The sequence below is a fragment of the Hibiscus syriacus genome, unplaced genomic scaffold, assembly GCF_006381635.1.
Source record: "Hibiscus syriacus cultivar Baekdansim isolate YM2019G1 unplaced genomic scaffold, ASM638163v2 tig00112123_pilon, whole genome shotgun sequence".
Taxonomy (NCBI): domain Eukaryota; kingdom Viridiplantae; phylum Streptophyta; class Magnoliopsida; order Malvales; family Malvaceae; genus Hibiscus; species Hibiscus syriacus.
Window position 1 is genome coordinate 51988 of NW_024063257.1, and position 134722 is coordinate 186709.

The 134722-nt window shown below is 34.5% G+C and overlaps 5 protein-coding genes, 1 long non-coding RNA gene and 5 pseudogenes across 6 annotated transcripts; 9 read left to right on the plus strand and 2 right to left on the minus strand.

Annotated features, from left to right (window-relative positions):
• The first annotated feature begins 4575 nt into the window (after positions 1 to 4575).
• On the plus strand, positions 4576 to 6008 carry LOC120174762 (probable NAD(P)H dehydrogenase (quinone) FQR1-like 1). Its single transcript, XM_039181521.1, has 4 exons — positions 4576 to 4731; positions 4972 to 5065; positions 5214 to 5476; positions 5580 to 6008. Exons 1-4 carry the CDS (start codon positions 4709 to 4711, stop codon positions 5809 to 5811), a joined length of 612 nt encoding a protein of 203 aa, XP_039037452.1. The 5' UTR covers positions 4576 to 4708; the 3' UTR covers positions 5812 to 6008.
• Positions 6009 to 21171: 15163 nt separating this feature from the next.
• On the minus strand, positions 21172 to 21965 carry LOC120174780 (transcription factor DYT1-like). The gene is made up of 3 exons (XM_039181529.1): positions 21777 to 21965; positions 21336 to 21683; positions 21172 to 21258 (listed from the first exon to the last, which is right to left on the minus strand). Exons 1-3 carry the CDS (start codon positions 21963 to 21965, stop codon positions 21172 to 21174), a joined length of 624 nt encoding a protein of 207 aa, XP_039037460.1.
• A 1103-nt stretch (positions 21966 to 23068) lies between these two features.
• LOC120174767 lies at positions 23069 to 24420 on the plus strand (annotated as a pseudogene).
• A 5592-nt stretch (positions 24421 to 30012) lies between these two features.
• Positions 30013 to 33739, plus strand: LOC120174784 (alpha-farnesene synthase-like). Its single transcript, XM_039181532.1, has 7 exons — positions 30013 to 30168; positions 31818 to 32082; positions 32157 to 32511; positions 32598 to 32816; positions 32897 to 33041; positions 33112 to 33353; positions 33415 to 33739. Exons 1-7 carry the CDS (start codon positions 30028 to 30030, stop codon positions 33722 to 33724), a joined length of 1677 nt encoding a protein of 558 aa, XP_039037463.1. The 5' UTR covers positions 30013 to 30027; the 3' UTR covers positions 33725 to 33739.
• Positions 33740 to 36295: 2556 nt separating this feature from the next.
• Positions 36296 to 38826, plus strand: LOC120174785 (annotated as a pseudogene).
• Positions 38827 to 39936: 1110 nt separating this feature from the next.
• Positions 39937 to 42385, plus strand: LOC120174776 (annotated as a pseudogene).
• Positions 42386 to 58979: 16594 nt separating this feature from the next.
• LOC120174781 lies at positions 58980 to 68150 on the plus strand (annotated as a pseudogene).
• A 173-nt stretch (positions 68151 to 68323) lies between these two features.
• Positions 68324 to 68862, plus strand: LOC120174763. Its single transcript, XR_005521200.1, has 3 exons — positions 68324 to 68396; positions 68495 to 68639; positions 68737 to 68862. It is a non-coding gene; the product is annotated as an uncharacterized LOC120174763 (long non-coding RNA).
• A 500-nt stretch (positions 68863 to 69362) lies between these two features.
• On the plus strand, positions 69363 to 70195 carry LOC120174774 (ubiquitin domain-containing protein 7SL RNA1-like). Its single transcript, XM_039181526.1, has one exon. It carries the CDS (start codon positions 69380 to 69382, stop codon positions 70193 to 70195), a length of 816 nt encoding a protein of 271 aa, XP_039037457.1. The 5' UTR covers positions 69363 to 69379.
• Positions 70196 to 88077: 17882 nt separating this feature from the next.
• Positions 88078 to 89415, minus strand: LOC120174775 (annotated as a pseudogene).
• Positions 89416 to 105577: 16162 nt separating this feature from the next.
• LOC120174770 (homeobox-leucine zipper protein PROTODERMAL FACTOR 2-like) lies at positions 105578 to 108780 on the plus strand. The gene is made up of 10 exons (XM_039181524.1): positions 105578 to 105599; positions 105872 to 106102; positions 106202 to 106508; positions 106584 to 106997; positions 107104 to 107205; positions 107304 to 107504; positions 107589 to 107763; positions 107853 to 108124; positions 108231 to 108326; positions 108410 to 108780. The coding sequence occupies exons 2-10, from the start codon at positions 105900 to 105902 to the stop codon at positions 108776 to 108778; spliced, it is 2139 nt and encodes a 712-aa protein (XP_039037455.1). The 5' UTR covers positions 105578 to 105599; positions 105872 to 105899; the 3' UTR covers positions 108779 to 108780.
• The last annotated feature ends 25942 nt before the right edge of the window (positions 108781 to 134722 follow it).

Genomic DNA, 134722 nt, shown 5'->3' on the forward strand with positions numbered 1-134722 from the left:
TTGCTCGATTCGGATTTCTCCACCTATTTTTTGTTAGTTCGAATGTTCCTCCTCCTTTTGGTTGTTGCATGTTTTATTTTTATAGATTTGAGTTGGTGGCTGAGAGTGATGATTACTTTGTGTTTTTTTGGCTTTTCTCAGGTCAAGGGCGGCTCTGATAGTGACGACGATGGTGTTAGACAACGATGGCGGCATCAGGCAGCGATGGCAGAAGCTAGGGCTAAGTTTCATTTTAGGTTAGGTTCTGGGCTACGGTTTGGTTTGATTTTGTTTGGGCCTGCCAAAAGTGTAAATAATTTTAATACTACTACTACTAATAATATTAATAAGTCGGACGAAAATTGGTTGCTATTATCAAAATGCCTACATTATTGGATTCTTCAATTGAACAAACAACATTATCAAATTTGAAAGTCATTGATCTCAAGCTTTTTTTAACAATCTTTACCTGACCCATACTTTCTCCATGAACTTTCATTTTGTTTGCTGTAGTAAGAGTTATGCCGAAGTACTCATACTCTCTTCGAAGTGCTTGGAGTTACGCTCTTTTGACCCTTGTTGAACCTTGGCACTTCTACTTCATGGAATCCCAAATACTCTTAGCAGTATTTTTTTTATCTAAAATGGTCTCCAAAATGGAAAGGTCAATGGCCTGAAACAGATAGCTGTTTACCTTCAAGTCTTTTAGTTGTTGCTCGGCATACGTCCTTTTGTGAGTTTCAGTACGCTCCATTTTCTCTGCTGCAGCAGGGACTCCACTTTCCACAAGACTCCAATACTCTTTTGAACGCATCCATAAGCATGGCCCAATGATCACAGTGGCCATCGAACTTAGGAATAGCAGGTTGAATAAAAGTACTCTTAGAAGCCATTCTTCAAACACTTGAAGACTACTGTTTTTTTCCTCTCTCAAAATAAGTCCCAAAAAAAATTTGATTCCAAAATTGTTAGATTCTTGGCATAAAATGTTCATGTTCAAAATAGGTGAATTTTCACTACTTCTTGAGAATAAACAAACCTTCGGCTTATATAAGCCTTACAATAACATAAAGGAGAAAAACAAGCTTCATTGATTCTGCTATCTTGAATTCACCCCAAGTAGTTTTAGTATCCCAAATAAATAGGAACTTATTAACAATAGAAAATCATAAAAATCCTAACATTCTTGTCCAGACCATCAGCAATGGAAGCAACGGTTGGCTTCCTCAAAACATTAAGGCCAACAATGGCGTCAACGTCCTTGGTAGCTTGCCTTCGTGAGTTATTGAAATACCTAGGGACTGTGATAATAGCATTTTCAGGATTTGGCCCGAGTAAGCCTCTGCAACCTCTTTCATCTTGGATATTCCATCTTCATCTTCCTTCTCACTGCATTTCTTAACCCTCTCCATCAGTCCTTCAAACTCTCGTTTTCACTCAATCCAGCATTTCTTATAATTCCTAGATTTTTTTTTTTGAAAAAAGAAACCTCAAATCTCTTTTTAATCCATTTCTTTCTGCTGCTGCGTGATTTTTTTTAATGATGGGTTGTTTTTCATTTTCATTTTTCTTTTCAAATTTGAACACTCATTTTCTGGTTGTTTGAATTTTAGGGATCTCTTTGTAGTATATATATATTTGAGGTGGAATTTGGACTGTGTTAACTCAATGATGTGATTGGATCAATTCAATCTTTGATTTTTATCAATATTGGATAGGGCTGTAAATGAGACGAGACAGATTGCGAGCTACTCGAGATCGACTCGGTTAAGGCTCGGTAAATACGCGGATCAAATGGACTCGACTCGAACTCGAGCTTCACTCGAATTCTTAACGAGCTACTTGATACTCGACTCGAAAATCTCGTGAGCAGTTTGAAAATATAATATATTAAGATTTTATTTTAAAAAAATAAATTATTAATAATATTAACATTTATGTGTTGATTTTTGTTTAAAAATACAATAAGGCTTTCATGTATTTAAGGTTTAAGTTCGAGTTTGAGTTTTATGATTCAATATTGTTAAGTTTCAGAATTTTTTTCATTTCGAGCCTTTTCGAGCTGCTCACGAGCTTCAGTTCAGGATTTCGAGTTCGAGTCGAGCTTAAAAATTTTAAACTCGAGAGTTTTCGAGTCGAGTCAAGCTCCATTTCAGAGTTTTCAAGTCGAGTCGAGCTCAGCAATACTCGAGATCGACTCAGCTTGTTTACGCACCTAATCATAGACACTAGTAGTGTCGTAGATGTGTTTGAAGAAGAAGAAAGATGAAAGAAATTGAAGAAAGAAAAAATATACCGCGGTTGAAAAGTCAAACAAGTAAAAAAATAATTTAAAATGCCACATCATCTAGCTATTAGAGAGAAAAGGGTTGAGTGACTAAAGAATTCAATATATAAAATTTGATGAGTAAATTAAAAAAAAATTAAATGCACAATGAGTAACATTAGAAAAACTGTAAAGTTTAGTTAGTACATTTGTAATTTACCCTTAATTTATTCATCTGATCAACTTAAAATGCAAAAGTCAATTCCATCCCTTATTGAATCTCTTGTCATTTGGATGGGCCTATTTTAACTAAATCTAGAAATAGCTAATATATGGATATCATAGTAATTCTCTTTAAAATATAGAAAGAAATTATAGTAATAATCTCATATTGAATCATGTTGAAGACATTTTATCCTAAACTCGATTTTATCTTTGCCTCAACTTTATCCTTCACAAAACAGATCCCAATTCGATCTCGAATCTCAGAAAAATAACTCTATGTAATTAGATCGAGACAAACATTAAAACAATTCAATCAACGTAGACGCAAGGGGAGCTGGTATTAGTAAGAAAAGTTAAAATATACTCCAAGTGGATGTACTCTTTATATAATTAAATTTCAATAATATTTGAAATGTTGAAATCCAATTGTTGATATTCCTTTTATTATATTGGTTGATGTGGTATTTTGAATTAAAACTTTAACTTGACAGCTATGTATCAAAAGAATGACGTTGTAATGAGCCTACTTTTCTTTAAAGATAAACCCTTTAATGTTGCGTACAAAATCAACTTGGGTTTTTGAATTCGAAAAACGAAAAAAAAAATAAAAGATTTTGAAAATAAAAAAAATGTGGAAAGAGTCGAGGGACTTAAAATCATATTTTAAGCAACAATAAATTAGCAGCCCTCGAGCCAAAGTCCATTGATACCGATTCTAGATTCATCTAGAGTCTAGACTGCAGGCAAAGAGACAACATTAAGAATTTCAAAACCATGTGAACTTGACTAAAAGAAGAGACAAAGAAAGTGTATGTACGAAGAACATGAGCCATCATGACGACAGCATCACGTTTTAGGGCAAAGAATTCTGACCCTGTCCTAGTTTGACTTTGACAATTTCAAATTGGAAAATAAGTAAATTTTTCCATGAAGATGACTTTTAAATGGTCTCCCTCCGGAACTAACTATTGATATTTCATGTCTAGATTTTTTTTTTTTAATTCGGTGTGAACATCATAGGGATGATTCATACGGTTTAAATAACTGGATACGACTGGATCTAGATAGATTATAGGTTCAAAAGTAAAAAAGTTAGTCATTTTAACTATTTTTTATTCTTGATTAAAGTCAACAGAGTTTATGATAATAATTTATTCGTTAACGATGCTAATTTCGTCTGTCAAATGATATGTGTCATAATCTAATAATTTTAAAAAATAAATATTTTTTAAAATAAAGCATTAAAATATTATTATATTTATAAAAACTCTGAATTTCTTTTAAATTTAAAAAAAAAACTCTCAAAATCCCTAAAATCCTCAAATTCTAACCCTAATTCAACGTCGTCGTCTTTTTCGGCCATGACCATCGCCGCCGACATAGTCTCTATCATCCTCCTAGTCATACGCCACCGTAATTGTCGTCGATTGACCGTTGAAATCGTGTGGGAGCACGATTTTCATCCTATGGTTCTCAGTTTATAAAATGTCGATTCGCCGTTGATCAACCATTAATAGATCACAATTTCATAGGGGTTTCGATTGTCAGGGGGAGGTGAAGTCGGGTGGAGCTTCATTGGCTACAAAGGGCGACAATTGATGTGGGTTTAGGAGTTGAAATGAAAATTTTCAAAGATTTGGGATCATTTCAAAATTTGTGTTTTTAAAAATATAATTTTAAATTTCAAATAAAATTTTTAAAATTACCAAATTGTGACACATGTCACTTAACGAAGAAAAATAACGTCGTTGAGGACCCTAGCACCTAAAGTAATAATATTTGTAATGTTATGAACTAATATCATTAAAAAAATAGTTTAGATACATATTCATGAAAAAATATTATAGTTTGAACACTTAATTTTTTTTTGTTAATCCTTAATGATTTACCAATCTCGTTTCTTTACTTGTTAGAACTCATAAATTAGATCGGAATTTGGTGCATTAGCGCCAGTAATTATTATGTCCATATACAATGGATCTGATTAGTCAATCTATTTGATATTTAATTGCATTACGAATTAGAATTAAAAAAATCAATCTATATTATATTATTTAAACCAATTTCCTCTGAATTTTCATACAGAGCGTGCTTGACAAAAGAAAATTCCAAAAACGTCAGTATAAATAAAAGGGTTCCCTTCCTTGTTCTCCACTCATCTGCTTAAAACATAACATTTCCATTAACCCCAAAAAAAGCTTTCAAGAGCAAAGAAAACAGAGCTATCCAAGAGACAAGATGGTTGCCAAAGTCTACATTGTGTAAGAATCCTAATTCTGTTTCTTTGGGTTTACTCTGGTTTGAATCCAATCTGGAGAATGTTTCTGGTCATGCTCTGTTTTTTCTTCTTGCACTTTTTCTCTTCTACATTTAGCCTTTAAATCATCAAGTTCCATTTTTTTTGTTCCCTGGTGCATCATCTGATTCGATTTGTTTAAATTTGTTTGCATTAATGATTTATTTCATACTTTATCTTCTCTGTTAAATGGCTATTTTTGCAGTTATTATTCCTTGTATGGACATGTTGAGAAGCTTGCCCAAGAGATCAAGAAAGGAGCTGACTCTGTTGAGGGAGTAGAAGCCAAAATTTGGCAGGTTTGATTATCTTCACTATAAAACTTTATTTCAAATTTAGATCATTCGAAATTCAAGTCATTTTTGTAATTAAATCAATTTTTTATTTGGTCTATCTGGCATAATTGTTGAACTTGAACCTAATATTGGCATTTGGGCACCATGACAGGTACGGGAGACACTGCCAGAGGACGTTCTCGGAAAAATGCATGCACCACCAAAGACCGATGCCCCCATCATTACGCCAGACGAGCTTGCAGAAGCCGATGGTTTTCTTTTTGGCTTTCCGACTAGATTCGGTATGATGCCTGCCCAATTCAAAGCCTTCTTGGACTCAACCGGTGGTTTATGGAGAACACAAGCTCTAGCCGGCAAACCTGCCGGGCTTTTCTACAGCACCAGCGCCCAGGGAAGCGGACAAGAAACTACCGCGTGAGTAAATTTGCACCATTTTTTACTATTTGAAATTTGAAAAGTATTACAATCAGTAATTTTTGAAACATTTCTAATTGAGAACATGTATTTTCTTTGGCAGCCTAACTGCAATCACTCAACTTGCTCATCATGGTATGGTTTTTGTGCCCATTGGATATACCTTTGGTGCCGGTATGTTCGAGATGGAACAAGTGAAGGGTGGAAGCCCTTATGGTGCCGGAACTTTGGCTGGGGATGGCTCGAGACAGCCAACTGAGCTCGAGCTTGCACAGGCTTTCCACCAAGGGAAGTATTTTGCCGGCTTTGCAAAGAAACTTAAGGGATCAGCTTGATGATAATTTACTCATGAAATTGCTATATTTTCAGCTTTATGAACATGTGTTTGTTTTTATCATTTTCATTTTACTTGTTCGAGATCTCGATCTCCATAGAATAAATTATATGCTTAATTGGGGATGGATTTGTTCTCATACACTTACATTGTTTCTTTAAGAGTAAATCAGTAGATTTGTTATCTCGATTGTTAAACTTTTCCAAGCTGAGAGTTTTTTAGTATCAACATTGATATATCAATGGAAATTACAAGGCCTGCACGGTCCTAACATCCTACATTCCTTATTAACAATTGAGGAACAAGTCACCTAACACAAAATGAAACTTTTCAGTAATCAACAAACTAATTGGAAGTACACTGACCTTCATTGACGAATCTAAAATTAATTTTATAGAGATCGACACAAATAAAATTTTAGGGTGGTATATAACTAACTAATGAAGAAAATTCAGATCGACACAAATAAAATTTTAGGGTTATATAAAACTATTTAATTGAAAAAAATTCAGATTTTAAAATACACATTAAGCTTTGATGTAGGTTCGCCATCGCTGACATAGCCCTAACCATAGGGCGAACAAAATGACTATCTGAAGTTATTGTTAAACCTAGACAAATGATTTAACGACTCATCATGCATCACCATGCAACAGGCAGTCCGAAGAGACTACCCTTATTTTTCTCCATTACAAAACACTTCTTACTTAAACATCAAAGAGAGTCTCGAAACTAGAGTTTGATGACCCCTAGCTCATGTTTGCCCTGGAAGAGCCCTGCTAACTGGTCCAAACATCATAGTGTCTCAATTATAGATTAGTAAGAACTAGGGGTGTAAATAGACCAGACTTAAACGAATAAAGTTGTATTTTGTTCACTGTTAGTAATGTTCACGAGGGTTTGGGCATAGTATCCCATCTTGGAAGGAAATATACTTGTGAAATGTATTCAAAGAGTTTCCTTTTCTTTCCTTGTGATGTGTAATTGACAGCTAAATAAAAGAAAATTTGTGTAACTGTCGATAAGGATGTACTTCAATAGTTTTACTGCCTTGTACGGTTGTATAATTGTAACAGCTTCAAATGCTTAATCACAGTCGTAATTTCTACTGTTTGAACTGTTATTTTGACTCTGTACCTGGACAGCTTTGTGGGTTGATTCACCCAATCACAACAGAGATATTACACCTATTAAATTAGCCATTTTGAGAAAGTATTAAAATCTGATTTTACTACAGATTCACTTGCGTTTTTACCCCATTTGTCACTTCAGCATTTTATATCATCCAAAACAAAACTGTTTTATGCTCTCTAGCTCTCCGCCATCTTTACAATTTTCTTAAACCGTTCTGTGTTATCTTCGATGCTAAGAGTTGAGCAATACAACCACAATCCACTCTGATCTTTGGGAGTATGTTACAGTCGGAGGAGATGAACGGGGAAGATAAGAAGAAATTCGGGAAACAATTGGGGGAAACAGTGATCTAGGGTTAGGGATTGAGGCTCGAGAGGGAATTGAAAAGGGGAATTTAGGGATTGGAAGAGGAGAAAAGGATCTGAAGCGTTTACCAGATGAAGTGAAGTTACCTGATAATGGTTCTAGCAGAAGTGGATCGGCCCAAGTCTACATACGGGAATAGTGAAGCAGTCCAGCTTGGTGGCCCAACAACCTGCAAGGAGAGAAGATAAATTAGTCTATTATAGGTCGTTATTTGTACAGACAACTGGCTCATTATTAAATGACAATTGGAGCCCTGTAACTAAATAAGATGCTGTAGAATCACCCTGATTTCTCATGTTATGAATGAACAAGCAATTCTTCTCTGAATTCTCTCTAAATTTCTCTCTATTTCTCTTATCTATTCCTCGATTTCTCTTCTAATCGACTTAAACCATAACAAATTGGTATCGAGAGCCTCGGTTTCTGGCAAGTTTGGTGGTATGCCCAAGAAAAATCAGAATATGGCAGAAGACTTAGCTGGGTTGCAGAAGCAGATGGAAGAACTGACAGCACTGGTGAAACAAGGACGAAATGAGTCTAATCCACCTAAATGGTGGGAAACTCAGGAAGAAAGGATTTCTACACTGGAGTCTAGATTGGCTACGAATCATGGATATGTGGAGGAAATCTTAAAGATTTTGACTGGCAGAAAAGAGGACCAAAATCAGTTTGAGGATCAGGTGCATACCCTTGATTCATCTAATATGAGTAATAAACAACCTGTTAAGGTGACAGTAATCAGTGATAAGACTCGATTTACTTATAAACCGGATGAGCCTGGTATTCTTAAGTTTAAACCAAATGTCTTGCCTGCTCATATAGCTAGCTTCAAAAATGATAACCAAATGGGGGAGAACAGTGCTGCTAGAACTCAGTTAGTGGCTTTAGAAGTGGATAAAAGAGGTACAGGAGGGTCTTCTAGTATGTCAGGGATTATGTTGCATAGACCAAAAATTGAGCTACCATTTTTTGATAGAAGTAATCCCAGAGGTTGGTTACAGAAATGTCAAAAATATTTTTCATTATGTAGTATCGCTGATGAACAGAAGGTGGAAGTAGCTACAATGTACCTGACAGGTAAAGTAGAGATTTGGTTTGATGGGTATATTATGCAAAAACATCATGTGACTTGGCATGAGTTTGAGGCAGATTTATGTCATAGGTTTTGTGATAAAGCCTTTGTTGATATAGTGGAGGAATTTACAAAACTGGTCAAGAAAGGGTCTGTAGAAGAATATCAGGACAGCTTTGAAGAACTACAGCCTCACATGCTTCTGCAGAATCCTACTTTAGGTGAAGAATTTTTTGTCTCTTTGTTCATTAGTGGACTAAGGGATGACATTAAACATAGAGTTAAAGCTCTAGACCCTAAAACATTATCTGAGGCAAGCATGCAAGCTAAATTATATGAGCTCTCTGTGGAATTTGAGAGTAAGAGGTTCAGACCTTTTGTTAAAAATCTAGCTCATTCAATTCCTCTACCTTGTTCTAAGCCTAACCAGCTAACATTACCACTGAAGAATACATCCACTACAATACAAAAATAGAACCTGATAGACTACAGGAGACAGAACAATTTATGCTTTAAGTGTGGTGAAAAGTTTGTTCCAGGCCATCAGTGTAAAGCAAAATAGTTGAATATGATGATTGAAGATGAAAATGTCTTACCTTCAGAAATTTTATCTAATGATCCAGAACAGCAGAATTTACAGGAGGAAGAGAATCTAGAAATATCTATGAATGCCATTACTGGATGTATTGGTCATAATACACTGAGGATTCAGGGAACAATTCAGGGAAGACCATTGAATATACTAATTGACAGAGGGAGTACACACAGTTTTTTAACACCTCAATGGGCTGAGACTGGTATACAAATAAATACTCTTCATCCTCTGGCTATTATAGTAGCTAATGGGCAGCAACTCTACAGTTCAGCAAGGTGTAATGAAGTGGAATGGAAGATGCAAGGGTACTCTTTTATACATGATTTTAGACTACTTCAGTTGGGGGGCAGTGATATGGTTTTAGGGGTGGATTGGATGAGATTGTTTAGTCAAATCTTGATGGACTTTAATAACATGACAATGAGCTTTGTGCATAAGGGGAAGCAAATCACTATACAAGGTCAACAACATTCAAATTTTTTACAGCAGATTTCAGGAGCTACCCTATTGAAGATGACAGTTTCTGATTCTCCTCTTTTGGGACATGTAGTGTTATTCAATATGTGTGAAGATTCCAAGACTACTCCTACAGCTATCCAGCCTCTTCTGGACCAGTATCAATCTATTTTTGTTGAACCTACAGGACTACCTCCTACAAGAAACCATGACCATGCAATTCCTCTTAAACCTGAAGCTACCCCAATCAATTTAAGACCCTACAGATTTCCCTATATTCAAAAAGCTGAGATAGAGAAGCAGATTGCTAATATGCTTTCCTCCTCTATTATTTAACCAAGCAAAAGTCATTTTTCTTCTCCATGTCTTTTAATTAAGAAGAATGATGGTAACTGGAGGCTTTGTGTTGATTACAGGAAGCTAAACGGTATGACAGTGAAGGACAAATTTCCTATTCCTGTTGTGGAAGATCTACTGGATGAATTATGTGGAGCAGTCTATTTTTCTAAAATTGACTTAAGGTCTGGTTATTGGCAGATCAGAATTAAGCCTGAGGATATCTATAAGACAGCTTTCAGAACTCATCAGGGCCATTATGAGTTCAAGGTAATGCCCTTTGGGCTTACTAATTCCCCTGCTACATTTCAAACATTAATGAATGAATTATTTAGTTCATTCTTAAGAAAATTTGTCTTGGTATTTTTTGACGATATCCTAGTCTATAGTACTTCTATGGCTGATCATATCATTCATTTACAATTGGTTCTGGAAGTTTTGAAAAATAATCAATTGTTTGCCAAGATGTCTAAATGCTTCTTTGGACAGACTCAAGTTGAGTACTTGGGACATATTATTTCAGCTTCTGGGGTTTCTACTGATCCTACTAAAGTAGCAGCTATGAAGAATTGGCCTATGCCAAAATCTTTAAAATCTTTGAGAGGTTTTTTGGGATTGACTGGTTATTACAGAAGGTTTATTAAGAATTATGGTACCATCAGTAAACCTTTGACTCAAATGCTTAAGAAAGACAGTTTTCACTGGAGTACTGAGGCTCTAACTGCTTTTGAAAATCTGAAGTATGCTATGTGTGTTGCCCCTGTGCTAGCATTACCAGATTTTGGGAAGAGTTTTTATTTAGAAACAGATGCCAGTTCAGGAGGAATTGGGGCTGTCTTATCTCAGGATGGTAGACCTATTGCCTACCTTAGTAAGGCTCTTAGCCCTAGACATGCTGCCCTATCTATATATGAGAGAGAATATCTTGCTATTCTAATGGCAGTATCTAAATGGAGGCATTATTTAGAAAGCAATCCTTTTATCATCAAAACTGACCATGAACCTCTAAAATATTTGTTAGAGCAAAAATTAACAACTGACATCCAGAAGAAAGGGCTGACTAAATTATTGGGGTTGGACTATTCTATTCAGTATAGGAAGGGTAAGTCCAATGTGGTTGCTGATGCCCTTTCTAGACAGTGAGAAGATCAAGGTCAGTATATGGCTATGGGTACTACCCTAATAATTCCTAGTTGGGTGCAAGAAGTGGAAGACAGCTATAAAGGGGAATAAATGGCAACTGACTGGTTATCTATATTACCAGTAAGTCCTACTAATGACCCTTGGTGGACATACTCTAAGGGTATTCTTAGATTCAAAGGCAAAGTATATATTGGAGGTACTGGAACATTAAGATTACAAATTCTTCAACTCTTACATGATTCACCTCATGGGGGACATTCTGGAACACAGGCTACTTATCAAAGGATTAAGGCTAATTTTTATTGGCCTAAGTTAAAGGCTATGGTGGCAAATTATATTAGAGGATGTACAGTTTGTCAACAGACTAAAGTAGAACATGTTCCTAAGCCAGGACTCCTACAACCATTGCCTATTCCTCAACAGGCTTGGGAGATTATTACTATGGACTTCATAGAAGGCTTGCCTACATTTCAGAAGAAAAATTGCATTTTGGTGATAGTTGATAAATTTACTAAGTACAACCACTTCCTATCCTTATCACATCCTTATACAGCTACTGATGTAGCCAGATTGTATTTGGATATTGTTTATAAACTTCATGGCCAGCCTAAAATGACCATTTCTGACAGAGACAAGACATTTACCAGTCTCTTTTGGAGAGAAATGATGAGGCAACTGGGCACTAAAACTCTATTTAGTACTACATACCATCCAGAGACTGATGATCAGACAAAAAGGGTGAATCAGTGTGTGGAATAGTATTTGAGGGGTTTATGTTTCTTTCAACCAAAGCAGTGGGCTAAATGGCTGCCACATGCAGAATGGTGGTATAATACTACCTACCACACTGCCCTTAAGCTTACACCATTTGAGGCATTGTATGGCTACAAGCCTCCTACTATGGTTTGGCAAGCAAAAACTAATGTGCAGTCTGTTAGTGACTTAATGAGATGTAGAGAAGATATCAAACAGTTAGTGAAGCTATAACTTGAGCATGCAAGTAACAGAATGAAACAACAAACAGACAAGAAAAGAACAGAAAGAGTATTTGCAATTGGAGATTCGGTTGACCTGAAATTGCAACCCTACCGTCAGACTTCGTTGGCTCTGCGCAAGAATTTAAAGTTAGCAGCTAAGTTCTACGGCCCTTATAAAGTTATTGAGAAGATTGGTGAAGTTGCGTATAAGTTAGACTTACCAGATTCTTTTAGATTACATCCTGTCTTTCACGTGAGCCTCCTGAAGAAGCACGTCGGGGAATCAATTGTCTCTTCAAGGAACCCTCCTGCCATGGACAATGATGGACAGATTAAAATCGAGCCATATAAGATTATGGGTAGACGAATCATAAATAGACAAAACAAACCTGTAACGCAGTGGCTAGTGCGCTGGAAGAACCTTGATGAAACCAGTGATACGTGGGAAGATTATACGGTTCTTCGAGGCCAATTCCCTGAATTTGATCCTTGGGGACAAGGATCCTTTCCAACGGCGGGTATTGTTACAGTTGGAGGAGATGAACGAGGAGATGAACGGGGAAGAGAAGAAGAAATTCGGGAAATAATTGGGGGAAACAGTGATCTAGGGTTAGGGATTGAGGCCCGAGAGGGAATTGAAAAGGGGAATTTAGGGATTAGAAGAGGAGAAAAGGATCTGAAGCGTTTACCTGATGAAGTGAAGTTACCTGATAATGGTTCTGGCAGAAGTGGATCGGCCCAAGTCTACATACGAGAATAGTGAAGCAGTCCAGCTTGGTGGCCCAACAACCTGCAAGGAGAGAATATAAATTAGTCTGTTATAGGTTGTTATTTGTACAGACAGCTGGCTCATTATTAAATGACAATTGGAGCCCTGTAACTAAATAAGATGTTGTAGAATCACTCTGATTTCTCATGTTATGAATGAACAAGCAATTCTTCTCTGAATTCTCTCTAAATTTCTCTCTATTTCTCTTATCTATTCCTCGATTTCTCTTCTAATCGACTTAAACCATAACAGAGTATGATTATCATAGATATCGTATTAACTTCGGGGGACAACCGTCTACTACATCGATTACACAAATCGAAGCGAAATTGTTTCTAAGACAGTGGTTTCGTACCACAACACAGTTTATTCCTTGCTATATATTTTACTCTTATTATTTTTCAGTCAGTGCTAACGATTTGATTTTGTAGTACATTTTACCAACATTCATTTGTTTATTTTTGAATGTGTTTATGTCTGATTTATGTTCCTTTAAAGTTTTAATATCGTGTTCATATTCGTTTATTTTTAAGGTGATCATGTTCGTTTTGTTTAGTGTTCGTGAATATATTAGTTTATATGTTCGTCGCTATGTTCATTTATTGTTTTGAACATGTTGTTTTATGTGGGTTTGAGTCCCGTCAACAGCCAACACTATCTTTTTATCATTTTATTTGTAAGCCAAAAAAATGATAAAATTATAACAGTAGTCCTTAAGCTGACAATCTGAACACTAAAGTTCATCATGTGTTTAATTTAGTTTCCACCTTCACCCATACATAAAATGTAAAAAATAAAATAAAAGGAGAATAAGAACCGGTAAACGAGCTTGTAAACAAGCCAATAAACAAGCTTATTCTTGAGCACAAACGAACCAAATACATCTCTTATTTATATCCTATCGTTTATTAAATGAATAAAAAAAATCGTTCATACTTATTTATTTGACTTAATAAAAAACATAAATAAACATTATACAAATGATTCACAAACGTTTTATTGTTTGTTAATTTTTAGGATTCTAAAATTTCTGCTCTGGGGTACACTCCAACACTTAAAAAATAAGATATTAAAGGTAATAAAAGGAGACCGAAAATGAAAATAGATAGAATAAGATATGTATTTGAATATTTATACTAAATATTTAGAAGTATCTAATTATATCAGTGTGTCGATTTTCTCAATATATTTTGTGATAAATTTCTTAATAAAGATCTTTCTCATAAGATTATTGGTTCTTAAAACTCATATGTTACATTAGAATCTTACATTAGGTATCTTTGTAAGCGGCCTTCAACCTTCCCACATGATTGATGAGGGGCTGAATGCGATATTAACACATTTGTTCCCTCTCACAGAACCCCTACTGAAACTGATAAATTTTCTGACGATTCTGCTCCAACGTACAAAGATTCTCTGATAAACGAAATCTATGATGCTCCTAATGATTCTGAAGAACTTCTTGATGAAGATGATATAAAGATCCAGGAGGGTGACGTTTCTCGCACCATTATTGACGGCATCATCTCGGTCGATTTTTCTAAGAGGATACAAAACTTAGCAAAAAAAGTCTTAATCAAACAATTGTTCTTTAAGTCGTTAGGGCGACGTATAGGTTACACAACCTTGCTATCTAAGATCAACAAGACATGGAAGTTGAAACATGCCATAAAACTAATGGTATTGAAAACAACTACTTCTTAGCCTCTTTTTACTCTTATGTTGATTAGCTTCATGCTCATAGATGAACCGTGGATGATATTTGGTCACTATCTTACGGTCGATTCATGGACACCTGATTTTACTACGACAACCCCTTTCCTAAGTAAGGTAATGGTATGTATTCGATTGCCCAACTTGCCAGTAACTTTTTATAAGCGGAGCTTAATAAACAAAATTGGAGAATCGATTGGCCTGGTTATCAAACTAGACTATCAAACAAAATGGGGAAGATAGGAACAATTTGCTCGCATAGTTGTCCGAATCAATCTCTATAAGCCTCTGGTTTCTAAACTGTTATTGAATGGGAAAATCCAAATTGTGGAGTATGGATCTCTCCTTATAATATGCTTTAACTGTGGTAAATATGGTCACCCTTAAAACATATGTCCGGATATTCACAAAGATAACAATACTAATATGAATATAACCCTACCTACTACAAATCAACCTGAATCCGAGAGTTCTTACGGCCCATGGATGATTGCTGCTCGTTGTCCCAGACGCCTAGCTAAGAAACAGGATGATAATAAAGCTCAACCAAAGAAAACAAGGTTCAACGTCTCTAGATTTAATCCAATTTCTGAATCTAAGAATGAAAATAGCAATGACCAAGAGAATGTTCATGAACAAGTTACCCAACAGCAAATGAAAGACCCTTTGCCATGATCTACTGTCAAGCCTAAGAATAAGGGAAAAGCTTATCCCTGCCAAGAAACCGAGGGCTATCCCAATCCGTAAGTCATTGACTGTCACCCTTGCAGATTTTCCCATCTTCTCCCGTACTATTGATAAGGCAAGCAACTCTCATTCGGTTCCCTAGCCTAATACTAGAACTGTTTGATTAGTGTTTTAAATAGTTATAATTAATTTTTCTTTGTTCATTAGATTTTGTTATTTATTTGGGATTTTCTACTTGTTTTCTATGCAGGACCTGAATTATGGAAATTGCACTTAAAAGATGAATTTCTGCCCTTTTTTTGTTCATTAGATTTTGTTATTTATTTGGGATTTTCTACTTGTTAATTAGTTTTTTTCCTATTTAGGATCCTGAATTATTAGAAACTTCAACGTCACTTTTTTCCCTTTTGATAGGAAAAATTGTGTCATTTCTGCTAGCCCTTGGAAAGATTTTCACAAGCTTATTTTTTAGTATGGTCTTCGGGACATGAATTATCAAGGGTCCTGATTACACTTGGTCGAGCATGTTTTGTTCGACATATTTATTTGTAATAGTTATTGGGATAAGTCATTTGCGAACTCTATTGTTCATCATTTACTCCACATTCTCTCCGACCACCGTCGAATCCTCATGTGGGTCTCATTCCAAAATCTTCTTTTTCGAGCCCTTTTCCGTATCTTACTGGTTGGCTCTCGAACGATGACTTCCATAGAATAGTTGGTGATAACTGGGTTCTCAATCTTAGTATGACCGAAACCATTATCCAGTTTACTAAGGATGCGGACAATTGGAATAAGACGGTCTTTGGTTTTCTTGGTAGAAAGAAGAACATTCATCATGACTAGAATCCGTGGCATCCAAAAAGCTTTATGCTCTATACACTCGCGGTTCTTACATAAGTTGGAAACGAACTTTCTATTGATCTTGAGCACATTCTTGAAAAAGAAGAATCTCTTTGACAACAAAAATCTCAGTCTGACTGGGTTTCTAAGGGTGATCATAATACCCGGTACTACTATCGCAGAGCCATTTATCGTAAATAAAAAATAAAATTATAACGCTAAAAATCCTTGACGAATGGTGTGATGATGAAGACCTGCTTAAAGGTGAGGCTTCTTATTACTTTAACTCTTTATTTTCGATTGATGATCACACAAAAGAACCTTTTCCTATCAGGGGAGCGTTTCCAACAATTTCTTATGATGCTTGGCAGCATCTTGATAGCACACCTTCGCCCGATGAAATCTATTGTGCCCTGATGGATATGGCTCCTTGAAATCCCCAGGATGGGATGGTCTTCATGCAGAGGTTTTTTCAGAAGCAATGGTTGGTTGTCGGTGACTCAATTTGCAAGTTGATTCAAGGTATTTTTTGAAGGGGACATCATTGAACCAAAGCTAAATAGAATGATTCTTATTCTCTTACCCAAAGGTGACACCCTAAATATTTACTGATTTTAGGCTCATTAGCCTTTGCACGGTCTTATACAAGCTCCTCACCAAAACTATTGTGAGTCGGTCAAAGCTTATTTTCCCTTCGATTATTGATCAGAATCAAACCAATTTCGTTTTTTACAATTATATTACAGATAATATCATCATTAATCAAGAGGTGATCCACTCAATGAAGATTCAAAATGAAAGGAAGGATCGATGGTCATCAAGGTTGGTCTGGAGTAAGCTTTTGAAGACTTTATTTTGGATTCTTTGATAGATTCTAGTTTTCCGCCTAACATTACTTAGATCATAATGGATTGCATTTTCACATCCTCAATGCAAATCTAATGGAATGACAAGCTCTCACAAATTGTTTATCCTAAAAGAGGCATTCGTCAAGATGATCCTTTATCTCCTTATCTTTGCATCCTCGCTATAGAAAGATTTGACCATTTTATAAATAATGCAGTCTCTCACAAATGATGGGAATTAACCATATTGTTTTGGGAGAAATGACATTCCAGTGTCAGATCTCTTTTTCACTAGTGACCTTATCCTATATGCTAGAACAACAATGTCTCAAGCATTGTGTATCTAGCAGATTCTTCAAGTCTGCGACACTTTCTCTGGACATCAGGTTAGTAATCGAAAAACTCAAAGTTATTTTTCTCTGAATATTAGTGTCAATATCAAGCGTGAGATTGCTATTTTCCTCGGCTACCAATTGGTAGATAATTGGGATAAATATCTTGGAACCCCAGTTCTTCATGTGAGGCCTAAATGGTCTGATTATGATTTTATCCTTGATAAAATGCGTAACTATCTTTGTTAATGGGATGCTAGATCCCTTTCTATGAAAGGTAGAATCATTTTAGTCGACTTATCTAATAGTTTTTCATTAAGGGATTATGATCATTTAAAGTCATCTTATTTGTATCACCAAATATTCTCCTTAAATTAAGTATGATTTCTTTCCTTGTTTATCACTTTGTTTATAATGTTCCAACCAATTAATTATTATAATTTCAAACAATTACATGTATTCGAGTCAATGATTTACTAAAAAAATAGTAGTAGTAACTGAGATGATTTGGGATAATAAAAAGTTGTTAAACTCAATCTAACCTTATAGGTAGGATTCTATGCAAGTCTGTCAATAATCATGAATGACATTCGGTGTCAAGTAAGCTTAATCCTATATCAGTGAGTTTCACAGTTCCTAATTATGCTTCGACAAAATTTCCCCTTAGAGTCTTGATGTCATAAAGTCAATGAAAGCATCCCATGTTTACTGAAGCTTTCTTCCACTAGAAATGGTCTCAGACTGCCCGCTTTGATACTAATTGTTGGAAACTTCGACGAGCCCAACTCACATATTATAGAGAATCTATGATATATCACTAACACTATACCAACTCTTTTGACGTTGGTTAGCCTTTTATCTTATAAATTTTTAGTGCACAATAATACTTAGACGGCAGGATCAACCATATATCATTCAGGTGATATAGTAGACTATATATCAATAGGCGATATAACCGACCATGAATCAGGTGACAGAGTCAACCATTTAATAAAATTAACACAAATGCACTAAGAACTTAAAGCAAATTAAGGCTTTTTCCGAAAAAATTTAGAGAAGCGACACTCTTATTAATACAAAAAGACAAGTACAATATTGCATCCTTATCCTACTACCTTTCTCTTCTCCACCTCTAAGCTATCTTTCTCTAACACACACTTTGGCACTCTTTTTCTACTTTCTCACTCTTACTACAATGGTAAAACTCACCTCTATTTATAAATTATAATAGCCATTGGATTGTTGACACATGTCAACATCTTAGTCATTTAACATTATAAATATCTATTAATAAAAAAATTATAAATATCTAGATTCTTCTAATGGATAATTCTATAAATAATATTAAATATTATAAATATCTAGATTGTTTTATGGACATTTCTATATATCTTATTTTTCTATATTAATCTAGAATATTCTTAATATATATTTCCTAAATGATAATTATATATTTATCTAGAAGTTGCATTGGATCTAAGAGAGATAAAATTTTAATACTAGTATTTGTCAATGCAAATTGCAATTTAAATATTCATAGTCTAGACTTAAATTACCTTATAAAGATTCGTCGACCTTTTCTTAAAAAAATATTATGAGTTAATTGTGTCATATTATTGATATATGGTTTTAATTCTAAATTAGTCTTTAAATTTTGAATGTTTTAATTTCATCTTCAAATTATGATTAATTTTAAACGAGTCCTTAAACTTTTGAACATTCTAATTTCATCTCTAAACAATAACTTTCATTTTAAATTATCCCCAAACTTTTAAATTTTATAATTTCATCCCCAGTTCATCCAAATGTGTAATTAATGTTTAACTATAGTTTAACCTAACTTTTATTTTTTATTCAAGTATATAATAATAATAGCTTGATCTAATGGTTTTATTAACAAGAGGTGTAATTAGCATATATCAATAGTTTGGAATGAAATTGAAATTTTCAAAAGTTTGGGAACCAATTTAGAATGAGGATCATAGTTTGATGATAAAATTAGAACATTCAAATGTTTGAGGATTAATTTAGAATGAGATTTATACTTTAGTAATTAAATTTAAAAAAATCAAAATTTTAAGATAAATTTAAAATAAAGGTCATAGCTTTAAATATATGTGATGTAATTAACTCAATTAGTATTTATACATTCACTCGATCATTCTCGGATAAGAAAATTGGGGGAATATGGTTGTAATATTTTCATAGATTTTCACACTTGCACATTGAATTTAATACGTTTTAATCTTAGTTGATATTAGATTTTGAATTTATCCTAGACAAGTCCTTCTCCTTCCCCTTAATGAAAAAAACTCAAACCTATATCCCTTTTAGGTTAAAATATCCTCCAAGCCCTTGCACTATTGTATGTTTGGAATTAATCCTCTACTTTTATTTGTCGGATTTACTCTATACTTTTTAAATTTGAAAATTAAAGTTCAATTGCTAACACTATTAAAAATTTTCTACTAAATTCACTGATTTAATAATTTAAAATAAAAAATACTAGCTTGACAACCATGTAACTAGAAAAATAGTGTTGTAATGAACATAACTTTTAAAAATAACTTTAACATTGTTAATGGTTGGGCTTGAATTTTTAAATCTGAAAAGTAAAGAGGTTAAATTTCTAAAAATGAAAGTATGAGGGATATATTCCAAATGTGTGAATAGTATAAGGAATTAACAGAAATTTTAACCTTTCCTTTTATGATTATGGGCATTATAAGAAATAAGAATTTAGAAAATATAAACGAGGCCCAAACATCCAAGGGTTTGATTGAGGTTTCAATAATTAAAAATTACATTATTCAATTAATTGAAATATTTAATGAAGTGTAAATACATTCTAATTTGATATCATATTTTTAGTGATCGTTATTATTTATTAATATAATATACATAATCCTATACAATAATTTTTCGTTAAGTGATTATAATTATTCAAAATCAATTTACTTGTATCACCAAATATTTTTTCTTTAATTAAATATGATTTTCCCCTTATTTATCACTTTATTCATTAATGTGTCAACCAATTAATTACTATAATTTCAAACAATTACATGTATTTGAGTCAATGATTTACTAAAAATTAGTACTAGTAATTGAGATAATTATGGGATAATAAAAATTGTTAAGCATAACCTCATAATTTTCAGGTTGCAGCACACCAATAAATGATGTACTTCAATACACCTCTTCATATCCTACTCCCAAAACAATGTCTATGAAAACCCTAACACCTGTTTTTGAATTCGCTACTCTCGTCCTTTTTCTCCGAACAACCACAACCACTACCATACAAGACCTCCTTAGGAGCCGAGGCTTGTCAGTCTGTATCTTTCCGGACAATGTTAAGTCCTATCGACTCGACCGTGATGGTCGTCTAGAAGTACGGTTGGAAAGTTCGGCATGGCGGAGTTCGACGGAAGAGTGTACTTCGATCGTGTGGTAACGGCCAACCTTAGTTATGGTGGACTCGTGGGGCTCGAAGGACTGTCAAAGGAAGAGTTGTTTTTTTGGTTGCCTGTTAGATGTATCATTGTCAATGATCCTTCTCCTGGGATTATCTTGTTTGATATTGGTGTTGCTCATAAGCAACTCTCTCTTTCTCTCTTTGAAGTCCCTCCTTGCATGCCTCAAGGTATTCTTAATTTTTATACGTAATTACTTACGACTAAACTCGGAATCGAATGGTATTAGATCCTTAAATAAAATCCCAACACTAATTTGACTTAATAGATGTTGGTTCTCTATAATCTTCATTGATTCTCATTAATATAGTTGGATTTGCTTATAATGATTTATTCTTGATTATAATTAAGTGTTCTCTATTGCTGTTAAATGCAGAAGTTATGCTAGAGAAGTTTGATAGGAAGGAGGGATTTGATTTCCAGAAGTGAAGATTTCATTGCTTAGAAAAGGAGATTTTGTTTCTAGATCATATTTGTAAATATGATGTAAAAATAACAGATTTAATAAACTTTTTTAATGGAAATAAATTAGTATTATACTAATCATCTTGGACTAATTAAAAACACTTCATATCTAATATAGAATCACTAATGATAATATTATAAATCAATCAACTTCAACAAGTGTTTCCATTCATGGTTCTGATCATCTCTAACAACAACAACTCAGTCTGTTCAACCATTAGAGCATCCACAAATTTCCCCTGAAAATCAATGACATAAAGCAACATGTTTTCAATAATCAATTTTTCGGGGATCGGATTCGGAACTCGGAACTTACATGTACGCAGGATGAAAAAAGCATTGCTCCTTTGAAAGTGGTGACACTGGTCTCACTGTGCTCAAAGCCAAGATAATCCATGGTTTCTATCAATCTAGTGAAGCAACCCCTTTTTTTCTGTAGGATAATCTTGATCAAAAGAGTGTTCCCATCAATGTAGGTTACCTTAACTTCTTCCTTTATCCCACATTTCTCCATTTCAGCAGCAGCATCAGCTTCCATTTCCATTTGCTTTCCACCTTCAGATGATGCTTCCATTTCAAGTAGCTCTTCACTGAGATCATCTGAAGTCTTCTTCAACTCTTGGATATAAGTGATTGCATCTTCGATTATGGTTGCTTTGTTCATCTACAAACACCAATTGAGAAACCAAGTTAAAACAATATGATCGATATTAGTAGATTGAAAAAAAAATGACATATTAAGTTTTTGGGTAGTTGCATTTGTGATAATTGGGACGAGTGAACGCAGAGCTAGGAGTCTATCACTGAGTTTCTTCCTCCTCTTTCGCTCGGCGTGAAGGTTCTTCGATACGAAGTTGTCGTCGTTATTTCCGTGCCTTCTCCTCCCCGGTCTTCCTCTGCTAGGCCTCATGCATAGTTCATTTAACTCGGACCCTAAGAACTCCATATCCATGGAGTCTGATATGTTAAAAAAATTGCAGAGGGGGAGAGAGAACCAGCAAAACTATAGCTGGGATCTGTTATATTTATATGTATACATGATTATCACAAGGTCACAAGGACATCGTTTTAAGAGAGAGAATCTTGGCAGTTATGTTGGCAACAATGAGAAGAAAAAGAAAGATCGACTCAATTAAAGTTCAATAAAGATTTTATTCGAATGGATTCGATTCAAGTTCTTAACAATTCGAAAAGAATTACTTGATACTTGACTTGAAAAACTAGTAAACAACTCAAAATATAATATATTAGGATTTTATTTTTTTTAAATAAATTATTAATAATATTCACATTTATGTTTTGATTTTATTTTTCAAAGAAATGCAAAATAAGAATTTCATGTACTTAAGGTTCATGTTTGAGTTTGAGGCTTCAATCGAGTTAAGTTTATGATTTTTTTTTCAATTCGAGCTTTTACGAGCTTCAGTTCATGATTTCGAGTTCGAGTCAAGCTTAAAAATTTTAGGCTCGCGAAATAATCAGTTACAAACCAACAATACTCGAATTCGACCCAACTCGTTTACAGCCCTAATCGAAATTCTAATTATGAACTCTCATACTCAATGAATTAATCGGTTAATGAATTAGATACGAAGGAGTGTTACTTTCATGTCTTTTGGCAGTTAATAGTTACTATTGTTGACTGGAAAGTACAAAATGTGTGAGGCATTTGGTTGGGTTCAACTTTGAAGTTTGAAAGTACAAATTATCATGCTCTAACTCAAAGCCCTAAGGACAAAGATGCGCAATGCCATGGCATGCCAATGTTTTGTACTTTGTGTCAAGTGGCTTTAATGTGCCATGCATGAGCATATCTTATGTCTTGTAATGAAAGAAAGTGGCAAAAAGAAACAATTTGTTAACCCTTGCTGCATCACGGGACACAATTTTAGAATGGCACATAACCATAAGGACTATAAATGAAAAAATGTTAAACTTGTGGGTTAACGTGGAAAACTTTTAGGAACCAAATTGAGAAACAATACCAAGGTTAGGGAGTAAATGTTGCTTTGTCCTAAAAAAAGTGTGTTTAATGCACCTTGAAATCCCTAGTCCTAACCGCTGAACCAAAATTTGTGTATCATTCTGAGAAAGAAATGAGCCAAGCAAGGGGAGCCACTTCCATGCGCCGTCTGGTCGGCCTCTTTAACACTTCTCTCTCTTCAGCTACCGATCCCACCGCCGCCGCCGTAAACTCCTCCAAACTCATAGCCGATCCACGCAAGTTCAAAAACCTCGCCGACAGATTCAAGAAATCATCTGAATCCAGCAAATTCCGCAACTACTCCAAAAAAGCTTACTCCATCACTGTTCAACGCCTCGCGTTAGCAAAACAGTTCTCTTTGATCGATGACATCCTCCAACACCAAAAAAAGTACCAGGAAATCTCCCAGGAAGGCTTCGTAATCCGCCTCATGATGCTCTATGGGAAAGCTGGCATGTTCGAACATGCGCATAAACTGTTAGATGAAATGCCTGAACTGAACTGTCAACGTACGGTGGACTCTCTTAACGCCCTTTTGTCAGCGTATCTCCATTCTGACAAGTTCGATATCGTCGGGAAGTTGCTAGAAGAGTTACCGGAAAAAATAAGAATCGACCCGGATTTGATTTCTTATAACACAGTTATTAAGGCCTATTGTGAGATGGGTTCTATGGATTCAGCAGTCTCAGTGCTTGATACATTGGAGAAGAAAGGATTAGAGCCTGATATTGTAACGTTTAACACACTGCTTGATGGGTTCTTCTCCAGGGGTCGAATTGCCGATGGAGAGGGAATTTGGGAATTTAGAGCAAGTGATGAAGTGGTATGGTGAACTGAAGAAAAGTTTTTCACCCGATCGGGATACTTACATTACAGTTCTTTCGTTCCTTAGGAAGAAGAATGAGTTTGAAATGGCAACCGAGATTTGTAAGGAGGCTATGGATCCACGCATCATACCTGGGGCAGCATTGGTAGAAAAATTAGTTAAAGAGTCGAGGATCGTAGAAGCTATACAATTCGTGGAATCGGGCTTATCGCGATCTGTTTTGAGGCTGAAATTCCCTTGACCTTGAATGGGACTGTAAGAGATATAGTTCAGCATCACTTTTTTGTTTTTCCTTCTTTCTTGTTCATGTTCCATGCTTCTTCGGTTATTGCACCAGACACCCTCAAATTATGATCTAGATCTCTAAATTGGTCAAAACCTTCAAAACTTTATAACTGAGTCCTTGACGTTTAGTATCGTATCAATTAGTTTCTTCCACTAATTTAGCCATTAGCTTGGGCGTTAGCTGTCAGCTTAAATTTGATGTGGAACATTTGTAACCATGTATATCTATTACATGAATAGTTTGGATCTGAAGGGTTAAAAAATAGTCCTCTTGAATCTTATTGGCACTGCATGATTCAAGCTGTCCATGTTGCTACTTTTATGTTCAGAACTTGATCCATGTGTTTCAAATATGTTTCAGGTTAGATTCAAACTGAATTTATTGTCCAAATATGATTTAATTAGAACATTTTGAAGCCTGGTATTCAATTTAGAATCTTGATGACGTTTCGGGGATCATTCAGTTCGATTAACCTATGCTTATTCCATCTTATGCTTATTCCATCTAGTTTATCTTAGTTTCGATCTGTTTTAGGCCTCATATTGGACAAGTTTAGCAAAGAACCCTGTCAATAGGTCGGATATCAGTTTGAATTTCATCCATAACCATATGATTCTGTTTTGACAGTTGAAGTTCGGTTGATGCAATTTGGCCATACGCCTTTGACACAAACATGGTTGCCTGCTAACTGTTATGCCTGTACGTCGATTGTGGATTTCGACTCTGCATTGTTGAAACCCCTGGTTTTGGCATCATTACAATGCAGCTCAGAACCTTAGGTACACCATTACAATAACTTTATGTTATTTTCCTTTTTCCAGTTTCATACTGCACTTTTGGATATTGAAACTCGTTTTTTATTTTTTTCAAGAATATCGTTATTAAGTTTTGGTATGAAAATCTGTTTTATAATTGATATTGTTGTGATATAAATTCAAATATTAACTAAATAATTATTGACATAAAAATTTGTGCTTTATAAAATTTTCAAAATAATGACTAAATTGATAGAATATGTGCATATTCATGACTAAATTTGTTGAAGTTTTAAGATTAACAAATATAAACTCACATCATAATAGTCATTAAGACCTCAAATACGGATCATCTTTCTTAGGAGTTTAAGGAAAAAAGATTACACAAGGTGAGCCGACTAACATATAGTATATTGTAACACCTTAATCTAATCTGACTCGAAGAACACTGAATCACGATGTCACACATGATCACCTAAGTGGCTAACCCAAATTTTTTTTTTAAGTTAAATGACTATAAAACATCTGATAAAACTCAATCCATGGAAAATAAATAAAACGTAATAATATCATTTACAAATACGAGGGAGATCCAACATAATAGTCATAATAGTCATTAAGACCTCAAATACGGATCATCTTTCTTAAGAGTTTAAGGATAAAAATGACCACAAGGTGAGCCGACTAACATATAGTACATTGTAACACCTTAATCTAATTCGACTCGAAGATCACTAAATCACGATGTCACATAGGACTACCTAAGTGGCTAACCTAAAAATTTTCTTTTAAGTTAAAAGACTATAAAGCATCTGACAAAACTCAATCAATGGAAAATAAATAAAATGTAATAATATCGTTTACATACGAGGGAGATCCCAAAATAATTCAAATAATACAATACTGAGTTTGAATAAAAAAAGAGTTACGATTGAATATAAAGGTCCATAAATAGTACATGCCCTCTAAGAATAACTCAAGACGTACTCTGAATACTTTGGCTGATATAGAACTGTTGCACTATAATATCTGATGACGATAACTCCTCAAGAACGACCTCTTACGATGCGCACAGAAACATATTCCGAACGCTGAGCTTACGAGCTTAGTGCCTCACTGATAATTGTACTTTACTACATGCATTCACTAAATGTGCTAGCTAATGGCATATGTATAAAGACATAAGAAGTATTTATCTACTATGTTGTGGCTGACATGATGGTGCGGTTGAGGGTTCTGCATCTCGGAGCTCAGACACCCCTTTAGTATGCCTGAATACCATCGGGTATTTTGGGGTGAGATTTGGAACTACATCGGAAATGTACCCCCGACCAACCTACTCCATCGAGTCTTAGGGCATCTACGCCCAGCTGGCAATTAAGTGCCTTGGCACTGATTGGGATATCCAACTGACTATCGTATTCTGTTAAAGAGACTTAGGTGTCCTTACTGTGTCCCGAGCATCAAACAAGGCAAATTTTATTTCACCCTAGTTGTTACTGTATCTAACTATTTTGAGTTTATTATTGTTCTCATTGTAATTTTATTTGTCGGTATTCTGATGTTGTTGGGCCCCTCAAGTATAATCCATGAACCATTAGATTATTTATCCAAAACTATGCTAGTATTGATACTGACCCTTCAGTATCGATATTGAACCCTAGGTATCGATACCGACGTTTTGGTATCGATATTGAACCCTGGGTATCGATATTGACTAACTATTTTAGGTTGATTTGAGAAGGGTAGTATCGATACTCTTGGTTGAGTATCGATACTTTAGTGTTGGGGTATCGATACTGACCTGCGTATCGATACCAAATTTATATTCAATGTCTTGAAAAATGCCTCGGTATCGATACCCCTATGGAGAGTATCGATACTCTACCTTGGGTATCGATACTCTACCCTGGGTATCGATACTCCCTCGAGTACTAATATCGAAAATTGCTTTGATGTTTTGATTTAAGCCCCCGATATCGATACCACCCAATGAGTATCGAGATTGACCCTGTAGTATTGATAATCCTTGAATTAGTATCGATACTCCCTATTGATTTCACACTTTGACTGAAGAACAGTATAGGTACTATTCTTCCAATATCGATACTCGCGTCCAGACATGCCATGTTTTGGGTACGAAAAATGCTAACTTTTCATGCTAAAAGCCCTACTGAGGGTCCCAACTGTTATTAAAGTCTTATGTATGATAAAAAGTACATAAACATGCTAAAAATGTCGATTTCTAAATTCTACCATGAATATGCTTCTATACTCATGTAACCTACCAAAACACATTTTAATGTCCTATATGTGGTAGAGTTGAGTTAGAAGTGAGTTACATGATGTCCTAAGCGGTTGAGAACTCCCCGAAAGCTCAATCAAAACTAGTTTCTCCTTCCCCTTGGCTTGAGAGGTTGTTCCAACTTCTTTCACTAAACACAAATTAAGCATAGATGTTACTAATGTTGTTAGGAAGCTTAGGAAGGAATTTAGAGCATCTCATAAGCTTAAATTCTTCAAAAACGAGCTAGTTTCTAGTTTTTCTAAAACCTCAACTAAACCCACATTTGGGCTTGCTTTATCACATAACTTACAAATGGGGAGCTTGAATTAAAGCTTAAGAGGAGAAAATTAAGGTTCTTACATTGGTGTTGGTGGACCAGGCTTGAAATGGAATACAACTCATACCCTTCTTAAGATGCTATGTGAGAGAGTTTTTAAATGGATGAAGAAGAAGACAAAAGAAATGGTGAAAATGAGATATGAATGGGAGTTTTCAGACGTGAAGTCGTCAAGTTTTAATGGATTTGAGCCTTTGAAATCTTGAATGGTACAATCACACATTTGGTCACTCTAGTTTTATTCTTACTTTAAAACTCTCCTTTTTGACACATGTTGGGCCAAACCAAGCCCAAACCCAAAGCTAACTTGGTCCAAGATTCTCCATGAGATTAAAGGATTTATTTAATCCCACTCAGGTTAACCCAAAACTACAAAAAAGCTAATCTGCAGTGAGATTAAATTGTACAAAGAAGCTAATCTGCCTTGTATTGTAAATCCTTTAATCTCATGGAAGCTTGGACCAATTAAATATTGGACCAAGTTAGCTTCTTTGTACAAAGCCCAAATATGAGTGTTGTATCAATTAAATCTTCCTGTCAGCCCAACCACTAAATTAGACATTAAATTAAATCTAATTTGATCTAAAACATATTTAAAACACATAATTAAATTTTAAATACTTATATAACTACTGCATGGACAACTTGAATAATATAATGTCAATAAGATTTAGGACTATTTTATGAACCTATCATATTCGTGCCTACAATGTACAATACAAGATAGATAATAAATTTCAACCTATCATATGAAGGGGGACTATTTTATGAACCTATCATATTCGTACCGACAATGAGATTAATCGAATATGTGGTCCATCTAGATTTAAAGCATTTCAAGTGAAATGCACAACATTTTATAATAAAGGATTGGAAGAGTGGTATCCAAAATTTATAGACAATATTTTAACAATAAAATTATAAAATTTAAATGTAAACCATAAATATAATAATAATTATAAACTCTGAACATATATATTAAATTAAATATAGAATATAAAAGAAATATGCAGAATCTTTTTTAGTGTGATCTCATTTCTGAATATTTATAGTAGATTAAATATAAAATATAAATAGCAAATTTGGTTTAAAACTTAATTAGCTTTCAGCATGCAACGAGGAAAATTTGGTTTAAAACGTATTCTTATGATATTCATAGTTAAAATGTTTTTAAAAAAATTAAAATCAAGATTTGAATATTATGACATCAACAATTCTATTTAGCGTAGGTCACTCCTTGAGAAAAATATACGAAAACACGTGTTTCTCATATGTGGTAATTTAAGAGTTGATCACGTATCCGACACGTTCCGACCATATTCCGTGTACACCGACCGCCTTTTGACTAATTTCATTGGTGTAGTACTATTGATTGGGAAGTTGTGGTTAGGGATGGGCATGGGAGCCAAATTTGAAAGGTTCCAATCCAACTTAATCGGGTAGATTTTTTTTAAAAAAAATAACATTTAGGTTAGGTTTGAATTTAAGGTGAAAAATATATGATCCACACAACTTGAAAAATTGTAATTTTTTTATATATATTTAGGGATAATTGCAATAACATCATCTATATATTATTTTCTTTCAATTAAATCTCTATTTTTTATTGAATAAAAATAATATTTTTAATAAATATATTATTTCGAATCAGGTCGGGCCAGTTCTGATTTTAACTCAAAAAAAAATTTCGGGTTCAGATCTAGTGGAAGGGATGTATTTTTCAGGTCGGATTTGGGTCAGTTGGAGGATTTAAAATTTTCAGGTCGGATAGGGTAGACTGAAAATCTGACCCAACCCATGCTCATTCCTACTTGTGGCGCCACATTATTTTTGGAAGTATATCTAGTTAGATGCACAGTATAGTTTTAAAACGAATGTTTGATGAGTCGAAAGAATTGAGTTAATTGAGTTATAAATCTTATTTTGTAATTTAAATTTTTTTGTCTAACCAAATTTATAAAATTTGAATTGAGTGAGTAGAATCAAGTTATTTGAATTTTTATTTAAATTTAATGATAAATATTTATAATATTATAGTACTAATTGATTCCGATCTAAACGATTTTCTATAATCATATTGTTTTACATATATCATGTAGAGTTGAATGACTCAACTCAAATTTAAAAAACAAATCACTAATTATTAAAAATTTTAGTTATTCGAGTTTTTTTATAACTTAAATTGAATTAATTTCCTTTCAAATAAAATAAAAATGAAGTAAAATAAAAACTAAATTATTTGAATAGAATCAAATTTAAGTCAGCTTCATCGTACACCGCTAGAAAGTTGTGGGGAAATTGGAAGAGTGGAGTGGAGTGGAGTGGAGTGGAGTGGCATACGTCGCGCTGTGAGGCTGTAGTTGTGACGTAGACATAGAACTAACCTTTTATTTTGAGTTACTGTGGAATCATTGTTTTGTACTTAGAAATCGAGTTTCACGAGTGTTTGTAGTCTATATATATGCACATGAACATGCAGTTTAGAAATCACTGGTCTTCTTCTTCCTATATTCTTACTTACAAGCCACAAGCCATGGGTTTCAGTAGCCAAATGCAGACGGAGCAGCAGCTTCAAGTACTACGTTCTGATGCAATCCAAGAAAGACGATCTGCAAATTATAAGCCCACCATTTGGAAATATGATTTCTTACAATCCCTTCGAAGCCAATATGATGTGAGATTCATTCCCTTCCATTCCGATCTTGCTTTTTCTCTTTCTTATTTCACTCATCTTTATGATATAATAATATTCAATCTAGTAAAAATGATTTTAAATTGAGTTGATGAAATATTGTTTTATCCTTTTAATTTTGTTTAAATTTTATAAATAAAAAAACTTAGATCGAGTAGATTCATATATATTTATAAATTAAATTATAAAAATTAAATAGATCAAATTAATTTTTTGGCAATCTAAATAAATTTCATGTCAAAATACATCAATTATAGAGCACTTAAAAACTAATTTCAAAGAAAATTTAAAAAAAACCAAAATTTTATATGATAAACTAGTTTTGATAATTTATTTGTTTAATTTCGACGAGCGTTGGTACAAGTGATTGAGATTCAAGAATTTTAGTTTGTAAGATCAAGTTTGAATCCTACAACCATCACTCTTGGTGGACAATCTGTAAATTCTTATGTAAATCTCAATTGAGTCTTAAGAATGCTCTCGCCCTGGACTGGGGAACCACCCATGACCTAAACTTTTAAATAAAAAAATTACTTGTTTAATGTTTAAATTTAATAAAATTCAATTGTTTTAAGACTTAATCATCATATAATTAATTTATTTTGAAAACAGTTTAGGATTTTTAATGAATCTTATGGCACTTATATATATATATATATATATATATATATATATATATATATATATATATATATATATATATATATATCATTTTATATATTTTATAAAGTTATGACCTTTTATTCTATAATATATATTTATGTATTTATATTTTTTCCTAAATTTTTGGAGATTATTTTGATTTTTTTATTGAGAGAGATCATTTTTTTTAAATTGACAATGATACAATAAGTATACACATCAATTTATAGATTTTTCAACAATTTAACAATGAACGCTTATATCCTTACATAGCGATGTTTGAATACAAGACCTCAAGAAATATCAACAAATCTCTTAATCACTGAAGTTGTGTGATTTGTGTTAAATACTTTTTAAATTGGTCCCTAAACATCTAATTGTTTCAATTTCATATTTAAACTACGATTATCATTCTAAATTAGTCCTCAAACTTTTAACATTTTAGTTTCATCCCTAAACTATATCCTCCATTCTAAATTGGTCCCCAAACATTTTCAACATTTCTATTTCATCCGAAGTTATATGCATATACTAATCGCATTCCATGTTAATAAAATCGTTAGGTCAAGTTATATTATTATATGTTTGAAAAAAATAATTTTTTGGTTAAATTATTGTTAAAATTAATTACATATCTGGATGAATTTAAGGATGAAATTGGAAGGTTAAAAAGTTTAGGGACTAATTTAGAACACGAGTCATAGTTTAAGGATGAAATTGGAATGTTCAAATTAAGGACTAATTTAGAATGAGTATCATAGTTTGAGGATGAAATTAGAATATTAAAAAATATAGGAACCAATATAAAATGAGGATCATAGTTTGAGGTCATATGATGCAATTAACTCATATATTAATAAAAACTTGAAACAATTAATATATATATATATATATATATTTAAAAAAAAAGGCTTAATAAACTTTTTCAAATTTTTTAAGAAGTCAAATTAATTAACCTTTAATTCCAACCGTTGTAAATATTTTCGCAGGGGGAGGAGTACAAGTTAAGGGCTGAGAAGTTAACAGAGCATGTGAAGGCCATGTTTGTGGAAGCACAAGAAGAGTTAGCCAAGTTGGAGCTGATTGACATTATCACAAAACTAGGTCTCGGGGACCTCTTTGCACATGAAACGCAGAGAGCTTTACAAGCCGTACTATCTTCCAACAAGAAGATAAAAAATGGTGAAGAAGATCTCTATATAACTGCGTTACGCTTCAAGCTCCTCAGGATGCATGGCTACGACGTTTCACAGGGCATGAATCTAATCTAATTTTTTAATGCTTTGAAATGTTGTTTTCTATGATCTAACTGTCATGAATGTGCTCAGATGTGTTCAAGGGTGCATTTTCAATAACTAAATGCACTGAGATCAAGGGATTGCTTGAGCTTTATGAAGCCTCATATCTAGCTTTCGAAGGTGAAAACATGTTGGATGAAGCTAAAACTTTCTCAAGGGAAGCTCTTATGAACATTTATTCAACACTGGATACAAACACGGCCGAGGAAGTTGCCCATGCTTTGGAGCTTTCGACCCACTGGAGAGTTCAGTGGTTTGACATCAAATGGCGTATTGCTGTGTACGAGAACAACAACAACTTGGACAAAAGTTTACTTGAATTGGCTAAGCTTAACTTCAACAGTGTCCAAGCTACGCTTCAGAAGGACCTGAGGGAAATTTCCAGGTGATAATCTATGACAAAACACTGATGTTTTCAATCTGATGAAACATGCATTCAAATGGAACTCATATATTAAACATATATTTCAGGTGGTGGAGGAACCTAGGGATAATGGAGCATTTGAACTTCACAAGGGATCGGCTGGCAGAAAGTTTCTTCTGTGCAGTGGGACTTGTTTATGAGCCTCGATATAGTTGTTTCAGAAAATGTCTCACTAAGATCACCACCATGATATTGATAATAGATGATGTTTATGATGTTTATGGTTCCTTACAAGAGCTAGAGCAATTCACACAAGCTGTTGATAGGTGAAATGCATACATACATACATTTCATGTTTGTAAAAAAGGTAAAAAAATGTCTCTTAAGCAAATCAGGTTGAATTCAGGTGGGATTCAAGCAAAATTCAGCAGCTACCGGAGTGTATGAAGATATGCTTCCAAGCTCTGCACGATATCACCAATGAAATTGCTTACGACATTCAAGAGGTCAACGGTTGGAATGTTCAAGCAGTAGTGCATCTGAGGAAAGCGGTAGTGTATCCAAAATCAATGCCATTTTTGTGTGATTTGGATCTTACATTCGATAACATTTTCTTTTCAGTGGACAGGATTTTGTAAAGCATTATTTGTAGAAGCAAAGTGGTATAACGAAGGATACACCCCTTCCCTTGAAGAGTACCTGAGCAATGCATTGGTTTCATCAGGGGGCATTGTGATTTCTGTCCACTCAATGCTTTCCTTGGGGACTGATGAAATGATTGATTTGTTGGGGAAAAATGAAGATCTTGTCTACAACATTTCCATCATAACACGACTTTGCAACGACTTGGGAACTTCAACGGTAATTTTAAAAGGTTTTAATTATGGCTCGATTGATACGATATTGATGATATTTTTGACAGACGGAGAAAGAGAGAGGGGATGCTCCATCGTCTATCCTTTGCTACATGAGGGAGATGAATGTTTCAGAGAAGGAAGCTGAGGAGCATATTAAGAAGATGATAAGCAAGACATGGATGAAAATAAACCGGCAATGCTTGAGGACTCAACCACCTGATTTGCTGCTGCCGAGTTCGTTTGTGAAGGTGACGGTTAACGTTGGGCGCATGGTGCATCTCTATCAGTTTGGCGATGGATTCGGCGTTCAAGACCGTCAGACCCGAAACCATATCCTCTGTGTTCTGATCGACCCTTTTCATCTTGGTTGCCTCTAATCAAGCACTGTATCATATGGAATAGAAGAAGAAGAAGAAAAATGAGACAGAAGTCAACTTTCCGATGTACGTGCTTCACAACTTTCACGAGGAAATTCTAGTTTTGTTGTCTGTTTCTAAATTTTATTTCTATCTCAATAAGCGTAGCAACAACAACTGTGGTGGTTGTTCTTAAAAGATGTGATTGTGACATAAATAATTTTGTTGTGTTAAGTGTTTTTTCCAACCTCACAAATGACTATTAATCAAATAAAACTTTTTCATTTTCGTTAACCTCAGTTTCAAGTCTTCCGTCCAGACTATTTTAGATTGTTCTAGGTCGTACACTTGATTTTTGATAGGTGAGTCTCCAACATACATAAAGACTCAAATTTGAGGTTTTACTTAAGTGATATCAAGCTATTTACCACTTGAATCAATCTGTTAGTATTAACCAAATAAATTTTTAATGTCAGATATTTTCTCAAATTCTAAAAATAATTGTTAATTAGATAAATCACGAGTGTACAAATTATTTTCTCAATAAAAACCAAATTATTAATTTTATTATTCATCATCACAATATCATTAATACATACAATATAATAAAACAATAATCATTAGTTAATATCAAAATTATTATAAAATCTTATATCTGATTCAGAACTTACTAAGTTTATGCTGGAGACTAATTAATTAATAAAATAAGTTAAAAAATTATATGATTTTTAATATTAGTGCAATGAAATTTTTTTCATTAATTTAAAATATAAAATAATAAATATTTTAAAAAAATTAATCATTTAATAATAATTATTTAAATATTTTAATAAATATTATACTAAAACTCAAAAATTCTAAATATAATAACATATTTTAATGATTAATCGATTGATCGTGCAATCATGAACCTATCGAATTAAACCCAATCATTACAACTATTTCACATTCGTTATAAGATTTGGCCCAAAACAATACAGGCTTTTGACTTTAAAGTTCTATTCTTTAAACTCGTAGGAGGAGGAGAATGATAAAAATTAAGGGTAGACTACATAAATGGTTAATGTTTAGGTAAGTGTTGGATTTCATAATTAATGTTTGAAAAATCTTAAATCGATTATTAATGTTATCATTTATTATAAAATGATTATTTGACATTAATAATCATTATTGTTAATAACGGAAAATTGATGTGACACGTTAATATGATTTTTTGACATTATTAGACCATTATTTTGACCTATCATTCTCTTCCATATGGGTATTATTTTTTCTTTCTCTTTACTTCCACTTTAGCTAACAAAAAATATCATTTCTTCATCTTCAACTTTCGTTTTTTTAACTCACATTAGGTTCTGTTTTGATTTTAGGCGCATAATAAGCTCCACTTCAAAATTCCAAATGCAATGTGTTCCTTCCTTAACACTGTACCAGGTTCCGGGACTAGACCCCATTGAAATGGACAACATTACGGAGAAGACCTTCGAAAGGTACTCATCAAACACAATGAAGAGAAATGGAAAAGGGATTTCCCTTGTTTGGTTTAGGAATGATCTGAGGGTGCTAGACAACGAGCCTTTGTTCAAGGATTGGGTTTCTTCAGAGGCTATTTTGCTCGTTTACTGTATCGATCCTCGTCTATTTCAGATCACCTATCACTTCAGTTTCCTTAAGAATGGAGATATTGCTTTTCTTGTTGTTGTTTTGCTTTACCTTTCTCAGTTTTTGGTGAGCATTAACGTTTTGAGATATTGTCGTTTTGAAAGATAAAATCATTTGTTTGTTTTTCGTTTCGTTCTTGGTATCTTTGAGAGCACAATTTATCATGGAATGCTTGGCTGATTAGAAGAAAAAATTAATAAAGAAAGGTATCAATCTTCTTATTCAACATGGGAAATCAGAGGACATTTTTCCTAAGCTTGCAAAGGCTTTTGGAGCTCACACAGTAGTGTCATACACTATAATCTCTAGTCCTAGAGGTGAATTTATACTTTTGGAATTACTATATTATTGGGTCTCCATAGTGCTAGTTTGAAAACTACTCTTTTCTTTCTTCCTTAAAGTAGGGAAAAATATGAAAAATCAACTAAAGATGGTTTGATTGAAGAAGAAGAAGGGGTTGAGTTAAAGAAGAAAAGGAAGGGCCAGTCAAAATGATGCCAAATAATTGTTGTTAACATCAACTTTTTGTAACCCATAATAATCAAGTGATTATTTTACAACAAATGATAATATTAGAGATCGATTTATGATTTTTTAAACATCAGTAGTGAAAACAAACTTTTATTCAAATATTAATGATCATTTGTGTAATTTTCTTTAAGAAAAACCAAAAAGAAACGCGTACAACCAAAGAACATACCCAAGAGGGAGAGAGATTTGCTCGTGTTGTTTGTATAGAAAATATCAGATTTTCAAAACACGATCGCGGTCGAATTTTCGATTATTTCGAATTTATCGTAACAGTTGCTATTACGACCGTCATAAACGCTATTACGACTGTTGCAGTTAACTCGGACCGGACGAAACCGCTATATCGCGGCAAAACCCCCCTCTTCTCCATTCTTCTATATTTCTTTCTCTTTTTACCCATCATTTCCAGCTTCAATAAATCGAGGTTCCACTTATATTTTCAATATTCTTTCTTTTGCAAGTACAGATTTTATAATTTGTAAAGATTTCTAGAAAGAAAGAGAGGAAGTGGGGAATTCTTTTTATTCTTGGGGAGGCAACGGAATAAAGGGGGGAAAATGTCGAAGAAGAAAGCTTTCAATGGAAGCACAATGACTTTAAAAGATTTTCATGGCGGTTCTAACCCATCTGATCTTCCTCTCCCTTCTGCCCCTGGCGTGTAAGTTCCCAAATTTCAAATTCCATTTGAATCTGATTCTCGTTCCTCTTATGTCTTTTTGTTTATGATGTATTCTTTTTTGGTTGTAATCCAAAATTTTGAACCTTCGGATCTGCTAGTGGAACCCTATTTTTTATTATCGAATTTTATGAGTACAGGACTGTTAGGCCTGCCGATCGTTCAGGTTCTGATAGAGCTACATCGTGGGGAAACCCAGTAGGGCGGCCTGATAATCGTGCCCGTCCTAATTCTTCTCCTGCAACGAGGCATTTTTATGATAAAACTCCATTTTTTTCTAGCTCAGTTCATATTGGTCGTTATTTTGAGGAGGAAGAAAGGAAGTCCTTAGATGGGGTTTCTGCCCCTCGTAGAACTATTACCGATGAGAGTTTTGGGGGTTCAAGCTAGTCATCTGGAAAAGGAACCGGAGTCTGTTTATGCAGGGAGGGTTTTGGGTCAATATTTGTCAGCTCCGGTAGTTCCAATGTTGAGTGGTTCGGGGAATCTCTACTCTAGTAGAGTGTCTGGGGGTAACCATAGGCAGGCTGCTTCTGGGTTGTATCCTAATGCATGGGCAGCTAGGAAGGTGGGGACTGTGAGTGTTGCTCGTGCTGAACAAACCGCTGTCTCCAAGTTGGTTCATGTTAGTGCTATTGACAAGGTTTCCTCGGGTCAATGGCAGTCAAAGCAATCTGTTCTGTATCAGAAAGATGTTGATGTTAGTAAACACTCGGAAACAGAAAATGGCTTGCATCCCCAGGGTTATGATGATAAGACACACAGCAGAATGAATGCTGTGGCTGGGAGGGAGTATTCTGATGCCATGTTAGCAAGCCAAGTTGAAAGGGGACTGAAAATTGAAGATGGAATACAGGGTGGTAGAAAGGCATTACCAGATTACGAGACAACCGTTTTCCTAACTATTTGGAAGTTACAGAAAAAAAAGCCAGTAACTTACTGTGAAGGAACTCAATCAATTCGTGAAGATGGCAGAGTTAGCAGTTCTAAGTCGCAGCCATCACTGTCAGTGCCATCTGAAGCATCTGACCGGCCCAAGTTGAAGTTACTTCCTCGCACCAAGCCATTGGATAATCTTGAAGCACCTGTTGTTGATTCTAAACAGGTATTTGATGTGATGCTACTGTATTGAAGCTTGCACTCGTTTTGTTCTCTCCTAATTTTGATAATATCCTTGTAATAGGAGCAGCAATGGTCAAATGACTCTGCTGTTGGTCATGCTGGAATTGGTAATGATTCATATGGATATGTGAATACTTGAAAACCTGGTTCAGCTGGCAGTGAGAAGGGAACCAGATAGTGGAGCGTCCTAAACTGAATTTGAAGCCTCGTTCACAGCCCACTGAACAATTGGAGGGTAACATCGAGAAGGAAAGGTCAGTATGTGTCTAGATTTCAAATTATTGTTACTCTATATGAGTGTGTTATAGATGTGTATTTCTGTTATCATAGTAATTGATAATTTACTGAGGGCGAGGGATAGAGCTATTAAGATATGTAAGTGAAAAAAGTAATGCATTAGAAGATTGACATCAGGTAATTTCTTTAGGGAATATCCCCGAGCATTAAACTAGATCATTTGCAAATTTGGAATCGAATAGTCTCATAGTACTAAATAGGGATTTGACCTTAGCTATTAGATCATTGTTCGAGGGAATAATTGAACTGTGAATCATTGGTTCACATTTAAATTTATTATGAAGCAACTATATAACAATGGAAAAGTGAATGGTTTTCTAAAATTTTGTTTGTCACTTTTTTGTTAGGTTGCCATGCACAAGTAATCTGTCATTACATGAATGATAGTTGCTTATATTGCATCACACAAGTCTTGGCTACAATGGGAGGGTAGTGGGTACATATAATGGTTTCATTTTTTCTTTGCATGTCCTATCAACTTTTGCAGTTATGTTTAATGGATGAGGGTGTTTTTTAGTTTATTTTCTGGAAAAGTTGCCACTTTATGTTAGTACTTATTAGCTAAGTGTTACTGATGCAGAAATGTGTTGTTTGGTGGTGCCCGTCCACGAGAACTGGTGAGTCTCTCTCCTGTCTGCTATTGCCTTGTTTTAATGATTTTTTTCATCACCATCTTTTTTATGCAACATAGTTTGATTTCTTGTTATAGCTTCACACTTTATTATTATTATTCTGGTTTTCTAATAACACCTGAAGTATTGTGGTCTGTTGCTCAGGTTCTGAAGGAGAGAGGGTTTGATGACAGCATCCATGAGCTGGGCCAACAACCTGATAGGTAGTCATTTATTATATTTTGTACTGTTATATGACATTTTGGCCCTTATCTTTTTTTATTGGGTTTGTCATCTAATTGGCTTGAAACTTAATGTACCGTGCCTTCATAAATCGTTATTGTCATGTGAAGGGTCAAACATAATGTTCCGAGGAGTGAAAAGGTTGCTGAGCAAGCAGCTCCTCGCCAAGGGGAAAGAGTTGAGAATCTTCCTGTTGATCAGAGAGCTGGAAGAAAATCTGAGAGGAGCTACGGCATTCACAATGAAAGAGTTGATATGCAGAGGAACTGGCCTAATGAAAACCGGCAGAATGACAGGGAAACTGAAAGACAGCAGCAACAGCAGCAGGAGAGGCAGTCTTCCTTTGAAACCTGGCGTAAGCCTGCTGAGAAGCCTCAACTAGTCTCTCCTGAAGCTGCTGGTGTGCACTATGGAAAAGCGGCATCAGCATTGGAGCTTGCTCAAGCCTTTTCCAAACCATTCTCAGATCAGGAAACAGATGATCAGCATGTTGGGCAAAAGGTTCTTCCCGGCCATGCCCCATTGCCTTTTTCTCGGCTTATGGGTCCAACTCCAAGGCGTCAGATAAATGGCTACTAAAGTATGAGAGGGTTGTTTCCTTAACAGGAGTCCATTGTGTTAACGTAACTGCCTAAATGGTTTTAGGATGTCAGTGATTGGCTGGTTGGAGTTGTGTTGTTGTATGATCTCTTGATTTCATGCATTTGATCTGTTTTTTTTTTCATTTAAAAAGAAAATTTTAGAACAATTGGCACTCAAAAATCAATTGCAACGCCATTCATTTTTCTTAAAGTGATTCCCAATCTTTTGCTACTTTTATTTCAATACTAGGCTAACCAGGCTGAAATGGCTGTATGCTTAATACAACTGAAGGATAATGTTAGTAGTAACGTGAAAACATGCCAACCTTGTCAGATTTTTGGTACTGTTTCCCAAGGGTATAAATTTACAAAATCAAGCTTGTCTTTGTTAATTAAGAGGTACCAAGTTTTGTAAAGTTTTCACAAAAGGCCCCTCCTTTCTCACTAGCCAATCCTTTGGTATCTGCTTACAAGTTTTGTCTCTTATGCTCAATTGTCTATCGACCGACCAAAAGCATGGCAGTTTCAGCTGAAGCTTATTCATACAAGCAACTTTTCTACAATTCTTACTTTCCCTTCTCTCTGCATCATTCTTCTTGTCCTTTATTCTCCTCGTTTGTCTCAAACCCCAAAAGTTCCCCCTTTTTTAACACAGCACCTTTCTTTTGTCTATGCTCCAGAAACCTCCTTTTACTGTTGTGGGGTTCTCAGTTTTCACTTTTGTTTTATCTCGACAATGCCACTCTGCTCTCTGCTGTGATCTTGAATTTGAATGTCAATGGTGAAACTGACAAAAATTTCATGGTAGACAAGGTAAATAGTGTTACCGGTGTTTCCCATTCAATCCTTTATTTTTCTTGTTTCTTGAGGAGGATAAGGATATTGACTACTCTAGTTTGTACTCTCTTTTTATGCCCTCTTTTCTGATTCTTCTGGTTTCTGTAATCTATTTCCTTTCACCAAGGATCTTGGTCCCCCCACTAGATTACATAAGAAACAGGACCACTCTTAAATTTATTGTTGACAGCAACTTCTCAACACAATTGCCTAAGAATGCAAGATTCTTTCATTTTCTCCATAGGTTTGTTTGATACTATTTGGTGCACTTATACTTTCATATCTTTTTGTTGAGTTGGTAACCGCTTGGCCTTTTGGTTTAAAGCGAACTGAAATATCATACAATGTTTCTTCTTTTCATTAATAATGCAGAGGACTCTTGCATCTTTCTCTGGTAGATTCAGCAAATTTGTTAGGTGATCTGATGGATGACACCAAGAACCTGAAAGGGTTTTGAGCTAGTGGCAAGGTTTTGCTTTAGCAAGGGAAGAACCGAGATAATTCCCACCGATGTAGTCCTACTAAATTTCGCTGCACAATTTATGGAGATGGAGAGTGATGATGGCCCCAGGCCTTGTTTATTAAACCAAACAAGAAAGTCTCTGGATGGTATCAGTCTCTGGACCTGGTCTGAGCTCCTTGTAGCTTTGAAAGAGTGCCAAGATTTACTTTCTGCTTCGAATTCTTCGTCATACTTGATAAGGTCCTTGATTGTGTTATAGGCAGGCTTGTCTCTCTGGTTGTTGCCAGCTCTTATGCGTCGTCTTCAGAGAATTCCAGTTTGAGGATCAGAAACAGTTTCCCTCAAATATCTTGGTGGTTTGAGGATCTTCTGTTTTTGAATATTGATTTGATTGACAAGGTAGTAAGAACGATGATAAGCCAGAATATCAATCATGATACGGTTAGTAAGTTCCTCTTATGTTATCGAAGATCGAGATTTCTTAGTGCCAGTCTAACTGAAAAGTGCAAAATCATAGAGGTTAATCAACCTGCTCTCTTTGCTCAATAGGAGATGCCTTCCTTGCAGGCTCTTATTGGTATATTTCGAGTTGCTTCAAGCTTGAAAATTAGTAGACATTGCAAGTCCATGTTGGAAAATCTTATTGGTTTGCAACTGGATCAAGCAACAATAGATTTTCTGCTAGTCCCATCCCCACACAGAAGAGGTTATGTGTATGATGTGAATCTGGTTCTGAGGTTGGTGAAAGCATTTTGCAAAGAAGGAAGTTGTTTTGTGTCCGCCACGCGATTAAAAAAAGTTGCTAGCTTGGTCGACTCGTTCCTCATGGAAGTGGCTGCAGATTCCCACCTGAACCCTTCCAAGTTTGCAGCATTAGTCATGGTGCTCACAGATGGTGCAAGAGAATCCCATGACAGGCTTTTTCAAGCCATAGACATTTACCTAGAGGTATTGCAATCCCTGAATCACTTTAGATTTCTAAAATTTTAGGCATATGCTATTCTATTTTGATTGCTTATGTTGGAATGACATTAGTTCTTGGTTATTAGCATTGTTAATAATCCGAAAACCGGAATTACTTGACTTATGGAATTTTTGAACAGGTTCATGGTGGACTATGTGAGGCAAAGAAAATGAGAATATGCTCTGCACTTAATTATGCAAAGCTCTCAACAGATGCACTGAGACACTTAGCTCGGAACTCGAAGTTCCCTTCAAGAATAGCATACAAGTTTTCATTAATCAGCAGTCCAAGCTTGAAAGCTTGTTCGAGGGCCAAAACCACCTTGACGATGACACCTTTACCGGTCCCATTGTTGGCGATGAAAGTGTCGACGAGAAGGCGAGTTCTGATCAAATCCTTGTGTATGCAAAAAGAATCAAGCTTTCCAGTAAGCCGAGCAACTGGATGTAGAGCTGCAAGGAATGCAATGCAGGGTAACAGAACTGGAGAAATACTGTGGGATAATGCAGAGTCAGATAGGAAATGTTCCAAGAACAAGATTATCCAGTCTTGGTAATAATGCTAGATTCTTACCAAAACTGTGTTCTTGAAAGATGGTTAATGCTTGTATAGGATGAATCAGCTAATGTAAATGCAATTTTCTTTTGTCTGAAATTTTGTAATGAACGATCATGGTTCTGTCTTTTCCATGGAGAATGAGGATATTAAATCAAGAACTGATGATTAACTATGAATAAGGGACAGCAAAATGAGGTATTAATTATTTATTGAATCTTGGTGAATGTGTGAGTGAAAGTGAGAGTGAGAGAGAGAGAGAGAGAGAGCCATAAATGCAATGGTATGGACCAATTTTGATAATGGAGTAAAGCTGTGACAGTATAATTACATGATATAAATTCAGCTGAAATATTAAAAACACTATGTATAAATATATTTAAATTATACCACATGACACGAAAAAAATGAACTCATGATTAATGGATAATTGTTATCCTTAGAGATTCTAGGTTCGAGCACTAGTGATTACAGAATATTTGAATGTTCATTGTCAAATGGTTTGAGGAAAAATAGAAATATTCAAAAGTTTGGGGACTAATTTAGAAAGTGACTCATAATTTAGAGATGAAATTAGAATTTTTAAAAGTTTCAGGACTAATTTAGAATGAGACTCATAGTTTGGGAATAAAATTAAAATATTTAAAAGTTTAAGGACAAATTTATAATGAGAGTAATAGTTTGGAGACATATGATGCAATTAACTCTATAAATATTTTTAAAAAATAAGCTTAAATTACACGTTTAATACTAAACTATCAATTTTGATCCATTTTTAGTTCTTGAACTTTCAATTTTTTTTAAAATCATAACTAATATTTTATTTTTGTTTCATTTTAGTACCTCATCGTTAAAAACTTAACGAGTGATTTGCACATGACACCTTTTTGGATAATTACATCATTCATCACTCAACTATCTTCTCACTCATATTTTGGTCACTTAAATTTTAAATTTTTTAATTTAATTACTTCACTTTTAAATTACTCTGAATTTAATCACTCTAATTTTTTTTATTTAATTATACATTAATAAAATAACAATAAAATGTCATGTCACAAAATTACTAATAAAATAATTTAAAATGATTAAAATATGATCAATTTGAAAGTTGAGTACTTAAATTAATTTTTTTTAAAATTTTAGTACCATAATATGAGTGAGAAGATAGTTGTGTGATGAATGATGTAGTTTACACATAAAAAATACAATGTAGTTCAATTTTTAATGGCAATATACTAAACTTAGGTATGGTTTTAAAAAAATTTGAAAGTTTATGTACTAAAACGGACCAAAACTGATAGTTCAGGTACTAAACGCGTAATTTATTTATAAAAAATTAAGAAGAAATATTTTAGTAGTATATTTAAGGGTTAACTACATGGATGATCACTTATGTTTGTATTTTGTCCACTTTTGGTCACTGATTAAAATAAAAACATAAGATATGATCACTTTCGTTTTTATTTAATTAAGATATGATCACCTTCGTTTTTATTTAATTAAATATACTATCACAGGTTAATTGTTGTTAACAATTAACAAAATATGGGACATGATAGTTGGTATAATCACACATTTGGTCCCTATTATTTATATATTACCTCAATTTAGTCATATTTTTAAATAATTTTAACATAAATATATATTTTTAAATGAAAATAAAAATAAAATTTTAATTAAGTTAAAAAATATATTTAATAAGTTAATATATTTTTTAAGTTAATATATTAAAATATTGAATTTAAGTGTTTATACAATAATACAAAATATATACACCAGTTGTTTACTTTAGACCAAGCAATGGTCTTGGCTTAATGGTTGGATACATGTTTACTTTTTAAGTGACCAAAGTTTGAATCTTTTTGCCACAATTTGCTTTCGTTTATTTTCTTTTAATCAGAGGGTGACACATGTCACTCTTTGATTGATGGAAATAAATATATTTAATTAAAATAAAGTTAATCCTTTATCCGAATGGTGACACATGACAGGACATGTTGCATCAATTGGAAGATTAAATTTATTTTAATTTATTTTAATTTATTAAAGTATAACTAAATTGAGAGAATATATAAATAATGGACCATGTAATGCTCCAAATTTTGGGCTAGTATTTTGGGTTACCCGAGAGGCATGTGAACCCCGTGATTCATAATTAAAGTCGTTGGGTCAAGTTGGGCTTAATTCGGTTAGAGTTGAGCCCAAAGGTTATAAAAAGAGACTTTTAAATATAAGAAATATGTGAAGGAACAAAAGTACAATAAGACCATTTTTAAAATTGAAAGTTCATTTTAGGGTTTTATACAAGTTTGGGGTGTGGGTTTTGTGGCCAAGAAACCCTTCTCTCTTTATCTTATTCATTTCTCTCATTCTTTCCTTCTCCAACTCTTTATAGCTCCAAGTGTTTGGTAAAACATCTTTCCCTACTCCTTTAGGCTTTTATCTATCTCAAGCACTTTATACTATCCTATGTATGCTAAGAAATCCTTACATCTTTGTGGGCTAGAGAAAAAAAGTAGAAAATCAACCAAATCTTAAAAGAAGTGAGTGTGACTAAGCAATGAGCTTCATTTCGGGATTGTTGAGTTAATCGAATGACGAAATTGGCCAAGAGGGGGGTGAATTGGCAATAAAAATTTTGTGGAAGCTTTTGCAGAAAATTGAAAGCAATTGCACAGCGATTTACAGTGGTTCGACTTTCTCAAACAAAGTCTACGTCCACTACCTTAGCTATCCACACTAAGGATTTTCCAACAAATTCACTAATTTGTTCTTTCTTTTGAGGTCAAAGAGATAACCTTACAATTCCCTCAGAGTATACCCCAACTCTTGAGAACACTCTTTTCTCAAAGAGAAGATTACAAATTGCAAACTTACAAGAAAACCTCACAAGGTAAGATGTTTGCACAATTCTAGAACAAAGAAAAGAACACTCAAAGATGAATACAATTGAGCACAAAAAGTGTTCTTGAAAGCAAATGATATGAATGAAATGGGCTTGAAATGCTCAAACTTGAGGTTTGATGCTTTCTCTTTGATTCTCTCTTGATTCTAGTTGCTTGATGTTTCTTGTTATTGATCAATGGCTTCTATGCTTGCTTAATACACCTTGGATCACTCTGAACGTTGGGGATAATTAGAGAAGATATTATAGCCGTTTAGTGTGAAAACATTTAATAAAACAGCTTGGAGCGTGGGGGGAATCGGTTCCCTCTCATAGGAATCGGTTCCCTAAGTGTAAAATTCAAATATTTCGACCGTGAACAGGGGGGAATCGGTACCCCTTGGGGGGAATCGGTTCCCTCCGAGTATTCTGGAAATCTCGGAGCCAAACCATTCAGGGGGAATCGGTTCCTCCTATGGGGGGGAATCGTTCCCTCTGAGCAATCTGGAATTTTTGGCTTTGAATTGGTTTGAAATACTTTGTAAAATATTTTGAAATTGTTTTATGATTAAAACTTAATTTTACTTAAGTAAGGATCAAAAATGATTTTTGAAATATTTGGAGTAATGTTTTGATATTCGAATAGTTATATCGAATATACTTAGAAAATCATTTGGAAAATCTTAAAATCCTTTAACTTAATTTGTTATATCGAAATATTAAAATGTTTCACAATCTCCCCCTTTTTGATATAACAAAAATTTTAGTAATTTTAAGATTTTTGAAATCAAGTTTTTAAAATTACTCCCCTTACTTTAACACTTCTTCATTTATCATGTAAAACATTTAACACTTATTCTTCTCCCCTTTTTGTTAAATCAAAAAAGACATTGTAAAACAGGTTTTGAAAATCATTTAGCCAATTGATTTATTATTATAAGCTAAGCTGCTAAGATCACAATCAAAAGAGAGGTTAGCCATTAGTTTCATAATCAATATTCATAAATAATGTGATATGGCAAAATTGATCATATTGCTATGATAATGTAAATGATGCAAAAATGAATAAAACACACCAAACATATAAGTTCACACCATTCATATATCCAAAGCCAACAATCCACAAAATCAAACAATCAAAATGTTGAAACAATATTTTTGTTCAAAGTCTTAAAGCTAAACATAAAATCAAGCATCCGGATCGGTAGGAGGAAACGGGCTCGCATAGCGACCATCTCGTGTGTGAGTTCATTGATACGAGCGTTGGTTGATTCATTGTTTGCAACGCATCTCCTGAAGAATCTCTATTGTTGAGCTCCATTGTGGATAAATGGGACTCTATAGAGGAAAAGCGCGAGTCATGGTAGCGTATCGAATCGAATGTCTCCATAAAGGATTGAAAATATGGAGGCATTTGATGCGTTGTTGTGCTTGTTCCTCGGACTGCTCTTCGGGTTGTTCAGGTTCTTCTTCAGCTTCATCAATATCCCTCATTAATTGTTCAACTCGGGATCTTCGTCAGCTTCGGGTGGAGCTTGTGAAGAACTAGCTCCGGGAGTAGAAGAACGAACCCATTCACCGGTTTCTTTGTCCTTACCCATCCCCTCTCGTTAGGAAAGAAGATTTATTTGTTTCTTAAGAGGAAAAACGGCATCTAGACCGACTCTAAGCCCAGCTTTGGAAAACAGATTACTCAAAAAGCAACCGTAAACTAGAGATGAACATTGTTTTCTTGTTAGGAACAAGATTTACGGTTTCAACAATTTCAGCAAAAATAATCTGAGGTAGGTTAATTTAATACGGTTTAATATACGAACAAGTTGATGGTAAACGATGGGTTCAAGATCAAATAGTTTATCAAATTTCCATTCTTGTAAATGGGAAGATATTTAAAATTGATAGCTAACATAGCTTGACGAGAAGGAATACGTTCTTCCCGGATTTTGTAAGAATCGAAATACTGATAATACCAATATCGGTGATTTCTAGACTCAGGATGATTGAAACACGAATTTTGGATAGTCAAGTTAGGATCAGTGGGATTGGGATTAGAAATTGGAATAGAATGAGGATTTGGAGTGGATTTGGTTGACGACTAGAACGACTAGATGAAGACCTAGGTCGTTTAGGATTGACATGGTGAAGGAAATCGGAATAGATAGAATAACCTGCAATTTTAAAACAAATGTATGCAATTCAATTAATCCCAAAACTCAAATGAGTCCTCAATATTTCAAGATTCTCTAAATCAATCCTAATGGCAAAGTTTTTGAAAACTTTTGAAAAATAGGTTTTGAGAAACATATATGTATAGTTTTTCATAACAACAATATAATTTGATCAAAACACAATAATTGAAAAATAACATTTTTTTTTATTTCGAAAATTTTAAAAAATTTGAAAATAATAACCTGCAATTTTAAAACAAATGTATGCAATTCAATTAATCCCAAAACTCAAATGAGTCCTCAATATTTCAAGATTCTCTAAATCAATCCTAATGGGCAAAGTTTTTGAAAAACTTTTGAAAAATGGTTTTGAGAACATATAAAAAATTTGAAAAATTCTTGTGTTTTGATGAAATTAGTTGTAACATCTAGTTTCTAATCACTAAATAATCAATGCCCGATCACTATTTCAACTAGAACTAATGAAACTAATCCTATGTTCAAAAATAATGAAATAAAGAGTTTAGAAAAATTTACCTTGAAATCTGAAGATTGAGGGGATTTAGATGTTGTTTTGCACGATTTTAATGATTCCAACAGGTTTGGAAGATGATTTATGAAGCAAATTCCGATTAATATCGTTGATTTGAGGCAAAAATGGAGATTTGAGGGGTTTAGAGGGTGAACGGCGGAAGATATAATAAATGAGGGTTTGGGATTTTGGGGTGTTCTGTTCGATTTAACAGAACCCCAGGGGGTATCGATTCCCCTGTGGGGGGAATCGGTTCCCCTTCAAAGGGGAATCGGTTCCCTCAGGGGGGATCGATTCCCTCTGCACCAAAATGCTAAAATCCAATTTTTAAGCACAAAATGCTAAATTAATCTTTTCTAGTGTATTGGCAACTCATATCAAACATTAATTATGTTCAAATAATTAAATTAATCTTTAATTGATTTTTGAACATAAAATTAATTTTCATTAAGAATCACAAACTCCCCCTAACTAATAGCAAGAATGCAATCAAAAATTATTATTATAAGCATTTTTCAAGATTTATTAAAAGTGCTAAAATTATTTTAAACACTAAGTGAAGATAGGTTGGTCAAACCTAATTCTCTCCTAAGTGTCCAAAATCTTTCCTTGTTTAAGGGTTTTGTAAAGATATCCGCTAATTGGTGCAAAGTATCAACAAATTCTAGAACTACATCTTCCTTAGTGACTGGTCCTCTAATGAAGTGATGTCTTATTTCAATGTGCTTAGTCTAGAGTGTTGGATGGGATTTTTAGTGAGACAAATAGCACTAGTATTGTCACACTTGATAGGAATAGTACCTACTTCAATTCCTAATCAAAAAGTTGTTGTTTCATCCATAAAACTTGTGCACAACAACTACCAGCTGAAATGTATTCGGCTTCAGTGGTAGATAATGCAACACAATTTTGTTTCTTTGAAAAACCAAGAAATCAGCATATTTCCAAGGAATTGGCAAGTACCGGAGGTGCTTTTTCTATCTAATTTGCATCCTCCATAATCCGCATCAGAAAAAGCATGCAAGCTAAAGCTAGAGTCTCTAGGATACCAAAGTCCTAAACTAGGAGTGTCCTTAAGGTATCTAAAGATTCTCTTAACAGCTAGTAAATGTGATTCCTTAGGACATGATTGAAATCTAGCACATAAGCAAACACTAAACATAATGTCCGGTCTACTTGCAGTTAGATAAAGCAAAGAACCAATCATTGACCATATAATTTAACATCTCACATTTACCTCCTCATCTAAGTCAAGCTTGTTGAAGAGCTCATTGGAGTGTTATGAGGTTTCCCATTTTCCAGTCCAAACTTCTTGAGCATATCTTTGACGTACTTAGCTTGATTATGAAGATGCCATCTTTTCTTTGCTTGATTTGGAGTCCCAAGAAAAATGAGAGCTCCCCCATCATGCTCATCTCAAACTCACTTTGCATTAGCTTAGAAATTCTTGACAAAGAACATCATTAGTAGAACCAAATATTATATCATCAACATAAATTTGAACTACTAATAAATCTTTACCTTTTCTCTTTAAAAACAATGTAGTGTCAACCTTTCCTTTTAAAAACCTTTTTCAATTAAAAAATTTGACAATCTTTCATACCAAGCTCTAGGAGCTTGTTTTAAACCATAAAGAGTTTGTCATTTTAAAACATGATCCGGAAAATTTGAATCTTCAAAACCTGGAGGTTGTTCCACTACACTTCTTCTTTTATAAAACCATTTAAAAAATGCACTTTTAACATCCATTTGATATAATTTAAATTCATTGAAACATGCAAATGCTAATAACATTCTAATTGCTTCCATCCTAGCTACGGGAGCGTATGTTTCATCATAGTCTATGCCTTCTTCTTGAGTATAGCCTTGGCAACAAGTCTAGCCTTGTTCCTCACTATATTACCACTTTCATCAAGTTTTTTCTAAAAACCCATCTAGTACCTACAGTAGATTTTACTAGGCCTTTTAACTAATGTCCATACTTTACTTCTCTCAATTGATTAATTCTTCTTGCATAGCCATAATCCAATGTTCATCTTTTAATGCTTCTTTGATGTTCTTAGGCTCTATGCATGAAATAAATGCAACATAATTACAGATATTCTAAGAGAAGATCGAGTAGTTACCCCTTTTGATGGATCACCTATAATTTCACCATCCTTGACATAGTTGTACTCTCTTGGAAAAGATACTTCCCTTTCTTCAATGGTTGGATTCTCGAGGGGATCATGAGTTCCTCATCTTTGTTTCTTCCTTTGATGATGATTCTCCAACGTCATGTCTAACGTCATTTGCTTGTACAATACCTACATCATCATAACAGAAGAATCCTTCCTCGGAAGGGGATTATCATCGAAAACAACATGTATAGACTCTTCTACAACTAAAGTTCTTTTATTAAATACACGATAAGCTTTAGAATTTAAGGAATAACCCAGAAAAATTCCTTCATCACTTTTAGCATCAAATTTACCAAGATTTTCTTTACCGTTGTTTAAAACAAAACATTTACATCCAAAGGATGAAATAGCTAATGTTAGGCTTTTATTTTTGAGAATTTCATATGGAGTTTTCTTTAAAATTGGCCTAATCATTACTCGATTTACAACATAACAAGCGGTATTTGTGGCTTCCGCCCAAAAATATTTTGGCAAATATTTTCGCAAAGCATGGTTCTAGCCATTTCTTCTAAAGTTCGATTTTTCCTTTCAACACTCCATTTTGTTGAGGGGTTCTAGGTGCTGAAAAATTGTGGCTAATACCATTAGAATTACAAAACTCAATAAATCCAAGATTTTCAAATTCAGTTCCATGATCACTTCTAACACTAGTGATAGAGTATCCTTTTTCATTTTGGATTATTTTTGAAAATATGATGAAATTTTCTAATGCTTCATCTTTAGTACTTAAGAATAGAACCCAAGTGTATCTAGAATAGTCATCTACCAAGACAATGCATATTGTTTCCTCCCAAGCTAGTAGTTCTAGTTGGCCCAAAAAGATCTAAATGGATCAATTGTAATACTCTACTAGTTGATACATCATTAATAGATTTAAAAGAACTCGTTTTTGTTTTCCTTTAGCACAAGCATCACAGATTTTATCATTATCAAATTTAAGCTTAGGCAACCCTCTTACTATGTCTCCTTGAATTAACCGTTGCAAAACACTCATCTAGCATGACCCAGTCTCCTATGCCATAACCAACTATCATGCTCATCCTTAGCAACTAGGCATAAATTAGTCATATCAATAGAATCTGCACCATGTAAATGTTTCCTATTCTATGACCAACAAGCAATCGATTAGATGCAATGTCAATGACTTTACAACCATTAATTTCAAATAGACATTGAATCCTTTATCGCATAATTGACTAATACTCAATAGATTATGCTTTAATCCATTCACAATAAAACATTCTTAATTTGTATGGAAGAGGTATTACCTATTGTACCAATACCTTCAATGTAACCTTTTGAATTGTCTCCAAAAGTCACTTCTCCTCCATTTTTGGCGTTAAGCTCAATGAACCGTTTTGTCTCCGGTCATGTGTCTGAGCATCCACTATCAAGGTACCATGAATTTGAATTGTTTCCCGTGCCTTGTAGCAATGCTCCTTTCCCTACAACATAGATTAATTTTTGATTTTTGGTACCCAAATTCTTTTGGGTCCATATTCATTAGTTTCCAAAATCCTAGTTCCCTTAGGTATCCATTTTGTAGGATATCTTTATCTTTAGTAGTAATGAGTCCTTTAGGAACCCATATACTTCTAAATATTTTACCATTTAAGGTTCGTTGAGGATTTCTATGATTGTAGTTTCTAAAATCTTTTCTAACAAAGTTGGATTTTTAATTTCTCCTTTTTCAAAACGTTTTGTTCCAACTTTATCAAAAGAGATTTTAAGATCATCAATTTTCTTTTGATGATCATCATTGACCTTTGAAAGTAAATTTTGCAAATCTAAATTTTTCTTTTCAAACTCTTCTAGTTTGATTTGCAAATCTTTAATTTTACTTTCAAGATCATTGTTGGTTTTGGATATGAGTTTATTTTCATTTTTCAACTTTGAAACATCATTTTATATTTTAAAAATAATTTCTCATAATCCGAAGCCAACCCATTATATTCCTCTAATAGCTCATCATAAGATAAATCATCAAAATCAGATGAGTTAGAGGTTACCTTAGAATCTTCCCCGAATGCCATCAAGCACAAGTTTGCTACTTCTTGTTCCTCTTCATCGGAACCTTCTTCATCGCTCCATGTAGCCACATGAGCCTTGTGCTTATTCTTTGATTGACCCTTTTTCTTCAATTGTGGGCAATCATATTTGACATGCCCCGGCTTTTTGCATTCATAGCAAATGATTGGGTCCTTCTCTTTGGTTCATTTTGAGGCCTTCGTTTCGTTTGAATTTTCTTCCTTGGTAAGGTCTCATCATTTTTCTGAACCATTTGGCAAACAATGCCATTTCCTCGTCATCATCATCATCATTAGAATCACTCTCATCTTTTGTGGATTTGAGAGCAACTCCAATGTTTTTCTTCTTCTCCTTTGTGTCTCTTCAACTTTATCAAGGTCCACCTCATCTTCAAGCATCATCTCATGAGTGAGGAGTGAACCGATAAGTTCTTCAAGAGTTAAGGACGATAGGTCCTTAGACTCGATGATTGCCGTCTCTTTGATTGCCATGATTTTGGGAGGGAGTAGACTAACTTCCTCACAAGCTTTTCATTTGAGATGATCTCTCCATATGATTTGAGACCATTGACAATCGTTGAAAATCTATCCGTCATAGCTTTGATGTCTTCATTTGGTTTCATCCTGAAATTTTCATAGCTATGCGTTAGAACTAATTTTTGATTTCTTTACCTCATCTGTACCTTCATGTGTGACTTGAAGTTTGTCCCATATTTCTTTGGCGGTTGTACACGATGAAACTCTTCCGTATTCATCTGGTCCAAGAGCACAAAAGATAATATGGATGGCTTTGGAGTTGAGCTGGAACATTTTTGTATCTCCTTCACTCCACAACCTTGGATGAGTGATAGGCTTAATGTATCCTTCTTCTACGGCATTCCATGCTCCCATGTCACTTGCTTGAATGAAGTACATCATTCTATTCTTCCAATAGGCGTAGTTAGCTCCATTGAATAAAGGAGGCTTGTTGACGGGCATCGAATCGAGACCGGAGTCGAAGTTTGAAGTGGAGGCCATTGATGACTTTGTAATCGATGTAACTCTTCCCGGATCGACTGAAGAGGCGATTAAACCTTCAAATGAGTTAGGCTCTGATACCAATTGTTGAGTTAATCGAATGACGAAATTGGCCAAGAGGGGGGTGAATTGGCAATAAAAATTTTGTGGAAGCTTTTGCAGAAAATTGAAAGCAATTGCACAGCGATTTACAGTGGTTCGACTTTCTCAAACAAAGTCTACGTCCATTACCTTAGCTATCCACACTAAGGATTTTCCAACAAATTCACTAATTTGTTCTTTCTTTTGAGGCCAAAGAGATAACCTTACAATTCCCTCAAGAGTATACCCCAACTCTTGAGAACACTCTTTTCTCAAAGAGAAGATTACAAATTTGCAAACTTACAAGAAACCTCACAAGGTAAGATGTTTGCACAATTCTAGAACAAAGAAAAGAACACTCAAAGATGAATACAATTGAGCACAAAAGTGTTCTTGAAAGAAAATGAATTGAATGAAATGGGCTTGAAATGCTCAAACTTGAGGTTTGATGCTTCTTGATTCTATGTTGCTTGATGTTTCTTGTTATTGATCATGATGGCTTCTATGCTTGCTTAAATACACCTTGGATCACTTCTGAACGTTGGGGATAATTAGAGAAGATATTATAGCCGTTTTAGTGTGAAAACATTTAATAAAACAGCTTGGAGCGTGGGGGGAATCGGTTCCCTCTCATAGGGAATCGATTCCCTAAGTGTAAAATTCAAATATTTCGACCGTTGAACAGGGGGAATCGGTACCCCCTTGGGGGGGAATCGGTTCCCTCCGAGCATTCTGGAAATCTCGGAGCCAAACCATCAGGGGGGAATCGGTTCCTCCTATGGGGGGGAATCGGTTCCCTCTGAGCAATCTGGAATTTTTGGCTTTGAATTGGTTCGAAATACTTTGTAAAATATTTTGAAATTGTTTTATGATTAAAACTTAATTTTACACTTAAGTAAGGATCAAAAATGATTTTTGAAATATTTGGAGTAATGTTTTGATATTCGAATAGTTATATCGAATATACTTAGAAAATCATTTGGAAAATCTTAAAATCCATTTAACTTAATTTGTTATATCGAAATATTAAAATGTTTCAACAGGGATCCTAGCATCAATGTAGTGTATTTCTAATCATTTGGAGTGTTAAGGCTTTCATAAATATAAAAATTACTAATGTATGATATTTGAACATTTTAGGGTTTATCTTTGATTTCATGATTAAACCATATTTTAGGGATAAAAAAGACTTTTTTATACAACTTCATAACCTTGAGTAACTCCATAAAGCTTTAGCACATGATTAGGGACCAAACTAAGACGTTAGATATGATTTTTAGGTGTTTTTCAAGCCTAAATAAACTATTTTCGGGTTCGAGTATCGATATTGGGTGAATTGGGATGAAATTTTGGCAATTTTAGTAGGGAGTATTAATATTGAAAGGAGTATCAATACAAATCCCTTAGTATCGATACTGAGGGTTGTAGTATCGATTCCAAATTATCGATATCGAGACCTGATCCTATGTATCGAGACAGCTAGTCTCCATATCGAAGGACTCGTATCCATACCGAAGGCTTGATATCAATACCTAAAGTTGTTGAGTGACTTCAAGATGTCAAATAGACTTAAGAGTGAGGAGTTTAATATCAGTTGAGATCAAGAATATAACATGGGTGCGAGAGGTTACTAAAATGCCCTTGGGAGTTAAAATTACCAAATTACCCTTATATGCCTCGTATTGAATACTTAAGAATGAAGGACCGTTACGAATGATGTACCAGCAAGCAATATGGAATAATAATCATATCACAGAGTAGTGGAGTTTCATACTACAAGAATGTCAACGAATGACGAACGTACAATTGTCCATCAAATTCGAGTGTGAATTGAGGGAAAACGTAGTAAGAATTATTAGAGTGTCACTACCAGTAACGAACTCAAATCAGGTATCGGGCTAGTTATTATAACCAGCCAGTAAAAAACAAACACCTTAAATGTCATGAAGCCACGAAAATCGTAGAGACTTCTCTAGAGTCAGTGAATGACTAAAATGCCCTCAAGTACGAAGAACCAGATCAGAGCATACTATTACTAGTATCAAATTATAAACCTTCGTATAATATTATAGATGAGAAAACGAGCGAGATAACAGCTAGTGAAGGGTTGAACTATCTTTAGTGTGTCAAGTTATACTAGGGTGTAGTCAGACTACCATATTTGCCTTAGTGTGTCAATTTGAGATCATTTGTCTAAGGTATTATGTCGACTATGCATATGTCTCGACTTACCATTATACTTGCTAGTCACAATATGAACATAGCGTGGGCACATGTTTAAGCCATTTAAGAATATCCTCCAACAAATTCCAAAGCAATTCAGCTATTCTCCAGACTTGTCTAGAGCTTCAAACTCATATTTCACTATGAATCTGGTTATAACCGTTTTCTTAAGGATTCTCATGTCACTTTTTCTTTCCAATGGGAAACATATTCACTTGCGTCGTTGATATTTTAAATATCAAATTACAACTAGCATCAGTCTATCATTCTAAGATAGTAGGATAATCAAAGAAAATACAATCTATCATTTAAGATTTATTTTCATTTATTTTGGTAATATGACAATTATCTTCTCAAGACCCCCACATTTTCAAGTGTTTGTATGACACAAATTTTCACATTTTCATAACTCATGTGGTGTCTTGTCCTTTTTCCTTTCTTGTGGACCTTATTTAAAAGGTAATTAGTTGACAAAACACATTCTCTCCCCCCCACATGTTTTGTGACAACTTAGAACTTCTTTGCATTGCGTTCATTGTTCAATTCTTCCGCTTTGCTACTTCATTTATTTTAGGAGAATACAGTGATGTCACTTCATGAGTAATATCATGTTATGCATGCTTCTTACCATCTTAATTTATTTATTAAGTTGGTTTTCAACTTCATGCTTATAGAAAATAAAATTTTCTATATAACTTCGTTTTGCTCTTTTAGAAAATACATATAACAATACTTTTGCTATCATCAATGAGATAATAAAGCATTTATTCTCCCTCGCCTATGCCATTATTATGAAGTTTAAGAACTTGACCACTAAAACTTCCTTAGTGTCATCATCTTCCATTTCGTATTTATGGTCTAAAGTCATTCATAATTATTTTATCCATCTTATGGATACTATACACTTTATATTATGTATCCGATAATCCATTTAGAATATATTTTCAATAGAGGAAGTTAGAATACTTCCAAGCTTTAACATCAATAAATATGGTAACAACGTTTACCTCATCCTCTCTAATAGTAGAAGGATCATTCGATATTTGGTATAATTTACCAAATAAAATAACATATTATGTTATCATATCTTAAAATTCCATTCATAGAATTTTACAAGTTTCTCATTGTGGCTCATGACCACTGACAATCATGATTTTGTTTAGCACACGAAATTAGAATTAATAATAATTCCAACAATAAATCGAAAGTAAATTATGGTTTGTTCTCCCAACAAAATTTAGTTTCAAACTAAATGAGTAACAAACTTGTTACTTTCAAATGATTTCTATTATGAATAGTAATCAAATAATTCTGTTAGACAACAAAATTAAAACCTCAATTGATTTTCAACATGAAATCAAAGATTCTAATAAATAGAAAAGTAATTCTCGTTTATTTTCAATTTTGCTATCGTACAAAATCAACGTTTTGAAACAAAATCAGTAACCAACGTTACTTTAACGACAATTTCTGTTAACAGATTTGTCCACTCTGAGATTTTTGCAAACCCGTTAAAATGACATTATTAAAATTATTAAAATTTTACCTACCTGATTGACTTCACTGTTATCAATAAAAACTTGAACTATCAAAACTCAACGTGTACCCCATAAAGTGTGCAACAACAAAGACCTTGTAAAGATTTTGAAACTTAATTATTTGAATTCCTACAGAGTAATTGGTGGAAACATGTCCCACAAAAAATTAAACACAAAATTTTTACATAAAAGATTTTAGAATTCATAAGTCAGAATTGAAGGAAACTTATAATTTGCACAAATTCCTCTTAATTTTGGCTCAATATTTGTTCTGTCAAATTTTTGGCACTTCCCTTATATACAACAACGACTAAACTGAAAAAAATCTATATCATATCGAAAAAATAAGAATAGAATATGTCTTAAGACTATTGGACAAAAGTCTTTAATCCGAGAATGATATAGAAAATAATATAATGATAATAATTATAAAATATCATTATACATAATTAATGATAAAAAATGAGTTTACTTATATTAGGATTGTAATAATTATAACAATTCGAGACCATAATCACACATGAGAAGATAAAACAAACCAGATTAACCTTCTTGATAAATAAATAAAAATAACTTGAAAGAAAAATACTCTTTTCTTGATTGATCTTTTGATCGGAAACAATCGATGCTTGTCACTACATAGTCTCCTAGGATACAACAACTATATGATCTTCGAATAATAGCACAACTTTCGAGATCACGAACTATTTCTTGACTTTGTCTATCACCATAAAACTAAAGAGATTTGTTTTTAAGATTTATGAAGTTCTTGAATTCTGAGATGTGTAAAACCTGGAAGATTAACTCTATATTTATAGGGGATTTTCAGGAGAGATTTACACCGACTAAATATATTTTAATATTCAAATTTAAACAGATAATATTATCTTTTAATTTGAAATATCCAAAACATTTAAAATCCTTTTATTATTTAAATTTAAATATATATTATTTTAATTTGAAATATTCAAAGTATATAATTATCTTTTAATATTCAAAGTTAAATAGATAATAAATACCTATTAATTTGACATAATTAAAAGAATAATTATCATACTAATATTCAAATAAAAGAACATCTCTTAATTTACAATATTTAAAAGAAATATGAATTTACTTTAAATATTAAATCCATCAATAAATTCACTCTTTTCTCAACATCACTAAAATTATTTTTTACTTTCTTTTTTTTTCTACCCTTTGTTATAATATGTAACCTAAATGATGCATTTTATAACTAAACAATGGATTCAACTTAGTGGTTAAGAATGTTAATTTATAACCAATTTAAACAGGTTCAAATCTCACATCTTCTGTGCGTGATTTTCTTCTTCTATTGTTAATTTAAAATATATTTTATTCATATCGCACCATGTGTCGTAACCTAATTAAAAATTAAATTTATTAAATTAGATTATAATTATAATCAAACTAATAAAATTAAATATGACATAATATTGTGATTTAAAATTCAAATTTACTTCCGCTAACCTCTTTGCTCTACAGCGGTTATCTTTCTTTATTGTCGGTTGTCCAATGTTTTATTTTTGGAGCAAAGGTGGTAGCTGTTCACGGCCATTTCCATGTATTTTTGCTCCCTTTTTTTGGTTGTTCTATTTATTTTTACTAGTTTTATATGTTAGTTTAAGTTTAATAATAATCTTTCTCTTGCTCCTTTTTAATAAATGATATTATAATTATCGATGTTTATGGATTTTCAGTGCATATTTTTTTATTGGTCTTTTTTTTGTATGTGATTTTATAAGAATTTATAGTTAGTTGCTATCCCGATGTATTATTCTATTGGTCATTTTAATTTTTCTTCAAGTTTCTCCCTTTATGTTCGATGCTCAAAATTATTGGTGTGATTAATTTATGTACATTGTTGCTTTACTTTGTTCATGTTTTTATTTATCAAACTATTATTAAATAATTATTGTTATATTTTATTTATGATAATCACGACTATATTTGTTAGACTATAATTAACAAACATTTGTGGATGATGTTATTAATAAAAATGAATATATCCTGCTTACTTTTAAAAAAAAATCTTATTTACAAATAATCCCCAAAAGCCGATGCCAGAACAAACAAGAACGACACCACTCTCAACAAGGTACGTTTGTTTCTCTGTTCCCTTTGTTCAAGTTTCATGCACTTCGTCATCCATGTCTCGATCACAGGTCAGTGAACCCTTTGAAATAACCCTCTCTTCTGTAATTTCATGGTTAAAAAGTCATTTTATTTGTTAACAGATTGGCTACTTGGTTGCTGTAAATAACAATCTCGAAGAAGATGCTTCACTCCCCAAGCTCCCGCTCTTTCACGGCCCCAATTTCATCGGCCGCTACGATGTTTCCGTTCCCGACAAGAGACTCAGCCGCAAGCACATTGCTTTAACCTCCTCCCCTGACGGCTCCGACGATTTACTCGTCGTAAAGTTCCATTCTTTTCACTAATTTATTCCTCTCTCTCTCTCTCTCTCTCTCTGGTTGATCAATTCGTGTATTTTTTAGGAGGGGACGAATCCAGTGGTTGCTAAGTCCGGCGAGCTGAGAAAGAAGCTTGTTTCCCGCGAAAATGCAACTATTAGCAATGGTGATTTCATAGAGTTGATTCCTGCTCATCACTTGTTCAAATACGTATCATCATCTTCATCAAGTGGAAAGAAGAGAAGTTATGGTGAAGCTAATAGCGATGAAGAAAGTCCCAAACTTTGTGCAAAGAAAATTCGAAATCAAGTTTCCAAAAATGCAGCAAACTCTGTTAATAAGTTGAAGGCATTAAATTTGAAGTTTTTTTTTTTGCTTATTTTTTCTTTAAAAGCTTTATTTTTGAAGGGTTTGCTGTAATTTTGATAGTCAGAGGAGAAAGACAGTAGTAACAAAGAGAAGAACTGCGTCGAGGCTATCTGTGGTTTTCGGGTTTCGAATGATAAGTTGCCGCATACATTTCGTCTCTTGAAAGTTCAAGGCTTGCCGGCATGGGCAAATGGCAATTCTGTTTCTGTAGGGGATGTGATTGAGGTAATAGTATTAGACATTACTGATTCAAGCTATGCATGGCGTTGTTTTACTTTTTTGCTAGTTTGCTGCATATATTGCTTATTGCATTGCTAGGGGGATGTTCTTCTTGCGGTCCTCTCGAATTACATGCTGGATATTGATTGGTTACTATCCGGTGAATTCTCTTAACTCATCTCATTTTGGTGGTTCCGGTTGTTTGATTATGAGGCTTATATATGTACATCTAATTCTGTTTCTGCATCTTCCCTCGAGTAGCATGCTCGAATCTTGCAAAAATTCCCAATGAATTGGTTATTCACGGGGAAGGTAATATCAGTCTGGATTTCATGAAGGTCAGCTATAGTTCTAAATGTTTCTTTTAATTGCTGGAAGCTTGACTTATACTCGTGTAATTTCACATTATTTGCAGCGTGTTATACAGAGAAGCAAACCTAAAAATTGGATTATGCACTGTTGGGAAATAAACCGAGTACGAGTAATTTCCCTATAATCAGATTAGTGAGAATGCAAAATAAAAGCGGAAAAATAATACCCGAAATTGATAACGGAGTTCAGCCAATTATGCCTACGTCTCCGGACTGCTGCAGATCTTTTACTAAGAGAAAAATTACAGGTGTTTACAAAACACTCACTACTCACAAGAAAGCTCTCTAGTATTGGGAGAAATAAAATAATTTTGGGATTTTTTGGAAGCTAAATGAGCTAGGGTATTTATAGTTGAAGCTTATGGACTAATCTTGTAATTAACCCTATTTCTATTTTAACAAAAAACAACACCTAACTTTGAATTCTAAATTCCAGCCGCTCATGTGCTGCCTAACTTTTCAACAATATTGGCTTGAATATTCAACAATCTCCCACTTGAAGACTGATTTTAATATGTCTTCACACATCGAACAATGCAACAACATTTCTGCTCTTGTTACTGTCGGATGTCAACTGAAGCTGAACACAACTTCAGTTTGTCCGTAGTCACCGTCCTGTAAACCCACTTGTTATTGGACAGTTTCTCCGTGGTTGCCTTGTCCCTCAACGTCTTGGCTCCCTTCGACTTTTGTCCACTAGTTTTTGAAGGATTGTTCCTCACTTGAACATCCATTCTCTTATGATGGTCTCTGAAGCCATGTTCTCTACGCGAACATACTCGACAAACTCCTTGGACATAGACAACACTTTTTGCACTTGGCTTCTACTCGCCTTAGCAGAAATGAACCTTATTGAGCCAACTCTCAACGCCTCTTCGATCTTGGGTTCGTCCTCTTCTCTTGATAACTCGATCTTGGGCTCATCCATCACATTGGATGACTCGGCTCCCCTTAGGTAGTCTCGAAACACTTCTGGCATCTTAAGTCTACGCCCCCTCGTTTGCTCGACTCTTTCCCTCGGCTTAGCATCTTTGACACTCGAACTTGTGCCAAGACTGCACACATCTTCCTCAGACTCACCATCTGGTTCTTCATTGAGTGGATTTTCTCTGCCACTCGAGGAACAACATTCCTCATCCTCTGACTTGCCTTCATCACGGAATCTCTTGCCGCTACCCTCGACTTTCGGCTTTCCTTTGGAAGTCTTATTCTTCTTGACTCCAAACTCTTTGATGGACTTAATATACGTTGACTGGAATAATAAAAGTCAAGGTTTATGGATGCAAGATTTCCCTTGGAAAAATCAAAGTGAATCGGCAAAAGGATGTGGATTTGAAACTGACTTGGTTGACTATCTCAATGCATTGAAGGTACCAAATTTTAGCACATTTTGAGGATCTGATCTTATAATTTGCATGTGAAAATCACGATTTTGATCTGCTCAGACAATTTAAACATTTCTCCCTTCATACAAAACTTATAGGTCATTGTCAGCGTGTACTATTTGTTAATAGTTGTAAGTTGTAACAATACCTTTCTTTTCTGTAATTTTTACAGTGGCCAGAGTTCACTGCTAATTTACCAGCTCTCGGAAACTTCAACATTAATTCCACCTTCTTCAAGAAGTTCGATTATGTTAAAAGTCAGCATCGAAAACGGTGCATTAATGCACAATTCGGTGCAATGGTCAAAAGGAGCACACAATTGTTGAAATTACTAAATGGTATAAGCATAATTTAGTCATTGTAATTTAGGGTATTTACAAGTTAGTCCTTAAAGCTTCAACTATAAATACCCTAGCTCATTTAGCTTCAAAATCATCCCAAAGCATTCTAGCTTTCTTCCAATACTAGAAAGAATTTAGAGAGTTTCTTGAGAGTTGTTTTCTCCTTTTTATCGAGAGAGAATTATCATTGTTTTCTCATTGGTAGATTGAGAGAGGTTGTAATTCTTATTTTCTCATGGTGAAATTCTTCTACCGTTGCCCGTGGTTTTTACCCTATTTTATTTAGGGGTTTTCCACGTAAATTTTGTGTCTCTTTTAATCTTCATTTTTATTTTCTCAAATTATCAGTTGCGATTTTGCTCTATCCGATAGCCGTCTTCCGCAACAATTGGTATCAGAGCTAGATTAGAGTGTGTAATATCTGCTTATTGTCTTTATGGTTGCCACCAAAAGGTGGATCCTCCAATATAAGAAAATAAGAAGTTATTACCCATTCTTTGAAGGTTCCAGAGAACTATTCACGATAGTGAAATAGTGGGAGCTATCCGTAGAAGAAGCTATTGCAACGAAATTTGATATTGAAAAATTCAATGGGAGAAATTTCTCATTGTGGAAATTGAAGATGAAGGTCATCCTAAGGAAAGACGGGTGTCTAGCGGCTATCAATGAAAGGCCGGTGGATTTCGCAGATGACATCAAATGGAATGAGATGGACGAGAATGCTATGACAAACTTTCATCTAGCATTAGCAAATGAAGTATTGTCAAGCATCGAGGAGAAGAAGACAGCTAAGGAGATATGGGATAATCTCATCAAATTGTACGAGGCCACATCGCTGCACAATAAAATTTTCCTTAAGAGGAAATTGTACACTCTCCGTATGCCAGAATCTACTTCAGTGACAGAGCACTTAAATACACTGAACACCTTATTTTCTCAGCTTACATCCTTAAGCTGTAAAATAGGAGAACAAGAACGTGCTGAACTTCTACTTCAAAGTCTACCGGATTCGTACGATCAACTCATCATCAACTTGACAAACAGTAATGTCACCAGTCTAGTCTTCGATGACGTTGCAACTGCTGTTCTACAAGAAGAAAATCGGCGCAAGAACAAGGAAGACAGACAAGTAAATCTGCAACAAGCAGAAGCGTTGACAACGATGAGAGGGAGATCAACAGAACGTGGCCAAAGCAGCAGTCATAAACATGGTAGATCGAAGTCGAGGAGCAAGAAGAATTTAAAGTGCTACCACTGTGGAAAGAAGGGTCACTTGAAGAAGGATTGTTGGAGTCTAATTAAAAACTCCAATCCACAAGGCAATACCGCAAACACTTCAGATGATGGAGATGCTCTATGCTGTGAAGCGTCAACCACCGTGGAAGGCAGAAAAAGATTTGCAGATATATGGCTCATTGATTCGGGAGCGACATATCACATGACCTCAAGAAGAGAATGGTTCCATCATTATGAACCTGTCTCAGGAGGATCTGTGTATAGTTGCAATGATCATGCCTTAGAGATCGTTGGTGTGGGAACCATCAAATTGAAGATGTATGATGGAACAATTAAAGTTGTTCGAGATGTGCGACACGTGAAAGGTCTGAAGAAAAATTTATTATCCTACGGATTGTTGGATAATAATGCTAGCAAGATTGAAACACGGAAATGAATCATGAAGGTGTTCCGTGGAGCGCTTGTGGTGCTGAAAGGTGAAAAGATAGCTGCAAACTTGAACATGCTGAAGGGAGAGACATTGCTAGAAGCAGAAGCCTCTGTTGCCTCATGTAGTTCAGATTCTGCAATGCTATGGCATAAGAAACTTGGACACATGTCAGAACAAGGAATGAAAGTCCTTGTGGAGCAAAAGCTACTTCCAGGCTTAACAAAGGTATCACTTCCTTTGTGTGAGCATTGCATAATAAGTAAGCATCACCGGTTGAAATTCAACACATCAAATTCTAGAGGCAAAAGTGTTCTAGAATTGGTTCACTCTGACGTATGACAAGCACCAGTAACGTCCCTAGGTGGAGCAAAATACTTTGTCTCATTTATTGATGACTACTCCAAGAGATGTTGGGTGCACCCTATTAAGAAGAAGTCAGACGTGTTTTCAACTTTCAAAAACTTCAAAGCGCGGGTGGAACTTGATTCTGGAAATAAGATCAAGTGTTTCAGAACAGATAATGGAGGAGAATATACAAGCGAAGAATTTGATGACTTTTGCAGGAAAGAAGGCATCAAAAGACAGTTCACAATGGCGAACACTCCTCAACAAAATGGAGTGACAGAGCGGATGAACAGAACCTTGTTAGAAAGAACAAGAGCAATGTTGAGGGATGCAGGCCTAGAAAAATCATTCTGGGCAGAAGCAGTCAATACTGCCTGTTATTTGGTGAATCGAGCTCCATCAACTGCAATAGAGCTGAAGACACCAATGGAGATGTGGACTGGTAAACCAGTTGATTATTCAAACCTCCATGTATTTGGAAGTATTGTGTACGTGATGTACAACGCCCAAGAAATTTCAAAGCTGGATCCAAAATCCAGAAAATGCAAATTCTTGGGGTATGCTGATGGAGTAAAGGGGTATCGCTTGTGGGATCCCACTGCCCGCAAAGTGATCATTAGCAGGGATGTTATCTTTGTAGAAGATAAGCTACAAAGAAAAGAAGACAATGACAGCGCTGAAAAGTCAGAGACTACACAGATACATGTAAAAAAGGAGTTTGAACAAAGAGATTCTTCTGAAGCAGAACCAACACATGATGAACAAGAACCAGAGTGTTCTGAGGCTCCAACAACTCGTCAATCAGATCGTGTGAGAAGACATCCCAATTGGCACTCAGATTATGTTATAGAAGGAAATGTTGCATACAGTCTTTTAACAGAGGACGGTGAGCCATCAACATATCAGGAGGCAATAAACAACTCAGATGCTTCACTGTGGATGATGGCGATGCAAGAAGAAATCGAAGCCCTTCATAAAAATAATACATGGGACCTTGTGCCACTACCACAATGAAGGAAGCCAATTGGTAACAAATGGGTTTTCAAAATCAAGTGAAATAGTGACGATCAAGTGGAGAGGTATCGTGCAAGACTGGCGGTCAAAGGATATGCTCAGAAAGAAGGTATTGATTTCAATGAAATTTTTTCTCCTGTGGTTCGACTAACAACAGTTCGAGTAGTCTTGGCAATATGTGCTACATTGAATTTACATCTGGAACAGCTAGATGTTAAAACAACTTTTCTTCATGAAAATCTTGAAGAAGAGATTTATATGCTCCAGCCTGAAGGTTTTGAAGAAGACGAAAAGAAGAACTTGGTTTGCAGGTTGAACAAATCTCTGTACGGTCTAAAGCAGGCGCCGAGGTGTTGGTATAAGAGATTTGATTCCTTCATTATGTGCCTTGGATACAACAGACTTAATGCAGACCCTTGTGCTTATTTCAAGAGGTCTGGTGATAACGATTTTGTTATATTGCTGTTGTATGTGGATGACATGTTGGTTGCAAGACCCAACAAAGATCATATTGAAGAATTGAAGGCACAACTGGCTAGGTAATTTGAAATGAAGGACTTGGGATCAGCAAACAAGATTCTAGGGATGCAAATTCACCGAGATAGAAGTAATAGGAAGATTTGGCTTTCACAAAAGAATTACTTGAAGAAGATCTTGTCACGATTCAACATGCAAGATTGTAAGCCAATTTCTACCCCTCTTCCTATTAACTTCAAATTATCCTCCAGTATGAGTCCTAGCAGTGAAGAAGAGAGAATGGAGATGTCTCGAGTACCGTATGCATCAGCAGTGGGAAGTTTAATGTTCGCTATGATATGCACAAGACCAGACATTACACAAGCAGTGGGAGTGGTTAGTCGGTACATGGCGAATCCAGGCAAAGAGCATTGGAATATTGTAAAGAGGATCCTAAGATACATCAAAGGGACCTCAAATGTTGCATTATGTTACGGAGGATCAAACTTACTAATCAATGGGTATGTAGATTCTGACTATGCAGGGGATTTGGATAAAAGCAAATCTACTACAGGATATGTGTTCAAAGTTGCTGGTGGAGCTGTAAGCTGGGTTTCAAAATTGTAGTCAGTTGTGGCTACGTCCACAATAGAGGCAGAATATGTAGCAGCTACACAAGCCAGTAAAGAAGCAATTTGGTTGAAGATGCTATTGGAGGAGCTTGGACACAATCAAGAGTTTGTCTCTCTGTTTTGTGACAGTCAAAGCGCCTTGCATCTAGCAAGGAATCCATCATTTCATTCAAGGAAAAAACACATACGAGTTCAATACCATTTCATTCGTGAAAAGGTGGAAGAAGGGACGGTAGATATGCAGAAGATCCATACCAAAGACAACATAGCAGATTTCATGACGAAGGCGATCAATGCTGATAAATTTACTTGGTGTCGATCCTCTTGTGGCCTGTCAGAAACGTAAGCAACATGATGGTACAAGGTAGAAAGAATGGTGTGAAGATATGATTGTTCCAATCAAATCTTCAAGTGGGAGATTGTTAAAAGTCAGCACCGAAAACGGTGCATTAATGCACAATTCGGTGCAATGGTTAAAAGGAGCACACAATTGTTGAAATTGCTAAATGGTATAAGCATAATTTAGTCATTGTAATTTAGGGTATTTACAAGTTAGTCCTTAAAGCTTCAACTATAAATACCCTAGCTCATTTAGCTTCAAAATCATCTCAAAGCATTCTAGCTTTCTTCCAATACTAGAGAGAATTTAGAGAGTTTCTTGAGAGTTGTTTTCTCCTTTTTATCGAGAGAGAATTATCATTGTTTTCTCCTTGGTAGATTGAGAGAGGTTGTAATTCTTATTTTATCGTAGTGAAATTCTTCTACCGTTGCCCGTGGTTTTTACCCTATTTTATTCAGGGGTTTTCCACGTAAATTTTGTGTCTTTTTTTTATCTTCATTTTTATTTTCTCAAATTATCAGTTACGATTTTGTTCTATCCAATAGTCGTCTTCCGCAACAGATTACAGTGAGGCAAAGGTATAATTTTATTTTTTTTAAGTTATATTTTATATCGATACCTACAGTTATAATGTTACAGAAGGAACCAATTTCGTTTCTATCTCATAACTATATGCCGGACCCTATAAACTATTTGAGAACTTTCTGGTTCGACTGATTGTATCTGTCACTGGATATCATACGGGTTCCAATATGAAAAAAATGGGGCCATATGAAGATGCGTTCTGTTCTCTAGGAGTGTGTTTTTGATAAAGAGTTCCAGAGATCTCCTCTAGTTTATCAGGTATTGTTGGACTTCTTGTTATGTGGAGTCATGCAGTGATTTGGGTTGAACTTTAAAGCTCGGTTTCTCTGGGATCGAACTTCAATGAAATTTCTTTAAGCTATTGGTTTTTCTTTCATGGTATTGGCATGTATAGATTAAGAGAAGAAAGTGGCTGTATATTTTTTTGCTTTTATTCTTATTCGACTCACTGTAGTTCTCCTCCCTCGGTTCATTGGACGAGAAATGGATGGCTGAGTTTGCATCCTCAATGTCACCAGGTTATTCAGAAGATAAAAACACCCCTTGGTTTGGGTGAGTCGTCGATAATATGGCCCACTGTTGAAGATGTGAGATGCTTCTTAGAGGTACTATCAAGTAGGTTTCTCGGTGTTAGTATTATATTTTTGGCTTTAAACCAAAAAAACTACTTCCAGTCAAGTTTCTTATATGTCTGTTATTCTACCTTGCTTTCTAGGGTTATGCTGCCGGTAGTGTGATTCCAAGTCCACTTAAGAACGTGGGAAAGGGATTCTTGAAGAAGTATTGGGCAAAGTGGAAGGCAAATCATACTGGCCGCAGGTACGTCTGTTTCATCTCTGGTGAAAGATTGAGCTATAAAATATCAATTAGCATTGTTGATTCTTAAGGCTTTTCATTTTGGTTGTTTCAGTCACGCAATGCCACATATCAAGACGTTTACCCGCTACAATGGACAAAAACTGGCGTAAGAATTCATTCAGCCCTATATATCATGCTTTCGAAAACTTTTAGTTTTTAAGATTTGTATTTCCTTCTCTCATGCTGGTTGCTAAAACTTTCTCCATGGATGCAGTTGGTTCTTGCGGACTTCAGTGAATCTTAGCAAAGCTTCCTGGGGAGCTCTTCAGAAGAACAATTCTCAGTTGATGGTCCGTTCTTACGAGGTAAGTGCATCTGACCTGATGCCTGAAAATCCCATTGAAAAGATATCGAAACCGAACCCATGGACGTTATGTTATTCTTTGTATAAACCTTTCTAGCTCGGTGTGCCATTTTTACCGTCTCATATCAAAAAAGACGGTTACGAATTTTCTTGTACAGCTAACGGAGGGTCATCAGAGGTAAATGGCTATTTCTGATTCAATTGCATTTACCAATGAAACATCATGTGATAAAGAAAAAGGCATAACTATTTCCATCGTTGTTATACGTAAATCAGGGTATCAATAAACCAAACTCGACCCGTACTTCCGTAGCTACGAGATCGGAGTTAGTCACTCTTGCTTGGCAAGGAAGCAAGACACCGGAAGTAATTCCCTTGCCCGTCCCTTACGAACTCCCTCTCGAGCAGTACTCATCTGAAGGTCATAAAACTTATGATCTTATACACAACCTTCAAATTTATAAGCTGCTTCTTGCAGGTCATCGAGCTTATATTTTTTTTCTCGGTTTCAATCGCAGATGTCACGTGGTCTTGGGACCGACGATACACGAATAAGGATGTGTACGGTCAAGTTCGGCCTCGACTGCAGTGTGCTTTCAAATGAGTCTTAGACTGCACATACAGATTAATCGTGCTTCTATAGATATCTATAGTATATGATCAGTGATTTTTTTTTAAAAAAAAATTGAACGATCAAGATAAATTTATTTACACGATTTTGAGATGATCTCTAATTATTCAAATTAAAAGCCAGATTATATATATAGGGTAATATTTAGTAATAGTTTTATGAATTTAATTTGTTGCCGTGAAATGAATTCAATTTAAAATCCTAATAAATTATAAAACAGAAAATCATCTAAAATAGACATTTATCTTTCTATGAACAATAGTAGTGATTGGATCATAACAAAAATGGAAAACAAAATCTGCCAATTGTAGATGCAATCTAAAGAATAAAAATCCGAAGCTGCAGAATAAAAACTTTCCAAATAAAAAAAAATCTGGAGAAATAAATGAGTAAATCACGGCTCACAGTTGCAATACATCGGATATAGCTGTTAACAAACACCAGATTATTCGCCATCAATCAACACGCTCTCACAAAAAACTCCATTTAAAGAAAGAACAAGACCAAAATCGCCATTGAAGTCCTTTCAAATGGATGTCATCTTTGAAACCCAAAGAGGCAAGCCATTTTCCATTGAAGTTGGTTTCTTCGATACAGTTCTTGAAATCAAAGAGAAAGTCCAGAAATACCAGGGAATACCTATACCTAATCAAACCCTTGTCTTCAATGGCCAAGTCCTTCAAGACGAACGAGACGTCGAGTTCTGCGAAATCCTACAAGACTCACGTATTCAACTACTCGTGGCTTCCGATTCCGACACTACTAATAATAAACAGCAACCCCAATCCGATGAACAACAACAAAGCTCATCCCCGTTGAAGAAGAAATTACAACCCCGCGTCAATACCCCATCGTTGAAAACCTCGCTCCATCTCGAAATAGACTCGAACGACACGATTGTAAAGGAGAAGATTCACGATCAAACGGAACCCGTCCTGGTTAACCGGCTAGTAGTTCAATCAACCGGTGCCGAATCGCAAGCAAATCGGTCACTAGGGGACTGCGAGCTGACGGAGAATAATAACGATGTCGACGCGAATATCAAGCCGTCGCCTACGAGTTCAGGGACGGGGTCGGCAGGTTCGAAGAAGTTGAAGCTGTTGGTCTTGCCAAAGACGGGGACGAAGAAGATACCGGTGGAAATGAATGCGACGGATAAGGTTGGGGAGCTAAGGAAGGAACTGCAAAAGTTGCACCAAAGGCTTCATTTTCATTTGCCACAAGATGGTTACTTTTTCATTTATAAACAGAATGTGATGGACGATGATCGGTCGTTTAGGTGGCATCAAGTTGCCCAAGGTGATACTATTGAGATTTTTAATGGTAGTGTTACCGGTGGATCATGAAAATTGTTGTTAATTTTAACCTAGTCAGTTATAATTATAATGATTTTTGTGTCTATATAACAGTGAAGAAGCATTTTCTATGGTTCTTATACCAGATAGCTTGTCTCTTCTAATTCTGTCAATATGCTCCTACAGTTCATGTATTTATCTCTGACTTTTTCTTTAAATTTTCTCTATTTCACTGCATATACATATATACATTCTAATCTAATCTAGCGACTTCTCGTTCACATCAATTAAAATTAATTACTGTGAATCATTGGGGTAGTTTATCCATTTTGTCGTAACCGGTTTTTGTCCGGGTACGAATTTTTATTTGGCGAGAAAATTAAAATAAATAAATAAATAATTTTGATTTAAAATAAAATATTTTGGGAGTCGCCATTGACCCTTTGGGTTAGGTAGGTTAAATATCTAAAAATAACCTTTTAAAATAGTTTTTAAGAAAACATAATTTAAAAGATAAACTGATATGCACATAACCAAAAAAATTTAGTAAAGAAGGGATTCGTGGTCGATTATGTTTAGGGAAGGATTAACACCCTTATAACGCCTAAAATTGGTACTCATTAATTATAAATTGTCTCTATTATTGAAAATTTAAAAATTTAAAAATATATTTAATTCATAATCATGTTATTTCAAATTTATTAATATAATTTAATAAAATATATTAATATATATATATATATATATATCTTTATTTTTATAAATAAGATATTTTTTTACTTAAAAATATCAGAAAAGGACTTCTAGGTGCTTTAAGACAACCCATTTCTTAATATTAAAAAATAAATAAATATTAATAAAACATTTCTCTAAAAATAATTAAAATAAATTAATATATATAATTTATAAAAATAGGATATTTATTTATTTAAGAATATCAGAAAAGGACTTCTAGGTGCTTTAAGACAGCCTATTTCTTAATATTAAAAAATAAATAAATATTAAAATATGATTATTTTTCTTAAAAGTAATTTATATAAAATTAAATTTTATAAATAGGATTTTTATTTAATATAAAAAAATAAGTAAATAAATATTATTTATTATATATGTTTATATGACTACATAATAATAATAACAATAATAATTAAATATATAAACATATAAAATATAAATATAAATAAACAATGACTAAAATAAATAAAATTAAAACTATAGTATTAAAATATAAAAAGTAATAAAACTTGTAAGATAAATGAAAGTATTTGAAATTAATGACTAAATTATAACATAATAAAATTAAATACCTAATTCATAATTAATTATTTAAAATTACAGGAGTTAAACATGCTATTTTACCTTTATTTAATTTAGGGACTAAAATAAACTTATATCAAATTCGAACATCAAATTAAATTAAATTAAAACATGTTATTCAGGGTTAAAATATTAATTATTAAAATTAGATGACTAAATCTATTATTTTACCTAAAATATCTATTATTTTATGGAAAGGACTAAAATAAATAAAATTAAAATTAAGAAACCGAATTAAAATGATTTAAATTTAATTTCAGTGACTATAATGCAAAGTTACAAATATGGGATGACATCGGGTATAATTAACCCATAAGTGAAATTACACAAAGGCCCTTACCAAAACTACGTCGTTTTGGTGAGGGTATTTAAGCCCTATTATAGCCGGCCTTAAGGCCAAATTTTTTCAATCTCTTCTTTCCATTCTCTCTCTCTAACTGAGAGAGTTTTAAAACTCTCTCGCCTCTCTCTAGAATTCCCTCACCGGAGGGAATCCGTTCACCGGTGGCTGGTTTTTTTTATCTCAAATATGGCCTCTCTTTTACATAAAAATCCCTAAATCACCCTAGATTTAAAAAAAAACGAAGGTTTTTTACCTTTGATGGCTTTGTTTTTCTGGTTTCATGTGAAGACTCCGACGACTGTGGTAAGTGTTTTCTTCTTTTTTTTTTTCTTTTCGAATGGTTGCTGTTGGTTGTCTTTTTGTTTCTCTTCGTTCGTGTTCTCTGTCTCGCAGGTTCGGTGGCTTTATAGCCACCACGAACCTTGCCTCGGACCGGGTAAGAGAACATCCCTCGGTGAGTCACTGAACCCACAGTGGTGACTCACCCTAAGGTCACAAGGTGGACGACTGGTGTTGATTTCCTCTAGAGGCTCTTGTTGGCGTCATGGCAGTGTGTAGAGTGGCGTGGAACGATGTAGATCGACGGCAACAAAGGCGACGGCCGCGTGTCCCTAGGGTTATGATACCCTAGGGTTTGTTGTTGGGATCATCTGGATCGTTGGATCTAAGTTAGATCCAACGGATAACAACGAGAGGCGGCTTGAAGCTTAAATGGAAACCCTAGTTGGGTTTTAGGGTTTTTGGTGGGTTTGGGCCGTCTGTTTGGGCCAGTCTGGGTGTAAAACGGGCTTCCGAGTATTGAGCTATATTTTTGGGTCTGTTTGTAATGATAATAATATAATAATAAAATAAAAAATAATAGTATAAATAAAATAATAATAATATTAAAAATAAAAAAGAAATGGATAAAAAATTAGTATCTTCAGCTGCCCCTCTTTACTCATTCTTGTGTTAACAAGAATAGGGCAAAGACAAAAAGATAATAATTTTTTTATTCATTTGACTTCACTTGATTATGATGGCAATGTTGAACAAATTTTTCTTTGGGATTAGTTCTTCTCATTATGAACTTTTCCACTAGGGATGACAATTTATCTTCTTCTATGATGTAATCTAGCAAAAAGTTGAACAAATTCCTCTCATTATGAACTCCTTCTTCTTTTTCAGATGAGTTCTTCTCATTATGAACTCCTTCTGGAAATGTTGATCTTCAAAAGAGGGGTTGTTAAGTTGGCTTCATATGTGATGAATTAAGGCAATGTTGAACAAGTTCTTCTCATTATGAACTTCTTCTCCTTCTTCAGATGAGATCTTCTCATTATAAACACTTTTGGAAATGTTGATGCTGATATATCTCCTTCTGTGATAGAGTCATGCAAAGGTTGAACAAGTTCTTCTCATTATGAACTTTTTCTTCCTCTTCAGATAAGTTCTTCTCATTATGATATTTCTCTAGAAAAGTTGATGATGATCTATCTCCTTCTGTGATAGAGTCATGCAAAAGGTTGAACAAGCTCTTCTCATTATGAACTTCTTCTTCCTCTTCAGATGAGTTATTCTCATTATGAACTTTTCTGGAAATGTTGATGCTGATCTATATCCTTCTGGGATAAAATCAAGCAAAATGTTGAACAAGTTCTTCTCATTATGAACTTCTTCTTCCTCTTCAAATGAGTTCTCCTCATTATGAACTTTTCTGGTAATGTTGATGTTGATTTATCTCCTTCTGGGATAAAATCAAGCAAAAGGTTGAACAAATTCTTCTCATTATGAACTTATTTTTCCTCTTCAGATGAGTTCTTCTCATTATGAACTTTTCTTGTAATGTTGATGCTGATCTATCTCCTTCTGGGATAAAATCAAGCAAAAGGTTGAACAAGTTCTTCTTATTATGAACTTCTTCTCATTCTTCAGATGAGTTCTTCTCATTATGAACTCTTCCGGAAATGTTGATCAATTGAGTGATGGATTTAAATATTTGCTAAAATCTTTGAAATTCCTGTCAAATATTCAACATGGATAAAATGAATGAAGATTCCCCTATTTTGCAAATGTCTAAATATGATGCATGAATGTTAAGTTCATCTTTATTTGATTTCAAAGTGGCCAACTCGGTATTCTTTATCTTAATCAAAATCATTTCAAGCTAGTATTCTCTTTTTAGAAGAGACTCTGTATCCTCTTTGCTTCATTTGCGTTAAAGTCTCAGAAGAAGTGTTTCATTCACAAAATTCTTGCTGCTGTCAGAATTATAGTCTTGTTGCCCCATTTTATCATGGATAACATCGGCTTTCTTTGCTTGGACTTGTGTAGAAATCCAATAAATCTTTCTTCTTTGAAAAGAGAATGTATCATTTTTGAAGAGAGAATCTATCATCTTTGAAAAGAGAATATATCATCTTTAAAGAATGTAGATGTTCGTAGGTAAATTAAGAGAGCAATATCTGTTCTGTTTTGACTCTTGAAACACATCATAAGGAGGATTTATCCTAATTCATTGCATATCTCCACATCTAATCATATCTCGAACAAAGCCATTCAGACCATATTATGTCGAGATTCTTAACAACAATCTGTTGTTCAATCTTAGTTAGCTCCACTAGTTTCTTGTTGTTAAAATTTCAACTCCCCTTCTAGGGAAAAATCTTCATCATATCTCACTTCTAACCTTGGGGTTGAAGAAGACAAACTTCATATTGGATTAATAAATGGAAATACCATATGATCGCAACATTGGTTCAACGCCATAATTACTGGTTCAGCACCATAATTACTGGTTCGTAAAACATTTGACAACACATTCATCATTTCCTGTGGCCTCTGCCCAGAATTTCTTTTCTGTTTTACTTCCTTCCAAATGACTCTGTGATGGTAATAACTTGTTTGCTTTTCAACAATGATTGCAAATGTTTATAAGACTTATTTTTGATTCCATGCACTTAAAAGTATTAACATAAAGTGATAGCCAAAAATATTTTGTTTGTTTCAAAATTATATTAATCCATTTGCAAGATGTTTATATGAAAGAATAAATTGAATTTTGAAAATAAATTGAATTTTGAAAATAAATTGAATTTCAAAAAGATAACTTGGAATCTATTAATAAATATATAGAAATGTATTCAAAGTCATGACAAACATAGGAATGATAAAAATTCAAATGACTCAACAAATTATTAGCATAAGTATTTCTAAACTAATCAACTTGATATAATTTAGAGCACTGAGGTAAGCTTATGTCTGGAAGATCTCAAACGTTGTCAGAATGCTTGTAGATGTAAAGTTCCTCCCAAAATATCAAACTCTTAAGAGGGTTTAATTGCCAGATGCCTAATATCAACATGCATTTGAGCAACCCTTTCAGGTTTTCAACTCAAATCCTTCATTTGGTTGCAAGACGCCCTTTGCGGGTTTTCATCTTGACCCTCCTTTTCTATTTCCTTTTTTTTCTTCTTTAAGCATAATTTTTCTTGACAAAATCTGAGTTTATTGGGTTTCTCAGAACTTTTCCATCCATTTCTGCCAAGATCAACGCTCCTCTGGAAAAGGCATTTTTTACAACATATGTCCCTTCCCAATTAGGCATTCATTTCCCACGGAAATCTTTATGTATAGGCAAGATCTTTTTCAGCACTAGATCACCCTCTTGGAATTCTCTTGGATGTACTCTTTTGTCATGAGACTTCATCATCCGTTTTTGATACGTCTGCCCATGACAAATAGCTTTCAATCTATTCTCATCAATAAGGTTCAATTGATCAAATCGAGCTTGGGTCCATTAAGATACCTCTCTCAAAATTTGAAGTGACGGAATCTCAACTTCAATTGGTAAGACTGCTTCCATTCCATAGACTAAAGAAAAAGGCGTTGCCCCAGTAGATGTTCGCATAGTAGTTCGATATGCATATAAGGCAAAAGGTAACTTCTCGTGCCAATCTTTGTAAGTTTCAGTAGTCTTTGTAATGATTCTCTTGATGTTCTTATTTGTTGCTTCAACTGCCCCATTCATCTTTGGATGATACACCACTGAGTTTGCATGCTTGATCTTAAACTCTGCACAAAGTTCAGTCATCATTTTGTTGTTCAGGTTCAGAGTATTATCTGAAATGATTCTCTCTTGTAGCCCATACCGGCAGATTATTTCTTTCTTTATAAATTTGCAAACTGTAGACCTCTTAATATCGGCATATGAAGCAGCTTCAACCCACTTGGTAAAATAATCAATTGCCACTAGGATGAAACAATGTTCATTTGATGCTTTTGGTGTGATTGCCCCAATGACGTCTATTCCCCACATAGAAAATGACCAAGGTGTTGTCATTACATGTAAAGGTGATGGAGGTACATGAATCTTATCTGCATATACCTGGCATTTATGACATCTCCTTGCATAATCAATGCAATCTGTATGCATGGTAGCCCAGTAATACCCATATCTCATTATTTTTCTGGCCATGGAAAGACCATTTGCATGTGTTCCACATATCCCACTATGTACTTCTTCATTGATGCTTTTGGCTTCACTATTATTTACACATCTCAATAGCATTTGATCATTGCTTCTTCTATACAAAGTCTCACCATCAAGAAAGTATCCAGCAACCATTCTTCTCAATGTTCTTTTATCAATCTCAGATGCATTTTGTGGATAACTTTGATACTTGATATATTGCAAGATATCATAATACCATGGTTTGCCACCTGCCTCTTCTTCTACACTGTAGTAATGTGCAGGAATTTCATATACTTGCATTTTAATCGGCATCATATTAACTTTCTTATTTGCCTGAAACATAGCAGCTAATGTAGCCAAAGCATCTGCCATTTGATTTTTCTCTCGAGGGAGATAATTGAAGGTGACTCTCTCAAATTCTTTCACTAATTCGAGAGTAAAATATCGGTATTCCAATAATTTGGGATCTTTCGTTTCCCATTCTCCTTGTAATTGATACACCACTAATGATGAATCTCCATATATCTTGAGAAATTTAATTTTCCTTTCTATGGTTGCCTTCAATCCCATGACACAAGCTTCATATTCAGCCATGTTATTGGTGCAAAAGAACTCCAGTCTACTTGTAAAAGTATAATAAATATTTTCTGGAGAAATTAACACTGCCCCAATTCCTCGTCCCAAGGCGTTGGATGCTCCATCAAAATAAAGCTTCCAGGATCCATCATTTGTTATGACTTCTTCATTCATGGATATGCATAACAAATCTTCATCTGGAAAATTAAAACTCAGAGACTGATAATCATCTGATACACGACTGGCCAGAAAATCAGCTATGACACTTCCTTTTATTGTTTTTTGGTTGACATATACAATATCAAACTCGGATAATAACATCTGCCATCTAGCCATTTTGCCTGTCAAAGCTGGTGATTCCATTAAGAACTTAATGGATCAAGTCTAGATATCAGCCAAGTGGTATGATATAACATGTATTGTCCGAGTCTTCGAGTAGCCCACACCAAGGCACAACATAATTTTTGTATTGGTGGGTATCGAATTTCACAATCAGTAAATGTTTTACTCAGATAATAAATGGCTTTCTTTTTTCTTCCAGATTCATCATGCTGTCCCAATACGTACCCTATCAAATTTTGAAAGACTGTCAAGTAAAGAATTAACGGTCTATCAGGCACTGGTGATACTAAAATGGGGGCATTGGATAAATATTTCTTAATAATATCCAAAGTTTCTTGACATTCATCATTCCAGACTTCAAGATTGTTCTTTCGATTCGGTTCGGGACTTGGCAATCATGTCATCCACATATACTTCAATCTCTTTATGCATCATGTCATGGAATAGAGTTACCATTGCTCTCTGATAAGTTGCCCCTGCATTTTTCAATCCAAATGGCATTACTTTGTAACAGAATGTGCCCCACATGGTTACAAATGTTGTTTTTTCCATGTCCTCATGATTCATTTTTATCTGATTATATCCTGAAAAACCATACATAAAAGAAAACCATGCATGTCCTATAGTATTGTCCACCAATATGTCTATGTGAGGTAATGAAAAGCTATCTTTCGGACTAGCTTTGTTAAGATCTCTGTAATCCATACACATTCGAACTTTCCCATTCTTCTTTGGTACTGGAACTATGTTGGCTACCCATTCTGGATATTTGGCTGCATGTAGGAATCCTGCATTTATCTGCTTCATTACTTCCTCTTTAATCTGCAACAACATTTCTGGCCTCATTCGTCTGAGCTTTTGTTGAACAAGTTTATATTCTGGACTGATTGGAAGTTTGTGCATCACTATATCTGTACTTAAACCAATCATATCTTGATAAGACCAGACAGAGATATCTTTGAACTCTTGGATGAGATTTATCAATTCTTGTTTTATCTGGGCTGACAAAGTAGTGCCAATTTTTACTTCTTTCATTTCTTCATTGGTTCCCAGATTTACAGTCTCAATCTCTTCTTTGTGAGGTAAGATTTGTTTATCTTCTTTTTATACCAGTCTTAACAATTCGGTAGGAACATCATATTCTACTTCATCCTCATACTCATTGATTTCCTCCAAGCATATGGGCCGCTCTAAATTTATCTCATGATTAAATTTAGGAATAATCATGCTATTAACATTGTGACACCTGCAAATTTAAATCGAACATATTTCTGAAAGGATATAGTAAATTTATTAAATAAATATAAAGAATGAGAAATAAAGAATGAAAAAATGTAAGGTATAAAGAATGATTTCCATTTGAGAATTTTAAGAAAACTTCTTATATTTGATATTAAGTTAACTTAACATAATTGTCCTTACAAGATAACAAAAAGTTTTCATATTCTTGGGCTAAAACATAAAGGTTAGTTCTGAGTATTACTCTGAGTTAATACTAAAAACTATAGGGAGATCCTCAACAGTCCAATTATTGAGTGTTTTCCTAGGAAGACAAGGGCGAATTCCAGCCAAGTATTTGCCAATCTTGTGGTCATTTGTGATCATATTGATAAATAATCCTCCCATAGCTTCTTCAACTATATTTTGATCTTTTGTCAATTTTTCTTCTTTAAGAGCATCAACAAGTTGTTGTTCTACATTAATCATTCATCCGGATTTGAATGTGGACTTCAGATGAGGGAAAGACACGCATTCCCAAGGAATTTCTTCTTCTTTCATTCTTGCCCTTCTATTTTCCCCTATTCTTTTCATCTCTTTGTTCATTTGTTGGAAGTTGGGCTTAAATCCAAGCCTAAAACGATCTTTCTTCATCTTCATACTTACAGGAACTGAGCTTCCTTGAAGATTCTTTCCCAAACCTTTCCTAGTTTTAGCTCATATGCCTAAAGTATGTTGTACAATTATTTTAGTACAATCAGACAATATGGGATGTGGAATTTTGCTTCCCTCAGTAATAAAGGTTGCATTGACAAATTTCAAAGCTCGGAAAGAGCACTCGAGAGCATCATCATTGGTTTCAATATACGGAGCATCACTTGTTACAGAAGCAATGATTTCTTTCCTCAGCTCCTACACATATCAGTTGACCGTCAACAACGAACTTCAATTTCTAATACAGCGAAGAAGGAACAACTCCTGCAAAATGAATCCATGGCATCCCCAATAAACATTTATATGTAGGGTGGATATCCATTACTACAAAATCGACATTGTACACTACTGGTCCGATCAATAATGGTATTTCCATTTTTCCCATTACTTCCTTTTGAGTGCCATCAAAAGCTCTCACTATATTCTGATAAGTCTTCATGTGCGATTTATATAATGGCATCCTTTATAGTGTAACCAATGGCATCAGGTTAAGAGCAGACCCATTATCAATCAGTACTCCTGGCAACACATGGCCATGACAATACGTGGTAATATTCAAAGCTTTCACTGATCCCATTCCACCTTCAGGTATTTCATCATCAGTTAACGTTATGTAATTATCAGCGGCTATGTGCCCCACAATCCTGTCAAGCTTGTTGAGAGATATATCTTCTGGGATAAATGTCTGATTAAGCATTTTCATCAAGGCATTTCTGTGTACTTCTGAATTCATCAACAAATCAAGAATTGAAATCTGTGCTTGTTGTTTATGTAGCTGTTCAACCACACTATATTCGCTATGTTTCAGAAATTTCAAAAATTATTGTGCTTGTTTCTCTATTACGGGCTCATTGACTGTTAGCGGGGATTCATCATCATATACCTTTTGGGGTATCACTGTAGCTTTTCCCTTTGCTTTTGTTTATTCTGATGCATTCAATGTCTCGGGAGAATAACACCTCCCACTTCTTGTAAAGAATCCGACTTTACTTACTGCTTCAGATGTCGAATCCACATTCTGTGCTTTCTCTTCTGCTTTTTCCAGAGAAACAAAATCCTCCTACCATTGAAACATTGGTAGTATAATTCCAAGGTACCTTGCAGGTATCCTTATATGGAAATGGTAAATGAGTTGTGATAACCACTTTCGACTTTGTTGGAGCAGGATTCACTGTAGATGACTTAACAATGATAATCACGGGATCACTTGTTCTCTGCTTAGGTTTAGAATCTTCTGATGCGCAAAAGTCATATTCTCTTTTTCCTGGTTCTTCTTCAAAGAACTCTATCTCTTTGTCATTCATCAATTTTTGCACCAATCCTCTAAATTCAGGGCATAGTTAAATTACATGTCCCTTTTCTTGATGATATTCACAATAATTCTCGCCTTCATTGTGCTTTGGCTTGAATTGTTGTTGAATCATACCAGATAGGGAGAGTTGTTGAAATATCCAACCAAAGGGAGATTTAATCTTAGAAATATCAGTTTTTGCTTTCCTTATATTCTCTTCATGGATTGCGTTCACGCTTTTATCTCCATGATTTGGCAGCGGATGATTTGACGTAACTGGTGAATTGAATTCCAATTTTCCAGTATTAATCAAATTTTGGACCATCCTTTTGAATGTTAAACAATTTTCAATAAAGTGACTCGTAATTCCTTTATGATAAACACAATGTGCTTTTACATCGTACAATGGAGGGAATGGTGGTTGCATGGGAATCAAAGGATATGGTTGTATGACATCTGTCTTTAACAGTGAATCATAGATCTTTGCATAGGGTACTGGTAAGGGTGTAAAGGAAAGCCTTTCATTTTTCCTGTGAGATCCTCTGGATTTCGCTCGATTAGTGTTTGTTTCCTCATTCTTAACCCTTGGTTGGGTTATCGTAACACTTTTCGAGGTATCCTTATTGTAAGCGTTTGCATTGTTAACTTCATTCTCCTTTTTTTTATACATGGGTCTTTTGGAACTAGACCCCTCACTTGATTCCATTTTACCACTTTTCATGACATTCTAATTGAGTTATCTGGAAATGACCAAATCTGCAAAATTTCTGATTGCATTCCCCCATTAAATGGCCTAAGTACGAAGCCTTTAAAGTGTGGACGAACATCACTGTGGTTTCTTTTTCTGATAGTGGTGGCTGAACTTGGGTCGCTGTGTCACGCCATCTCTGGGCGTACTGTCTGAATATTTCATTGTTCATTTTCTTCAAATTTTGGAGAGTCCATCTATCAGGGACCATATCTGTAACGTGGTGGTACTGCTCTAGAAATGCTTTTTCCAGATCCTTCCATGATCTAATGTGGGCTTTGGTCAGTTGAGTATACCACTTTAAGGCTGGTCCTATCAAGTTATCTTGAAAGCAATGAATTAACAATTTCTCTTCTTTCACATGACCTGCCATTCTACGGCAAAACATGGTAATGTGGGACGAAGGGCATGTAGTACCGTCATATCTTTCAAATTCAGGAACTTTGAACTTGATAGGGAGGATTAGGTCTAGAACTAAACTCATCTCGCTGGCGTCAAATCCATAGAATGATTCAGTTACCTCTACGGATTTTATTCTTTCCTCCAAGCTCTTGATCTGTCTGGTCAATTCTTCATTAACTTTTTCTTTCTCATTCAACTCATTCAAATCTGGAATTAGATGCTCAGGATTAAATTCTCCTATCTTCATATTTTGACATAAGCGGATTTTTGCTTGAAGACGCGAGATCTACTTGTTGATTTTCATTAGGTTTGGTCTCTTGAAGTGCTAAAGTGCGAGCATGGATTTGCAAAGGTGTGATACCAGAATGATAAACTGGTTCCGGTGGGAAACCTAAAGGATACATAGGTTCCTGGTCAAAAGATACAGGATTTTCATGAATTTTCCTAATGGTAGCTTGCTTTTTGAGCATATCTTCTATTTTCTACATCATATTGTCTTGTGAGTTTGCAATGCTAGCTTCAATTTTTTCTAACTTCATTCTCATTTCTGCTTGTTCTTTATTATGCTGTTCCTCGAGATGTTGTATTTTATCCTCCATTTTCTTAGTTGCTTTTCTAGTACCGTAGTGGTGTTGAATTTCTTGTTTGGCCAGGATAACTGCGATTGAAAATCCTTTTGATATTATTTTTTAGAATTTTATTTAATGAATGTTTATCTTAATGTAAAATAAAAATTATACATAAATAAAATAATACAATGAATGTATGCAAAAGGTATTGATCCCAAAAAGTTAACTGTCATAGAACAACTTCTATCGGCATACAAAAGTTTCTATATAATAGTTCATAACTACAAATACGACATAGCTTTCCTATTAAGCTCTATGATTTCCTTCATCAGTCATGACATCTTCTTTCCAAACTTAGAAACTGGATCAACGTGATGCTCTATAATCTTTGCTTCAGCAGCTAACTCCCCAATATATCTGGCAACTTCGCTTATTTGTACCATGGCCTCGAATACCATACTGCTTTTTCTTCACTTCTTTCTTCAAAGAAATCAGTAGATTTTTGCCATTGTTCATTAATTCCCTCGAGAGTTTGCTATAATTCAGTGATTCTGACTTGACAAATGTGCAGAGTATTTTCAAGATCTCGGATTCATCTTCGTAGTGAAGCGTTCTCCTCATAACTCTCTTTAAGATCACTAAGTCCTAGACGAACCTTCTCTTGGAATAATAATTCTTCAAGTTGTAAGATATAAGCATTAAACTCTGTATTTTTGTTTCTACACTGATCCAAATCCTCTTCAAGTTTTGTTCGTGTTTCTTGTGTTCTTTGATTAAGCTTCTGGATTTGCACATTCTTGTTTCTACATCGTTGCATCCAATTATTGGCCACCTCTTGCTCTACTTCGAGTATGATATTGAAGTTCTTTCTCTCCAAATCCCATTTTTCCTTTTCAACATCGAACTCTTCAATCCTTTTGCCCCTAACTTCAAGTTCGGCAATCATATTGTTTATTTCAGCTTCAAATCCATTGAACATGGTGTTTTTCTCAACCTCAAACCCCTCAAACATGATATTCTTCATATTTTCTAATTCTTTGGCTCGATCCATTTCTTTCTGCATTTCATTCATAATCTCACGACTTTCAGCTTTGTACTTTATAATTCTCTCTTTTGTCAAGCTCAAGATCTTCCATTTTCTGCTTTCCTTTCTCAAGGCTTTTGAGTAAACGGCTATTTTTTCCTTTCAAATCTTCAACTCGGCATTTCTCAATGTTCAACTCTTTGGTCATCTGTGTTGTTGCTCTGCTCGATCCTAATACTCTCCGGGATTTTTGCAGCTCATGGTAATTCTTCTTTAACATTCTGAATTCACCATCAAATTTTTCTTTGTTTTCCCTCAGCATTGTACATTGTGCTAAATGAAAGTTAACGTCGACACCCAACATAGCTTTATCTCGTCGCATTTGTTCTAACTCTTTCGACCAACCCTCTTTCTGCTTCAAACTCAGCTCTTAGGATTTCTATCTCTAATGGGACTACCCGAATGCGATCTTCTAGAGAGATATCCTCATTTTGGTCTGGTAGAGGAATATTTTTATTTTTCCTGACATATCTCCATTCCTCATAATCAGGAGTTAACATTACTTTTGTTGCTTTAGCCCGAATACAGAAAGTTGTTTTCCAAGCTTTAACAACATCCATGATGTTTCTTTTGTAATTTTTGCTATGAAATGCGAACTCAGACGAATATAACCCAGTAGTAACAGGAACAAATTGACTACCCCCGTACTGTCTTATAACCAGAAGTGGTGCATATCCAATTCCCCCTACAAACCGAGCAACATCACCCAATTGTAGTCACCACATTTGTAAAAGAACTCCCTTTGTATTTTCCACGGGGCACACCAAACGATGTCATTGCTTTACAGATTTCGAAGGGCATTTATCCACATGTCTTTCGTGACTTCTTTTGGCCATTCTTGCTCCAGAAACTCTTTCAACGCTGAGTAGTCTGCACTAAAGCGATGATATGCAATCTTTTTTGTCATCCAAAAATGGCTATGGATCCAAACATATAATAATTGTGCACATCCAAAAAATCGTCCACCTCCCAGTCTCTTACAAGCGCTTAACGATCGAAAAGTCTCTGCTAGAATTGCAGAAGCATGATTGACCTTTTTTTGTAACTGTTCGAACAAATCTACTACTGCAGCCTCAATGTATCCCAATGCTTTCGGGAAGATGACCATACCATATATACCCAGAGCAACAAGATCAAATCATACTTTATCATCTGGATGACTCTGAATAATTTCTTTGATATGGTCCAGGCAATGCCTTCGCCTTCGCCCTTTTGTTTTGTACAGGCCACTACCCATTCCTCTCGTACTCCTTATTGAAAGTGAAGCAATTATAACCGGGATTCTAGAATTGAATCAGGGCTCGAAGTAATTCATCATCAACTTCGACATAGAGCAAATATGGGATGTCCCCGTAAGACTGATAGAACTACAACTTTTTGTTTGAGTCCCAACTCTCCCAAATGCTTCGTAAATCTTGCATATCATTTCTTTTTAGAGAAACCAGAGCATAACTTGCTAACTCGGGTACATAATCATCCTGCAGACTGTCTCCCCTTGTCTTTGTAAGTCCTCAGACCACTGTCTTACTTCTAAGTTTGGAACTATTTGATTTGAACACTTTTTATCCATAGATGAAGGTTTTCCAATGAGACGATTAACTCGAAGATCAATACCTTTAATCCTGTATGATGTTATGCAAATAGCACAAATAAAACAAAACATAAAAAGAAATGAAGTAGTTTAAATAATAAAGAAGAAAAAATTTAATTTAATGTCTACCCAAATATTTCTATTTAAACATTCTTTCTACATAGCATACTTTAAATAATCTAAATTCACATGCAATTTATTTAGCAGGGAAGTAAATAAATAAATTAAAAGGAAAAAGTTAGAATTCATTTCTCCTTCGTGTACGCCTGTTTTAGACAAAATTTTGACATGGCTTCAGATCGGAAGAGTTTCTAGGGTTTACTATATGCAGAGTTTCAGTTCTAAGAGTAAAGGTACCCGGATTGTCCTTGTTAGTGCCCTCTTGGGCTACCAACCCTCAATCCTAGTCTACTACAGACTTAAGCGGATCGAGTTCAATTCGAGGGGACACATTTCTCTATGCATGACACGGAGAATAAATTCTCACGAAGACATAGAGCATATGAACCCCGAAAGCTACTTGCTAGGTCTGACACGGAGAATAAATTCTCATGAAGACGTTGCTTTCACTCCACATAAAAGGGACAAGCTTGATTATAAAGCTTATGCTATGCAATGCAAGTGTCGTGTGTGTGAGGAGAAATATTCAAACCTTTGACAAACAAATGAAATTTAATATCTAAAAATAAAATAAAAACATTAATAAAAAATATAATCAATATTATGAAAATCATAAGTAATAAAAATTTTGAAAGAAAAGAATTATAAATTAAATAAATATGAATTTTTAATTTCTAATTGATAGAGACAATTTATAATTAATTTCAAAGCTTGATCAGTCCTTAGCGGAGTCGCCAAGCTGTCGTAACTGATTTTTGCCCAGGTACGAATTTTTACTTGGCGGGAAAATTAAAATAAATAAATAAATGATTTTGATTTAAAATAAAATATTTTGGGAGTCGCCATTGACCCTTTGGGTTAGGTAGGTCAAATACCTAAAAATAACCTTTTAAAATAGTTTTTAAGAAAACATAATTTAAAAGATAAATTGATCTGCGTATAACAAAAAAAAATTAGTAAAGAAGGGATTTGTGGTCGATTACGTTTAGGGAAGGATTAGCATCCCTATAACGCCCAAAATTGGTACTCATTAATTATAAATTGTCTCTATTATTGAAAATTTAAAAATATATTTAATTCATAATCCTGTTATTTCAAATTTATTAATATAATTTTAAGAAATATATATATATATATATATATATATATATATATATATCTTTATTTTTATAAATAAGATATTTATTTACTTAGAAATATCAGAAAATGACTTCTAGGTGCTTTAAGACATCCATTTCTTAATATTAAAAAATAAATAAATATTAATAAAACATTTCTCTAAAAATAATTAAAATAAATTAATATATATAATTTATAAAATAGGATATTTATTTATTTAAGAATATCAGAAAAGGACTTATAGGTGCTTTAAGACAGTCCATTTCTTAATATTAAAAAAAAATAAATATTAAAATATGATTATTTTTCTTAAAAGTAATTTATATAAAATTAAATTTATAAATAGGATTTTTATTAATATAAAAAAATAAGTAATAAAAAATAAGTAAATAAATATTATTTATTATATATTTTTATATGACTACATAATAATAAAACAATAATAATTAAATATATAAACATATAAAATTAAAATAAAATATAAATAAACAATGACTAAAATAAATAAAATTAAAACTATAGTATTAAAATATAAAAAGTAATAAAACTTGTAAGATAAATGAAAGTATTTGAAATTAATGACTAAATTATAACATAATAAAATTAAATACCTAATTCATAATTAATTATTTAAAATTACAGGAGTTAAACATGCTATTTTACCTTTATTTAATTTAGGGACTAAATAAACTTATATCAAATTCGAACATCAAATTAAATTAAATTAAAACATGCTATTCGGGGTTAAAATATTAATTATTAAAATTAGATGACTAAATCTGTTATTTTACCTAAAATATCTATTATTTTATGTAAAGGACTAAAATAAATAAAATTAAAATTAAGAAATCGAATTAAAATGATTTAAATTTAATTTCAGTGACTATAATGTAAAGTTACAAATATGGGATGGCATCGGGTATAATTAACCCATAAGCAAAATTACACAAAGGCCCTCACCAAAACTACGTCGTTTTGGTGAGGGTATTTAAGCCCTATTATAGCCGGCCTTAAGGCCAAATTTTTTCAATCTCTTCTTTCCATTCTCTCTCTAACTGAGAGAGTTTTAAAACTCTCTCGCCTCTCTCTAGGATTCCCTCACCGGAGGGAATCCGTTCACCGGCCGGCAGTTGTATGTCGTCGCAAACCTCCACCGCCGGCCACCATGTATGGTGGCCGGAACTAAATTTTTTTACCCAAATCGAAACCTGGTTTTTTTCTTATCTCAAATATGACATGTCTTTTACATAAAAATCCCTAAATCACCCTAGATCTAAAAAAACCGAAGGTTTTTTTACCTTCGATGGCTTTGTTTTTCCGGTTTCACGTGAAGACTCCGACGGTCGTGGTAAGTGTTTTCTTCTTTTCTTTTTTTTCTTTTCGAATGATTGTTGTTGGTTGTCTTTTTGTTTCTCTCCGTTCGTGTTCTCTGTCTCGCAGGTTCAGTGGCTTTATAGCTACCACGAACCTTGCCTCAGACCGGGTAAAAGAACATCACTCGGTGAGTCATTAAACCCATAGTGGTGACTCACCCTAAGGTCACAACGTGGACGACTGGTGTTGATTTCCTCTGGAGGCTCTTGTTGGCGTCGTGGCAGTGTGTAGAGTGGCGTGAAATGGTGTAGATCGGCGGCAATAAAGGCGGCGGCCGCGTGTCCCTAGGGTTATGATACCCTAGGGTTTGTTGCTGGGATCATCTGGACCGTTGGATCTAAGTTAGATCCAACGGCTGACAAGGAGAGGCGACTGGAAGCTTAGATAGAAACCCTAGTTGGGTTTTAGGGTTTCTGGTGGGTTTGGGTCAGTCTGAGTGTAAAACAGGCTTTCGAGTATTGGGCCTGTTTGTAATAATAATAATATTATTATTAATAATATAATAATAATAATAGTATAAATAATAATAATAATAATAACAATATTAAAAATAAAAAACAAATGGATAAAAAATTAGTATCTTCACATTTTAATAATATTTATTTTTAATTGAATGAATACATTTTGATGCAAATTAAAAAAATTCAATTCCTCACTTGATAGCTCCATACCCTAATCCCAGGGGCTCAAGGAACACTCTCCAGGCAATTTAGGGTAGCGTTCGAAATCCTTGCAATAGTCGTAAATGACAAGGTTTCTTTGGACCCAAGCAAAATCCTTCTTCTGATCATCAGTTAAATGCCAAGCATCGTACTGATCCCACCAATACTTGGTGGTGGTCGATACGCATGCAGGGTTGGGGTCTTCCCATTGGCACCCATCGACGCTAAAGTCCTTGTAAGCTGAGACGAATGGTGCCCTTTTCCAGTCGGTTTTCTCGAGCCCGCCTCTCGTCGCCCAGTCATCAGCGTTCCATATGCTGGAGAACAAGTACATCGGCTTCTCGTTGGGGAAGAAGTCATTTCTCTTGTCGCCATTGTTTTTGTACACTCTGATGGGATCTATCCACAAAGAATCTGTTCCCAACACAATTCATTACGTTTATTTCTATCAAATATCCTCAAACTATGACTTTTTGTGTGTCGAAAAAGATTTTTTTTTCTTAAAGAAAAATCCACATCGACATTCTAATCGAAATCGTAAAACAATGTTAATTATCTGAATCAACTAATGACTTCATAAAAGTAGAAGATCGAAATATATTAAATTAAAGTACAATTACTGAATCTTCAATTCAAAGATAATAGAGGGATGAAGCTCATAAATTGGGAACTTACACAAGTTGGTGATTATTCCACAGGATGGAATATGTATGAAACTCTTCAGTGGGATCGAACCAAAGCATGTGCCTCATTTCACGTCCCCCGACCCCATTCTTGTACACGTTGGTCTGAATCAAATACGGCTGCCCGGTCCTATTCCCCAAGAACTCGAAATCCACCTCATCTCGCTCCGGCCCTGCCTCTTTCTCCGAACACATCTGCCATGGAAACTCAAACTTCAGCTCTGGAAGAACACGACAACAACAATCAAAACATCTTATGTTAAAAGTAAGAGAAAAGAAACATACGTAGTAAGCTGTCACAACACCAGCTGAATCACCTCCGACCAACTTCAGTTTCATGCTAAACCACCCAAATCTGTATCTTTCCTTGGTCTGAAATCCACAGCCTGAAGAAACAACAACGGTAATTAATCAATACTGCAATCAGATTCTACACACTCAGTGAACCCGATGATAGTCTGTCATTACATACCTGTTTGTTTGTCCAAGGAGAGGAACCAGGTGTTGCCATCCTCGGATGTTTTGAAATGATCTTCAGAAAACATTGTGCTGAAGTTGTCTTCGAAAGAAGTTTTTGGAGCAGCTGCTTGAGATGAAGTACAAAAGGAAGATATCAGAGCTGTAAAGAGCGACAGAAACGCCATTGGAGATACCATTTTCTTCATTTTGTTGGATGAAGAGAAGATTGTGAGATAGATAGATATCTCTACGGATATCTGAGGAGGAAATGTGCATTGGATGATGAGTATTTGAAAATGGAGGGTGCATGTGTGAAAGGGGTAGAACAGTAAACCTAGTGTCTATTGTTTATTGATTATTTGAGAATGATTGAATATACCAACTCACCCAGGCAAGGATGTTCAGATCCTTGAAATGAATAATAATCTAGCATGTAACAGCCTGGCTGTTTTAATTTGTCATTAGAATATAATCAGAGTTACTGGATTCGACAACTGGATTTGGTGGCGATCTGGACTCGGAACCGACAGGACGCTGCCTTGTTTTCTGTTCACCGTCAGAGACTCACAGTGGCACCGCCAGCTAAAAGTATCCAAAGGCCAAAATTAACGGCTTCAATTAGCACACAAAGTATCAAGATATTACAATGAAGTCGCTGCAGTGCAGATCATAACTTGCAACTTGACAGACTAATAAGAGTCAAAACCTCTTTCTCCTCACATGATGAGGAATTGACACATGCTCATAATGCACTCCCACATGCACCACATATATATATATAGGCCTTGGGGATCACATGCAATAATGTCTTACATGGAAACATGGGTTGTCAACTGTCAAGCATATACATAGTCCATGACCGAATTTGTATAAAGAGAGAGAGAGAGAGGTGTAATTCCCGACTCACATGAATGAAAGAAGAGCAAGACTAGAACTTACTTGTATATATAAAGCTAGACTGTATTGGTGCATGTTGCTCGGTGCTTGCTGTCTTTATTCATTTGTTTGTTTCCAAGTGGCCTAGTTAGCCACAGGAAACATGGTTTTCTCCCTTTCTTGTTATTTAAGGTATAATTTGAAACATGAAAATCCAAATCAAATGATTGTGGAGATTTGGTCTACTGGCTAAATGGAGACACGGTGTCTGACAAAACCTTCTTTCATCCGGGTAATGGCATCAGCCTAAAAGTGGATTCAAAACATTTGTAGATCATCACTACCATCTTTTCGATACCGATCGGCCGGCACTGTCATCCCTCTGCGGTTCGACTGATGCCGACAAGTGATCGGCACTATCGATTCACAGCAAGCTTCGGTCACAGGTGGCATTGTTGTTTTCGTTAGTGGCAGCATACAATTGTTTGGAGAAAACCACCATTGAAGTGCTGGCACGGTGGATTTCATATTCGGTAATGCAGCTTTTACAAACTGCAAACTTGTGGATCAGAGACCAGTGAAATCACACTTTTTAATGGTCACGGCCCGGGAAAGAATAGATCCAAACAACCCAAAGCTCTAATATAACAACAACTGCTGATCTTGAGCCCATTAAAGCTTCCATCAACTCATATTTGGACCGGCCCTAAAGGAGTACTTAGCTTAGTATAATAATTAGACAAATTCAATAAGTTTTCATCATTTAATTTTATAAAATTACTGTAGGTCAATTTTGTGAAGGAGTGATTCAAAGTCGGAACAGAGTCAAATTTAGAATAAAAAATCCTTAACTTGACCCGAAATTATTAGTATAATTTTCTATTCATATATCAAAGAAAAATTATTATGATACACATTTATGTGTATTTTATTTCTTTAGTCTTCTTATCTATCTTATAGAATGAAAATAACAAAAAATTATTGGGGTCTATTAAATTTTTTTACTCAAAATTAGTGATAAATGCAAAATTTTATCTTAGGGGTGAATTTAATTGTTAATTATAATTTAGACCAAAATATAACAAATCTCCATTGACCCAAATTTCATAAAAAATTAGTCTTCAAGTTTTCAATAACTTTAATACTTTTTTGTAAGCCACATATCTTTTGAAGCATTACTATCAAGTCTTCCACTACTTCAATTTTTACATAATATTCGTTGGAAATATTATCAATAGAAAATACAAATAAAATATCAAAAATACATGAGAATATGAAATTTCTAAGGGGACAACTACCCTCCTTGTCCCCTTCGATTCATCCCAGCTAAAAAGTAATTCATTGAGTAATCTCAATGATAAAAAGAAATGTTATTCTCCTTTCAGAATTTGGGTTCGAACAACTGCATATGTAATATGTGTATTATCAATGATTAAAGAAATATTGTCCTACCTTATAATCATCTCAAATTATTAAGAAAAGAAATTACTCAAATTTAAAGATAAGTTAAAAGGCAATGTTTAAAAACTCATTGATTTAAATCTTCATTTGGTTTACAGCTATTGGAGTTTGTGGATTTAAATGTACTTAGGATTGTAAAGATGTTTAGATATTGTACCAAAAACTCATTATTTATATAGATGAAATCTTAACTTGAATAGGGTTTCTCAATGATTTTTGATACATTTAGTATTTCTCTATGATGTATAGTTTAAATAAAATTACATTTGATTCAAGATTAGAATTTATAATGTTGAAATTTGATCAATTCGACTATAGATATAATTGATTTGGTTTCCAAAATGAAGAGAAAAAAATATATACTGTCTTGTACCTCATCAGTCTCTTTACTGAAGACTCTATAGGCACTAACACACTCTGGGTTACTAGCTGAACAATTTGTATTCCAGAAATAGATCCACTATCTCTGTGAGAGTGAAACTCAAACCCCTAAACAAGGACACCTCTATAATTCTCGCACTTAATGGGACCTCAAAATCCTCTACCTTGGGTAAAATATCATCATTGATGCTATCGGGATGAGGGGCATGACTTTCAATCCTATCCTTGAGGCTACGCTCGAATCTATCGACCATCACAAAACTCTACGACACAAATTAAGAAAGAGGGCACTAGTAGGATTCTAGACTTATATAAGTACTTTCAGTACCTATAGGCATGTATTCACTGATACCTTACTAAAACTGACCACTAGGTCCTAAGACTGACCCAACCCGACGCTCTGATACCATTAAATGTAACACCCTAAACCCAATTGAGTTTAAAGTGCCAACTTGAGCTACCAAGACAATCCCTAGTTTTGTAAAATCCATTCATTTTCGTTTGAAAACATAATGAATGGTACCATAATAGATGTAAATAACATTTATAAAAATACTTTTATAAATCGGAGCTCCGTGACACATTTTTTAAAACAAAATAATACAAACTTAGAATTTATGCCCACTAAAGTTACAGTACATTACTTTGAGGAAGATTCTAGAAGTTCTGCTGCAACGATTATACACGAACAACTCAAGCTAAAAACCTGTAAACGAAAACTCTTAATGATGAGCTTACAAAGCCTAACAATATAATCGCTAATATAGAGTAGTATTATGAGTCTCATAAACATAAGCATGCTAAAGACATGGTACTAAACTATAGGTACATACATGATCATAATCAAGAGCTACCTACTTAAGGTTTAACTATTCTATCGTTGAATTAAAAGTCTCATGCTTCCCTTAATCCTCTACTAAAGGACCTCTCCATGAGTGCACCTTAAATGGGTCTCTAACCACAATGATTATAACTGCTATGCATTGTTTTAGTGCAAACCTAACACTGTTGTGTATTATCCGAATGTGACACTACGATGTTGTGCATTATCTGAATGCAACATTGACACTATTATGCATTATTTGAATGTGACACTGACACGATTATGTATTACCTGAATGTAACACTGACCCTGTTGTGCATTAACTGAATGCGACATTAAGGTCAAGTATCGATACCCCCATAAGTATCGGTACCAAAATAACTTATGTTTGCTAAAAAGTGGCCTAGTATCGATACCAGGTACCCTCAATATCGATAGTGTATGGGCAATATCGATACTTTCCCCCTAAGTATCAATACTATTCATACAATATCAATACTCAAATCCATAATTACCTTATTTAAGCTAAGAAAACACCTAAAAATCATCCCAAATGTCTTAGTTTTGTTTCTAATCATGTGCTAAAGCTTTAGGAAGTTAGTGTAATAAGGTATCATAGAAACACATGTTTTACATAAAAAAATGTCACCTAATCATGTTTTACATAAAAAATGTCACCTAATCATGAAACTAATCATAAACCCTAAAATGCTTAAATACTCAAATCTTAAACTAAAAAATGCTTGTGAAATCCTTAACACCACAAAGGAGTATAATACACTACCTTGATGATAAACCCCCCACTTTATCTAGCAAAATAAGAACTCAAAGTTTGAATCTTTAAAACTAGGTTGTTTGAGGGATTAGGGATGAATTTTGAAGCACAAAATATACTCAAGAACTTACCTCTAAGCTATGTCACTTGGAGAGGAAGAATGAGGAAATGAGAATGAAGAGAAATGAAGGGAAAAAGATTGAGATGGAGATATAAAATCTCTCATCTTTTTAAAATGAGATAATTATGCTTTTGGTCCCTTTTCATACTTCTACTATGTAAAAATCTCTTTTTATGGTTAATTGGGCCAAGTTCTCATCCAATTAACCCCTCACTCTGCCCAACAACTTCAATCACGAAATTCTCGAAGTTCACATACCTCTTAGGTAATCCCAAGACTATTAGCCTAGAATTTGGGGTGTTACACTTATGCCCTAATCCAATGCTACTTATTAATAATGAATTATATATAATACTTTAGTCCATCAACTCACTATGTGCATGTAAGCCAGGTTCTTCTATAGCCGCTAATTCAACGAAACCTTCACTTCATTGTCAAAATCAAAGCAACAACAATTTTTGATTCATTAAAAGTCATCCAAACTTTACTTCACCTTCAAATTACTAGAAACAAAACTCCTTCAGAGTTGAAGTAGGCCAAACGGCTTGCTACCCAGTTGCAGGAGTAATTGAGATGAAATCAGATTTGAAAAGTCTTTCGCAACTTGCAACATTTTGCTGAGATTATTCCACCACGTAACATCTAAAATCTGGAGATCCTTATTAGAAGTTTTAGTCCATGACAAAGCTCGAAGAATTGAGAAAAGAAAAGAGGCCCCCCAAAAAGCATATTTTTCATGAAAAATATTTTCCTTCTTAGCCAACCAAGAGCTCAAAATGACAACAACAAACGAGATTAACCAAAGGCCACGAGAAAGACGCATCACAATGGAGTTTCCATTCCATGCCCCATCAAAGAATATTTTAGACCAGAAATAACGCATGGAACTACATTCAACAAAAATGATATTTGAATTTTCTTGATCAATACAAGGAGCAGGGTTATCTTTATCCCATGATTCATAAGAAAGACTTTCATGAGGATTCAATATCATCCAAAGGACGCTTCGCGCCTTAGGGGGAATTTTAGTTTCCAACTAAGGTTAAAATCATATGGAAAAAATATCACAATCAGTAACAGCAAATGATGTAAACAACATTAAAATCCCCTTATCCCACATAAAAATGATACCACCCGACCTAACCACTTCTGTTAATCAACGAGAATATTTCACTAGAAACTAGTCCCGAGATGATCCATGAAGACATTGTCATTTGACTACTGAATAGATTGAGAATCTAACACCTTGAAGAATAAAGATAAAAAATCAGCTCAAGGTTAACCTTGCCTTTAAGAGGGTTTAGTGATCTTCGAATTGGATAAAGTTTTATATAATGTCATCCTTGTTGCCTTAAAATGGATCTCGATTGTTTTTCTATTTCTATTACTTTTTTTGCTTCGTGAATCACAATTTCTCTTCTATTTTCAAGATCTGATAGAGACGACTCAAAAAATTCAGGTTTGACAACACTTTTTTAGCTTGCTTTTTTTAATCATCCGGTCTCTCTTCTCTCCAAGTCTAATAAGACTTTATCTTGATTTTTTAGCAAGGAACCATACTTTTTCCTGGTTCTTGAATGCGATTCCCGGAGTGCAGAGGAGGCGACTAAATTTTATGTTTTATTTGGGACAAATGAGATTAGGGTAAAAGACTATACTAATAGGTCATTATTGGCAAGGTTAGTGCTAACAACCCAAGATGAGACAACCGATATCATTGGGATGAAACTTCAGCTATAATCAAATCCATGACAACCATATTGGGCATACCATTATCAAGACGCATCTTTGCTAATTCCAATTCACTGTGGTGTAATGGGGTTGGGACCCCATTTGAATTATGCTCCTCACTAACTGGAAAAGGGTCAAATAATTGATCATTAGAAGGTCCAAATCCTAAAAGGTTCTCTTCTCCAAAGTGTCTATTCAATTCCTCGATAATAGAGTCGTAGGTTTCATAATTTTGCACCCAATTTATAATGACATTAATATTTTCTAAACGATGATATTTAATGATATTATATAACGACCTTGTCTCATATGAGTATGATTAAGATTCAAAATCAATTTCTTTTCTACAAGGTGAATCGAGATTAATGGCCTTGTTAAGAATTTGAGAGCGGAAAAATAACCAAAGTGATGTCAATATAAAATAAGACATGCACAAAAAACAAGATTTAACGTGGTTCAGCCTTGTCTACTTCCATGGACGAGATGAACAACAATCCATTATAAACGTAGAGAACACAAAGAGTACAAATACATGATATCATATATATCTCAAAACCCGATATATTCTAAAACACTATTCTAATATCCCTACAAAATTATCTCTGCAATATAATCCCCAAAAGTTATAGAGATTCTAAAAAGGATTACGACTCTCCAAAACAATTTTCTCTCATATTATCCTCAAATCTAAGACATATTTTCTATTTATACATTCAAATACTTGGTTAACGAAAATTCTTATTCTGTAAGAATTTTTGTCTAAAATAAATATTTACTTTATTGAATAAATCTAATTACGAAGTGATCTTTAACCACTAGAATTATAATAAAATTCAACTTAATCGTCGATTATAATTTAGGTCAAAATATAACGAATCTCTCTATTGATCTAAATTTAGTTAAAAATTGGTCTTCAAGTCTTCAATAATTTCAATCTTTATGAAAGTAACATATTCATTGAAGCACTATTGTTAAGTCTTCAAAAAATTTAATTCTTTCGTAATATTCATTGAAGTATCACTGGAACAATCGAAAATTACTCACATGCAAGTAAAAACTCATTGCATCAAACTCATCTTGCATGTCTCCAAAATCACTAACAAAATCTACATCAACAAATTCTATCAAAATTTCACAACCCGAACCATAACTTCAATACCACTTGTTAGGATTTTAGAGCAAAAAAATAACTAAAGCGATATCAACATAACATAATACATGCACAAGAAACAATATTTAACATGATTCGACATGGCCTTGCCTACCTCCACGAGCGAGATGAACAACAATCCACTATAAATGTAAAGAACACGAAAAATACATATACATGATATCACATGTATCCAAAAATATGGTATAGATACAAAAACTCAATATATCCCAGAACATTCTTCCAAAATCCCTACAAAACTATCTTTGCAATATAAGCCCCAAAAGTTACAGAGATCCCAAAAAGAATTACATCTCTCCAAAATAATTTTCTCTCATATTACCCTAAAGGCTAAGATATAATCTCTATTTATAGAGTCAAATACTTAGTCAGTAAAATTTTTTATTGCCTATAATAAATATTTACTTTATTAAATAAACATAATTACTAAGTAATATTTAAGCACTAGAATTACAATAAAATTCAACTAAATCACCAATTATAATTTAGGTCAAAATATAACAGTATTTACTTACAAGTAGGGGTGGAGCTCCCCTAGGACCCAAAGGGGCCCCAACCCCTATAAAATTATTTTATATTCGATAGATTTTAATCTAATAGTATTTTAGTTAATGTAAAAATAAGTATTTAAATTCAGAAATATAAGAATTTATTAGATATTTAATCAAGTAGGGGGGCGAACTAAAGAATAATAATCCAATACCAACAATCGGTTGGTCTAGCGGGATGAGGCACTAGATCTCTTAAGCAAGGTCAGGGGTTCGAATCTTGGTGATTGCGAATGGAGCAAACTGGGTTGGGAGGGTTGTCCTCGCCTCTGCAGTACCCGATCCGAATTAGTCGACCAATAGATTAAAAATCGGTGGTTATACAAAAAAAAGGAATGATAATCCAATGTTCTCAAGTTTTGGTCTAATAACAATTTAAATCATTATAAATTTAATTATTAGACAAATTAGATATTGTTATCTGAATTGTAAGTTTAAATACGTAATAAATCATTGTATTTTTCTTAAAAAGTTTAATATTTCGGCCCCGGACTATATCTAATCTTGGCTCCACTCTGCTTACAAGAGTTCTACAGTCGAAAAATGAATGATCAGTTTCTTTTTCCTTCACCCTAATTAGAAAATTTTGATCTTCAACCTTTAGTAGAAATGTTTTGTTTATCAATTCCATTTGAGCGGTGGAGAGAAGGATAAGAGCTTTTCACATCTAATGGTTTGATGCGCATTATCAGCAAGAGAAACCAGTTCTCTCTAAACGTCTACGACTCTGTTGAAAGTAATTTGATTCTAGAAGTACAAGGGTATTCCTAGAACCTCCACCCAAGCTAATCTTTCGGGAACTCGAAAGAAAGTAGTCTAAGCGGTTTCCTCAACGAAGATTTCTTTAAGATATGACCTTTCTTAGTGTTGCAAGATATTGAGGAGTACTTCATCTCTAATTGTGATAAGAAATAATTTACTTCCTATCTTTTTTATATCCACATCTCCTAATCCCTAAGTTCTTAATCTATCTTGAACGCCAGTGGAATCGTATGTTACAAGCATCGAACACCAAACATTTTTGTAATTTTCACAAGGTTTTCTCCCCAACATGACCTGAAATTTTTTTGAGGGACTTCTTGTCAAAAGGAGGATCTTGGTGAACGAATTGTTCTTGGTTTGAGAACTAGATGTCTCTACTTCATATCTAGTGTTCATGACTTTCCCATCAACCTCGCCATATTTTCTTTTGCTTGCATCATCTAATTTTCTATAGTTTACACCACTAAAAGATACCTCTCTGTGTTGGGGAAAACGGGTTATTTCCCACACGAACGTTGTTTTAAAATTGACCTAAAATGTCAAGATTAAAACCACCAAAGGTTGTACAACGGATAAACCTGTCAAACTATTGAATATTGAAACACAATGGAAAAGAACCGAATAAAAAACAATAAAGAAGAGAACACACCAAATTTACGAGGTTCGACGAGAATATCGTCTACTCCTCGGGCACCACACCGGATGATAACTTCACTATATCGCCAATATTACAACAAATGGAATTCTTTGGAATTCCCAAAGTGGGAGAATGAAAAATACAAGAGGAAGAGAGAACTTGTTTTTGGGATGATTTCTAATGGAAATACTTAGGCCTATTTATAGTTGAGTTTCAAGAACAATATGTTCAAAGTGTGGCCACCTACCAAATAATTTTCCAATGTGTACAAGTTAGCCACTAAATATGAAATTCAAATGTTCAAAGTTTGGCCACCAACCAAGATGAAATTTCCAATAAGTTGGCCACCAACCAAGATAAAATTTCCAACTTGTCAACTTAATTTCTAGACAAATCTAACAAATCTCCACCTTGGCTTGAAATTACCAAGCCTACTCAACTTCTTCAACTCCCCAAATTTGTAGTGCCTCTAATTGCGCTCACAAGCGCCACACACCCGAAGGTGTTCAAACTTTCAGGATGTTAATCAAGTTCAAACAATGATTGAACTTGATTACTGTTACCACCTTGGTCATCATATCTGCAGGATTTTCTGATGTCACAATTTTCTGAAGTAGAATCTTTCCTTCTTCAAAGATCTCCCACACAAAGTGATACCTCACGTCGATATGCTTAGTCCTTGAATGGTAGACTTGATTTTTTGCTAAGTGAATAGCGCTCTGACTGTCACAATAGAGACTAATGTGACTTTGAACAACTCCCAAGTCTTCCATCAACCCGTTAAGCCAAATTGCTTCCTTTACAACCTCTGAAAATGCCATGTATTCTGCCTCTGTAGTAGACAAGGTCACCGTAGATTGCAATGTAGACTTCCAACTTACTGGGGCTTTAGCAAGAGTAAACAAATACCCAGTAGTTGATCGACGCTTATCCAAATCACCAGCATAATCAGAATCAACATATCTAACCATACACTGACCAAGTGCTTCATCCTGTTCAAAAACTAAACCAACATCCACGGTTTGTTGGAGATACCGTAGAATCCATTTCACAGCTTGCCAATGTCCTTCTCCAGGATCATGCATGTACCTGCTCACAACTCCAACTGTTTGTGAAATGTCAGGACGCGTACACACCATTGCATACATCAAGCTCCCAACTGCATTAGCATATGGAACTTTTGCCATATACACTCGTTCTTCGTTAGTTTTAGGAGATAATTGAGAACTAAGTTTCAAATGAGAAGCCAATGGGATACTTACATGTTTGGTATTTTCATTCATGCCAAAACATTGTAATACATTTCTCAGATACTGCTTCTGTGTTAAACAAAGCTTCCCTCTCTGTCTATCTCTGTTTATCTCCATACCAAGAATCTTTTTGGCCTCACCTAGATCTTTCATCTCAAACTCTTGATTCAACTAAGCCTTTAATTTGTCTATCTCCTTTTGACTCTTCGAAGCGATCAACATATCGTCAACGTACAAGAGAAGATAAATGAAAGATCCATCTTTGAGCTTTTGCAAATACACACAATGATCATATTTGCTTCTAGTATACTTTTGCCTCCTCATAAAGCTATCAAATCGCTTGTACCACTGCCTCGGAGATTGCTTCAATCCATATAGCGATTTGTTCAACTTACAAACCCATTTCTCACAACCACCATCTTTGTATCCTTCTGGCTGTGTCATATAGATCTCCTCTTCTAAATCACCGTGCAAAAAAGCCGTCTTTACATCAAGTTGAGCTAGCTCCAAATTCAACTGTGCTACCAAGGCCAACAATATTCTAATGGAGGAATGCTTCACAACAGGGGAAAATACTTCATTGTAGTCGATTCCCTCCTTTTGAGTGTAGCCTTTAGCTACCAACCGTGCCTTGTAGCGAACATCTTTCTTGTTATGAGATCCATCTTTCTTTACAAATACCCACTTACATCCAATGGCTCTTTTACCTTTCGGTAATTGTGCCAGTTTCCAAGTGTCGTTCTTTTGGAGAGATTGCATTTCTTCATCCATGGCACTTTTCCAATTATCACTTTCCAAGCTTTGTATTGCTTCTTGGTAAGTGATAGGGATATCATCATCAACAACTGGAAGAGCATAGGCCACCATATCAACAAATCGAGCAGGTCTACGAATTTCTCTCCTTGGCCTTGTAACTGTAAGTGTTTCTGGTGTCTCCAATGGTTCTTGGGTTTGAACCTCTTCATCTTCTGATTCTTCTATTGGAGTTGAAGAATCAGCTGCATCAACTTCTGGGATCATCGTCTGTTGAAACTCCACCTGTTTTGGAGTATGCTCCACCTGCTGCGGAGTATTACTTGTCTGGACAGCTTCACTTATTACCTTCTTTACTAGGGCAGATTCATCAAAGGTAACATCTATGCTACAAATTATCTTCTTGGTGTCTAAACACCAAAGGCGGAATCCCTTCACTCCATGGGTGATTCCCATAAAGAGAACCTTCTTTGCTCTCGGATAAAGCTTGGATTCCTTCACATGATAATAAACAGTGGATCCAAAAACATGTAAGGAATCATAATCAGTAGCAGGTTTTCCAAACCATACCTTCAATGGTATTTTTCCTCCTATCGCTGATGATGGCATATGATTGATGAGATGGCTAGCATATGTCACAGCCTCAGCCCAAAATGCCTTGCCTAACCCAGCATTAGACAACATACATCGAACTTTCTCCAATAGTGTTCGATTCATACGCTCTGCCACCCCATTATTTTGTGGTGTATGTCTAACAGTGAAGTGTCGAACAATGCCATACTCATGGAAAACGTCAAAGAATGGGTCATTTTTATATTCCCCTCCATTGTCCGTCCTAAGACGTTTGATCTTTCTACCAGTCTGGTTCTCGATCATATTTTTCCATTTCAGGAAAATTTGAAGCACTTCATCTTTAGACTTTATCGGATACACCCAAACTCTTCTGGAAAAGTCATCTACAAAAGTTACAAAATAATGGTTTCCTCCTAAAGACGATGTCTTTGAAGGACCCCATACATCTGAGTGAATATAATCTACAATACCTTTTGTATTATATATAGTGGTGCCAAACTTCACTCTCTTCTGCTTTCCCAGAACACAATGCTTGCAAAAGTTCAATTTGCAAGCCTTTGCACCTTTCAACAATCCTTTCTTTGCCAGAATTTGCAAGGATTTCTCTCCAGCATGTCCCAACCGCATATGCCACAACTGGGTTGCGTCCAAATCATCACCTCCAGAAGCTGCTGCAACTGCTCCAATAATTGTACTACCTTGGTAGTAATACAAATTATTTTTTATGATGCCCTTCATCATCACAAGTGCGCCATATGTGACTTTTAAAACTCCATCTCTCATAGTGACTACTGAACATTTGGATTCTAAGGCTCCCAACGAGATGAGATTTTTCTTCAAACTGGGCACGTATCGGACATCCGTCAGAACTCTGGTTGATCCATCTTGATTCTTCAATCAAATTGAACCTATCCCAAAAGTTTTACAGGCATTGTCATTGCCCATATAAACAACTCATGTATTTAGTTCCACTAAATCGGAGAACCACTCCCGATTAGGGGACATATGATAGGTGCAACCCGAATCTAATATCCACTCATCGGAATGGAATGTTGTTGATGAAGCAACCAATGATATGTTAGAGTCATGTGCATCATGCTCTGCAAAACATGCATCTGGAGCAGCTTTTCCTTTCTTATTCAGCTTCGGACAATCTTTCTTCCAATGGCCTTTCTCATGACAAAAGGCACATTCATCTTTTCCCAGTCTGGACTTCGACTTTGATCTCCCTCTCCACTTTGGCTTTTGAATTTTCGAGCGACCTCTTGCCACCATAGCCTCCGCTGCTTCGTACTTGCTCTCCTTCTTGGTTTTCTTCCTGAGTTAATAACTATACAAAGCATCAGTTACATCTTTAAGGGTAACATTATCCTTACCATGAAGTAACGTTGTCTCAAGGTGCTCAAATTCATCTGGAAGAGATGACAACAACATCAAAGCCAAATCTTCATCTTTGAAGGTTTCATCCATGCCCAATAAGTCTTCCACTAGCTCATTGAACGCAGTGATGTGTTCATTCATACTGGTGCCTGGTTGATAATCAAATATGAACAATATTTTCTTCATATGGAGACGATTCTTAGAGCTTTTCTTCAGGAATTTTTCCTCCAAAACTTTCCACATCTTACTTGCAGAAGTCTCATTCTTGTAGCCATACTTCTGCTCCCTGGAAAGACAAGATCGAATCGTGCTACACGCCAAACGATTGATTGTTCCCCATTCTTTCTCCTCCATATATTCGGGCTTTTCTTCCTCAATGGCGATGTCTAGACCTTGTTGGAATAAAGCATCTAACACCTCGCCTTGCCACATGCCAAAATGACCGGATCCATCGAACAACTCCACCGAGAAATTTGCATTTGACATCACCCTCATCACCGGTCCAGATGAAGAGCTTGATGTCTCAACTGATCCGTATTTTGGCATTTTAATTCTAAGGAACAATATTCAATATCACGAACTGTATCTTTTCAGCAACGAAACCACCAGGATAACCTCAATCGAAGCTCTGATGCCAATTGTTGGGGAAAACAGGTTATTTCCCACACGAACGTTGTTTTAAAATTGACCTAAAATGTCAAGTTTAAAACCACCAAAGGTTGCACAGCGGATAAACCTATCAAACTGTTGAATATTGAAACACAATGGAAAAGAACCGAATAAAAAACAATAAAGGAGAGAACACACCAAATTTATGAGGTTCGACGAGAATATCGTCTACTCCTCGGGCACCACACCGGATGATAACTTCACTATATCGCCAATATTACAACAAATGGAATTCTTTGGAATTCCCAAAGTGGGAGAATGAAGAATACAAGAGGAAGAGAGAACTTGTTTTTGGGATGATTTCTAATGGAAATACTTAGGCCTATTTATAGTTGAGTTTCAAGAACAATATGTTCAAAGTTTGGCCACCTACCAAAGAATTTTCCAATGTGTACAAGTTAGCCACCAAATATGAAATTCACATGTTCAAAGTTTGACCACCAACCAAGATGAAATTTCCAATAAGTTGGCCACCAACCAAGATGAAATTTCCAACTTGTCAACTTAATTTCTAGACAAATCTAACACTCTGGAAGTTGGATCTTACGTTAAACCTTGTGTATGATACTGATAGTCGTCTCCCTAAAAGAGCATAGCCATTTATCATATTTGAAGCTCTAGAAGCGTCTTGTTTGTTATTGAATCTCATAAATCCAAATCTTGACTCATTGATATTTCTCTTGCTCGGAATGCAAGCGTCGATAATGTCTCCATGCCTTCCATAAGCTAACCATATACCCTTCCAGTGTAACGAGGGTGGAAGATTATTAACAAAAAGGCTGAAGGAATTCTTCGAAGCTAAACCCTGCCCCCTGCCCCCTGCCCCTGCCCCTCATCGTCTCATGACCAGTTATTAATTTGAAATTTTAGTTATGTTAGAATTTTATGTTTTAAATTGTCTTTATTTTATTCATAAAGTTTATAATATGATTTAATTGGTGAAGAAATAAAATTGAGAGAAAATAAAGATTAGTATTGGACTACAGTCGAGAGTTGAAACGGGATGTAAGGGCGGAACTCTTACCATATGGATCTTGTCTCACATTGAGTTCGTGTATAATTATACTTCTTTGATAGACGTTGATTAGAAGTAAAAAATATATTTTGAGGATATCTCTTGTTAAGCAAGTTTCTTTTGCAACCAAATGATTATTTATATAAATAAATATTAAAAATTAAGAATAAAAGTTAATAAAATTATTTAAACATATATGAAGATAACTAATAATAATACATATGTGATATTCACGTGTGTAATTGTCATTCGTGATGTATACGTATATGCGATGTGCACGTGTATAATCACATATAATACATATATGCTAATAATCTAATATTTGTATTATTTGGTAAGAAATCATTACCAATTAGGTAAAAAATTATTATATTTGTACAAAATTGGTCATTCTAATTGTGTAGTCTTATTATTGGGTAGATATAAGATTTGCTTTCTATGTAAATGCATGGGAAATGTGATACATTTTTCTTTGGATAAAACCTATAATTATTAGCTAATTAAAGAGAAGAAGTCATTAATTATTAGTGAATTTATATATGAAGAGGTTATTAATTTTCACCTAATTAATTCATTTGGTATATATATTTAATTTGTGAGACATTGCACATTTATTAATGAAAAAAATTGGAAAAAATTAGATTATTTTGCATATCTAATAAATTTACGCCACTCAAATAAAACTTTAAATTTACTAAAATTAATAATTTATTTTTAAAAAAAAATCAAATTACGATATTTTAACCTAATTCATATTTTAAAAATATCTGAACTTGAACCGTTAACACTCCTACTATATATATTCATATCGCTCATCACCACTTTTGCAAGTAAATTTAAACAAAAATGAAAGTCGAAAGGATGCTTTCCCTTTCTCTATCTCTCATGTTGCAATTACACCTCTTTCTCACCCTCCATTAATGCTATTGGCATTGCACCCTCTCCAATCAATACCCTCTGCAATAACTACTTAGATACCATATTTTCCCCGTCTTTCTTCTCTTCATTCCTCTCTTTTCTTTCATCTTCTTCATCAGGTGGCTTAGTTCCAGTGACCCTAAACCCATTAAGCTCCATTCTAAAACCTTATTCTTATGGTTTCCGTTACTATTCTGTTGAGAAAGAGGGAGTACAACAAGTGAGTTTCTTGCAGTACAGTACTAGATATCTAAGTTTGAGCGTTACAATCTGTTTTTTGGTCTTAAAATTCGTGCTAGTCAAAGGGGTTTCTCACAGTGTCAACTATGCTGTCTTTTGGCACGTAACTAGAACGCCCCACATAGTCATTTCTGTTCTTTTGCAACTGGTAGTGATCCCATTAACGTTCCCCAGAAAGAAAACCAGAGAATCTAATCAAATCAACCCAAAAACCTCCATAGAAAATCCAAAGTCTTTCTGGTTTAAAGTATAAAAGGAAGGTTTTTCGATATAAGTTCTCAGTACCCTTTGCCAACAATCATTAAGGTAACTTTTCTTTCCTCATTTTCATCCATTTTTGCTCCTTTCTTTACTAAAGATCATATCCGTAGTCACAAATGGTTGATCTGAGCTTCGGTTATATCTAAAGTTATTTCTTAAAAAGTATTATTAAGATATTTGACCGGAGAAAATGAATATCCTTCTCGATAAACGAGCTTAGACTTTTGGTTTTGACTTTTTTTAGTTCCCTTTGTTTATTTATCCATTTGCATTCTTCTAAAGTTTCTTTCAATTGACTGGCAACTTCCTTTTTGCAGAACCCAAAGAAATCCATAGCTTGTTGCCATGTTCAGCCCCAACATATTCGATACGAGTCCCTCTATGTTCGAGAGTGAACTGACGGGGAGGCTCAGGGTCGACGATGAGTACGACACTAGATCGGTTACCGAAATGGATGCACCTTCCGGAGATGAACAGGACCCTGGCCAACGCCCCAAGAGGAAGCGTTACCATCGCCATACTCAGGGTCAAATCCAAGTGATGGAAGCGTTAGATCCTTTTTCTCTATCTTGTAATTGGATATGAAAGTGATGTGCGGAAGACAGATTAAACAAGCCTGCTTTCTTTATGTTTTTTCTTCTTCTCAGATTCTTTAAGGAGTGCCCTCACCCGGATGATAAGCAAAGGAAAGAGCTTGGCCGCGAGTTAGGGTTGGAGCCTCTACAAGTCAAGTTTTGGTTCCAAAACAAACGCACCCAAATGAAGTCTCAACATGAACGCCATGAAAACTCTATATTGAAGGCCGAGAACGAAAAGCTCCGTGCCGAGAACCATAGGTACAAGGAAGCTCTAAGCAATGCTATATGTCCCAACTGCGGAGGACCCGCTGCTCTCGGAGAGATGTCATTTGATGAACACCATTTGAGAATCGAAAATGCCCGGTTAAGAGAAGAGGCAAGTACTAGGAAAACATTACACTGCTAATTTATTTCGGGTCTGATGATCAAATGTGTATCTTTTTTGTTACAGATTGATAGGATATCTGGTTCAGCAGCTAAATATGTAGGGAAACGTACGAGTACTTCCTTCCCTCACTTTCCCGGTGGAACTATCAATTTTGGGCAACAATCTGGGTTTGTAGGAGAGATGTATGGTGTTGGTGATCTTCTAAGGCCAGTTCCCGGGCCAACAGAAGCTGATAAGCCTATGATTGTTGAGCTTGCTGTTGCTGCAATGGAAGAACTGATGAGAATGGCTCAATCTGGGGGACCTTTATGGATTCCTGGGGAGAATTCTACAGATGCTTTGAATGAAGAAGAATACATGAGAACTTTCACTAGGGGTATTGGACCAAAGCCTTTAGGGTTGAGATCTGAAGCTTCAAGGACTTCTGCTGTTATTATTATGAATCATGTTAACCTAGTTGAGATTCTCATGGATGTGGTAAGCTTTTCTTTTGAAGTTCCAGAGTTGCATCAAATATAAATCTTTTATTTAAATGTTTAACTTCACTGGAATCATTTATTGATTTCAAGTAATTGATTTGCAGAATCAATGGTCTAGAGTGTTTTGTGGTATTGTTTCAAGGGCTATGACACTGGAAGTCCTATCAACTGGAGTTGCAGGAAGCTACAATGGAGCCTTTCAAGTGGTACTAATTAGTTGCTATACATCAACATTAACACTCACAAAAGAGTGCATTTTTTAGAACATATACCATTTGATCTACCTAACGATCTGCGTTTTCAGATGACAGCTGAGTTTCAAGTCCCTTCACCACTTGTACCGACCCGGGAGAACTATTTCGTGAGGCATTGTAAGCAGCACGGTGACGGAACTTGGGCGGTGGTCGATGTTTCCTTGGATAATTTAAACCCGAGTCCAATCTCCAGGTGTAGAAGAAGACCCTCAGGTTGTTTGATCAAAGAATTACCAAATGGATACTCAAAGGTAAATCACATCTTTAGTGTACATTCCCTGTTTATAGCAACCAAATTCTTCATTTAATCATCACATGTTTTCATGATACATCAGGTTATATGGGTTGAACATGTAGAAGTGGATGATAGAGCTGTCCACAACATATACAGACCATTAGTCAATTCCGGTTTAGGTTTTGGGGCAAAACGATGGGTGGCTACTCTAGGTCGACAATGCGAACGTCTTGCGAGTACGATGGCCAGTAACATTCCAAGCCGGGATCTATGCGGTAAAAGCAACTTAACCCCTTTTTTCTTGCAAATTCAATTGCCAGTGTAGTAGTGCACTTCATTCTCTGTTATGTCACATGTTCTGCAGTTATAACTAGTCCAGAAGGAAGGAGGACTATGCTGAAGTTGGCAGAGAGGATGGTGATTAGCTTTTGTACCGGCGTCGGTGCTTTGACCGCCCATACTTGGACGACTTTATCGACAACCGACTCCAATGATGTGAGGGTAATGACCAGGAAGAGTATGGATGATCCAGGCAGACCTCCTGGTATTGTTCTAAGCGCTGCAACTTCCTTCTGGATCCCAGTTCCACCAAAGAGGGCTTTCGGTTTCCTAAGGGACGAGCGGTCTCGAAAAGAGGTAAACGAACATAATCGTCAAGCTTTCAATCATGACATTCACGTTGTTGCTTATGTTATTATAATCCCTAAACCCTAAACCCTAAACATATTACTTGAATTTATAGTGGGATATCCTCTCAAATGGTGGTGTAGTTGAAGAAATGGCTCATATAGCTAATGGACGTGATACAGGCAACTGTGTCTCCCTGCTGCGCGTGAACGTAAGTTGCAAAAACATACTTTAGATCTTTGCATAATATATATAATTAAGCTAACATTTTGCAATGTCAAAACAAATCCGTAGAGCGGAAACATAAGCCAAACCAACATGCTGATACTACAAGAGAGCTGCAGTGATGCTACAGGATCATACGTGGTATATGCCCCAGTCGATATCGTCGCCATGAACGTCGTCTTAGGCGGTGGGGATCCTGATTATGTTGCACTTCTACCATCGGGTTTCGCGATACTTCCGGACGGTCCGGGACACAACAACAGACGAGGAATTAGGGATATCGGCTCCGGCGGCTCCCTCCTAACTGTTGCATTCCAGATTTTAGTCGACTCGGTTCCAACAGAAAAACTCTCTCTCAGATCGGTTGCTACCGTCAATAGTCTAATAAAATGCACAGTCGAAAGGATCAAGGCTGCCGTCATGTGCCGTAATGCTTGACCGGAAATGGTGATGAAAAGAAATCAAGAACGCACCTTTCATGATCCTTGCCTTGTGGTGATTTGAAACAAAAAAGGCACAGAATCACCACCTTGCAAGGAGAAGAGCTTGGATCGGGTATTGACTTTGCCAAAAACAAATCATCATTTTTGGGATCTTAATTAGGGTTAAGACCTCAGACTAATTTCATTTCCTTTCTTTTTGGTTTCATTTGTTTTATGTTTCAAGCTTTAGTTTGGACTCATATCCGCCATTTACAAACATTTGTGGCTGCTTTTTGTTTTCGTACCTTTGAAATTAATGAATAGCCTTTGCTTTTACCTAATAATTTTTTGGTGTTAAACTGTGTGATTAGTCCTTATCTTATGCATAATTAATTGTGGATTATGCTTTGTTTTCACTACATAACCTACACTTTTAAGGAACATATAACACTCATAACCTATACGTTTCGAAGTACGAGCTATAGAAGTTACATTAAACTTTCAGACATTCCTTGATCATAAATGCTTAATTTTTTTTTGTTCTTTTCTAAACATTTTTCTATTTCAACTTAAAACTTTTTCATTTTTACTATAACATCATAAATTAATATTTGATCATTGAAAACGAAATAGATTTCAAGCAGTAATTAAGCAGTTTAGTGTTGTTTCATAACTATATAAAGTTGCCTAAATACTACTTAATTTAAAAATCATTTAAAACATAATGTTTATACTATTCATTCATAAATATGATTTTAACTAAAATTAACCAAAACTACAAATAATCCTAGTTTGTCGTTACAGACCCTTTTAAAATAAATTTAATAAAGCATACCATCAGATGTAATGTACATGTCACTAATAAGTCAAAGATATGATGTTTTATTGATTCTATAAGTAGGTTTGACTTCCAAAAGATACTTAGAAAGCTCCCCACTTCACGTTCTTTTCTATATTCGAGCCTAAACATGAAAATCATCACGTGCTAAGTAAAACTTAGTGAGACAGTAATATAGCTAAAGTGATATAAACATAAATTTCATAAAGTATACAACATAAAACTGTAATTAAAATAAAAACATTAAAACTTTCAAGCTAGTCAAGCCGTTTTTCTCTTGAAAACTTGGAAATCATCATCTCATGATTTTATCAAAAATCATGTAAATCAACATCAAAAGTTTTAAACAACTCATGCTCTTTTCATTCGAACATATTTTAGAACTTTCATTTAAATTCCATATTCCTTTCTTTCATATTTTTGTCATAACTTTCACATTTACTTTTATAGCACAATATATATGTAAGAGAATGCAAGGTACGTGAGTCAGACGAGTGTGAACAATAAGCATTTCAGTGCTATTATCGTAATCAAAATATGCACTTCAAGTGCATTCATATCACTTGCACCAACGGTGCTACACATAATGTACACAAATGTACCAGATCATAATCATAATCACTCCATCTCATGGCATGCTAATTGTACCTACGACTCTCAATGCAACATACAATGGGCTTTCAAATTATATCTTATTTGTTTCATAATCAATATTTCAACTCATAATCATTTTCCAATCATTCTCATAAAAATCATAATTTGGGCAGTTCATAACCTAAACATTCATAAGACTTTATATAAACATTATGAAAATAATTAGTATTTAAAATAGAAAATATACTTTAAATAATACCAGGTTGACTTATCATAAGTTGTCCTCAATCAAAATAGCTAAAGAAATAAATAAATTGCATTCACTTTGACATTTTATTAATAAATCAAAATATAACACTTACTAAGCTTTAAAATTAATCCTTTGTTTTCAAATGCTTCAACTACACAATTTATCAAAATTTCATATTTTAGCAGTTTGCACTACCTTCAAATAAATCTTATTTTGTATTAATATAAATACTTAAAAAGTATTCCACTTATACCACCAAAAACTAGACTTGAATATGAATCTAACCATATAAGAAACTTCATCTAGTTCCACTTGTACAATTTATAGTGAATTTTCGAAGTTGACTTACAGAAGCTGTTTTGAACAAATTTTGCTGCTCTATTTTCTGATCTATCCTCGATTGAAAATTCATATCTCTTTGTACACTACTCGAAATCATTAGTTGTAAACGAAACTAGACTGATATATAAATTCAGTGGTATAAAGATCATCCTCTAAACATTTTTGTATAATTTATAGTGATTTTTTAAACTTACTTTTCAAAACTTGAATTCTAGGCATTTTCATTAATTAGCTTCCTTAACTCATTCCATACTTCTATTACTTAGTGAATGAACATATAGGCTTGAATCACAATTCACATAATATTAGGAGTCACTTCTTAACGTAGTAACTATGACACTGACTCATCGCAAGTCAATGTTTGTTCGATAACATAAGTACAAATTAAATGCACTCACATTTGCCTCATTATCGAACATTCTCCACGATAATCTTCTCAATCTCGCATCTTTTCCTTCCCTTTTGAGTTACTTGGATCACTAGATTTATCGTGGCTTGACGATGTTATATAATAACATAAAATATTCAAACTATATGTTAGAATCTAACTAACTTAATTCGAGCTTAAATATTAATTCAATAGAAACAAAAATCGATACTTAAATCAATATAAAACTAAATCATGTTTCCATCAAAATTTCAAACTTCTCAAAATGCTTATTCAATCCCATAAATATTTATTTCCACTATCAACCCTTCAACTTGTGCCAAATACACAATCAAGCCATTAATTATGAATTCTTTCTAAACTTCACCTTATTTTTTCTATTAAATTCATAATGATTCTTCACCATTATGATCATTGCACATTAATTTCTAAAATTTCCAGTACCTTAATAAAATTACCAAATCAATACTTTAGCATTCAAAAACTTGCAATTCCATCCCAAAGCTTCTTAGACTTTTCAAATTTAACCATCTATCTATATAAACTTGTAATTTGATCCCAACTCAATAATTTAAACTAAGGAATCAGCATGCCATTAAAATTTCCAGAATTGTTCTATTTTACCCAAATGATACTTTCACATTTGAAAACTTGCAATCAAGTCCCCAATTTCCTATAACTTTTTGAATTCCACCTCAAAGTTTACCAAATTTGCAAATTGGCTCCACCCAAATTTCTAACTTAAAATTTCCAACATTTCAAATATTAAAATCAACATTGAGCACCCCCAAATATCACATTCTTACAATAATATCCCACAATTCTCAAATCTTGCATATTAGCCTTTTTACTAACTCAAGGTTCCAAATTAATCTCCAAATCATATAAAACACCTCTAATATCAATTCTAGACTATAAGAAATTTTTCAATATTTTTCCCCTAATTTTCTTCATATGGCCGAATACTTCAAGTAGTCTAAGGCTTGATTTTCACTCAATTTCAAGCATGAATTCTGTAACACCCCAATCTATCAGTTAAAATTTCATATGATATTTATTGAAGTGGTCTAATTAAAATTTTGGTTATCAAGGAATTTTGAGAAGGTTAATGACTCTAAGTATAATTTTACCTTTCTTTGGGTTTAGAGGACTATAGAATTCACGTGAATTCTATCCATTATATAGTGATGTGAATTTGTTTATTATTATTATTTTATAATATGGAAAATGGAGAACCACATGTTTGAAAGATATTTTTGGGATGAATTGGTTTTAATAATAGGATTTAAAAGCAATCTGAATGACTTCAAATAAAAAAAATATTCCTTCCCTATCTTGACACAGAGCATGAACCAGTGAGTTCACCGGGAATAATAGAGCAACCCAATCGATCAAAAATAGTGTAAATGAGAGCAAAGTTTGACGAAGCTTTTGGGTTTTGGTCCCGACGATCTGGGCCACCGTCGGGAAATTCCAACGGTGAAATTGTTCTTAACAACTAGATGACCATCATACCTCGAAAGCAACACCATCCAACGGTGAAGGCAAAGAACGAAGAGGTTGGAGCTCATCGCATTAAATATTTTTCTTATAGATCTACAATCGTTATCGTGAGTCTTGATCAATAGAGGCAAGATCCATGATGAGGAGGGTGAGTCGAGTTTGATTGTAACACCCCAATTTAGGGGCTAAAATTAAGAAATTATAAAGTGGTGGATTTAATTTGGTATTTTGAAAGAAACAGTGGGTTAAATTGCAAAATTTTAAAGTTGGCAGACCACATTAAGAAGTGTAAAAAATTTAGTGGCTAAACCCATGATTTACCCATTTTTATTTTGGAGAGAATTATAAATCTCTCCCCCGTATGTTTTCTGGAGAAATTTTTCCAGATTTTCCTCTTCATCAACCCCTCTTTGAACTCCGATCTACTCGCCGTCCGACCTCTGATCGACGAGCCGAAACCACCATCGTGTTCGTTGTCGAGCGAGGAACAAAACCCCACAAAGCTTTTGTCGTGAATCGTCGCCGTTCGTCGTTAATTTCAGTCAGAAGTATCGTCGGTAATAACTCGATTTTAGTTGGTTTTTCATCGATTCACGACGATCGGGTCATCCGTTTACGACACCTCTGCACCATCGTTTTCCTTGTGCCGTTCCGAGTCCACCGGTGTCCTTCATTTTCTCCGACGGCGGCAGCAGCGTGTGGAGGTGAAGCGGTCAAAGTTTCCGATTCGTTGAAATCGAGCTCTCTGCCTTTCAAAATTTGAACCAAGCTTTGTAAGTATCTCGAAATCGCTTAAAATAATTTTTAGGAATTTTCCGATATCAGGGCACTGTTCACACACCCCACGCGCCACCACTGCGCGTGGGGAAGACAAAAGTGACCGGTTTGACCGATTTTGGTGCACAGTTGACCGGTTTAACCGGTCACAACCCGACCCGACCCATTGACCCGACCCGTTGACCGTTGACCGGTGTTGACCACTGTTGACCAAAACTTTGACTGGCTTTGACCGGGCATTAAACGACCTTTGACTTGGACCGAGTATACCTATCCTGATATTTTTCGACGTTCCAAATCCGATTCCGCTGTCCGTTTTTCGAAATTCGAACCCGAAGGCCTCGAAATTGCCAGTCAAACCCGTTGACTTTGATTTTGAAGAAAATTCCAAATTTCTGAAAAGTCATATTTTATGCTTTCGACGTCCTGAATCCGAATCCGAAGTCCGTTTCACCAAATTCGAACCCGGTAAGCTGTTTTTCACTGATTTATCACCCGATTCGATCCATTTATCGTAATTAAGCTCCGTTTCTAATATAATTTATGTTGATATGTATCTGAGGAATTATTGGAAGTTGAATTGAAGATCAAAGACGTTCGAATGGAATTTTTATGGTCGATCGGTATTACACAGAAATCGAGGTAATACTTTACTACCTCTTTATGCTTTTTGGAACATGTGAATATTGCTAAATGCATGATTAAGATAATGTTGGTTCATTTGTGTAGTTAATTAGTTTCTACACTCGATATGAATGTGGTAGAAATTCGGTATCTGAATACGGATCGAATGATTAATATAAGGGATTGAAAGATTGTTAGAATTAAATTACAAGTTTGTGATTAGTGATAAAGAAATCAGATATGGATTTGTAAATTATATTTTATATCATTAAAGATTAAATATTAAAGATACTCGGATGAAAAATCATGAGAATATTCTGATAGGTAAATTACGAAAATACCCTTATATTGTAGAATGACAAGAATTATCCCTGGAAGTTGGTTAATAACTCTAAAAAGACATATTGATTCGGTATAACTTCTGATGTGCATAAGAAATGTAGTTTACTTGGAAATTATGGGTAACCGGTTTTTAACCCCAAGAGGATTTATGGAAGATATTAGAAGTCTGTTAAGGAATCATTTCAAGATCAAGAAGGTTCGAGAAAACAATTAATTATAGGATCTCAAAATCATATTATTTTTGTTAAGAGTTAATATCGAAATTACCTGGTTAAGAAATTATGAAAATGCTCTTGAGAGGTAAAATAGTTCGAGTTGACCATGAATGAGAAAGTACTTTGAGGATTCGTACTTAACTCAATTAAGTACGGATTCAATTGTTAAAATCATGTCTTTGTACAGAAAATTCATGATAACCTGTTTGTAACTTCTTAGAAGACAGTGACCTGAAAATTTAGAGTTAAGAATAAATTATCGAGAGTGTTCTTGTGTCAGAATTGTTTGAAAGGTCTGGAATAAATGATAAGTTGGATTTAAATAATAAGACAGAATGGAAAGAAATTATTGAAAATACACTGAATCTGTAAATGACCAGAATACCCTTATAGTAGAAATGACCCAAGAATACCACCAAGCTCAGGAATGATTGGATATCCTCGAGCTCTTAAATGAATGGGATAAAACTGAACACCAAAATTACCAAAATACCCTCATGACCTATACTAAGTAAATGTCTTGGATTAATTAAGGAATCCAAATAAGCATGGGTATTGACCTACCTTTAAAAGTAATGGAACACAATTTAAGTGAGTAGATCAACCCTAAAGCTATGTCAATACCTGAATGGCATAGATATTACTGGAATGCGTGTTCATCTTCTCAAGTTTGCCTCGATGATAAATTTTGGAAGTATTCAGCTCAGCTCTAGATCGTATTGAGTACTAAGAATTGGATATTTGTTTGACAAATCAACCACGAAGACCAAATTGAATGGAACGGAAGTGCAACATGTGTCTGAAAATCAGGAACGTTTGAATTACTCTGGAAAATCCTGAAGTAACTGGAATGGACATGACTGCTAAATGAACTAGGTAACCTCAATGACTGAGGATTTAATAAGTGATTTGGATAAGTCTGGAAACTCTGATGAGTTTACGTAGTGTACAATTACAATGGGTTATGAACAAATTAATCAAGTACGTCAGCATTTCATGATATTGTGGAAGCGTGGAAATGAAATAAAGACATTGGAAGATTTATTCAACGATGATTCCGAAAATGGTCTACGGACAAGAATTTGTGGTATTAAAGAGTAAATACCCTAGAAGGAAAATGAATTGACCAGTCGACATAGATTGTTAAGGTTCTGAATCTTTGTTCTCAAGTTGTTCGATTATCCGATCAATTGACATGGATGTAAAGAATTATGAATACCCTTCTGATTACGTACAACTTCTGAAAACTGTCTGAATAAGATAATATCCTGATAATTCACATTCTGAATAACTGATGATTCCGATAGTTATTGAAATATTCCTATAGTGACCCTAAATACCGATATTCTATTGGTAAACTGAAGGTCCGTGTTTCTTTGCCTTATAAGATTATCTAGTCCCTCTAAATAATGTCCATAAACTCTGGTGTGTTCCCTACTCACATGAATATTTTATCTGATTTTCGATTTGAATTCTGATATGATACTTGACATGGATTCTGATCTGATATCTGACATGGATTCTGATCTGATACTTGACTTGGATTCTGATCTGTTACTTGACCTAATTTCTGATATGATACTTGACCTGATTTATGTTTTGATTTTTGATATATCCATTTACGGACGGAAAATGTTTTAATTGGGGGGTATTGTTGAAGGAAGAAGTTTCGCAGGTTCCTCGGCTTTGTGCTCAGGGCCTTATATGATGTGTTGGGTTGGGTGTATGGTTCTGGGGAACCTACATTATGATGTGTTGGGATGGGGGTATATATATATATATATTTTAAAAAGATCTGAAAAGTTACATGGTTTTTGGGAACACACTAGAAAACCTATTCTGATCTCCTGAACTCAATCATCCAAAATATTTCTCTAAACTGAAAGCTTATTGTCCGTTACCACCTAAAATATCAGTAGGATCTCTGCTCAGCATAAAAATCTGTAAATGTTCAGAAACAATAAGGAAATAAATGTTTATCTGTATCTGCACGTTCATAAGCATCTTCTGGTAGTTATGTATTACTGAGCTTTCCAAAGCTCACTCTATTACTCACCTTTTCAGGTTAAAAGAATTGTATCAGTGCATCTATCGACTTCAGTAAGGGAGTTCTTCCGGCGTTGTTGCAGAGAATGGTACATGTGATTAGGAGGCATGTAATTGTATTTTGATTTATATACGAGTTGGAAATCTGTTTTATTTTTAAATAGCGACAGTTGATTTTATTAGTTTACATGTACTGAAAAAAAAGTTTTAAATTTTCTGCTATTTTTACAGTGGTCGCTCCGGTGGCCTTAATGTGACTTCCCGGATCAGATCGGATCCTCTGCATCGTCTGGGGGTTACATTGATGGTGTACTTTGGGTACCGAACGGCGATCGATGGCGTTAAGCGGCATGGTGGTCATCAGTATTTTGATTTTTGGTCGGCCATTTTCGTCCTATTTTCAAAACACTGGACGAAGAGTGTAGAGTGTTTAAGGAGGGGTGTTACTTGAATTACAATAATGGTAAGGATCACGTGGGTTTTCATAAAGGTGGATAATGAATGAAGGATAAATTGCAGCTTCAATCATCCATTTTGGTATGGTTTCAACTTTTTCCTCTAGTTTTAATAAAATTTCACACAAACAATGATAGTTTAAATCAAATCGATTTAGTCCCTGATATTAGTAATTAAAAAGTTTATTGACTCCTAAAGTTTTTAGTTTTAACAATTAGGTCCCCAAATTATTAATTAGATTCTAATAAGTTATTTTTATGGCAAAGAAAATTATTTGAAGTCATATTTGTACGGTGGATGGTCCGTGTTCGTGAGAAAAAGATTGGAAGCTAGAAATCAAGTTGGTGAGATTAAATTCAAGAGTCATATTTTGGATTTGTTGACGTCCTGAGTCCGATTTCGAAGTCCGTATTGCCAAATTAGAATCGATAAGCTGTTTTTCATTGATTAATCACCCGATTCGATCCGTTTTTCACAATTAAGCCCCATTTTGATGAAATTTCTATTGTTATGTATTTAAGGAATTATTGGAAGTTTAATTAAAGATCGAGGGTATTCGAACGAAATTTATATGATCGATCAGTATGACATGAAAATCGAGGTAATACTTTACTACCTCTTTATACTTTATGGAACATTTGATATTGGTAAATACATGAATATGATAATATTGGTCACTTTTGTGTAGTTGTATAAATTATACACTCGATATGAATGTGGTAGAAATTCTGTAACTGAATACGGATCGAATGACTAATATAAGAGATTGATGAATTGTTAGAATTAAATTACAAGTTTGTGATTGGTGATAAAGAAATCAGCCCTGGATTTGTAACTTATATTTTATATCATCGAAGGTTAAATGTTAAAGGTACTTGGATAGGAAATTATGAGAATACTCTGATAGGGTAAAATTACGAAAATACCCTTATGTTGTAGGATGACAATAATTGTCCCTATATGTTGGTTAATAACTCTAAAAAGACATATTGATCCGATATAATTACAGATGTGCATAAGAAATGATAGTTTTGTTTAGAAAATTTGGATAACTGATTTTTAATGCCAAAAAGGGTTTGCGCAAGATGGTAGAAGTTTGTTAAGGAATAATTTCAAGATCAGAGAATGTTTGGGAAAGCAATTGACCATAGGATCTTTAAATTATAATTATTTTCGTTAAGAGTTAATACTGAAATTATCTGATTAGGAAATTATGAAAATGCCCCTGAGAGGTAAAATAGTCCGAGTTGACCCTGAATGAGAAAAATAATTTGAGGATTTATACTTAACTCGATTAAGTACAAATTTGATTGTTAAGATCCTTACTTAGTGCAGAAAATTCTTGATATTCTGTTGGTAAAAATCGGAGAAGGCACTTGACCCAAAAATATCCGAGTTACGATTAAATACCTGAAGAACAATTTATCGGGGTGCTCTTTTATCAGAATTGTTTGAAGGGACTAAAATAGATGATAAATTGGAATTAACAGGATTGAAGGAAATGATTGAAATACATCGGATCTGTAGAATTACCAGAATACCTCTGTAATGGAAATGACCCAAGAATATCACCAAGATCAGGAATGATTGGATATCCTCGAGCTCTGAAATGAATGGAATAAAACTGAACACCAAAATTACCAAAATAACCTTATGGCCTAAACTAGGTAAATGTCTTGGATTAATTAAGGAATCCAAATAAGCATAGGTATTAGACTACCTTTAAAAGTAATGGAACACAATTTAAGTGAGTAGATCAACTCTAAAGCTATGTCAATACCTGAATGGCATAGAATATTACTGGAATGTGTGTTTGTCTTCTCAAGTTTGGCTCGATGATAAATTTAGCAGTATTCAACTCAACTCAACTCTAGACCGCATTCAGTACTAAAATTGGACGTTTGTTCGACAAATCAACCATGAAGACCAAATTGAATAGAATAGAAGTACAACATGTATATGAAATTCAGGAACGTTTGAATCACTCTGGAAAATCCTAAAGTAACTGGAATAGACTTGAATGCTAAATAAATTAAGTAACCTCAAGGACTGAGGATTAAATAAGTGATTTGAATGAGTCTGGAAACGTTAATGAACATACATGATGTAATGTTCTTATAGAACATGTACTACAAATCAAGCACATTAGCATTTCATGATATCGTGGAAGCGTGGAAATGAAATAAAGAGCATTGAAATATCTGTTAGTTTCCTTAAGATTTATTCAGCGATGATTTCGAAGATTATATATGGACTAGAATTTGTGGTATTAAAGTGTAAATACCCTATAAGGACAATGAATTGACCAGTCGATAAGCATTAATTCTGGGAGATATTCATTGAAGTTGTTTGATAATGAAATCAATCGACATAAACTGTAAATGTCCTGAATCTTCATTTCTTCTTATCAGCCTAAGTCATATTCTGAATAACTGATGATTCCGTTAGTTATTGAACTCTTCCTATAATGATTCTAAATTCTGACATTCTATCAGTATACTGAGGATTTGTGTGTCTCTGTCGGTTAAGATTATCATGTACCTCTAAATAATATCCAGATAAAACATTTCTCCGTCGGTAATTAGGGAACACACCAGAGTTTATGGATATTATTTAGAGGTACAGGATAATCTTAACCAACAGAGACACACAAATCCTCAGTATACTGATAGAATGTCAGAATTTAGAATCACTATAGGAAGAGTTCAATAACTAACGGAATCATCGGTTATTTAGAATATGACTTGGGCTGATAAGGAAGAAATGAAGATTCAAGACATTTACAGTTTATGTCGATTGATTTCATTATAAAAAACTTTAGATGAATATCTCCCAGAATTAATGATTATCGACTGGTCAATTCATTGTCCTTACAGGGTATTTACACTTTAATACCATAAATTCTAGTCCATATATAATCTTCGAAATCATCGTTGAATAAATCTTAAGGAAACTAACAGATATTTCAATACTCTTTATTTCATTTCCACGATATCATGAAATGATAACGTGCTTGATTTGTAGTACATGTTCTATAAGAACATTACATCATGTATGTTCATTAACGTTTCCAGACCCATTCAAATCACTTATTTAATCCTCAGTCCTTGAGGTTACTTAATTTATTTAGCATTCAAGTCTATTCCAGTTACTTCGGGATTTTCCAGAGTAATTCAAACGTTCTTGAATTTCATATACATGTTGTACTTCTGTTCCATTCAATTTGGTCTTCGTGGTTGATTTTTCGAACAAATGTCCAATTCTTAGTACTGAATGCGATCTAGAGTTGAGTTGAGTTGAATACTGCTAAAATTTATCATCGAGCCAAACTTGAGAAGACGAACACGTATTCCAGTAATATCTATGCCATTCAGGTATTGACATAGCTTTAGAGTTGATCTACTCACTTAAATTGTGTTCTATTACTTTTAAAGGTAGTCCAATACCTATGCTTATTTGGATTCCTTAATTAATCCAAGACATTTACTTAGTTTAGGCCATAAGGTATTTTGGTAATTTTGGTGTTCAGTTTTATTCCATTCATTTCAGAGCTCGAGGATATCCAATCATTCCTGAGCTTGGTGATATTCTTGGGTCATTTCTATTACAGGGGTATCCTGGTAATTCTACATATCTGATGTATTTCAATCATTTCCTTTCATCCTGTCTTAGTATTTAATTCCAATTTATCATCTATTTTAGTCCTTTCGAACAATTCTGATAAAAGAGCACCCTTATAAATTATTCTTCAGGTACTTACTCGTAACTCGGATATTTTCGGGTCAAGTGCCTTCTCCGATTTTTACCAACAAAATATCAAGAATTTTCTGCACTAAGTCAGGATCTTAACAATCAAATCCGTACTTAATCGAGTTAAGTACAAATCCTCAAATTACTTTCTCATTCAGGGTCAACTCGGACTATTTTACCTCTCAGGGGCATTTTCATAATTTCCTAACCAGATAATTTCAGTATTAACTCTTAACGAAAATAATTATAATTTAAAGATCTATGGTCAATTGCTTTCCCAAACATTCTCTGATCTTGAAATTATTCCTTGATCTTGAAATTATTCCTTAACAAACTTCTACCATCTTGCGCAAACCCTTTTTGGCATTAAAAATCAGTTATCCAAATTTTCTAAACAAAACTATCATTTCTTATGCACATCTGTAATTATATCGGATCAATATGTCTTTTCAGAGTTATTAACCAACTTTCATGGGACAATTCTTGTCATCATACAACATAAGGGTATTTTTGTAATTTTACCCTACCGTAGTATTCTCATAATTTCCCATCCAAGTACCTTTAACATTTAACCTTTGATGATATAAAATATAAGTTACAAATCCAAGGCTGATTTCTTTATCACCAATCACAAACTTGTAATTTAATTCTAACAATTCATCAATCTCTTATATTAGTCATTCGATCCGTATTTAGTTATAGAATTTCTACCACATTCATATTGAATGTATAATTTATTCAACTCCACAAAAGTGACCAATATTATCCTATTCATGCATTTACCAATATCATCATGTTCCATAAAACATAAAGAGGTAGTAAAGTATTACCTCGATTTTCGTGTCATATTGATCGATCATATAAATTTCGTTCGAACGCCCTCGATCTTTAATTCAACTTCCAATAATTCCTCAAATACATAACAATAGAAATTTCATCAAAAACGGGGCTGAATTGTGAAAAACGGATCGAATCGGGTGATTAATCAATGAAAAACAGCTTATCGGATTCTAATTTGGCGATACGGACTTCGGAATCGGACTCAGGACGTCAACAAACCCAAAATATGACTCTTGAATTTAATCTCACCAACTTGATTTCTAGCTTCCAATATTTTTCTCAATAACACGGACCATCCACCGTACAAATATGACTTCAAATAATTTTTTTGCCATAAAAATAACTTATTAGAATCTAATTAATAATTTGGGGACCTAATTGTTAAAACTAAAAACTTTAGGAGTCAATAAACTTTTTAATTACTAAAATCAGGGACTAAATCGATTTGATTTAAACTATCATTGCTTGTGTGAAATTTTAGTAAAACTAGAGGACAAAGTTGAAACCATACCAAAATGGATGACTGAAGCTGCAATTTATCCTTCATTCATTATCCACCTTTATATAAACCCACGTGATCCTTACCATTATTATAATTCAAGTAACACCCCCTTAAACACTCTTCGTCCAGTGTTTTGAAAATAGGACGAAAATGATTGACTGAAAATCAAAATACCGATGACCACCATGTCGCTTAACGTCATCGATCGCCGTTCGGGACCCAAAGTACACCATCAAACTCGCCTCACCCTCCTCGTCACGGATCTTGCCTCTATTGATCAAGACTCACGATAGACGATTGTAGATCTATAAGAAAAATATTGAATGCGATGAGCTTCAACCTCTTCGTTCTTTGCTTTCACCGTTGAATGATGTTGCTTTCGAGGTATGATGGTCATCTAGTTGTTAAGAACAATTTCACCGTTGGAATTTCCCGACGGTGGCCCAGATCATCGGGACCAAAACCCAAAAGCTTCGTCGAACTTTGCTCTCGTTTACACTATTTTTGATCGATTGGTTTGCTCTATTATTCCCGGTGAACTCATTGGTTCATGCTTTGTGTCAAGATAGGGATGGAATAAATGTTTTTTATTTGAAGTCATTCATATTACTTCTAAATCCTCTTATTAAAACCAATTCATCCTAAAAATATCTTTCAAACATGTGGTTCTCCATTTTTCATATTATAAAATAATAATAATAAACAAATTCACATCATTATATAATAGATAGAATTCACGTGAATTCTAGAGTCCTCTAAACCCAAATAAAAGTAAAATTATACTTAGAGTCATCAACTTTTCAAAATTTCTTGATAACCAAAATTTTAATTAGACCACTTCAATAAATATCATATGAAATTTTAACTGATAAATTGGGGTGTTACAAATTCAACTTCCTTACATCAAATTCATGCCACTCCATCACATCTTCAATTTACATCAAAATCCAAATATTCCCAAAAACCCTAATATTATCGAATTGACTATATGACCTTAAACATCAATTAATTCATCACACATGCTTTAGAATTAATCTCCAACATCAAAATCATTATAATCTTCCATAAATCCTTCAAAATCATAAACCCTAATTTTTCAATCTCAATATATAAGCTTATTCATCATGTAATATTTATATCAAATTATAAAAAATTTCATGTAGATTAATTATCTATCTAATAGCTTAACCCAAAAATCGATCAAATAAACATAAAAATCAAATTGAAAATTCTTACCTCTTTAGAATCGGTGGTTCAACGTTTTTAAGAAGCTGCTGCTGATTCTTCTTTATTTTCAATATCATTTCACTAATACACATGTCTTATAATTATTTAAATGAATTTAAAATTCATTTAATATAAAATTTCAACTTTATCCTTTAAAATTCTTGTTAATTTCCACCATGCCACCATAATATCTTCCCATTTAATATTCAAAGTCAAAGATGAACAAACAAAAATTGACTTTCCAACTTTATCCTTGGCAATTTTCAAAAATTGCAATTTAGTCACCAAATTTCACAATTTTGGCTTAACATGGAAAAATCGACCTTAATTCTTCTGATCCATGTTAAATTCCATTGTTCTAAATTACAAAAATATTATTTTCAACCTTTTTCTATCATCCTTCAATTTTTTCATAAAATTATGATTCGATATGATTATCCGATTTCTATACCGAACTTAATCGCTTTATAGCTTTTAACACAAATCTCATATCGAAAATCTGATTACCATATAAATTCTTGTTTTAGGTCAAAATGTTCATTTATGGGCTAAAATATATAACTTTTAAAAAATATATTTTTGGTCCCTAAACTTTTACCAAAGTGTATAATTTAACAACTAAGCTTTCAAAACTTACATTTTAATCACTAGCAAAAACTGAGGTATTACATAATAAATTTTACATAACTTGCATATTTAAATAGGATGGATAAAATATTAAAGGCGAAAGCATATTTTCAATAGATAATATAAAGAAATATTTAAATTATATGAGAATCTAAAATTTTAAGAGATAATCACTTTCATTAGCCCCTTCTATCCACCGTTATATTTAAATAATTTAGATTGAATCTTATCCATTAAATCTCACGTATTAGAAAAATTAAGTGTTGATTTAAAAAAATTGAATTGAATTTATAAATATTTTGATATTTAATTTTAAGTTAAATATTAAATATAATTAAATCATTTTAAAATAGAAATTTGAAGTTAAATAAATAGGCCTTATCTCCGTAATATTTTTTTTTACATTTTTTCTTGAAAAAGATTTTAACGAATAGTTTAAGTTTAGATGGTCAAACATAGTTATTAAATCATCAAAAAATGAATTGAATTATCTCAATCGAATATCAAACAAGCCCTTAGTTTAGTTAACTATTGTAAATCCAGAAGAATGTTGGATCGAATGTGCTTAAGCACATAATATCATCCGATCCAGGAGTTTGAGATTTAAGTATAATTTATAAACATGCATATATACATGCATAATAGTTTGGATCAAGTCTTAGTTTGGTTGGTTCCTTTTCGATAGTAGGTTTGAATCAGAAGGATTTATTCATCAACCATTCGTTACGATGGTCTGTTTCATAATTTGTATACATGGCTAAGAAACAAACTGTGGAAACTGTGACTGAAGAACAGTAAAATCTTCCCATGTCGCATTCTCAACTCTCATGTTTGTCTACACGGCTGAAATTTAAGGGAAATTTCGTCACCTACTTGAAATTCTCTCTCTGATCGTTTCCTATCTGCATATAGTTTCATTCTAGCTTGTGCTTTCTGCAATTGATGTTGGAGTAATTTCTGTAGATGTTTTCTGTTAGCTAATAATTCAGCCACACTATCAACTGCTAACTCCCCTCCCCAAGATAGAATATGTGGTTTGTAACCATGTAAGATTTCAAGCCTAAAATCGTGTGAAAGTTGGTACCACTCAGCTTGGAATAACCCTTTTAACTAGGTAGTGGGTTTAAGGAAACAAAAACTTCTTAAATATTGAGACAGTGGTTTAACCTCTCAATTTGTCCATCAATTTTTTGGATGATAAGCTGTGTTATATATATTATCAGTTCCCAAATGCTTTATGAGCTTCTTCCAGAAAAGATTTGTAAAAATCTTATCTCTGTCAGAAATAACTTCTTTTAATGCTCCATGTAATTTAAAACTTTATTTCAAATATGCTTTAGCAGCTTCTTTAGTTGTATAGAAGTGAGATATGGGAATAAAATGAGCCTATGACATAACTATAGAAGTTTATAATTTGGAAATTAGAAAAATTTTGTGCTGATCTAATCCTCCTAGAAAGGTAACAATACGTAAAATCAATCCTCTATATTGGATTTGTTAATTAACAACCATGAAAGGGTCTTAAGAAATCTCCTAGACAGGGAGGTTTGCTCTCCCATCTTTCCTCAGCCAGTTTTATTTCTCTGACTGGATTGTTACTAAACACGATGAACAACCCTTACTCCAGTTGTTATTCCCATTGCAGTATCATGCATTTAATAACCAATGTTGATTGTCGTCACGATTGGGAATCGTGAAGACATGATTCACGATATAGAAGCTAGATTCAAGAAATCAGAAAGATTTATTCATTAATCATTCATTAGGTCTGTTACATAATTTGTATATATAACTAAGAAACAAACGTTGTCTTCACTAACGGTGTCCTCAATCCACCTACTCTCAATTGATGAAATGTCATCATTTCGTTTCACCCCGAGCTTCATCTGATTTTTTTATTAATTCTCTTATCCTTGAAACCTAATTCCTCAATTTTAATCCCTAATTCGCCCAATTCTTCCTTTTCTTCTCCCCTCATCGTGATAATTCCCCCTAATTCAACCGGTCCTTGTCCCCAATAATCAAACTATGGAAACTGTGACTGAAGAACAGTAAAATCTTCACATATCGCACTTCCAACTCTCATGTTTGTCCATTGAATCAATAGTTGTGGCATTACTTTATTGTCTCGTTTAAATGTGTGTTTGTCGAGCACTCGTTCTGGGTAAATCTTTAGAGTACTATTTGGAGTCATCTCTATGTTGGATCATAAACTTGATCCATTATGGGAGCCTAAACCCAAATTAAATTGATATCATTGCTTACATCAATTTAGTTAGGTGAAGAGTTAGGTGAGAGTTAGTTATTTGTCTATTTTTAATGGTTTAAATTATTTTATTTGTGTGGTGTAGGATTGTTCTTGAGTAGTATAAATACCCCTCCTCATTTTAGTTTAAGCATCAAGAAAAATTAAGAGCTTCTAAGTGAGTGAAGAAGCAAAGTCTTATAAGAGTGAGTTGTAGTTCTTGTTTTTTAGTGAGAGTGTTCTTGTAATATTTGTTTGAGTTTCAATAAAAGTTGTTTGTGTGAGTGTTTCATTTCCAATAAAGTGGCATCAGAGCAAGTTTGAAAGATCAAAGGTCTCGATGAGAGGAATCCGACGCAGCCAAAATCTTCCCAATATGAGTTTTGACGCGCCGCCATGCACTGCCAGAAGACTGCTGCCAGAAAATCGAGTTGAGCCGAGTCAGCCGAGTTGGAGCCCCTTGACCAAGTTGTCCAAGTCCCTCCCAAGGTTTTTTGGCGTTTGGGATTCATACGTGCAATCGGATTTTGCAAATTCTCATTATATTGAGAGATATGGCAAATGGTATGGCACCATTCCAAGTTCCGACACTCAACAACAACAACTACGACAATTGGAGTATCAAAATGAAGGCACTTCTTGGATCACAAGATGTGTGGGATATCATAGAGAAATGCTATAATGAGCCTGCGGATGATGATGTTTTTGCTACTCTTACACCAAATCAAAAGATAACTTTGAAGGATTCAAGAAAGAGAGACAAGAAGGCTCTCTACCTCATCTATCAAGAATTAGATGATGATGGTTTTGAAAAGATTTCGAATGCGAGCTCTAGCAAGGAAATGTGGGAGAAGCTGCAAACCTCTTACAAAGGATCCGAGCAAGTGAAGAAGGTTTGTCTCCAAACATTAAGAGGTAAATTCAAATCCTTACACATGAAAGCATCCGAGTCTATTTTAGATTATTTCTCAAGAGTAGTAGTTTTTTCTAATCAATTAAAAAGAAATGGTGAAAAGTTAAAAGATCTGAGGATAATAGAAAAGATACTTGGTTCGTTGGATCCCAAATTTGAGCACATCATCGTGACAATTGAAGAAACTAAAGACTTGGAAGAAATGACGATCGAGCAACTCCAAGGATCATAGTAAGCATACGAAGAGAAGCATAAGAAGAAGCATGGGTTTACTGAGCAACTCCTCAAGTTACAACTCAAAGATATGCATGAAAGCCAACGCAATGATAGAAACCAACGTGGCCTAGGCAGAGGTAAAGGCCATGGACAAGGTGGAAGTTGTAGTCGTGGACAAGGCTAGAATTACAACAATAAAAATTCCAACAACAACTATGAGAAAGGAGAAAACTCAACACAAGGCCCTGGAAGAATCAATCCAAACTCAAAGTATGACAAATCTCAAGTTCGATGTTATAATTGTCAGAAGTTTGGGCATTATGCTTCAGAATGTAGAGCTCCCAACAAAAAAATTGAGGAGAATGCCAACTATGTGGAAGAAAAGATAGATGGCAAAGAAACTCTTCTTCTAGCATGAAAGGAAACTTATGGTGGCCAAGCAAATTCCTGGTATCTTGACAGTGGTGCAAGCAATCACATGTGTGGAAGGAAAGACATGTTCGTGGAGCTAGACAAGTCAGTAAGAGAAAATGTTTCGTTTGGAGATGATTCCACAATAGCAGTGAAAGTTAGAGGTAACATCCTTATCCGTTTGAAAGATGGGAGACATCAATTTATTTCAAATGTCTACTATGTGTCCAATATGAAAAGTAACATCTTAAGTTTAGGGCAACTGGTAGAGAAAGGTTATGATATTCATATGAATAATTATAATCTTTCTATAAAAGATGATAAAAATAACTTCATTGCTGAAGTGCCGCAGTCAAATAATAGAATGTTCTTGATCAACATACAAAATGATATTACAAAGTGCCTGAAAGCTTGCTACAAAGATGCATCATGGCTTTGGCATCTTCGATTTGGACATCTTAATTTTGGAGGTCTAAAGCTGCTATCTAAGAAAGAGATGGTGAAGGGACTACCTCGCATCAACCATCCTAACTAGCTTTGTGAAGGGTGTCTAATTGGGAAACAATTCAGGAAAAGCTTTCCAAAGGAGTCAGAGACAAGATCCAAAAAGCCACTTGAGCTCATCCATACCGATGTGTGTGGACCGATCAAGCCAAGCTCTCTCGGTAACAGTAAATATTTTCTTCTCTTCATTGATGATTTTTCAAGAAAAACCTGGGTATATTTCTTGAACAGAAGTCAAAGTTTTTGAAGTCTTCAAGAAGTTCAAAGCAGCAGTGGAGAGATAAAGCGGTAGAAAGATCAAAGCCATGAGATCCGATCGAGGTGGAGAATTTACTTCCTGGGAGTTTCAAGAGTTTTGTGAAGAAAATGGAATTCGTCGACCAATGACAGTTCCTAGATCCCCCCAACAAAATGGTGTGGCAGAAAAAAATAACAGAACAATCCTCGACATGGCACGAAGCATGCTCAAAAGCAAGAAACTACCCAAGGAATTTTGGGCGGAAGTAGTAGCATGTGCAGTCTACTTGTCAAACCGATCTCCAATAAGAAGTGTATGGGGAAAGACACCACAAGAGACATGGAGTGGACGAAAGCCTGGCATTTCCCACATGAGAACCTTTGGAAGCATAGCCCATGTTCACGTACCAGATGAGAGAAGAACAAAGCTTGATGATAAAAACGAGAGTTTTATCTTTATCGACTATGATGCTAATTTGAAAGGCTACAAATTGTACAATCCAGACAATAAGAATATTGTGATTAGTCGAGATGTAGTCTTCAACGAAGAAAGAGAATGTGATTTTAACTCTCAAGCAAATGACTTCAATTTCTTTCCTCAGTTTGAAGAAGATGAGCAGATAATGAGGGAACAACTAGGTGAACCTCAACAAGAGCTTAAAACTCCACCCACTTCACCAACATCAACCACTCAAGGAGACTCATAACCTTCGTCATCGTCAAGTGGGAGTCAAAGTGAAAAAGTTGTGCAACGTACAAGAAACCTTAGAGATCTTTATGAAGTAACTGAACGACAAGATAATATTATATTATTTTGTTTGTTTGTCGATTGTGAACCAGTGAGCTTTCAAGAAGCAGTACAAGAAAAGAAATGAAGAAATACGATGGACGAAGAAATCAAGGCCATCAAGAAGAATGACACATGGGAACTTACCTCACTTCCCAAGAGACATAAGGCGATAGATGTCAAATGGGTGTACAAAACAAAGAAAAATGCCAAATGAGAGATTGAAAGGCACAAGGCGAGGTTAATTGCTAAAGGCTATAGTCAAAAGGCTAGAATTGACTATGATGAGGTATTTTCTCCTATTGCTCGATTGGAGACTATCAGACTAATCATTTCTTTGGCAGCTCAAAACAAGTGGAAGATACAGCAAATGGATGTAAAGTCTGCCTTCCTAAATGGAGTTCTTGAAGAGAAAGTTTACATTCAGCAACCATCAGGCTACGAAGTCAAAGGGCACGAAGACAAGGTGTTTAAGTTTAAGAAGGCTCTTTACGGGCTAAAACAAGCACCAAGGGAATAGAATAGCTGAATTGACAAGTATTTCCAAGAAAATGGCTTCAACAAATGTCCCTACGAGCATGCTCTATATATCAAGATCAAAGATGGAGATATTTTGATCGTGTGCCTCTACGTGGACGATTTGATCTTCACCAGAAACAACACAAGCATGTTTAATGAATTCAAGGATGTGATGATGAAAGAATTTGAGATGACAGACATGAGGCTCATGGCGTACTACCTTGGCATTGAAGTTAAGCAATAAAAGGATGAAATTTTCATTTCACAGGAAAGCTATGCAAAGGAGATGCTGAAAAAGTTCAAGATGGAGAACTGTAATCCAATAATCACATCGATAGAATACAGGATTAAGATGTCCAAACATGAAGAAGGTGAAAGTGTAGATCAAACATTCTTCAAAAGTTTGGTGGGAAGTCTATGCTATCTAACTTGCACGAGGCCCGATATTCTTCACACAGTTGGATTGGTTAGTCGCTACATGGAATCTCCAACAACCACCTATTTTAAAGTCGCAAAGAGAATTCTTCGATATCTGAAAGGTACAATTGACTTTGGCTTGTTCTATTCAGTTTCTAATGATTGCAAGCTTGTTGGATAAAGTGACAGTGATTGGGGTGAAGATATAGATAATCGAAGGAGCACTACTGGATTCGTATTTTTCATGGGAGATATTGCTTTCACATGGATGTCAAAGAAACATCGATTGTCACATTATCCACTTGTGAAGCGAAATATGTTACTGCTACCTCATACGTTTGTCATGCAATTTGGCTTAGAAATCTATTGAATGAGATAGGTTTGATACAAGAAGAGCCTACCAAGGTTTGTGTCGACAACAAGTCATCCATTTCCTTAGCAAAGAATCCAGTATTCCATGATGGAAGCAAGCACATCGATATTCGCTACCACTATAAAAGGGAGTGTGTTGCAAGAAACGATGTGGAAGTTGACTACGTGAAGTCACAAGATCAAGTTGCCGATATTTTTACCAAGCCACTGACCAGCGAAGACTTCATAAGATTAAGGAACTTACTAGGGATCACAAGATCAAGTTTAAAGGGGGTGTTGGATCATAAACTTGATCCATTATAACAGCCTAAACCTAAACCCAAACTAAATTGATGTCATTGCTTATATCAATTTAGTTAGGTGAAGAGTTAGGTGAGAGTTAGGGATTTGTCTATTTTTAATGGTTTAAATTATTTTATTTGTGTGGTGTAGGATTGTTCTTAAGTAGTATAAATACCCCTCCCTGTTTTAGTTTAAGCATAAGAAAAATTCAGAGCTTCTAAGTGACTGAAGAAGCAAAGTCTTATAAGAGTGAGTTGTAGTATCTTGTTTTTTAGTGAAGTGCTCTTGTAATATTTGTTTGAGTTTCAATAAAGTTGTTGGTGTGAGTGTTTCATTTCCAACACTCTAGAGGATCAATTGATATAAGTATCATGTCTTCTATCTTCTTTTTAACATACTTACATGAAAAACTGGTGAATTCATGACAATTGTGGTAACTGCAATTCATAAGCCACTACCTTAATGTTTTTTATTATCTTATAAGATAATTTAAGGTTCCTTAGAAGGGCTAATAAGGTCTGTCTATACGGCTGAAGCTTAAGGTAAATTTTATCACCACTTGAAATTCTCTCTCTGATCGTTTACTGTATGCATATAGTTTCATTTTAGCTTGTGCTTTCTACAATTGATCTTGGAGTAGTTTTTGTAGATGTTTTTTCTTAGCTAATAATTCGGCCACACTATCAACTGCTAACTACCCTCCCCAAGATAGAATGTGAGACTTATTCTTGACATTCATGGCATTCAGCTGTCTGTACTCTACATATAATCTCCAAGTTCATCTTTCTTCCTGACCAACAAGTAAGGAGAGGCAAATGAGATTTTATTGGTCTGAACTATAGAGGTTGCTAACATATCAGCAATTTATTTTTTACCTCTGTTTTTTATGATGGGGACCTATAAAGTCTTCCAGTTAATTGGTTATGTTCTATGCTTTAATTGAATAGCATGATCATGGCTTCTATTTGGGAGTTACTTTTGGTTCAAGGAAGATTACTTTATACTTGTCAAGGACATAAATCTACTGGAATATCAATTTTTTATTTTAGTATTTAACATATAAATTTGTCCCACTAATTTTTCATTTTTTTCAATCATCCTCTGAAATTTTTCACCTGAGATAATTTTCATGACAGTTGATTTTTTCCTACCTTGTAATTCCACTTCTTTTTCATCCTTCAAAAATTTTAGAGTCAAAGTCCATGCTGATTGGACTATACTTTTTGGATTAGTTCACCCCCTAGCACCATATCACTCTCCTTAATTGCAAAACCTGAAAATTATGTTCAAACTTGTGACCTTGCAATTTTCGTTGTATCTGTTTACTAGTTGCTGAGCTATACAATTTATCACCATTAACTACTCCAATAGCCAAGGCCCCAAGGGTTTATTGGACATCACTTTTACTCCAGACTATGTCCATCCCATTGTCACAATATCACCCATATCCGTTAAGATGTTGAGTGATTTTTCTTTGATAGAACCCAAACTTTCAGAGTGTTATGTCCAACACTGCCTGTGAGGGCATTTCAAAAAAACTTCCAGTGTTCCATCTTCCATTTCCTCTTTTGTTAACATGGTTTCTTGTAGACAATTTTGAATGCTTTTATCACCCCCCACTTTGTTTTCTCTTCCAAATCTTACTATTCTTCATTCATCATGTTTAGCTGCTTAGGTTTGCATTAATTCCTCGAGTCAAATTTTCCTCCACATTTAAAACACAAATTATGAGTGCTTCGATAGTCGAGCAAGTTTTGTTTCTGATTGTTTTAATTCTGATCCGTTTTCGCCCATTGAGCCCATAGGAAGAATTTTAAAAAAGTTCTTAGCATAATAAGGTGTCATACCCACATGACAAGTCCCTTATTTTTTTAAAAATAATTTTTTTAATTAAAAAGTATTATTTTAATTAAAAATAAAATTTCAAAATATTTAATCGAATTTGTCATGTGGCCATGACGAGTTTCAAGAAATACATTAAAAAGTTCAGCCTTACAGGATTCACAGACTTGGATCCATTTAAAAATAATATTCGAACAAACTCACCATATGGGCTTGACGAGCTTGTCCCACACTATAGCAATTGTCCTAGAATATAAAATAATGTTAGACCAATAAATAATCCGCTTAGATTATTGACCTAATTTTGTCGCATGTCCTCGTTATCCCAAAAAATATATATGTTCTTTGGTAAAATTATGATCTCGGTCCCTATAGTGTACTCAAATTTATATTTAGTCATTCTATTTTAATTTGACTTAATTTGATCCTTTTATGTTTATAATATCATTTAATCTAAGTTATCAACATTATTCAATATTACAATTTAAATATTTGCATGGACTTCTTTCTTAAAAATAATAATTCCCTCTCATCATGTTTAGTGGTAGATCTTAGTAAAATAATTGGGGGTTATTTAAAATTTAAAAAAAATGAGACTTAATGAGAAATAAAAATAGAAGAAAATTTAATTAAAATAATCAAGAAAACAGAACTTGGTGAGAATTTTAAGATTTTTGAAGGATCCTAATTGTTTTAAAATTCAGAGACCAAATATTAATTTTTCAAAGGTTTAAAGGATCAAGGCCTCCTCTAGTCACTTTATCGTCCACTTCTGAATATGTTTATATGATTTCTTTTGTTGTATTGTAAGTTGTTTTTTTAATAGTACGAGGTGATTACAAAATATTATCTATTTAAAAAATTTTAACCAGTGGATAATGTACACATATCCTACGGACATAGCTACTTAAACTCAAAATTATAAGGATATAATATTCATTTTCACCATTGAAACCACTTGAAAAGTTTAGTTGTAATAATATTTTTAAGTAATGAGAATGTCAACATTATAAATGGAATAATTAACCACATCCTAAAAGTAATAAACCAAATTAAATATATTCATTGCATTTCAAATTAAAATATAAAATATGGACTAAAATCAGAATTTAACCTTTTTCATGTCTTTCTTTAACCTTCAACTTCCATGAAGCTAATGCAAAACGAAGCTGTCATCCTCATTTTTAACACAATTTAATTGGGAAAATTCGGTCAACGAGTGAGATGGGGAAAAGTTTGAAATAATGATTGCTGAAGTTTATTTCTTAAGCAGTTTCTGTTTATGATATGTTTGGAGAAGATACCAAAACTAAAAGACGTTTTCGGTGAAGATATAAAAAATTTAAGATGTCTATTACACTTTTTTTACATGGAAGACAAATACATTTTCTAAAAATACGTCATGTGGTTTGATTATTTTGTCAGTAGACGTTATATCATTTAATCATTTTTTAGAATTATTGTAAAATTTTAAAGTAAATTACTTCAAATATCACCCACTTCAAGCGCTGACTCGTTTATACTCAATATTTTAATTTTGTTAATTTTAATACTATTTACTTTTAAGTGTAGTTATATTACTCTGTCATTAATGATTTAACGACACGATGACATGGTAGCTCTGCCATGACGTTGCTGACGTGGATGCCTCATCGAAACAAAGCAATTTCAACACGACTATTTTGGTGCTCAATAAATACAAAACGACATCGTTCTACTTGAAAAAATTATTAAATTTTTAAGGTAAATTACATCAAATATCACCAATATTTAAGTGCTAACTCGTTTATACCACCAACATTTTAATTATGTCAATTTTAGTACTAACGTGTTCTTTTAAGTGCAATTATACTACTATGTCGTTAATAACTTAACGGCACGATGACATGACAAT

Coding starts and splice junctions, on each gene's coding strand:
- LOC120174762 (XM_039181521.1), top strand. CDS start 4,709: ATGGTTGCCAAAGTCTACATTGT. Junction 4,732..4,971: donor GTTGCCAAAGTCTACATTGT/GTAAGAATCCTA, acceptor CTATTTTTGCAG/TTATTATTCCTTGTATGGAC. Junction 5,066..5,213: donor TAGAAGCCAAAATTTGGCAG/GTTTGATTATCT, acceptor GCACCATGACAG/GTACGGGAGACACTGCCAGA.
- LOC120174780 (XM_039181529.1), bottom strand. CDS start 21,965: ATGGAGTTCTTAGGGTCCGAGTTAAATGAACTATGCATGAGGCCTAGC. Junction 21,684..21,776: donor TCGTCCCAATTATCACAAAT/GCAACTACCCAA, acceptor TGGTGTTTGTAG/ATGAACAAAGCAACCATAAT. Junction 21,259..21,335: donor TTTTTTCATCCTGCGTACAT/GTAAGTTCCGAG, acceptor ATTGATTTTCAG/GGGAAATTTGTGGATGCTCT.
- LOC120174784 (XM_039181532.1), top strand. CDS start 30,028: ATGGGTTTCAGTAGCCAAATGCAGACGGAGCAGCAGCTTCAAGTACTA. Junction 32,817..32,896: donor TTCACACAAGCTGTTGATAG/GTGAAATGCATA, acceptor GGTTGAATTCAG/GTGGGATTCAAGCAAAATTC. Junction 33,354..33,414: donor GACTTGGGAACTTCAACGGT/AATTTTAAAAGG, acceptor TTTTTGACAGAC/GGAGAAAGAGAGAGGGGATG.
- LOC120174774 (XM_039181526.1), top strand. CDS start 69,380: ATGGATGTCATCTTTGAAACCCAAAGAGGCAAGCCATTTTCCATTGAA.
- LOC120174770 (XM_039181524.1), top strand. CDS start 105,900: ATGTTCAGCCCCAACATATTCGATACGAGTCCCTCTATGTTCGAGAGT. Junction 107,505..107,588: donor TACCAAATGGATACTCAAAG/GTAAATCACATC, acceptor ATGATACATCAG/GTTATATGGGTTGAACATGT. Junction 108,125..108,230: donor ACGAGCGGTCTCGAAAAGAG/GTAAACGAACAT, acceptor TTGAATTTATAG/TGGGATATCCTCTCAAATGG.